Here is a 144,179-nt window from a genome sequence, read left to right on the forward strand (position 1 = left end):
AAAGTTTCTAAATCTTCTAATATGAGATCTACACATTAAATTATGATTAGTATTCCATGAAAAGAAAAGTTCTGTTTCTTTAGAGGACCTAAATGGATGTCAATTACAAATCAACAAGAACTATATTACATAATGTGTTTCCTTTTTTTGATCTAGCTGCCTGGACGCTCAGAAGTAAATAAATGTTTGACTGTAGCAACTCATTTATCCTAGCTACTTGCAATACAGATTTTTTCTCTACTCTGGCTTTGGGATTAGTGAACTTATTTATAAAATATTGGTGATATCAAGTGACATCTGTTTCTCTTTATCACCAATAAAAGCTTAACTAATCATTTCTGTGTTTAAAAGCCATCAAAGCGTTGAAATAGCCAATTTCAAAAAAATAACTGCTATGAGATAAAGAGGATCACTAGAAGTCACCTCTCTGATCCCCAACTCCCTCTTAGGGTTCTCACTGGAACTCCCTACATCCTTGTTAAGTATTGCAGAATGATACTTAACAAGGATGTAGAGAGTTCCAATGAGAAAATTAATGCAAAGTCACATTGAACATTTTAATGTGGCAAACAAATGTCAGTTATTGTTATTCTGAGAAAGATACAATGAAGAGTTCTTTGTTACCGTCTTACACCTCTCATGGGCTCCACTGAGAAGTCCCTCTTCACGATGATTCCAGAATGTGATCGCTTCCCAGCACCTCTGCCCTGGCCTGGGACAGCATCAGCTCTTAACAGCATGGCTGCCACAGCCTGCTAATGGGTCTCCTGCTTCACACTCTTTCCCCCTTCCACACAGCAGGTAGGGTGATGCTTTTAAAATACAATGCACCTTCTGAGGTAGGCAGGATATTGACCCCTCAGAAATGTCTGAGTCCTCATCCCCACCCCCTGTGAGTATGCCCCCTTTCATGGCAAAAGGGGCTTTGCAGATGTGATTAAGTTAAGGATCTTGAGGTGGGGGGTAGATTATTCTTGATTTTCCAGATACAATCACAAGCGTGCTTTTAAAGAGGGAGGCAGGAGTGTCAGAGAAGGAGAAGTGACAATGGATGGAGAGGTTGGAACTGTGCCATTGCTGGAAGGGGCAAAGAGCCAAGGAATGTGGGCGGCCTCTAGAAGGTAGAAAAGTCAAGGAACAGATTCTCCCCTGAAGTTCCCAGAAGAAAAGCAGCCCTGCCATCACTGTGACTTTAGCCCCATGTTACAGATTGAATCGGGGCTCCAAACAGAAATATGTTGGAGCCCCAACCCCTCGTACCTCAGAATGTGACTTTATTTGGAGATAGAGCCTTTACAGAGGTAATCAAGTTAGAATCAGGTCATAGGGTTCCAATATGACTGGCGTGTTTATAAAAAGGGGAAATTTGGAAACAGACATGCACACAGGGAGAACGCCCTATGAAGATGAAGGCAGACGTCAAGGGGATGCTTCTACAAACCAAAGAATGCCGAAGGTTGCTAGCAAAATGCCAGACGTTAGAGGAGAGACATGGAACAGACTCTTCTTCACAGCCCCCAGGAGTAACCAACCCTGCCCAGACCTTGATCTCGGACTTGGAGCCTCCAGAAGTGTGAGATAATACATATCTTCTGTTTCAGACACCCATTTGTGGTACTTTGTTGCAGTAGCCTTAGCAAACTAGTATACTCCAAAGACCCATTTGGAATGTCTGGCCTCCAGAGCTGTAAGATAATTAATTGTACTGCTCTAAGCCCCTAAGTTTGCAGTAATTTGTTATAGCAGCAATAGAAAACTAATCCATTCTCCAAAGCTTCCCCGTCAGAAGTCCTAAAATCTGAAGTCATCACCATAGCTTAAGCATCTTCCAACCTAACCCTCCCTTTCTGATTTAATCTCCTGCTTCTCTTCCCCTCACTCCCTCTGTCCCAGACCCACTGGCCTTCTTGCAGTTCTTTGACCACCCTTGCTCACTCACCCCAGGGCCTTTGCATCTGACTGAAACGCTCCTCCTCCCTTCATGCTCCCTTACTTCCATCAAGTCCCTGATCATATGTCACCTTATCAGGGAGGCCTTCCTTCAACATTCCATAGAAAATAGCACTCTCTATCTCCTTTCTCTGCGTTATTTTTCTTAGCATATATCACCATTTGACGTGTTACGCACTTGTTAATTTGTGACCATCATCTTCCTTCGCTTCCATTAGGACATAAGTGCCTTGAGAGCAGGGAGCTGTTGGACTCACTGCTATGTCCCCGCTGCCTAGAACAGGGCCGGGCACCTAAGAAGCATTCAATACATCGTTCTTATTTGAGTGGAATTCAAATTGCTGCTATCTTCTGTCTCTAAAGTTCTTTCCACTTAAACTGTTTTCAGTATTTTTGTCTTTGGGCATATAAACAATGAAACCACAGCTTCTAAGGTCATAAATCCAATATACTCTCTCCATGTGACCCTCACCAAAATAAATTAGAAGATGAGCTCGCGAGGGAGGCAGCAGCACAGCTTTCCTGCAGAACTTCAAAATCTTTCAAACCAGATAGTCAAGAGCACAACGGGGCAGACCCATCCTGACCAGAGAGACAGGTCAGATGTAATGACAGCTCTGGACTTAAAATTAATCTCAAAAGGCTGGCTAGGCAATTAAGCCTGGGTTTGGAACTAGACGTTAAAACATTAATGCACTAAAACATTTTTAATGCACTAATAAAAGGGGGTAGGTTTTAGTTGTTTATAAGGAATTCAAAATTAATCATAGTTTTCAAAAGCTCTCGCATTTCCAACTTTAAATTTTACCTAATAGGATGTGACTGTGGGGACAACATAGGCAGCCTCGCGTTGTGAGTTATAATGTGGGAAGACAGGCTGGGGAGTGCAGCTCAGAAGGAAATTGCTGCTCAATCCCACGCTCTTGCGATTTTTTTCCATTTAACTTAGAAGTCAGATCAGGCTCCACATCTGAATATAGGGGAAGATACAAGCACTTTTGTTTTAACCATAAAATCATTGTTCTTTGTTTATTTGTATCATCGTGCCCATAGGCTTAGGACTTGCAAAGCCAAACATAAGCAAAGGAAAGAATGGATGTGTCCATTTCTAAACAAGCTTAAAAGACATTAAAAAATGTCTTCCGTTACTTATCACTGCTGGACATACATCAATCCGATACGTAGCATAGAATAAATTCATCTCACATCTTAGAAGATCCTTCTAGACTCCTCACATCCCCAAATCCGTAATTGCCATCATAGGAAGAGGCATGCTTCTGTCCTCCCTAGATATTCTCAAGGGAAGAGGAAGAGCTAATCTGACTGGTCAGAATACAACGCATTTATTAATGTGTTTCAAATAGCTGTTTGCCCTGTGTGAGTCTTTGGCTCTTGTTCATTCTCTAGAGCAGGAATTGTCCCTGAGTCAGGGCTGCTCCTGGGTTCCCACAGACTCACTCTTTCCCATCACATGCCCACACCTGTTGGTCACTGAAGAGAGTTCCTCTCCTGGGAGGCCAAGCAGAGGTGGTAAGATTCCAAACTTCGGATGTAGGTTTGAGGGGAACTCAGAGGTCCCATTTCAGCCTCAGACTTAAGCCAAAAGCTCCCTCCATGTATGCCATTGGGGTACTGTATTGGTCTAGTCTCCCCTCTCCCCAACCGTGAAGTGACCCCTTTGTTTCCCATCTGTTATTGGTCCTTAGATCTATCTCCCTCTTGCCAAAACTGTTAGAACTCTGCCTTTTATTCCGCTCTACATACAATTTCCCCCCTACAGTGTAAAGGGAAACATATCAACTCTGACATGATCCCTTGGGTTCCTGAATAAGCATCAGAACACAGTAGCCATTGGCTAAGAACCACGCGGCCATTGGCAGGGCTTCCTCACCAGTTACTCCACTCTCCCTCATTTAAACGACAAAAATTACATTACAGCAAAACCACAGGAACCTGCAGGACTGCTTGTGAGCGGTCAAAAACGTCTACGTGAAACGCAAGAATGCTGTGTCCACTTGTTATTTTCAGTAATGTCGACCTTCTGTGGATTCTTGCAGGCAGTATTGCTTAAATGCCCAGGGTGAGGAGGTAGGCAGCCTGAGATAGAATTCTCAATCTGCCAATACAAGGTATGGGACCTTGAGGATATTCCTTAGGACTTTGTTTCCTTAACTCTAGAAAGGGAATAATAATACTTACTTGATGGGGCTTTTCTGAGGATTAAACAAAAAGCATTTTGTACAATGTTTGCCACATAGCAAGCACTCAGTAAATGTTAGGAGAGATTGCTATTGTTATCTCATTACCAAAAAAATTAGTCTCCGCAAATGCAGAAATGATGAAGACTCATTTAATAATGTTCTTTAAATTATTACCACATTTGGAAAGGCATCTAAAAATAAAGCGATCTTATAGTTTTATTAGCAGAAATAGTATGTATACTGAATAAAACAACCAATCATCACAGTGTGCTCCAAGAACCCCCATGTCATGTTTTGAAGTCTCAGAGAGAAAAAAAAAATTGACCTCAATACAAAAGAATACAAAGCCTGGCAAACCTGGGTGTTAGTTTTCTATTGCTGTACAATAAATTACCAAAATTCAGTGGTTTGAAAGAATGCAAAGTATTACATCACATGGGTTAGGTGTCCGGGTTAGCTTGGTACTCTCCCCTGGGTCTCATGTGGCTAAAATGTCAGTCATGGCCACAATCTCATGGGAGGCCCGGGTCCTCTTCCAACTTCACTGGTTGTTGGTAGAATCAGTTCCTTGTGATTATAGGACTGAATCTTCATTTTTCTCACTGACTGTTGGCTGGGAATTACTCTCAGTTACTAGATGCCACCTTCATAGGTGCCACGTGGTTCCCTCCAAGAACAGTTCACATGATTGTTTGCTTCTTCAAGGCCAGCGGGAGAGCATCTCTGCTGCTTGGAATTTCCCTGACCTATAGATCCTCACCCTTTAAAGGGCTTGCCTGATTAGATCCAGCCCACCCAGCACAATCTCCCTTTCAATTAACTCAGTCAACTGATTAGAGACCTTAATTACATCTGCAAAAATCCCTTCAGCCCAACCATGGATAACCTTGATATCCATCACTTTTGTAGTTCTTACCCACACTCAAGGGGAAGGGATTACATGGGGCATGTATACCAGGGGACAGGAATCATGGGGGCTAGTTTAGAATTATACCAACCACAATCTGAAATCAAATACTAAAACCATAAAACAGAATTCACAGATTTACTTATTCTCAGATTGAGTAAAACATTACATTATTTTTAAATAAAGATAGAAACTGAGAAATAATAGACTCTGGAATAAACATAGTGGATTGAACACATTCACTTATTAATGACAGTAAAAGAATAAAACAGTATAAAGCTTCCAGTACAAGGAGAATAAGGGAGCATGAACAAAGATGTTGACAAGCATTTGGAATGGATAGAGACATGGTAAATGGCCCTAGTAGAAGAGAAAAAGCTGAACCCAGGTGCTCACAGAGGCAGATACCAACAAACAGAACCCAAGAAAGACCCAGGGATCAGAGGGCCCATATGGCTGGGAGCAGGTTAAAGAATGAAGAAGAAGCTGCCATCTATACGAAGAAGAGTTATAACCCTACATCTCCCTACCCCCCACTCCATATAGCAAGACAACTTTTACAACGCCCACAGGAGATTCTGGATTCAAGGAAAGCAGAGAAAGTAAGTGAAATTTTATACATTGTTTTAATTAAGATGTCTCACCCCAACCACCTGCCCCAATATTTTCAAAATTCTGAGAGAAAAATATTGCATCCTAAAATTCTTTACTCAGCCAAACTATCTACCAATGATAGGGGTAGTGTATTAGTTTTCTAGGGCTTCCATTACAAAATCCCACAGATTGGGTGGCTTAAACAAGAACAATTTATTTTCTCACTGTTCTGGAGACTAGAAGTCCATGATCAAGGTGTCTCCAAGTCTGATTTCTTCCGAGGCCTCTCTCCTTGGTGTGCACTTTTCACTGTGTCCTCATATAATTTTTCCTCTTTATGTGTGTGCCTTATCTCTCCCTGTGTGTCCAAATTTGCTCTTCTTATAAGGACGCCAGTCAGATTGGATTAGGATCCATCCTACAAGCCTCATTTTAACTTCCTTACATCTTTGCAGACCCTCTCTTCAATATGGTCACATTCTGACATACTGGGGGTTGGGACTTAGATATATGAATTTTGACTAACACAATTCAGCTCCTAACAGATAAAATAAAGACATTTTTATAGCAAGCCAAGTCTTTTTTTTTTTTTTTAAGATTTTATTTATTTATTTGACAGAGAGAGACACAGAGAGAGAAGGAACACAAGCAGGGGGAGTGGGAGAGGGAGAAGCCGGCTTCCTGCAGAGCAGGGAGCCCGATATGGGGCTCAGTCCCAGGACCCTGGGACCATGACCTGAGCCGAAGGCAGACACTTAACGACTGAGCCACCCAGGCGCCCCACAGGCCAAGTCTTTAAAAGGAGTTGGTGCTCCACCAAAATGAAGCCCAGGAAACAGAAGCTCTAACATGGGAAAGAGGCAGAGGGGTTTTCCTAGAATGAAAATGAGAGAACTCCTAGGACCATGTTTGTGGAAGAGCAGCTGGACTGGATCCAGGAAGACAAGGAGGGAGCCAGCATGGGGCAAATGGATGACCAGACACGTTTGACTGTATTGAATGTACTTCTATGATTCTAACAATGATAGGTACAAAGAGATCTAAGCAAACCAAACCAGGGGCACCTGGGTGGCTCAGTTGTTAAGCGTCTGCCTTCAGCTCAGGTCATGATCCTGGGGTCCTAGGATCGAGCCCCGCATCAGGCTCCCTGCTCTGCGGGGAGCCTGCTTCTCCCTCTCCCACTCCCCCTGCTTGTGTTTCCTCTCTTGCTGTGTCTCTCTCTGTCAAATAAATAAATAAAATCTTCAAATTCAGGAAAACCAAAGTTGTTAAGGAAACAACTGTAATCACAGAGTACTGCAGGGTTCAGGAGTGAACAATATTTATATATCCTAATCAAGTAAACACAGAATATTAATTCAACCAAGAGTTGTGATGTAACCGTTTGGGGAAAATAATGGGAAGAAAAGTAGGGAAAGCGGGTGGTCTAAATTTGTTAAATCCACATGTTCCTTAATAAGTTGATAAAGAATGGCTAAAATTGGATCGTAAGGAGATTTTTAACATGTTTAAGCATGTTAATGAGAAATCTAAAGTAAATAGAAGAAAAAGAGATGAAAGTTACTACCTCTGGAAATTCAGGGGTCAACACAGGTGCAGCCAAGGGCTGACATTTTTATATCACCTTTAAGTTCTCTTTGCCTTTTTAAAACTACTTACATGCATCACTTTGTAAAAAAAAAAATATATATATATATATATAAAATTTTAAAATATCTGAGACAAAAAAAGGAAAACATTATACAAAGAAAATATGAGAACATCGCCACAGGTAAAAACATACAGAGATACCCACCTCCTATGTTGTATTATTTTGAGCATCTCAAAAACCATTATGGTGCAGAAAGTTACTTATCACTAAAGTAACGGACATGTTAGTTACTCTTTGTGTTTGCCTCCTGTGTTTCCCTGGGCACCATGGATATGAAGATGAAGGAGAAAATGGCTGTGTCCTCAAACAGCTAGAGAAATAAACATAAAGAATAGCAGTTCAATGGGATAGGCATAAAACTGTATGTGTTTTTTGAAATCCTAAGAAATTCTCCTGACTTTTTTTTTCTGCCAGAAGAAGCAGCTAAACTCTTCGCTATCTCAAACAGAGCCCTCTGACATCTAATCCCACTATCCTCTTTCGAAGCCTACTTTTGACAGGTTTGTATAGTATAGTCTACACTTCCTGTTTCCATTTTTGTTCTTATTGCATTTAGCTTTCCAATGTGATGAGGAACACAATATGGAAGGCTTAACTAAAAACTATTCGACGTATCTTCAAATCTTTGAGTGCTTCTGAGACGTCCAGTTTTTTTTTAATTGAGAGCTCTACTACCATCTCACAAAGTTGAATATTTATTTTTGAAACTTACTTTCCTTGTGGCTTCAATGACACAACTCTTTCCAAAAGTTTCCAAAGGTTTTCCTTTGAAATCTCTGGCCACTAAATCTCCCACCAGCTCATGAAATGCTGAGGTTTCCAGAAGGTTCATACCCAAACTCACCTTACATCTCTCTCAGGTGTCTTCATGGCAATCCAACCACTTCAAATAACTCCAAGGTGACTTCCAATGTTCTCTTTCCCAGTCCCTGCATTCTTGACCACATGTCCCACAAACACATCAAATACAACGTGTGTTTACTTGCGAAACCTGTCCCTCCCCCAGCATGCCATCCATCTATTCGTTCTTGCTAGAAACCCAAGAATTAGCCTCTAAAACAATTCTCATCCATGTCCCTATAGGACACTAAGTCCCATAAAGTCCACCTCCTAAATAGTTCTATACATGTCCTCCCATCTCCATTCCTACTAACATAACTCAAGTTTGGGCCCTTATCATTTCTTTAAGACTTCATTCTGAGAGGGCAGTTTTAGGTTCACAGCAAAAGTGAGAGGAAGGTACAGAGATTCCCCTTATTTCCCCTGCCCCTACAAATGCACAGCTTCCCCATGATCAACATCCCCCACCAGAGTGGTACATTTACCACAATTGATGAGCCTACACTGACACGTCATAATCACCCTAAATCCACAGATTACATCAGAGTTCACCTTTGGTGGTGTACATTCTATGGGTTTGGACCAATGTATAATGATACATATTCATCATTATGGGATCATAAAGGGTATTTTCACTGCCCTGAAAATCCTCTATGCTCTGCCTATTCATCACCCCTCCCTGCTACAAACCCTGGTGAACACTGATCTTTTTCCTGTCCAAATAATTTTGCCTCTTCCAAAATATCATATAGTTGGAATCATACAATATACAGAATTTTCAGACTGACTTCTTTCACTTAACAATATGCATTTAAGCTTTCTCTATGTCTTTTCATGGCTTGATAGTTCATTTCCTTTTAGCACTGAATAATATTCCACTGTCTGAATGTACCACAGTTATTTTTCCATTCACCTACTGAAGTACATCTTGGGCACCTCAGGTTTGGGTAACTGCGAACAAAGCTTCTATATATAAACATCCATGTGCAGGTTTTTGTATGTAAATATGTTTTTCAACTCCTTTTGGTAAATGCCAAAGAGCATGACTGCTGGATCGTATGGTGCAGTATGCTTAGTTTTGTAAGAAACTACCAAACTGTCTTCCAAAGTGGTTGTACCATGTTGTGTCCCACCAGCAATAAATGAGAGTTCCTGGTGCTCCACATCCTCACTAGCATTTGGTGTCAGTGTGCTGGATTTTGGCCATTCTAATAGATGAGAGTGGTATCTCACTATTGTTTCAATTTGCATTTCCCTAATGACATTTGATGTGGGGCATCTTCTCATATGCCTTCTATCTTTTTTGGTGAGATGCGTGTTAAGGTCTTTGGCCAACTTTTGGAATCAAGTTTTTCAATTTTTCAGAGTACCGAATTCTAAGTTGGCGTTTTTTTTTTTCTCAAAGCATAAAATATTTCACTCCACTCTCTTTTGTTGACATGTTTCTTAGCAGAAGTCAGATATAATTTTTATCTTTGTTCCTCTACAGTTAAGGTGGTTTTCTTCCCCCCTCTGGTTTTCTTCAGGATTTTTTCTTTATCCTTGATTTACTTCAGTGTGAAAATGATATACCCAAGTGTAGCTTGTTTTGTTTTTGTCTTGGCCATTTATGCTGCATGGTGTCCTCTGACCTTCCTGGAGCCATGGTTTAGTGTCTGACTTGGGGGAAATTCTCAGTCTTCATTGTTTCAAATATTTCTTCTGTTCATTTCTCGCTTTCTTTTCCAGTGGTATTCCCATTATGCATATGTTACATCATTTGTAGTTGTCCCACAGTCCTTGGATATTCTACTCTCTTCAATCTTTGTTCTTTTTGCTTTTCAGTTGTAAAGGTTTTTATTGCTATATCCTCAAGCAGAGTTTCTTCCCTCAGCTGTGTCCAATCTACTAATCAGCCCATCAAAGGCATTCTTCATTCCCTTTGTGTTTTTGATCTCTAGTATTTTTTTGCTTCTTTCTTGGGATTCCCATCTCTGCTTACATTGCCCATCTGTTCTTGCATGCTGTCTACTTTATCCATGAGAGCTCCTGGCATACTAATCATGGTTGTTTTATTTATTTATTTTTTAAAAGATTTTATTTATTTATTTGACAGAGAGAGAGAGATAGCAAGGGCAGGAACACAAGCAGGGGGAGTGGGAGAGGGAGAAGCAGGCTTCCCGCTGAGCAGGGAGCCCAATGCGGGGCTCGATCCCAGGACCCCAGGATCATGACCTGAGCCGAAGGCAGACGTTTAACGACTGAGCCACCCAGGCGCCCCAATCATGGTTGTTTTAAATTCCCTGTCAGAGAAAGACAAATACTGATTTCACTTATATGTGGAATGTAAACACCAACAAAAGCAAACAAAAAACAAATGAAAAACAAAAATAGAAACAGACTCACAAATACAGAGAACTTGTGGTTGCCAGAGGAGAGGGGGTAAGGAACGGGTGAAATAGGTGAAGGGCATTAAGAGGTACAAACTTCCTGAACTTCCTGTTATGAAATAAATAAGTCAAGGTAATGAGAAGTTTAACATAGGGGATATAGTCAATAATAATAATATAAAGTAATAATATAAAGTAATAAAATAATAATTTTATATGGTGACTATACTTACCATGGTGAGCATTGTGTAATGTATGGAATTGTTGAACCACTATGTTGTAATTAATATAATATTGTTATAACCAGAGTTCAATTAAAAAAAAAAATCCCCTGTCTGATAATTCCAACATCCTTGACATGTCTGGTTCTGATGCCTGCTTTGTTTCTTCAAATTGTGTTTTCTGCCTTTCTATATGCTTTATAATTTTTTTCTTGATAGCTGGACATGATGAACTGCAATAAACAGGCTTTTAGTAATGTGGTTTGAGATGGGGTGGGGTGGGGAGAGAAGCATTTTGCAGTCCTATGATTAGGTCTCAGTCTTTTAGTGAGCCTAGGGACTGTGCACTTCACAAGTGTTTCTCGGTTCTGCTCCCCTCAGGTGGGACAGGATGGCTGGATTGGCTGAAGTTGGGTGTGTTCCTTCTCCCACGCGGAAGGCTAGAGCCAGCTGGAATTGGGTATTTCCATTCTCCCTGGTCAGTTAGGCGCTGATAATGACCCCAGCAGGTTAGGATCTGGTTAATTAGTTTCCCCTGAAGGCAGGCCTTATTAAGAAGAACAGAGTGCTCTTGTGTATTTCAAAATGGTTCCTTTTGCCCTCATCCTGCTGGAAGCACTAGACTTTTCTCCGACATTTACTGTGAGAACCTGGCCAAACTCCTGGACGTAGGGAGCGTGGGGGCCCCCCGGTGACTGGGTCCACCTGGAATTCTTACCTCTCAGAGTTGTCTGCACCAAGCTTCCAGCAATTCGCAGTTACAGTTCGAATTTTCCTACTCCAGCACTGCCTTCCAAGATGGTTTCCACTTGTCTCTGTTCAGGTAAGCTGTGACTCCCTGCATTTGCCTGTCTCTCCAATCTTAGGGGCAACTGTTTGTCCTGTGTCCTCTTCTTACAGATCCTAGAAGAGTTAATTCTTCAGTCTGTTTAGCTCTTTACTTCAGGTTCTTGTCAATTTTCATCTGGTCTATTAAAATTGATCCTGTTTTCCTTTTCTCCCATGTTCTCTCTTTCCTATCCATCTTTCCACATCCTGCAGTTTAGCTTTCTCTTTTATTCCTCTATGCCCCTGCATATGCTATTTTCATTTTCCATTACTTCTATTATCCACCTATCAAAATCTTATTGCGTGAGTTAAGATTCCAGTGGTTACATGTGGAAGCAAAGAGAACTCAAGCGGGCATAAGTATAGGAAGGGAATTGGTTGGCTTATGGGGCTGAATTGGCAGGGTTAGCTGGCTTCAGGAATAACTGGATTGAGGGCTCAAAATTTGTCATTGGGACTCTTTTTCTCTATCACTCTGCCTATCCCTGCTTTTTGACATGTGTTGATTTAATTCTCAGTGACACTGCACTGGCAAGTGGCTGTGATAATTCCAGCCTCCTATTCTTGAGGCTTAAGTCCAGCCAGAATGAGATTTATTTTAAGATTTATTTATTTGAGGGAGAGGGAGAGAGAGCAGCGGGAAGGGGCAGAGAGGAAGGAGAGAGTCCCAGCCGATTCCGTGCTAAGCAAGGAGCTCCACATGGGGTTCCATCTCACGACCCTGAGATCATGACCTGAGCTGAAACCAAGAGTCAGTCGCTTAACTGACTGACCCAGGCGCCCCCACTATTTTATTTTCTTAGGACTCAGCTTAAGCATCCCCACTAGATTGAGGACCCTCTTTGAGGTCAGAGGTTATATCTTTTTCATCCTTGAACCTTAACGCCTTAAGCATATTAAGCAGTCAATAAGTATGTGTTAATGAAGAACACGCCTATAGGAAAACAGTAGGGGCATCAACTAACTGCCTGGGGGAGTTGAGGAAAGTTTCAAAGAGAATGTATCACTCAGACAAGTCTGGCAGAAGAGTTTGGGTGCACCGGGAGTGGGGGAAATAGCAAGAAGGACATTCAAAAAAGAGTAATAGCTTATGAAAATGCACGGACTAGCAGGGGATGTTTAAACCTAAATCATCTAGATTAGAAGAAGTGGGAGATAAAGTGGCAGGACATGGGACAGGACAGGGAGATTGGGGAAAGCTTGTAAAAGACAAGAAAACAGTAAAAACCTTAAGATTTATACTTATCTGTAAGCAATGGGAAATTACCGTGAGATTTTTAACTGGGATGAATACAATCAAATATTTTACTTCAGAAAAACAACATTGATTTCTTCTTCCGATCTATCCTCCCCACTGCTGTGAGAGTCAAAAAACCAATTAGAAGACTGTTACCAAATCAGGCCAGAGAATATGAGGGAAATCAAAAGTATTTTTAGGAGATAGAATTGATAACTGATGGTGATCACATCCATTCAGAGACGGATGCAGGAGAGAATGTAGATTATCAGATTGTCTGACCAGGTAGGTGGCAATGCTATGAACAAAGATGATAAATACAGAAAAAAGAAAGGCATTCTCAAATCTGCCTCCTCTCCCTTCTCTTTGCTTTGCTGTCCCGTGCTGTTCTGCTTTGCTTTTCGATCCAAGAAAACCTTTAACTTGTACCATGTGCATCACAGTTAGGCAAGATCTCCCCCAAGTTGATAACTATCTTGCCAAGGCTCTAAGGACAAACATGGGGTGATGTTTCTCGAAACCTGTAAAGAGGGCTTCTGGTGTAAATTCATCTGCATGGATTATAATTTTTCCCAGGAGAGAATGATGAGAAATAGAGAGTTTGAGAAATCTGACCACAGAATCAAGTCCTTGCAAAGGAGAAGGTAATGCAGGAAAGCAGGAAGGATGAGATCTAATCCTACATTTGCTGCCAGTAACCGCTTTTGCTATTGTTCGAGTGTTGTGTTTCAGGACTCTCTGACAGGTCAGTCTGGGTACTAAATTTTTTTTTTTTTAATTTTCTTTATGAGGTTTTCTCTAGCTTACTTTATTGTAAGAATACAATATATAATATAACACACAAAATACGTGTTGTTTATGTTATCGGTGAGGCTTCTGGTCAACAGCAGGCTATTAGTAGTTAAGTTTTGGGGGAGTCAAAAGCTATATGTAAATTTGTGACCATGTGGGGTCAGTGCCCTACCCCCTGTGTTGTTCAAGAGTCACCTGTATATGGATAGAGAGAATGATGAAGTAAGTATGGTCAACTATTGACACTGAGGAAATTTAAGAATTTTAAAGCACTTTTGGTAGAAAGATTAACTTCCTTTTTGGAGTCCGTGAAAACCAATTCCCTGTACATATGAGGGCATCACACTCCTGGTCAAGTACTACTAAATGTTCTCTTGACAGCAGGATCTGCCTTCTTCTTTTTTTTTTTTTTTTTTTTTTATATGACAGAGAGAGACACAGCGAGAGAGGGAACACAAACAGGGGGAGTGGAGGAGGGAGAAGCCGGCTCGATCCCAGGACCCTGGGATCATGACCTGAGCCGAAGGCAGACGCTTAACCCCTTCTTAACCAGTGTATAGCTAATAGCATCCTGTTGTTCAGGAGTTGGCCATGATGATAATACCCAGTGTTAGTAGAAGTGGGGAAATGGACACGTTCAGCCTGCTGGTTCAGGACACTATGAATTAAGAAGCCTTCCTGTGTGCATAAGCTTTTCTCCAGCAATTTCATTTTCAGGGAGTATTTAAGCACATGTGCAGAAATTTACTACACGTATGTCCAGGGTGTTCTTTAATCATAAAGATTAGAAATACCCTAAATAACAATAAGGACATTTAGGTTTTTTAAAAATAATGGACTTCACTCAGACAATGAATTTCAGTAAAGATATTAAAGTGAAAATGCAGATGTGTATGTATTGATGTGACAAATTCTTGACATTTTAGAAACTAAAACACATTACATAACGGAGGCTATAATCTAGTGCTATTTTTTGAAAGAAAAAAGTGAACCAGAATACTACTTGGAAGTATTAATTATTCTTCACCCCCACCCCTATGATTATCTCCCACTCAAACTTTGAAATGCAGGGCCCCTAATACGCTAGGAAGAATTTTAGAACTAGATTAAAGAAACCAAAAAAATATAAGAAATTCTTGTCTCCCAAGTTCAAGAGTGATAAGTTGAAGTATGAGAAAACAAAGATTTGAAAATGGATCTGAGGTGGCCAAACCAGTTTTGTCCTGTCCCTTCAAGAAAAGCCGTCAAACTGAGGGGACAGAGAGAGGATTCAAGTAAACCGGAAAAGCAGACTACACCACGCACTGTCCCTCCTCCTTGGGCTGAATCTGCAGGTGGAATCCCTCCTCCATTTGGAGATCCGACAGGAGGGTGACCTGTGCTCATCTTCCCACCAGAATTTTGGAAGTCCTCGGTGTCCAGGTTGAGATGAGTTCTGCCCCACACAGGCAAGGAGGAGGACAGTAGTAGATTAGTCCCTGGTGGGACAGCATTCCCCTCCCAAGCTTCCCTCATTACAGGAGTGTCCCGGGAGGCACCCAAGGACTGAAGTGAGAGTATCCTTGTTGGCGCCAGAGTTGAAGAAAATGTCGGTGGGGCTGCGTGTGGTCTTGCTGCCAGGAGGAAGGGTTACTAAACACAAAGGGGTGGGGCGAGGGGTCCCCACTAGGATTCAGTGAGCTCACAGCTGCAGCTACTCAGATTTCTCACGGAGGGTGGAGAAAGCAACAGACAGAAGGCGTATCTGCTTCTTATAAACCTGAAAGGTCCAAGGTGACATAGCTCACTTCTCACATCCCCACCCTACCCCCGCCCCCCTGGGCAGGAACTAATTCACAGCCACACCTACATGAAGAGAGGTTTGCAAAGGTAGCACAAAGCTGGGCAGCAGCTTCCCATGGTCCGTTGCACACTGTGGAAAGAGCACACATGTCTGGTTTCTCCTACTGCTTTAACCCTGGTACTTTTGAAAAACTTGCAGCATTTACAAAGAAAGTATAAAATGTTCGAGAAGCAAGGGATTTAGTGGGTAAAATATGAAAAGCTTGACATACACATAAAAAAGCAGTAATAGCAAATGGGTACCAGCTTTTGTGTAGGGTGGCAATATAATCTTTATTCTTTGCACTGAAGTGAAGACATACTAGAGATTGAAATATGGATTGTGAAATTGAAGATTTAGTCTTTGTGAGTTGTAGTCTCTATATACCAAATTTAGCAGCATTTGATCTACGGTTGGAATTATTGGACTGTTGTTGGTAGTATCAACTTCCAAAACTTACATAAAAATGGTTTAATAACCATTTGATCTAGTAATTTTACTTCTGAAAGTTTATTCTAACAGCAACCTCAAAACATGAACATTTTAACCATAACTAGATAGACAGATGATAGATTTTTTTAATTTGTACAAGAAATTGAAACAATATAATTAACCAAAAATAAAAGGATCAGTAAGTAAGTAATGGTACATCCATTCCATGAACTACTAAAACTAAATGAGAAATAAGTTTTAATGAGTGGAAAATGATTGCTATCTAATGGTAAGTATAGACAGTATAGTTTAAAATTATATGTACTGCTTGTTGACAATTGTATAAGAAAAATCTATGCATAGAAAATTCTGGAAAAAAATTCACGATACTGTATTTTAAGGGATCAAATTATAATTTTTTTTCTTATTGTAATTTTAAAAATTTAATGACATTACTATATTTAGAATAAAACATTTTTTTTTTTTGGACATCATAGGTAAGCTTGCCTCTAACCATTAAAAGATGCTTCTGAGGGGTGGCTGGGTGGCTCAGTTGGTTAAGTATCTGACTCTTGATCTTAGCTCAGGTCTTAATCTCAGGGTCATGAGTTTGAGCCCCATGTTGGGTTCCATGCTGGGTGTTGGAGCCTACTTAAAAAAAAAAAAAAATAAGGGATGCCTGGGTGGCTCAGTTGGTTAAGCGTTTGCCTTCGGCTTGGGTCATGATCCCAGGGTCCTGGGATTAAGTCCCACATCAGGTTCCTTCCTCAGTGAGCAGCCTGCTTCTCCCTCTGCCTGCTACTTCCCCTGCATATGCTCGCTCACCGCTGCCTCCCCTGACAACTAAATAAATAAAATCTTTAAAAAAATTTAAAAAATGAAATAAGAGATGCTTCTGAGCATTGTAATAATGAAGATGTTTTGTTATAATAGAATATTTGACTTCATAGTGTTATCAATTGAAAATGAATTTTTATGGCAACTTCTAATCAATAGTTGATAATTTCCAAATTGCATTTATATTTTTTAATGAAACAACCTAGGGCATCACCTTCTACAAAGTTTCATTTCAGTTATATGTTTTTAGCCCTGCTTATCTTACGGAATTATGGAATCTTAAATCCTTTCTTTTCTTGAAAATATTTAAAAGCCTTATAGTAAATATACATGGTTGTTTCCTTGAAGGAAAAAATTAACTTCAATAAGCAAAAACTACATAGAGATCTATAAAAATAAATCTATAAGCATTCTGGAAAAGCTTTCAATTTTCTAGATTGTGAAACATTTTACCAACATCATATAATTATCATGTTCTAAAATCTAGAAAATATTTTGACTTTTAACTATCACATATTAAATATTTTCTCATTTTTCGTTAGTGTAGAAGTCCAAGAGCTTAGTTTCACAATGGATGGCATAAACTATTTTTGATATTTATTTCTAGAAAACACTTTCTATCCCCATTAATCCTTTCAGTTCCTTCATAATTAGAAGTGTTTAGTTATTTGTACTTATATTCCCACACCTAAGACTAATACAGAAGTCACCAAAATAGAAAATGCTGACAAATTCAATTTTATAATTATTTGTCTACTGAAGGGTTCAGAAATTTTATAACCAATACTCAGTGAACATCAAATACTCATAATTCTTTTCTATCAAGACATCAAATCTACAGAGGCCAAAGTATCAAGAGAAAACCCAGAGAAAAAAATAATTTCCACCACCACCTCCTCACCACCAAAGATATGTAATAACACTTAACTAGGTCTAAAAAAATCAGTAAGTTTAATCAAAAAATAGATCCCTAGTCTTTTATCCATATTTTGACTGTTAAGGGTAGAAAGATTACAAAAAGAGCAAATCAGAGAAAGAAGATACTGGGGAGTTGTGGTGGAGGAGAGGGGGCCAGCTGGGCCAGTGGGGTGGCCTGGGGTATGTTTTGGCTAGAAAGGAAAGAACAAAATAAGAGCAAGGAAGACAAAGAGGTAGTCTCCAAAAAAGAGAGCCAAAATAACATGCCAGGCTATTTGGGCACACTATCAAAAATTCATAAACCTCTCGGGTTTTATGCTTTATTGCAAAAATAATACGCAAAAGAGATGTAACTGACTTTTACTGCATTTAGTAACCCAATCCTGACTACAGGAGACTTTTTATTAAGTTCTCTATTGTTTGGATTTTTTTTCCATTGTATGTGTTATTACCATTATAAAATAAAAATTTTTTAAATAAAAATATCTTCAAATTATAATTTTTTGAAGGCTGTTAAACTGAGTTAGCCTGTAAGGCTCTATCCCAATCCTCTTTCCCAAAACACCATCTTAAAGGAGTTTTTCAGTCTTAGATATAAAACACATTTATCACTTAGACAAATCAGGTATCTGTTAGAAATCTGAGGATTGCCCCTGCCATCCGGACTTGAGAATAAGGGGTCCTGTTCTGCTCCAGATCCAGCCCCCATTTTCTCACCCTCAGGGAAGGTCGACAGTAGCATAATCATGACTTGTAGGATCTAGAGTCCATTCTCATGATTTCCAGATTGAAAACAATGTTTCATTAAGCAATGACTTATTAGTAAAAATGTACATTAATAATAAAAGAAAAATAATTTACAAAAAAAATTCTAGGTAAAAGGAAAGGGCAGACAATATGCCTTGAAACATGGATGACAGTGAGGTAACCTCCTGGTTGTACAGCTTGCCTGGTGAGCTGGGGCATGTGGAGCAAGACTAAGGATGAAGTTCATTAACAAACAGGGAAACTGCAGAGACCGTCTGACCCATATTGATCCCCATTCACACCCTTGGAATGGTAGCTGATGATGCAGAAAAGCTAAATATAGCTTATAATAGGAACATTTTAATGTCAAAACAAACCAAAAAGGAAAGAAAAGAGCAATAAGTTTGCAAATTACTTAAAAATATTTTTAATCACTTTATTTAAACTAAAAAAAAAAAAACAGTTCACCCACTTTCTTGCCTACCTTTGGCAAACACCAAGGTGTTCTCTGTATCTTTGTGTTTGCTTTTCTTCCTTTTTAGATTCCACCTATAATAGAGATCTCACAGTATATGTCTTTGTCTGACTTATTTCACTTAGTGTAATGCCCTTGAGGTCCATCCATGATGTTGCAAATGGCAAGATTTTATTCTTTTTTTTATAGCTGAATAATTTTTCAGTGTGTGTGTATGTGTGTATCTCATGATTTCTTTATCCATTTAGCCTTCTATCCAACATAGGTTGTCTCCCTATTTTGACTATTGTAAATAATGTTGCAGTGAAATGGGGGTGCATAGATCCTTTTCTCCAGATAATTGCCCAGAAATAGAACTGATGGATCATAAGGGAGTTCTAGTTTTAATTATTTTAGAAACTTCCAAACTGTTTCCTATAGTGACTATACCAGTTTACATTGCTTTTGCTTTTGGTGTCAGATTAAAAAAAAATCACTGCCAAGACTAATGTCAAGGAGCTTACTGCCTATGCTTTCTTCCAGAAGTTTCTTTTTTTTTTAAATTTTTTTTATTATTTTATGTTAATCACCATACATTACATCATTAGTTTTTGATGTAGTGTTCCATGATTCATTGTTTGCATATAACACTCCAGCAACCCTCAGTTTGTTTCCTGAGATTAAGAATTCCTCATATCAGTGAGGTCATATGATACATGTCTTTCTCTGACTGACTTATTTCGCTTAGCATAATACCCTCTAGTTCCATCCACGTCATTGCAAATGGCAAGATTTCAGGTTTTTTTGATGGCTGCATAATATTCCATTGTGTATATATATACCACATCTTCTTTATCCATTCATCCATTGATGGACATCTTGGCTCTTTCCATAGTTTGGCTCTTGGACATTGCTGCTATAAACATTGGGGTGCACATACCCCTTCAGGTCCCTACATTTGTATCTTTGGGGTAAATACCCAGTAGTGGAATTGCTGGATCGTATGGTAGCTCTATTTTCAACTTTTTGAGGAACCTCCATGCTGTTTTCCAGAGTGGTTGCACCAGCTTGCATTCCCACCAACAGTGTAGGAGGGTTCCCCTTTCTCTGCATCTTCGCTAATATCTGTCATTTTCTGACTTGTTAATTTTAGCCATTCTGACTGGTGTGAGGTGGTATCTCATTGAGGTTTTGATTTGGATTTCCCTGATGCCGAGCGATGTTGAGCACTTTTTCATGTGTCTGTTGGCCATTTGAATGTCTTCTTTGGAAAAATGTCTGTTCATGTCTTCTGCCCATTTCTTGATTCATCTGTTCGCCTCTGGACAAAATGACAAGACGGAAAAAATCACCTCAAAAAAAAGAACAAGAGGCAGTACTGACTACCAGGGACCTAATCAATATGGACATTAGTAAGATGTCAGAACTAGAGTTCAGAATGACTATTATAAAGATACTAGCTGGGCTTGAAAAAAGCATGGAAGATACTAGAGAAACCCTTTCTGGAGAAATAAAAGAACTAAAATCTAACCAAGTTGAAATCAAAAAGGCTATTAATGAGGTGCAATCAAAACTGGAGGCTCTAACTGCTAGGATAAATGAGGCAGAAGAGAAAATTAGTGATAGAGAAGACCAAATGATGGAGAATAAAGCTGAGAAAAAGAGAGATAAATAACTAGTGGATCACGAGGACAGAATTCAAGGGATAAGTGATACCATAAGATGAAACAATATTAGAAAAATTGGGATCCCAGAAAAAGAAGAAAGAGAGCGGGAGAAGGTATTTTGGAGCAAATTATAGCAGAGAACCTCCCTAATTTGGGGAAGGAAACAGGCATCAAAATCCAGGAGGCATAGAGAACCCCCCTCAAAATCAATAAAAATAGGGCGCCTGGGTGGCTCAGTTGATTAAGCGACTGCCTTCGGCTCAGGTCATGATCCTGGAGTCCCTGGATCGAGTCCCGCATCGGGCTCCCTGCTCGGCAGGGAGTCTGCTTTGTCCTCTGACCCTATCCCCTCTCATGTGTTCTCTCTCTCTCAAATAAATAAATAAAATCTTAAAAAAAAAAAAACAATAAAAATAGGTCAACACCCCGACATCTAATAGTAAAACTTATGGGTCTCAGAGACAAAGAGAAAATCCTGAAAGCAGCTCAGGACAAGAGGTCTGTAACCTACGATGGTAGAAACATTAGATTGGCAACAGACCTATCCACAGAGACCTGGCAGGCCAGAAAGGACTGGCATGATATATTCAGAGCACTAAATGAGAAAAATATGCTGCCAAGAATATTATATCCAGCTAGGCTGTCATTGAAAATAGAAGGAGAGATAAAAAGCTTCCAGGACAAACAAAAACTAAAGAATTTGCAAACATGAAACCAGCCCTACAAGAATTATTATTTTTTTAAAAGATTTATTTGAGAGAGAGTGCGAGTGTGGGGAGAGGCAAGTGGAAGGGAGAGAATCTCAAGTAGACTCCCTGCTGAACACAGAGCCAAATGAAGGGCTTGTTCTCATGACCCTGAGATCATGACCTGAGCAAAAATCAAGAGTCAGATGCTCCATGGACTGAGCCACCCAGGCACCTCTGTTTTGTTTTTTAGATTCAAGATATAACTGAAATCATATGACATTTTTCTTTCTCTGCCCAACTGATTTCACTAATACATGTAGGTCCATCCATGTTGTCACAAATGGCAAGATTTCATACTTTTTTGTGGCCGAGTAATAGTCCATTTTATATATAATATATATGCACACACCATCTCTTCTCTCTCCATTCATCTATTGATAGATACTTAAGCAGTTACCAAATTTTGACTGTTGTAAATAATGCTGCAGTAAACAGGAGTGCATATCTTTTTGAAATAGTGTTTTAATTTTCTTCAGAAAATACCCAGAGGTGGAATTACTGGGTCCTATAGTGTTTCTGTTTTTTTATTTTTTGAGGCACCTCCATTCTGTTTTTCACAGTGGTTACACCAATTTGCTTTCCCACCAACAGCGCCTAAGGGTTCCCTTTTCTCCACATCCTTGCCAACTCTTATGTCTTGAGTTTTTTATACTAGTTATTCAGATTGGTGTAAGGTGATATCTCATTGTGATTTTGATTTTGATTTGTATTTCCCCAATGATGAGTGATGTTGAGCATCTTTCATGTGTGTGTTGGCCATCTGTATGTCGTCTTTGGAAAAATGTCTATTCAGGTCCTCTGCCCATTTTTGTTTTCAGTTGAACTATTTGGGTGTTTGGTGTTGATTTGTATGCATTCTTTATGTGTTTGGGATAGTAACACCTTTTTGAATATACTATTTGCAAATATCTTCTCTGATTCAGCAGGTTGCCTTTTCCTTTTAGGAATGGTTGCCTTCACCAAGCAAAAGCTTTTCTGTTTGATGTAGTTTGTTTATTTTGGCTTTTGTTTCCTTTGCCTGGGCAGATGTATCCATAAAAATATTGCTAGGGCTGATGTCCAAGAGATTACTGCCTCTGTTTTTGTTTAGAGGTTTTAAGGTTTCAGATGTTACATGTAGGTCCTTAATCCATCTTGAATGTGATTTTATATATGGTGTAAGAAAGCCACCCAGTTGCATCCTTTTGCATGTAGCTCTCCAGTTTAGCCATCACCATGTGTTGAAGATACTGTCTTTTCCCCATTGTGTATTCTTGCCTGCTGTGTCAGAGATTAATTGACCATATAAGCGTGGGTTTATCTGGGCTCTCTGTTCTGTTCCACTGAACTATGATCTATTTTTGTGCTAATGCCATACTGTTTTGATCACTGTAGATTTGTCGGATAGCTTGAGTTCCAGGATTGTGATTCCTCAAGCTTTGTCCTCATTTGAGAAGATGGCTTTGGCTGTTTAGAGTCTGTTTTAGCTCCATACACATTTCAGGTTTCTTTTGTCTTCTTTCTCTGAAAAATGCCATTGGAATTTGGAAAGGGATTGCATTGAATCTGGTTATTACTTTGGGTAGTATGGACTTTTTAACATTATTAATTCCTCTAATCCACGAGCATGGCATATCTTTTATTTGTGTTATCTTCAATTTCTTTCAGCAATGTCCTATTTTTCAGTGTACAAATTTTTCACTTCCTTAGTTAAATTTATCCCTAGGTATTTTATTATGTTTGGTGTAATTTTCATTGGGATTGTTGTCTTAATTTCTCTTTATGATAGTTTGTCATTAGTGTATGAATACACAACAGATTTCTGTATATTGATTTTTGTGTCCTGTGACTTCACTGGATTTATTTGTTCTAATAGGTTTTTGGTGGGGTCTTTATGATTTTCTATATGTATTATAATGTCAAGTGCAAATAAGACAGTTTTACTTCTTCCTTATCCATTTGGATGCCTTTTATTTCTTTTTGTTGTCTGATTGCTGTGGCTAGGACTTCCAGTACTATGTTGAATAAAAGCGGCAACAGTAGGCATCCCTGTCTTGTTCCTGATTTCTTTTTTTTTTAAGATTTTATTTATTTGACAGAGAGAGACACAGTGAGAGAGGGAACACAAGCGGGGAGTGGGAGAGGGAGAAGCAGGCTTCCCGCACAGCAGGGAGCCCGATGCAGGGAACCTGATGCCAGGACCCTGGGATCATGACGTGAGCCGAAGGCAGACGCTTAATGACTGAGCTACCCAGGCACCCCTCTTGTTCCTGAACTTGAAAAACTTTTAGCTTTTCACCATTGACTATGATATTTGTTGTGGGTTTGTTTATATGGCCTTTGTTATGTAGAAGTATGTTTCCTCTATACCCACTTTTCTGAGAATTTTTATCATGAATGGATATTAAATTTTGTCAAATGCTTTTTCTGTATCGAGATGATCACAATAATTTTTATCCTTCATTTTGTTAATGTGTACTACCTTGATTGATTTGTGGATAATAAAACACACTTGCATCCCTGGAATAATGATTGAGGTGAATTATTTTTTAATGTATTTTTAAATTCAGTTTGCTAATATTTTGTCAACAATTTTTGCATCTATGTCCATCTATTCATCAGGGATATTGGTCTGTAATTTTGTTTTTTACTTTCTTTTTTTGTAGTGTCTTTATCTGGTTTTAGAGTCAGACTAATGCTGACCTCGTAGAATAAATTTGAAAGTATAACTGTCTCCTCTATTTTTTTGGAATAGTTTGAGAAGGATAGATATTAACTATTCTTTAAATGTTTGGTAAAATTTATCTGTGAAGCCATTTGGTTCTAGATTTTGTTTGTTGGGAGTTTTTTGATTACTGATTCAATTTCATTACTAGTAATTGGTCAATTCAGATTTTCTCTTTCTTCTTAATTCAATCCTGGAAGATTGTCTGTATTTATTACTTTATAGAGTCTGTATTTATAGAGTTTATATCTGCAAGGTGGTTTAATTCGTTGATATATAATTTTTCAGAGTCGTCCCTTGTAGTCCTTTGTATTTCTAGAGTGTTGTAATTTCTCTTTCATTTCTGCTTTTGAGTTCTGTTTTTCTTGATGAGTCTAATGGTTTATTTTATTATTATTTGAAATTATTAATTTCAAAAAACCAGCACTTAGTTTTATTGATCTTTTTTACAGTTTGGGTTTTTTTTTGTTTTTTTTTTTGTTTCTATTTCATTTACTTCCTTTCTGATCTTTATTATCTCCTTCATTCTACTAACTTTGGCCTTTGTTTTTTACTAGTTTCTTTAAGTGTAAGGTAATATTGTTCATTTCAGATTTTTCTTGTTTCTCAAGGTAGGCCTCTATACTTCGCTCTTTGGCTTTCGTTGCATCCCAAAGATTTGGAACCATTGTGTTTCCATTTTTATTTGTTTCTGGATATTATTTATTCTCTGATTTCTCCATTGATCCATTGGTTGTTTAGTAGTATGTTGTCTAGCCTCCATATGTTTGTGATTTTTTTTCCAATTTTTTTTTTCTTGTAATTGATTTCTAAAGTCATAGCATTATGGTCAGAAAAGATGCTGGATATGATTTCAATCTTCTTAAATTTATTGAGACTTAATTTGTGGCCTAACATGTGATCTATCCTGAAAAATGTTCCATATACACTTGAAAAGAAAGTATATACTGCTCTTTTTGGATAGAATGTTCTGTATATATCTGTGAAGTCCATCTGGTCTAATGTCTTACAAAGCCACTGTCTCCTTATTAATTTTCTGTCTGCATGATCTATCCATTGATGTAAGGGGGTATTAAGTCCCTGCTAGTATTTTTATTACTGTCAATCTCTTCCTATAGGTCTGTTAATGTTTGCTTTATATATTTCAGTGCCCCAAGTGCATAGATATTTATAATTGTTATGTACCCGTTGGATTGAACCTGTTATCATTATAGAATGGCCTTCTTTGTCTCTCATTACAGTCTTTGTCTTAAGGTCTATTTTGTCTGATATAAGTTATACCCCAGCTTTTTTTTTTTTTTTTTCTGCTTCCTTTTGCAACATTTATTTTTTCCATCCCTTCACTTTTAGTGTGTATGTGTCCTTAGGTGTGAAGTGAGTCTCTTGGAGGAAGCATGTAGATGAATCTTGTTTTTCTATCCATTCAGTTACCCTATGTCTTTTGATGGGAGCATTTAGTCCATTTATGTTTGAAGTAATTATTGATAGGTATGAGCTTATTGTTGTTTTGTTGATTTCTGGCTGCTTTTATAGTTCTCTGTTCTTTTCTCCTCTTGCTTTCCTCCCTTGGGACCTGATGACTTTTTTTCAGTGTTATGCTTTGATTTATTTCTCTTAATTTTTTGTGTATCCATTACAAGTTTTTGGTTTGTGGTTATCATGAAGGGTACATGTTGGGGGAGTAGGCAGGAGCTGTGGCTGCATAGTCCATGGGAAAATCAGCTGGGTAACCAATTCCTATGGCATTTGCATAGGGAACCCCAGAAGAACCAGGGCTATAAACAGGATTCATGATGTCAAGAACAGGCCATGTTGGAGGTAGCCTGCGCCTCAGTGACCAGCATATGCCAGCCCAGAGTGGGCTCAGGAAGGGGAAAATGCCTTGGAGGCTTACTCCAATGGGCATCTGAGCTGCGAGACCCCTGTCTCTGCCACCACCTCCCCCAACTGTGCTTTCAGTCACTCCATTCTGCCCAGCACACCTCTCCTGGCCTACAACGTTCCTGCTGAAAAATCATTTGATGACCTTACAGTGTTTTCTCTTGAATGGAACAGTTTGTTTTTCTTTTGCTTGCTGCTCTTAATGATTCTCTTTACTTTTTCCCATTTTAATTATTATGAGTGTTGGTGTGGACATCCTTGGGTTCATCTTGTTTGGGGCTGCATTTCGGCAGAAATTTTAGGGTACTCTGTGTGTAGAGTGTATTATCTCCTGTGAATAGTGACAGTTTTCTTCTCCCTACTACTGTTCCTTCTTTTACTCACCTAAACGCTATGGCTAGGACTTCCGTCATTACGTTGAATAAAAGTGGCAAGAATGTGGGCATCATGGTCCTGTTCCTTCTCTTACAGGAAAAACATTCCACTTTGTACTTTTGAGTATGATGTAATCACTGGCATTGCCAGGTGTGGCCTTTATTGGAGTACATTCCCTCTCCCAATTAGTTGAGAGATTTGGCTATAACCAGATGTGGAGGTTTGCTTTCAAATGTTTTTTTCTGAATCTGTTGAGAGGAACATACGATTTTTATGCTTTGTTTTATTAATGTGGTGTGTCACATTTGCTGATTTATGGATGTTCAACCATCCCTGCATCACAGAAGAAATCCCCATGGATCATGGTGTACAACTATTGTATGTATTGTTGAATTTGCTTTGCCAATATTTTGTTGATGATTGTTACAGCTCTGTTTGCTGGGGATCTTGGCCTCTATTTTTCTCTCTAGGGGGGGCCGGTTTTGCTATCAGGGTGATGCTGGTCTTGTAAAGTAAGTTTAAAAGTGTCCTCACATCTTCTGCTTGGCGACGAGTGTGAGAAGTTGTTTTCTTCGGTAGAATTGACCAGTGAAGCTGTCTGGTCCTGGATTTTTGTTGGGGGTCTTCTGATTACTGACTCAAGCTGGTACTGATACTCTGTCTATTCTGATTTTCTATTTCTTGAGGATTTGGTCTTGGGAGGTTATAGGTTTCCAGGAACTCATCCATTTCCATGGTGTCCCCTATTTTCTGAATTATAGGAGTCTCTTGTGATCCCTTGTATTTCTGTGATATCAGTTGGAATGTCTTCCCTTTCATTTCTGATTTTGAGGCCCCTCTCTTTTTTTTTCTTGGTGGGTCTAGCTAAAGGATGTGTCAATTTTGTTTCTGTTTTCAAAGAACCAGCTTTTAGTTTTACTGATCTTTCCTATTGCCTTGTTAGACTCCATTTCATTTATTTCCATGGGGATTTTTGTTATTTCCTTCCTTTGCCTGACTTTGGGATTCACTTTTGTTCTCTTTCTGGTTCCTTGAGGTGTTGTAAACTTTGGATGTTTATTTGAGATCTTCCTGGTTTCCTGTGGTAGGCACATATTGCTATGAACTTCCCTCCTAGAACTGCCTCATCTGCACCCCATCAGTTTCAGTATGATGCCAATCCATTCTCATTTGTCTCAGGGTTTGTATTGCTTTGTTTAGTTTTTCCTCTTGATTTCTTCCTTGATCCATTGGTTACTCAGGATCATGCAGTTTAATCTCTACGTAGTTGTGAATTTCCCAGTTTCCTTCTTGCACTTCATTTTGAGTGTCCTGGGATCGTGGTTGGAGAACATGCTTGACATGATTCAGTCTTCTTAAGTGTATTGAGGATTGTGGTGTGAGCCAACATAGGGTCTATCTTGGAGGATATTCATTGTGCTTATGAGCAAAAGTGTACTCAGCTGCTTTGAGATGGGGTGGTCTACACATATCCACAGAGTCCATCTGACTTATGTGTCATTTAAGGCCGATGTGTTTCCCTATTGATTTTCTGATGGATGACCTATCCCTTGATGTAGGTGGGGTACTAGTGTCCCCTGTGGCTGTTCTATCACTCTTTCTCCCTTTGGCCCTTTTAATATTGACTTAACATATGTAGGTGCCCCTTTATTGGGTGCACAAATATTTATAACATCATCATGTCTTCTTGTGGGATTGACCCCTTTATTTTTATATAATGCGCTTTGTTCTTTCTTGTTACAGCCTTCCCTTTCAGGTCTATTTTGTCTGATAGAAGTATAGCTCCTTCAGGTTTCTTTTGGTTTCCATTTGCATGGAATATATTTCTGCATACATTCACATTCAGTCTGTGTGTGTCCTTACATCTGATGTGAGTCTCTTTTAGGCCACAGACAGATGGGTCTAATTTTGCCAATCATTCAGCCACTCTGTCTTGTCATTGGAGCATTTGGTCCATTTACATTTCAAGGAATTATCAAGAGGTATGTGCTTATTGTCATTTTGTTATTGACTATTTTCTGGCTGTTTCTGTAATGCCTCTCCGTTCCTTTCTTTCTCCCTTGCTCTGTTCCTTTGTGGTTTGATGACTTTCTTTAGTGTTGTGCTGATACAGTGGATCCTTTTTTTTTTTTAAGATTTTATTTATTCATGAGAGACAGAGAGAGAGAGAGAGAGGCAGAGGGAGAAGCAGGCTCCCAAGGAGCAGGGAGCCCGATGCGGGACTCGATCCCAGGACACTGGGATCATGACCTGAGCCGAAGGCAGACGCTTAACCATCTGAGCCACCCAGGCGCCCAATACAGTGGAAACTTAACACAAGTTTGAACTGTGTGGGTTTACTTATACTTGGATTTTTGGGTTTTTTTTGTGAATACAGTACTCTGTATTTTCTCCTCCTGATGATTTCCTTTTTTTAAATTGAAGTACAGCTAATGTGCAGTGTTATATTTGTTGCAGATGTGCAATGTGATAATCGAACAGTCCTACACATTTTACTGTGCTCCTCAAGATAAGTGTACTCTTAATCCTTCTCATCTCTTTCACCCATCCTCTCTCCCTCACCCCCACCCCCCATCCCTGCCACCTCCATCTGGCAACTATCAGTCCATTCTCTGTATTTAAGAGTCTGTGTTTTGTGTTTTGTGTGTTTGTCTCTTTTTTCTTTGTATGTTCCTCTATTTTGTCTTAAATGCCACATTTGAGTGAAATATGGTATTTGTCTTTCTCTGGCTAACTATTTCATTTAGCCTTATACCCTCTAGGTCCATCCATGTCGTTGCAAATGGCAAGATTTCATTCCTTTTTGTGGCTGCACACTATTCTATTGTCCATAGATACCACATCTTCTCTATCCATTCATCTGTGATTGGACACTTGGGTTGCTGCCATATCTGGGCTGTTGTAAATAATCCTGCAAGAAACATATGGGTGCCTGTATCTCTTGGTGTTAGTATTTTCATTTCATCTCCTTTGGGTCAATACCCAGCAGTTGAGTTACTGGAGCCTACAATAATTACATTTTTAAATTTCTGAGAAACCTCCATAGCATTTTCTGCAGTGGCTCCCCCAATTGGCATTGCCACCAACAGTGCATGAAACTTCCTTTATCTCCACATCCCAACACTTGTTATTTCCTGTGCTTTTTAAGTTTAACCATTCTGACAGGTATGAAGTTGACATGTCTTGTGGTTTTAATTGGCATTTCCCGGGCGCCTGGGTGGCTCAGTTGGTTAAGTGACTGCCTTCGGCTCAGGTCATGATCCTGGAGTCCCGGGATCGAGTCCCACATCAGGCTCCCTGCTCAGCAGGGAGTCTGCTTCTCCCTCTGACTCTCCTCCCTCTCATGCTCTCTCTCATTCTCTCTCTCGCAAATAAATAAAATCTTAAAAAAAAAAAATAAATAATTGGCATTTCCCTGATGATTAGTGATGTTGAGCATCTTTTCATGTGTCTGTTGGCCATCTGGATGTCTTCTTTGGAAAAATGCCTATTCAAGTCCCCTGCCCATTTTTGTTTTCATTTGAGCTATTCGGGTGTTTGGTGTTGAGTTGTATGCTTTCTTTATCTATTTTGAATTTTAACCTCCTTGGCCTTCAGAATCAGGTGACAAATAGCATATTCTGGTCTTAGCCATAAAAACTGATGCCCTCATCAGGTTTGTGCAAATCTCTCCCTCAGGATATACTGACTGTGTTGATAGTGGCAGAAGCAGATCATGAAGATGACACTTCCTAAGATAAAAAGATAATAAACTGGCTCTTACTAGTTCCTTTGTTCTCAGAGTATCTCAACACGTCTCTGCCCCTACCAATTATGCTTTAAGATTAGCCAATAAATCTCTTTCACATAATAATGTCTGAGGACCCTTCAAATGGCTGCTTTTTTTTTTTTTTTAAAGATTTTATTTATTAATTTGACAGAGAGAGAGATAGCAAGAGCAGGAACACAAGCAGGGGGAGTGGGAGAGGGAGAAGCAGGCTTCCCGCAGAGCAGGGAGCCCGATGTGGGACTCGATCCCAGGACCCTGGGATCATGACCCGAGCCAAAGGCAGACGCTTAACGACTGAGCCACCCAGGCACCCCAAATGGCTGCTATTGTGCTGAGCTTTGGGATGAGTAATTCATGTGTTAGCCCTTTCAAAGGCATTTCTCTGCTGTCTCCTTTGGGTCTCATCAACATACGTGCTGTTGGTTTTTAAAGCCAGATATTTTGAGGGGTCATCCTCATGTGTAGGTGATGAAAGTTTGGATGCCTGATGTAGGGTACAAATTCTTCACTCCTCAGGGAGATGTTCCTCATTTGTGCTTTTCCTCCCAGTTGTGGGATGCTGCACCAGGGTTGGGGTTATGGTGAGACAACGTCTCAGCCTCTAATACCCATCTTGATGTGGTCCCCTCTTCTTGTTTGCCAATGTGAATGAGCTGCTCAGCTAGCTTTCCGGTCTTTTTCAGAGCAAATTTTTTCATACGTAGGTGTAGATTCAATGTGTCTATGGGAGGAGGTGGGTGTAGGACCTTCCTTCATTGCCATCTTGGACCACCCTCTCTCTTTTCTAAGTAATAGCATTCATTACCTTTTCTTGCTTTGTTTCATTTTTTTTTTTTAAAAAAACCTCCAAGACAATGCTATATTATAATGTTGTTAATTTAGTACCTTGCTCTAGCTCAAATTTGTTTTAATGTTTCACCATTTAGGATACTATTTATCATTTCTGATAACTACTCCATAGCTCCATAGTTTTACTATTTTAGTTTTCTAGTATCATGATTTATGCTTATATAGTTTATTTTTTTATTTTATTTTTTTTTAATTTTTTAAAGATTTTATTTATTTATTTGAGACAGAGAGAATGAGAAAGAGAGAGCACATGAGAGGGGGGAGGGTCAGAGGCAGAAGCAGGCTCCCTGCCGAGCAGGGAGCCCGATGCGGGACTTGATCCCGGGACTCCAGGATCATGACCTGAGCCGAAGGCAGTCGCTTAACCAACTGAGCCACCCAGGCGCCCTATGCTTATATAGTTTAAATATTGAATCATCCTAGCAGTCTCAAAATTTGCTGTAAAATGTTCTCAAAGTGCATCCCTCCCACCCCCTTTGGAAAAGCTCAACTAGTTGGCAATGGGAGTAATTTAAGGAAAATCCATAAGTGAACTATATTAAGCTCCTATAGCCGTTCATTTATGAACAAATGTAATTTTCAAAATATATTTGAGTGCTAAATATGTACTATAGTCTATGGTGTGGTGGGTGTGTATGTGTGTGTGTTAACCTTCTTAACAATCTTTTGAGGCTGGTCTATATAACTCTATTTTACTGATGAAGAAACAGACCTAAGGACATTAATAATTTGGCCAAAGTCCCACAACTAAGTAGTGGTAGAATCAGATTTGAACTCAGGTTTACAGCCTGAGCTTTTAACAACTGTTATAATGTTTCTCATTAATGCATTAGAAAAGAACAAGAAATAATAGAAGCTGCAAGATGGCAGACAAATGTCATATAGTATTTAATCAGTTTCAGAATTCTACTGAAATGACAGCAAACATTTGTAAAATATAAATCCAAACAATATAGAGAGCAAAAGAGAACGTCCAAGTATTTCAGCAACTCTGGCAAATTTCTAGAAGACAGAAAGCAGGGGGCATCAGAATAAAGGAAGTCACAAACCAGACAAAACAGGAATCCTTTTAGGCCAGCCAAGCCCCAGAGAGGACTCCAAGCTGTGAGACATTAGATGGAGTGGGCCGGAAAAACTGGCAGTATTCAGTTTTACATAAAGGCCTATCTGCGAACAGTTGTTTCAGTCGGCTCTTCCCTTTACCCTCCCCTACTCAGCAATCATAGGCATTGGCACAAGGAATAGCCGTACTCTCAGTGTCAACAGGTGCTTTTTAAAGAAAGTGGACTATATTACATGTATAAAAATGGGACAGGCTCCAAACATGGGAGTTGGCCCCTAGATTATGCCCTCCTTGTCACTTGGCAGGAAGGAAAACATCCTGGAGTCCTTGACTCAACCTACAAGATAGCATCCAGCCATATAAAGGGAAGAAAAAAACCAAGATATTCCAGTCAAAGGCATATTTTAAACCTGAGCAAAGGTATGAAGGTAAGGAACAACATGGTGGCTCAGGAAAATATTTCTTGCTGGAGATAAAGGTCAGTCCTAGATGTGACAGATACTAAAGCTAGAGGGGCAGACAGTGGCCAGATCTGGAGATTGTACTTGCCCTGGAGGCAAAAGGGAACAACTGAATACCGCAAGGAAGCGAAATGGTCAAGACCATTGTTTTGGCAACTGTGTAGAAAAAGGGAGTTGGGAATGAAGGCTTTCTGGGTATCTTAATATAGTCATTCCCAAAGTGTGGCCTGGGAACTTATGAGAAATACAAATTATTGGGCCCACACCCACCTACTGGACCTGAACCTCTGGAGGCAAGGCCCAGCAATCAGTTTTAATAAGCCCTCCCGGTGACTGTGATGCATCCTCATTTGAAACCACTCTTCTAAGGAACACCTCTTGAGGTAAGAGGTAAGGAACACCTCTTGAGGTAAGAGGTGTTCCTTATTCATCTTGTCCATGAAACTTTTCCGCCCCACCCATGTAGAATGGATCATATCCTCCGTTATCATCCCCTCTGTCTCCTACACCTACTTCTGCAGTAGAATTTTATGGTGGTGCTTTAGGTCAGTTTTGTTGTGGCAACCAGCACACTTCTTTATATCAGGTACTATCTCTCGCCTGCCTTTGCAGGTCAGCAGGACCTAGCAAAGCACTTAATAAATTAGTTTGCTGAATGAATGAACAGAAAATACTTACTAGGAGGCATTTGCAGTAGTCCAATCAATAGACAAGGAGGAAATGAGGTCTTGAGTCAAAAGTAGTTGGGATGGACCGGAGAAATATTTAGGAAATAAAATGGGCAGGATGCTAATAAGAGCTAACAATTATATAGCACTTACGGTGTAGCAGGCAGTTTTAAGTGCTTTACAAGTATTTCTATTTAATCCTCACAATAATCTTATGAGCTAGCTACTATTTTTATCACCATGTTATAAATGAGGAAACTGAGGCTAAGTAATTCACCCAAGTCAAACTAATATTCAGCTGACATTCAAACCCAGGCGATGTTTGGCAGCAGAATCCTCATTCTTTGCATTATTCTGCCTCCAAACTTGTGCTGAGATTGAGTGATTAGGTTGGGTAAATGGAGTGCTTTCAGCAAAGACATAAAGACAGGAAAAACCAGGGGAAAATGCTAAGTTCAGCTTTAGATATGCTGTGTTTGAGATACCTTTACAAGGTGTCTAGCAATGGTTTGATGTAATAGTTTGAAATATAGGCGCATGGACTGGGCTAGGTATACGGATTTTTTAAGATTTTATTTATTTGAGAGCGTGAGCGAGAGAGAGAGTGCACGCGCCCGCTAGCGCGCACAGGTGAGGCGGTAGGGGCAGAGGGAGGAGGAGCAGACTCCCTGCTGAGCAGGGAGCTCAAGGGAGACTCCATCCCAAGACTCTGGGATTTCGACGTGAGCTGGAGGCAGATGCCTAACTAAATGGCAGATGCTTAACCAACCGACTGAGCCACCCAAGTGCCCCTAAGGTATGCGGATTTTAAAATCAACATGCAAACAATGAAAAATGGATGGGATGACCTAGGAGGTATTTGTTACAAGTATCCCTACTTTTCAAAAGTTCATGTTACCCCACTGCGCTTTTAGGAAAGACCTACATTAGTACCTGTTTTCACTAACCAAAAGAAACCCTAAGAGGATCTTTGCATTTGCGGAAAAGCAAAAATAGCCTCTGTGGTCGTTTGGCAGCAAGCCGTTACAGGGGCAGTGAGCACTGCCAGCGGTGAGCCGCGCTGACTCCATTCCTGCAACCACACTCAGCATCTCTGTGTCAGGCTGCCACAGCTTCGAACAGTCTGTGGGCATCTGTGCTTTCTCTCCATTTGTTTTGTGTAACTGTTAGCAAGATGTGTCCTAAGGTGTTAGAAAAGCCTAAGAGGTTATTTTTGGGTCTGGGGATGCTCACAAACGTTTCCATACAAATTCACGAGAGTTGCATCTTCATTTTACCCCGTTCTGACTTATGAAAGGTTTCATAGGAAGCTCTACTTTCAGATAGCAGGGGAAACCTGTGTATATGAGACCTGTGGGCTGAAAGCCCTGGTGAATGATATTTGAGGGAATCTACGATACAATGGCCTCACAGGTATAAGGAGATTCCAGGAGACAGTAGAGTCCCAGAAGCCAAGGTAACAGGTAGCCTCATGAAGGGAGTGATGAACAGTACTAGTATCAATTAATTCAAGTAAGAAAAAGACTGAAGGCCATTTTGGCATCTAAGACGTCACTAAAATTGGCTTGCTATGATCACCAACAGAGGGATGAAAGCCAGGTTAGAATAGGGTAAGTGAAAAGACAGCAAGAAATTGGGAAAGCAAATCTCTGTCCCTGTAGATACAGGACATCTTGTGGAAGATGCAATAAAAATAAGTTTTTTAGATGAGACCTCAGTGTACTTTTGAGTGGAGCAGATGGAACCACTGGAAGTGGTGTTGAGAATAAAGGGAAGAAATGAAGAACCAACTTAACAAACCAAAAACCTGGGAGAGGTTTGTCCTGAGCTATAGGGTGGCAACTCAATCTCTGAGATGAGGACATGAGTGAAGACAGGAATGGATGTGAGAATTTTAGGTGGAGGGACGACCTTAATTTTACTGATAAAATGAGATTAATGGCAGTCCACTGGGTATGGAAAAGAAAGCTAAGTGTAAAACTTAAAGGAAGATTTAGGGAATGGAAGAGTAAGCATCCTTAAATGCAGTAAGAGGACAAGTAATTTTATAAATAAGCCCTTTCTAAAACCAACCAGGAGGTCAATGCTAGGTGGAAAACTGAAGGCTAGGATGGACTGAGAAAATGCGGTGGGAAATACAGACTGCAGGACTCTATGAAGTCAAAGATCAGGTTAGGGCCAGTGAGCACAGAATTTGGACAGGAAGTTGTAGTTAGAGGAGGTTACCAAAGGTTAAGTTCAAGTAGCTCTGAATTGAAACAGCTAAGTTGTAGCCCTCAGAGTGGTTGGTTGAAATAAACTTGATAAAAGCAAGAATCATAGGGTTGGAATATTGAGTAAGAGTAGCTACGTACATGTTAGAAGACACCAACATAGCTGGCACTTTTAGGGTGTAGTTTTGATTGCAAAAATACACTTGAAATGGCGGAGTGGGGGTAGGGACTTGAGGTAGGTGATCTATTTCTCATTGGCCTGGGTGCCAGTGTTAAAAGTGGGTAACAAAATCTTTACTCGGGAAAGGGTGAGGGTAGTTATGGAGGATAAAGAAAAGATGAGAGCAGTCAGGCACTGGCACTGAGCAAAGGAAAAGCTTGAGAGAAACTCAGTGGCAGGGTGATTGAAAACAACTTGTAATAGAGGTAGGGACATCTAATTTTGAGTTGTTTGTGGTGGGGCATGCAAGATGACATACCTCCTCTACCTCCCTTGCCTCTTAAAAAAAAAAAAACACAGCTCAGCTGAGCTTACTATTTTCACAAATGCCTTGTGAGTGAATGTTCAGCTATTATTTATGGCCGTGACTTCTTGCCCACCAAAATATGATCCTTAGTGATGTGTCATTGTCGGGCACAGGCAAGAGGAGAGATTGATTCGTTCACTTTCCCTTTGCCACGGCAATGGACAGCATTCCAAATGGTATCTTGGTCCTGCTGGGTCCCAGTGAGATGGGAAGCCAACCCCCCATGCTACCTACAATAGACATGTTGACTAATTAACAAGTTGTCCTAAACCCATTTTGGAGAATGTTCATATTGCGGTTTTAATTGTATATACTTCCGATATCCAATCAATGGCTCTCCTGTCAATTTTATTTCAAACATCTTGACTTCCTCTCCAAACTATAGTTGTTTGGCATAACCTTCCTTCCTACCTGCATTACCCCAATAATGTCCCAATTCATCAACAAATGTCTTACCTTCCTTTTAATCCATTCTCTAAACTGTAGCTAATTTTTCAAAAATACAAATCCGATTACATGACTGCCAAGCTTTTCAATCTATGGATTTAATTTCAGGGATGATGACAAGCCGAACTATTTACAAGGCCCCATATAATCTGCTCTCCCTAGCCTCTCATTACTCTCGCGAACTACAGCCACTCAGTTCTAAATACACCATGACCTCTTGTCTGTATGCTTTCGCCAGTTCTGTTCCCACTGGAGTACACAGCTTTCTTGGCTTAGGCTTGTTCTGAACCCCAGACGAAGAACCTCTCTGGTGCAAATCATACAGAACCCTGTATTTCCCCTATTACAACATTATTTCATAGTACTTATGCAGTGTGTCTTCCCCAGTATCAATCACATAGTACTGAAGAGTAGGAGGTACCAAGGGAAGGAGGAAAAAAAGGTAATTAGCTTTGCCTTGGATCCATTTACAGAAATGGAAGCATGGTAATAGATAAATCTTGCCTGCAGAACATGTGAGCAGGGGCTACAGATCAGCAGCGGGGCCTCTTATCTGGGCAGTGGCACATGCCCATCTGGTTAAAGCCTGACTGTACTTTAGAGGGCAATCGATGCTGAAACAAATTTCTAAATATTTTAAATGTAAATTTTAAGGACTGAATGATTTTCAAGGTTATTTTGGACTTAAACTCTGAGCCAACCGACCTCATTAGTATTTCAATAATCATGTAAAAAGAAAAGTTTTTTTTTTATGTCTCAGTTCTCCCAAGTGGTACTGAGATGGTCAAGAAGCTTGACAGACTAGTCGCTCAATGGTCTGCTTTTAGTTTTGTGGTAGTTTTTCTGTCACATGCCTACCATCATCAGTCTTTAAAATCCCATGTGTGGGTATCAAGATTCATACAGAAGCATTTTATTGTCTCCATACACCAACTAATCCTAGCAAAAATCTGCTATAGTCAGCTTAAGTTTAATAATGGCTTTCAAAGTTCAAATATATAGTTTTGGAATTATACAAAATAGCACTATTTGGCAGGACTTCACATATTATAGCTAAACAGGAAATTACCTGTACTGGGAAACAAGTCAATTGACTACTCTCTTGCAGAGAATATGAGCAATTTTGAAAACCTACATTTTAAGAATTCAAGAAAAATGTACTAGTTGCGCATGGCTACTGTGCTTACATTTTTTATACAGTGCATCGATCCCAAAGCACTCCAACTGCTTCATACTCCCCTACACAGTAGCAGCCCCTTTATACTATTTCTGCCAAGTGTGCAGAAAACATTTTATAACCAGAGAAAAACAGTACGTTAAGGGATTTAAGACCATCCATTCCCATCAGAGGAGGTTATACAGTAGAAACCTATTTCCACTAAATCATGAGTTGTACTTAATGATTAGGTTCATTAGAAGTAGTACTTAAGATAAATGGACACAAGAATGTCTGAAGTTTTGTCTGTTGGTTATAGCTGCTAGAAAGAAATCTCTGAAAGAGTGGTTCTTAATTGGGGGCAATTTTGCATTAACCCACCACCGACCTCCACTGGGGACATCTGGCAATATCTGAAGACAATTTTGGTTGTTAAAACTGGGGTTGGTGATGGTACTACGGGTAGTATCTAAGTGGAGAGAGGTGAGGGAATATCTTAAACATGCACAGGGCAGCCCTCATGACACAGAATTATCTAGTCCAAAATATCAACTGTGCCAAGGGTAAGAAATCCTGATCTAAAGATGTATTTTTCCACTGAAGTCTAAATTCTGGAGGAAAGCATGGATTTTTATATCTAGAATAAGGAGCCAGTTTTTTCCAACCCTTTTAGGAAAGCCTTAGTTCATAGACGATAACGATTCCAAACAAAATACACATTTGCATGTCTTCTAAAAATAAACTAGGATTATAGTAAGCTACTACCATCATAGTAAGGTAGCTACCCTTACCTAAGGAAGTTCCTAAGTTGGATTTATACTAAACGTGAAATGTCTGTGGAACAAGTAAAATACCTCTTCAGAGTAACAGGGTTAGTACAGGCTATTATAAACATGAGGTTATTATGGTACCATACATTACCCAGTTCTGGAGTATAATTCTTTAGATTTATGTGGGGGGGGGGAGAGAGAGAGCATTCTAGAAAAAAATCACTCAATGTGCATCAACCATTAGTTACTGATAATGGCTAAATACACACAAATTCCAATATTTCCTAATCTGGAAAATTTTCAGTTCACAGAACGTAAGCTTTTTCTCCAAGACCTAAGTAAAACAATTTGCCAAAATCATCACTGATAATCATTTAAGATCAGAATTAAAAGGTATGAAGAGGTCAGGATATTAAGATTCCCTCTACTAAAAATTTTATTCTGAAACCTGACACGCATTGACCTCACAGGGTCTAACGAAGTAAAATTACTTGCAATATTCCCTCCAGTAGTTTTAATTCCCTCCAGTTGGTTTTTATGATATCCAAAGAAAAACAGATCACAATTTGAATTTAGAACTAACTTTCTAAGAGCACAAACACGTTGCTCATAAATCTTGCCCTAACTTGCAGTAGAGGTGTTCACAAAAATGGTATTTTTCTAGTAATAGGAAAAGCAGTAATTTCACTGTTTATCTCTTAAGAAAATGGCCTTATGCCACCAAATACTTCTGTGTTCCATTTTTACAACCAAAGGTATCAAAGGAGTTTTATATTTAATTAACTGGAAAAGTCAGTGAAAACCAGAATATCCTTTTTCCAAACAGTAATATGAAGTGTTACTATATTGTCCATTTTCCACTCTACAAAGGATTAAATAAGATTTTAAAAAGATATGAATCTGGGGTGGCAGTGATTTGAAAAATAAGATTCAAGATACAGCTAGAATCCAAAATTTGCTAAAAATTTAAAGCTCCTTAACATCAAAACATTTACTAACCATAATATATGTAGAGAATGGCAGTTAATTTTAACAATTTAAATTTTTGGTAAAATTTAATGTGGGCAAAATGTTACTTCAACTTTTTAATTGTGAAGTATTGCCATATACTTTGTCATGTGGCTAAATAAAGCTTACATGGCTTATTAACTGTTTCAATGACCAGGGATTTTGAACATTATTAATGAACTGTATTATTTGTGGTTCAAGAGTGAGCTATAAAGTATCAAAACATCCCTTAGAACTGGTTAAATTAGATATGCCCCTATTATTTACCATTTGGTTAATTATGGTTACATAAATTTTTTGGTAAATATTCAAACATTTGATGAAGTCATCATACTCCTACCTTTTAAGCATTTTAATTCCCAATGGTTAGGAAGCTTCAGACCTCACTAACGTGAAGACCTGACCACATTTTTAAGAATTATCATTCAGTGCTACTGATTTTATATGTAAATTTTTACATTAGGCCTTGCCATACCAAATTTCCTTTCCGCTTTAGTTCCATAAAATAACCTCAAAATGCAACTCCCCATATTGAACTTTAGAACTACCTGGCTTTTTTTTTTTTTTTCTTAATAGTTGATGTGTCCTCAAGAAAATCAGCAAACAGTTTTTCTATGAACTTGTAGCTCTCCTGAGAAACCTACATATGGAGAACTGCTAAGCAGAACTTCCTAATAATATGTAAGACTGATAAGAGTAGTGTGAGTGGCAGACTATGACTGGACTCCACATCTTGCAACCTCCATTCTAGTATTGACCTGACCACTACAAGTACACAGTTAATCAGTAGGACTCAGCGTTTAAAATTTGCGTTTTCTTCTCCGTTATCTAATTTTGTCATGTACATAAATATATATATATGTAAATATATATATATTTTAAAAAGCACTAAAATCATATCTACTACTAGAAAAAAGTGTGATCTATTTTTGTATTAAAAGATAGACTTTCAGTATGTTAGAAAAATTAGCCATCTTCCAAGACTTAAAAAACCATGCCCTCTTGGAAGTTTAAAAAAAAAAAAATCCAATACATGAAAAGTATTTGGATTTAACTTTAGACAATTAACTAAGACATTCACACAACATATGCATGTCAGTCTCCTATATGGTCCTAGAGCCTGCAGTATTTTAATTTATTGTGAAACCATGTAACCAAATACTTAAATATATCCACAACATCTATACCACGGTAATGCATAGTACATAATATACTGACATCTCAAAATAAATTTCTATTACAGTTTTATGCAAATTATGGTATAAGATTATCACCTGCCACATTTTTGAAATGGCACCAACTTCATGTAACGTTCTATATTAATGTACTAAAATCCTTACTGGTAATGATGTCTTATGCATTATCATCTGAACATTTGAAATCAAGCTGTTAATCTAATAACCACAGTATGTTATCAATTAAAATCACTGCATATTCAGATGTTAAAGCAGGAAGTTATACAGCAGGAAAAGTATTTCTAATTCACAGTTTCAAAAATAAAGGGTGCAGTTTTCAAATATGATTGCTTAAATTGGTCAATTTAACAACTGCCTCCTTCAATACATGTAAACTATGTTTGCACAGCATTAGGAGATGTCTTTTATTTCAGAAATTAGTTCTTACTGTTACAGGAGCACCACAAATTTGAAGGAAGAGGCTACAGTGTGAAATGAGCTCACTGAAGGGTATGGTAAATAAAATTTTAACTACAATATAAGGTACTGCAAAGCTTTGTTTCCCCCCAGCACAGACCCCTTAATGAGGAAAAGTAGCCAACACTTACCAAATACAATATGTAAATTAGCTCTACAAGAAGGGAGGGGGAAATCTAACCCAACCAAAAGAAAATACTATATTAGCTAACAAACCTGTGATAGTCAGCTTCAGAATTTTCCTAAAAATAAAATTCAAAAGCATACACAGTATTTGTATCCTTCGATAAGGATTGCAGGGATCCAAAGGGAATGAAAGAAACATCTGGTTTTAAAAATTTCTAAGTGGAAACACACACACACAAATGGGTAACTGAGAAAAACTGAGTACTTAAATATTCAAATTTTAAATGTGTAAGAAAATTTATAATAGAAAAAGTGGCAAATTGTTATTGTGACTTGATTTGCTGAAAACATCTGCAAATTCACACTGGCATTAAGAAAACCAAAGTTTCAAAAATTTACTCCTCTCTCTCTCTCTCTCCAGATATGTTTTCTGTGCAAAAATAAATATCTGAAAATTGCACTAATACAATAATACTTATTTTAACTTTTGTTATTATGAATAATCTGCACATGCTGCTTTACAGACAATACATATTTGTAAACTTGCTCATGCAAAATTAGTGTGCGCAACAGGGATATCATTAATCCCCATACTTAAAAAATGATACCTTATCTTTTTAAACTGCCAAACCCTTTGAAATGTAACAAATCTTACACAGATGTTGTCTGCCAGCTAAAAATCAATTTATGTTGCTGAAACAAAAAGTTATACAAGAAAAACATGGTTTTCATCTTGCAGAATTTTTGATTTTTAAAAGAAAATTTATAAAAGAAAAGAAATTCATGGTCACAAAATTTTAACATTTTAATCCTAAACATTACAGGGCAAATAGATACTGGACCCTATCTCCATAAATCCTAACTTTTAGTTTCCATTTTTTAAATGTTGCCCTAACCACTAAGACATTAGTGGTTTTACAACCTCTGGAGATTGTGGAAATACATGTTTCTGAAAGAAATGCTACAAAAACAACAATGGAAGAAAGCCAAACTGTCTCCGTGAAGGAAAAAAAAAATATGGAACATTTTGAAGCCTTAAATACTTCTTTCCATGTTTTCTGATTAACCTGTCAATTCAGTGCATCATATGGTCAATATAATGGTCCCCATGTTGAACAAACATCTAACTAGTGTCCATTGATTCCAAGTTAGTAGATGATGAATCTTTTTGGATACTTTCAAAGATGGCCGCCAGCTCAGGGTTAGAACTGATCTGTGACTGGAATTCACTCATCAGTGGACTCTTCTCTGCTTCTGGAATGGTTAGCAGTGCTGCTACTGCTCTCATGGCAGATCGCTTTAGTTCATCTTGCTTTTCAAACTCCTGCTTTACTGAGTTTGCCTTCACCTGTAACATTGAGTAAATTTATACTGTGTGTTACAAAGACAACTCTTGAACAAAATTTAAGCATGTAGAAATTTCTGGTAAATAAAGCAAAGCTATTGTTTTATACGTCCAAAAGGTACATTCTACTCTAAACAGTTATTTTTAAACATTTTAGCAGTAACTGTTCTTCCTTTGAGGAAACATTTTATACCAACCCCCATATTAAAACAGAAAATCCAGAGCCATCATGGTTGAAACAAAAAATGGGACCCAGAGCCTTATCTTACCTGGTCATCAAGTCCTACTCCAGCCCCCAAGAACTACTCCTCTAGCTACCCTGTTTAGTCCTTATTCTTTAAGAACATCATGTACTGACCTCTCTGCCTTAATATGTATAATCATTTTTACATGAAAAGTCCTGTTTCACCTTCTGAATCTAAAAATAATTCGGACTTTCATTTTCAAGGTCCATTTTAAAAGTCATCATGCTCACAGAAAGCTTTCTCTGACTCCCTCCCCTACCCACCTCCACCAGAATTCATCATTTCCTCTTTTGTGTTCCTATCACACTTTATCCTGTATCAGCACTTCATCATATGTATCATATTATTGTAACATTATTAAATAAAAGCTTTTAGGAATAGCATTTAACAGTGCTAGTTAAGTGTTTTTGTTTTTTTGCTAGTAAGTTTTCTAACAGGTTAACTTTTAAAACCAACTGCTACATAGGGTACTAGCATGGTTAAATTTGGAAAACTAGAGTACAGAATCAACTAGGAATCTTGAATAGACCAAGTCTGGCCTCAGGTGATGTCAATCAATGATTACCTTAGTTGTACATGTGGCACGTAACGGCTCAACAAGTCGGTCCAACCTCTGTAGTACTGCACTTGGACAAAGGGTGGAGAGTCTCACCAACATTAAAAATGTTAGCATCTATTAGAAATTAAAACAAAAAATTTAGACTTTGCATGATTTTCTAAAGACAGTATTCCAAATTCTGACAAAGTTCTTAAGAGGAATGACTAGTTTCAAACCTTAGCTGAGGAATATCAGTTGCAAGCATTAGACAGACCTAACCTATAACGTGGTCCTAGAGTAGAGAACAGTGGTTCTCAATCTTGGCTGCACATTAGCACTGCAGAGCTTTAGAAATATGCCCAATTCCTCAGCCCCTTTCCCAGAGATTTTTACCTAACCTGTCAGGATAGGGCCATAGATACAGTAAAAAGCTCGTGTGCACCAGAATGGAACATCACTGAACAAGAAAATAACTGAACTAGGAGAAAATCTTCAAAATAAGTTTCTACTGTCTTAGCAGGTATCAAAAAAACTGGTTATTCAGATTAATCCAGTACTCATAGTCTTTTTTTTCTCTTTAGACTATAAACTGTAGAATGAAACAGGAGGATTCTATTATTTCTTTTGGGGATTTGTTCATTGAATTCTGAGAGGATCAGGTTACTACCACATATGGAAACAGAAGTTGGGATTCTGATAGTATGCTCAATTACTGTTCAGCTGCCACTTTTGCCCTGCTTGACTAAAGGAAGGCCCTGAAGAGCAGAATAGAGACAATGCACTTTTTTTTTTTAAATCACCCTTTTATATAGTTCATATTTAAAACAGACGTGAGCAAATAAAACAAAGAGCAATTATGAGTAAAGTTCCTGCTCTAAACCTAAAAAGCAGTGTGATTTCTCTCTAGTTGCTTCTACAGATTGCTTTCTATAGAAAACAGTCCTTTTGTGTAAAGGATTATCCTTTAACAAAACTCTTGACATTAAGCCCATAATATCATATTGGAAAGTAAAAATCCCTCATTCCAATAAATAAAATGGTTATCATGTAGAACAGCTCTAAAGACAGTCCAAAGAATTAGCTAAGACAATGATGGAAGACTACTATCCAATATTAAGACAGGACAAAAATATACTCTAAACAGCAAAATTTGTCTGGACTCTTAAGGGAAAGCTGTAGAAACTATGCACTAAAGCAAGCTGGCACAGGGAATTTCTTAGAATTTTCCATCCATAACGTAGACTTGACTTCCTCCTCCAATGAGGTTTCTGGATTTTTCCTGTATGTCAACTGATGTTACATTGCATCACTATTACTTTTGCATATTATAGTTTATAACACACTTACTAAAATCATGACAAGCAAACCAGTTTTTCTTAATAAGCAAGAGTAAATTACAAGGGTGAAAGTGACTATAGGAAAGTCTTCTTCTAAAACAATCTATAAATAGGCACAAACATCAAACATCTTACCTTAATATCGTAATGGTCCTTCAAACCATCTTCAACATGATTCAGAAATTCAAAGATATCTAGTCTATCAAGACAACTGTCTAAAAGTGTGTACATACACTCAAAAGCTGCCTTTCTAATATCCAGTCCATCATCAACTGTATGCTTAAATGGACCCATTTCTACCTGTTGAAACAAAACAGAATGTGTGGATATACTTAAAAATAAAAGACAAGCTTAGATAAACAGTAATGTAACTAACTTACCTCTCTTATAAGCTCCTTTCTAACTTTTGTTTCATTATAAAGATGTGGCAGAACAGTATCTAGAAGATCCCTTATTAACGATGGTTTATTATGTGCTGCTGAATTGAATGTGACCAAGGCTACTCTTCTTACATTCAAATCTGGGTCTTCCAATGTTTTTAGGAAATCACCTGAAAATTTTAAGAGAAGCAACATACAGTCATGGTAGGCTTAAAATAAAATACATATGTTTTTCCTATATGGGTAAGTTTATTGTTGATATTATTATTTCTTCAATGCAGGTCACGGAAGAATATGATGATATAATAAGTGAATCTTAGAGCTGCTTTTAGCAACAGGTAAACTACTGATTAAACATAATTACATTCAGACATGATAACCGACTCTTATAAGCATTCTGTAACGCAGAGGGCATGGAATGAGAGAGCCCAAAAAGTTCCCTAATTACTTCTACTGATATATTTTAAAAAGGTAGGTTGCACAGAGAAGTGATGGAGCCAGCAGCTACAAAAATAACATAAATGATTCTACTCAGAGTTCAAAATTAGTATTTTCACAAAAAGCAACAAAAACAGAATTAAAAACATTGAGTTCAAAATAAGATAAATAGGATGAGGACTAGATCCATTACTTGATAAACTGATTACTAACAAGTATACAATTTATCAGATGATAAAAGAGAAATAAAACATTTCTATCTTTAATAAGAATATACAAATTGGTAAGAGGGTTAAAAATACAAAAGGAGGTAACTGAAACCTAATATAGGACAAAAAGCAGAAATAAGTCTGGTCTTGCCAATGTGGGGAAGAAATTATAGTGCAAAGATGTTTGGAGTCACACAGATGGTGATCCAAATCACTTCATTTGCCGATTGTATGACTTTTGGCAAGTTACTTTAGGCAAGAGCCTCAGTTTCTCAGTTTACAAAATGAGAACTATAAACCTTTAGGCTACATGAGTAGAATAAATTGCATGTATACTGCTGAATAGTGTCTGGGACATTGCTGTTATTCACATGGAGTTATTGTTCATCATTATGTAATCACAACCTTACAGTCAGCAATGTTTTGGAATACATAAGGGAAAAAAAGAGGTGCTAAGACTTGAATGTATCACAACAGCAATTTGAAAAAACGGGAAGGAAGTGATACTAGTATTTTAGACACCATATACTGGTAAATTCAAGTCTGACCACCCAGGAAATTTCGGATTACAAAAAGCGTTCAGGAGGTACCTTGGAATCAAAAAGAATTTAAATATACCAGACTAAACCTTCTTACCCCTCTGTTTGCTTACAATTACTAACACAGTAAATTAGAATAAAGTATTTGCTTTCAGAAAAGCACCTAAAATACTGCTATTACTATGGACAAATGGTGACATGCACTAGGATTACCTATCCCCAACTCTTTGGTTTAATTATTACAATTTTTAAAAGGCTTCCTAGGTGGTTCTGATGTTCATATAGTCACCAATAATACTAAACTAGATCATAATTCAATGAGAATGACCATCATCTGCTCAAATAACTATACCAATGATACACAATGGTTGACTTGTCAACCTGGAAATATGTCTCTAGAGATGTGGCACAGGACTCTTCTCCTTTGTCCTATCTTGTACGACACAAAAAATGTCAAATATATCAAAGCGGGGTGCCTGGGTGTCACAGTCAGTTGGGCAGCCGACTCTTTAGTTTCGGCTTGGGTTGTGATCTCAGGGTTGTGGGGTTGAGCCCTATGTCGGGCTATGTGCTCAGGGCAGAGTCTGCTTGGGATTCCCTCTCCTTCTGCCCCTCCCGCTCATGCTGGCTTGCTCTCTAAATAAATAAGTCAAACCAAAAACAGATGAAGAGAACAAAAGGCAAGAATCCTCCAATTCAGACCTTATGTCTAGGTCCCAACAATAGCATCCATTTATCCCTATGTCTCTCTTATTCTGAACTGATAATCCATTTTTGTAATTCTTTTAAATTGTTTTTTTTCCTTTCTGGCCTACTGCAGAATGACACAAAACTACAAAGCTTCTTTGCCATATCCTTCTATCCTCTCTGCAGCTCTGTCTTCAAGAAAACACCAAACTAAGCTCTGAAGGTCTTTAGTATTACCAACTCTAGGAAAACTGATGATGAAAACAACATAGGGAAGTTGTAAAATCAATAAAATAATCCTAAAAGCTAAATCTTGTCCTTGTCGATGTAGAGACAGCCCTAGTCTCCCCTGGCTATCTCTTAGTTCTACTTTTTTTTTATTCTTACATTGTCTCCACAGATCTCCTTGGGAGCTGGAGGGCTTACAAGAACAGAAAATTGGGGCAATAACAGATCAAGCAAGATTAATTTATATCTGGTCAGATAGACCAAATATGTAGACAACTCTGAAGCCATCCCAGTGTATTTATTTGCAAAATTATCTGATAACTTCAAACTAAAGGATGATTAAGTATGTAAGGTCACACACTGTCAATTATCTTTTCAATGAAACAATTACCAGACCCTTACAAGCATTTTATTTTAGTTCCTTAGTAATATTTTTAGTTACTGAAATTATTAATCAGTATGTTTATCTGTTTCCGCTTACCTATGCAGTTCTTTAACAGGGGATCAATAGGCTGTGGATGATCAGAAATAGTAAACTTCACAGCTGTAACCACTGAGCTTCGGGCATATGATGAGCCTAATTAAAAAGAAATTTTAAGTCTATTGGTATGTAAATACACTAAAATCCATGGATATCTTTAACATTTTCAAACCACTTCAACTGACACCAGTGTCCTCAACTCCCTAAAATTCTCTTTGGTCAGGAGTACCACTCATTGCTCTCAGGGCAGGCAAAGTTTACTCATAAAACATAATCCCACTAGATTTCAAAAGAAATAGTATCTTCTGGGAAGGAGAAGACCTGGGAGAGCAACAGTGGAGAATCTAGCCCTCACAAAAGGGAAGTGTTTAAACCCATAAATAGTTTACAAGACCTTCAAGTGTTTTCTTAAAAAAGCAGTTTCTAAAGAAAGCAATGGCTATTATTACCCACTACTTGGTCTAAAGGAGTTGACACTGGTAAATGTGAAAACAAAAGTCTTCTAGGATCCTTCATTTGAACTAAGTTCACTAATATTAGTACTGTAATTAGTACTACCAAGTTCCTTAGTATGTATTAATTCAAGAGACATTTGTCTTTTCCACATTTTAAGATAAAAGAGTTAACATTAAAATATAATGAACAATAGGAACTACAAGAGATTTAACCATGATCTTATTACTCTATCCTTTTTAAACAACAAAATGTCCTTTGAATATAGCTCCGTATTGCAACACAAGGCAACAGGTTCTACATGTAACACAATACAAAAAGGCTTTAACTTCTGCATTAGGCATCTTTCAAGGTTACCAACTGCTAATAATTTTTTTTTTTTTTTTTTTTAAGTAAGAAAATCTAGGTACCCACCTGATATCAAATACCCCTTAAGTCGTGGAAGGAGAGTTTCTGGATCAATTAGAGTGAGTTTTCCTAGACATTCAGCAACAACATTTCTGGTTCCTTCTTCCGCACACTCACAGTGCTTTAGCAGTAAGGCCCAGATGTTTTCAACATATGGTTTAAGGCCCACTACTGATGCAGAGCTAATAATTTCCTTCAAGGAATGAAGCAGAAGATACTGCCTTTTGGGTTGACTGGTTATTTCTTGTAAGACAAATGGTAGATACTCAGGAAGGTTGCCCACACTAATGCTGCCTAAAGCATAGGAGGCGGCTGATTTAACTTCTTCACTAGGAGATGAGAAGGCTTCTAATATTACAGATTTTAGTTCCAGCTGCCCACTTAAGTCAATATGATGCCCAACTTCTCCAAGAGAAAGCAGAGCTAAGAGACGAATGGAATCTGTAGACCTTGAGTTCTTGACATCTTGAATAAACTGACCTACTACAGCTGGTCCTTCTTTAGGGCATGCTCGAGTAAGGGCAGCTACACATTTGGCAATAGAATAGTAAGACTGCTTGTGAGTAAGAGCGGTGCTCTGAGAATAAACTGGACCAGTCAGCATGCGCAACAAATCCATGTACCCTAGATTATTTGTTCCAGTGACAACCAGAGCTTGGAAAAAGTCTAGCATGGCGCTAAGAGCTCCCCCCTGTAATAAAGGTGATCTCACAAGTCCAATAAGTTCATTGAGAATGGATCCACTTATCTTTGAAAGGGAGGAGGGATACACTTTTGCCAGTGTGGTAAGGAAACTGATAGCCATCTGTGAAACATGCATATCACTTTCACTGATAAGAGGTGGGAGTTCATCTAGAACTGCATCAATCATGGCAGCTGTCAAGCTGTCACTATAGTTTTTAATTAGAATATCTAGGGCAGAAAGGGTACCCAGTTTCAAAGCTCTCTGGTTTTTCCTGAGAAATGAAGCAAGGATAGGAACCCCTTCTCCCAGGACAGGCCTCAAATCTATCTTCAAAGGCGACCCAGCAATCAGTGTCAACGCCTTCACTGTAGTTAAGCGGGTAATTTCATTCTTTAGTCTCTCCAAGAAAATCTGAAGTGTATTAGGCAAATCAGAACCCAAATTGTCTCCAAGGTTGCAAATAATTTGTCCCATACAAGAAATAGCCCTTTCCTTGACCTCCTGATCAATGTCAGCTGCTTTCAACCTCTTAATGGTACAGGTAAATAGATCTTTGATATAAGGAGTTGCATCAAACGAGGAAGGCTGATCTAAAGGACGAATTACTTTGACAAGCTGCTGGGTAACAAGAAGTGCTTCAGATGTAATCTTGTAAAATGGGTCTCCAACACAAGCCACCACCGGAGGGACCAAAGCCTGAACGTGAGGATGGAAGACTTGAGGAGAGTGGTTACAGAGGATTACATATAGACACGACAAAGCATCAATCTTCAAATTTGATGAGCTTGATTTATCATTCAGTGAGAAAATGATTCCTAAAAAGCCAACAAAAAAAGTCCAATAATTTTTATGTATTTCTAAGAAAGAAAAAATTAAAAACTAATCCCTAAAATTTTATTAAACTTTCTACTTAATCATACTATATCTCTAAAGTAGTAGAAATTCCACAATCTATGATAAATATTAGAGTCAAAAATTTTAAGCTAAGATTTTAACCTTTTTACTTGAAAATTTCTAACTTTAGGTGTTCAAGATGGTTCTATGTGCAAATTAAGTTGTCACAAATGACCTTTTTGAAGGAAACAACTGTTTAAGCTTATCGAAGACTTAATAAAGTCTATAGTAAGTCCCCAAAGTAATTTACTATTTCTTTCATACCTGGCACAAGTACAGGAATGTGTTGCGTTAGGGCCCCAGGTAGTACATTTACCAGTTCAGTTAACATGTTAAAACAACACTGTCGGGTCTTCACACTTTTTTCTTTCATCTGTTTGTGCAGAGCTTTAACAATGTTGGGAACCTGTAATTATCACACACACATTAGTTGGTTCAGCTAGTGGTATTTCCTCAGTACACTTAACACAAATTATCAGGGATGGGAAGAGAGGGAAGAATTTAACAAGATTGTTAGACACAAATTTTGTCGCACCTATTAGATAAGGTCTCTTGGAACTCTATTTGCTTTATACTGATAAGACTATACTTTCAGGGATCATTTCTACAGTTTGTATCATTAGCTTTCTACAGAGCAAGAAAGTCTTCCTTGACTAATTTTAATTATGAAATGCACAAGACTAAATAGAAATCAAACCAAATTTTCAAACAAAATTTTAGGAACATAATTTATAAATGGCTTTTTGAACAAAAATAGCACAGATCTGCATTAAAAGAAAAGGGACAAATTACGGAGAAGAAACCATTAAATGGGTCTTCGACTTTGCTCTCACAATGAAATAGACCTCACTTAAAAATGTAGCTACAAGCAGCAAGGTTATGATTCAAAGACATCTGCTTCTAAACTTTCTAACGTTTTGTTAGTTGGTAAAACCTAAACAAAGTATTTACTAATCTTACAGATATGAAGATACATACAGACACATGCCATATCGAACAGTGATCTGAAAGCTAGAGACAAAAGAAAATCACCTAGTTCATTACATCATCAGAATGTCCCATGTTTTTATCTGACTTCTATACGCTTCTTCTCATTTCCTTCTACAATTAATCTTCAGTGTTCACCTTTAAGTTCACCATGATTTTTTTGTTAATTTGTACTACTTGAAAGCAAGACAGATATGTACATCCCCCCTGGGTTATGTGTTCAGTACCTCTCAACATCTGTTTTTGTAATTTATAAAAATGAACAAATATGTATGCCATTGGGCTGCTGTAGGGATTATATATAAGACAGAAAAATGCCTAGCATGCATTAAATATTCAGTAAGTAGGAGCTATATAGTTCTAATCTTTAGAATCTTAGAAAAGATGTCCTGCAGTGAAAAATATCTATGCCAGCTGTTATTAGTAAAATAATATGGACTAGGCACCAGACTGTTTACATAAATCACCTCATTTCTCACTACCGTAGGTAGACCATTCTAAGTAAATAAACTGTTCTTACAAATGAGAAAAGTGAGGTTTAATAAAATGACTAACTTGTCCAGGATCACACAGCTAAATGAGGACTGAAACGAGGTATGAACACAAGTAGTGTGACTCCATAGCTCTAAGATTTCTCTGTTAATATCAAAGATAATTTTACTGAACCTTAAAATTATTTTAATATTATTTAGTAAAATCAAGAATACCTCAAATCAGAATAATCTATTTACAAGTAACATAATATGAATATACATAAACTACTACATAAACATATCCCAGAAGTATGCTTTTCTGAAGATGTTCTGGGACTCAGATTTCCATATAAAAAAAGCAATTTTAAAATTTCATATTTAGAAGCATGACTTTCAACCATACTTTTAAACTGACCTGACTCTGAAGCATTGTTAAAGGTGTTTCTCCCTGCTCCATTGCATCAGGGTCACATAGCCAACTTTGGACAGGACGAGTTTGCTTCAAAAGAGAAAGGTATGCATGAAAAACATCTGCCTTTACATTCTCTTCACGCTCTTTAAATCTGGATATCAGTGCAGGAGAGACAGTCTTGTAGAATTCTGGAAGCATTTCATGCCTTGTGCTAACTACAGCATCCAAACACTTAGCAGCTGCACGTCTCACTTTCCAACTCATGTCATCGTCGTCACTGTATTCATCATCGCTCCCTAAAGAGAAGTTTTAATGTGAACAGGCTATTAATCGTAAGAAAAGTTTATCATTTAATACAGAAAGTGAACTGATACTCAAACCCAGTTTTATAACTTTTCACTAACACAGAGCAATAGAGAAGTTTTATTTTTTCTTTTTTTTAATAGAGAAGCTTTAAAAGATTTACTTAGAAAGACTCTATAAATTTACACATAAATTAACCTTTAAAGAAAATAATCATAACTGTTTTTAACTTGTTAATCATCTTCTCACTGTGGGTAAATGAACAGCTTATCAATCTTTATAATGATTAACACGTGAAACTTCTTTGCAACATAAATATTTGTAAAATCAGCCTTTTAAAACAGTATGAATAGAAGTTCAAAGGACTCATTTGACACTATAGGAAAATCAAACAATCAATCAAGGAGTTAATAAGATAAACCAGGAAATAAGATTGATGACTACAGATGAGGTGTTAAAAAAAAGCATGGTTACCAATCCCAGGACATGGGGAGAAACAAGAATCCTGACATCAGCTTTCTTTGTGGCTGTAAGGCTTTTTACTAAATTTGTTGATGGGCTATTAGGAAATAATATGTATATTTTCAACCTTTCAACATATTCTCTTAAGGTAGTTTAAAGAAACCATACTTCCTCAATTACAAGAAAATTCTGGTAACAACAAAGCACCATGTAAAAACAGAACACCATCTTCTCCAAATTCCTGTTACACCTTAAAACAATAGTCCAATGCTATTAACTCCATTTCACTCACGTATACTTCATTGGCTTTCATGTGTGTGAAATCTCTGAAAATTATTTCCTTCTAATACTATAAGGCTGAATCAGTTGGGTAACAAAGTCAGGAGGATGGCACAAATACTAGCAGTTCTCAGGACAGTCTAAAATTATCTAACAATAATTTGTTATTCTTAGATAAGATTATAGCCCTGAAATACTGATTCCTCACTGGGGGAAAAAGATGTCTCTTCATTGGCTTCTATTCCAATTAGCTTAGTGACAGCTAAATGTAGCTAGCTATGCCTTAGAAAATCCTAGGATTATATAATAAAATCTTCCAATCTCCAGAAGGTTTAATTTCATCATAGCACATTATAGGAAAACCCAACAAAATACTACTACACCCAAGGCATTTGACTTATTCAGCAATACATATGTGAATAAAAATTACAAGGTACTGTATCAAAATGGACTATTTAAAAGCAAATAAATAAATGAAGTTTTTCCCACAGCAACCCAACTATGGGAATTATTTTGCAGAAATACACTTTGTTGAAAAAAGGGTTATTAAAACATTACATACCCTAATCACTGAAATTATGTTGCTTTTATGTTAAATAACACTATGGTTACTAAGGTAGTACCTTAGTACTACTAAGGTAGTTATTAGGTATGATCCATGCAAACAGATAACTGAAGGACTTGGTTAGTTATTCAACATAAGTACTTAGCACACTAAAAACCAACAATCAAAAACAGGAACATATACTGCTACTGCTTTTTTCAAAGGATACTCTCCTGTTACAATCCCTTCAATACAGCACATTTACTGAGTGTCTTCTGTGTATCAAGCACTATCCTAGGCACTAGAATAAAGCAGTCAATAAAGAGGATGAAAAATCTCTGTCTTCATGAAACTTACATCCTAGTGGGTGGAAATTATTACAATATGTCAAAAGGGATTAGTTATAATAAAGAAAATAAAAACGTTGAGAAGGAAGACTATAAGTAAGGGGAAAGCCCTGAGATGTGAGACTGAATGAAGAGGGTGTGTGAGAGGAAGTAATTAAGTATAACCCCAAAGTTTTTGGCCTGAGAAACTAAGACGAAGGTACCATTCTGAGATAGAAAAGGCTAAATAAACAGGTTAGGCAGGAGATGGGGGAAAGGGAGGGGTAGGGGAGAAGATACTTTAGACACCTAAGCAGTAAATCAATTAAGCAGATGAATATAGAAACTTGAAATTCACAGGAAAAATGTGGAATGCAGGAAAAAATTTGAGTTTTCAGCATATTGTGATATTAAACTCAGGAGACTAGATGAGATTAACAAGAATTAAAGAGTATCACAGAGAAGTCCAAGGCCTAGAATACTCCAAAGTTTAGTGTTCAGGATTATGAAGAGCAACCAGCATAGAGACTGAGAGGGAGTAATCACAAAAATAGGACTAATATCAGTAGAGTGTGGTATCCTGGAAATTAAATAAAGAAATGCTGCGGATTTGAGTAACAGACAAACATCTGAGGTCACTGGTGATCCTGTCCTGAAAGACTGGATTCATGAGAGATGGAGAAAAAGGAACTGGAGAGCGTTCTTTTTGAGTTCTGTTGTAAGAGAAACTGGCAATAGCTGCCAGAGTGTAATATCAGGTTAAGAGGGATTTTTTTGTAATTGTTTCTGTTTTCTTTTTAAAAGATAAATGAAATTATAGACTTTGGAGGAATGTAAATTCATTCAAAGAATCAAATTTAAAAGTATGAAAAATATCAGGAAATCCACCAACCCACATACCTTGTAACTTACCCATTTAATTATCTCCATTATGATCTTTTTTTTTTAAGATTTTATTTGACAGAGAGAGACACAGCGAGAGAGGGAACACAAGCAGGGTGAGTGGGAGAGGGAGAAGCAGGCCTCCCGCCGGGCAGGGAGCCCGATGTGGGGCTCGATCCAGAACCCTGGGATCATGACCCGAGCCGAAGACAGACGCTCAATGACTGAGCCACCCAGGCACCCCTCCACTATGTTTCTTTTAATACTAGCAGAAACAACTAAACATGAGCAACCTCTATGTCCTTGAAAGTGCTATTCCTTTCCAAAGTAAATACTACAAATCATAGCACGATCAATCTTAGGAGCCTCAGAAATGTTTAGATGAAGCAAAAATGAACTTTTGGAACTTCATCAAGATAAAAAGCTTCTGCACAGCAAAGGAAACAGTCAACAAAACAGAGGCAACCCACAGAATGGGAGAAGATATTGGCAAATGACACTACAGATAAAGGGCTGGTATCCAAGAGCTATAAAGAACTTCTCAAACTCAACACCCAAAAAACAAATAATCAAGTCAAAAACTGGGCAGAAGACATGAACAGACACTTCTCCAAAGAAGACATACAAATGGCTAATAGACACATGAAAAAATGTTCATCATCATTAGCCATCAGGGAAATTCAAATCAAAACCACACTGAGATACGACCTTACACCAGTGAGAATGGCAAAAACTGACAAGGCAAGAAACAACAAATGTTGGAGAGGTTGTGGAGAAAGGGGAACCCTCTTACACCGTTGGTGGGAATACAAGTTGGTACAGCCACTTTGGAAAACAGTGTGGAGGTGCCTCAAAAAAATTAAAAATAGAGCAACCCAATGACCCAGCAATTGCACTACTGGGTATTTACCCCAAAGACACAGATGCAGTGAAAAGAAGGGCCATATTCACCCCAATGTTCATAGCAGCAATGTTCGCAATAGCCAAACTGTGCAAAGAGCTGAGATGCCCTTCAACAGATGAATGGATAAAGAAGATGTGGTCCACACAGACAATGGAATATTACTCAGCCATCAGGAAAGGATGAACACCCAACTTTTACATCAACATGGATGGGACTGGAGGAGATTATGCTAAGTGAAAAAAGTCAAGCAGAGAAAGTCAATTATCATATGGTTTCACTTATTTGTGGAACATAAGGAATAGCAAGGAGGATATTAGGACAAGGAAGGGAAAAATGAAGGGGGGGAATCGGAGGGAGAGATGAATCATGAGAGACTATGGACTCTGAGAAACAAACTGAGGGTGGAGGGGAGGGGGGTGGGCGGATGGGTTAGCCTGGTGATGGGTATTGAGGAGGGCACGTACCCATGGAGTATACCCATGGAGTACTGGGTGTTATACAAAAACAATGAAGTGTGGATCACTACATCAAAAACTAATGATGCATTGTACGGTGACTAACATAATAAAATAAAATAAAATGTTTAGATGATTCATGAAAGTTAAATGGAGCCTCAAACAATATCTAGGATTTTTCATGAAAGTACGTATAAAACCAACCATACTGCTGAATATGTATATCTACCATACAGTTTTAAAATAACATTCATTTCCCTCCTTACAAAAACCTTTTGCAGAAAATCTGAATAAAGAACAAAATTCTCTTGGCTAGCAATTATAAATGTACTAGTAACATTTTTTTTTCTGTGTATTAAAAACAATAGAACTGGGACATAATTTTTGTTACCCAATTTTTCACTCAACTTATTAATAACTGCTTTAATATTTTTCTAGATTCTGAAAGTGTTGCATAGCAGTTCAACACATGAATGCCCCATAATTTATTTAATCAATTTTCTATTGTTGAATATTGAGGTCATTTCCCCTTTCACTAGGTAAGGATCATCTCCATCTATAACACTGGGCCTTTCATGAAAATTTAACAAACTCCTTCTGTTTAATTTGAAATACCTTGGTCATCATCGTCACCACCATCTGCATCCATGGCATTTTCATCTTCATCTTCATCATCATAATTATAATTTGGATCATAGGTAAGATATTTAAGACAAATATTTATAATGGTGGAAACATGAGGATATACTTCCTTAGGACATCTGAAGAAAAAAATCTGGTAATAAAATGTGTCAGATAGTGAATCAAGAAAAGTACAGTTATTCAAGGCAGCTTTTATTTTTTTCTTCCCTTTAACACAGCATAGGAAAACTGATCCCCAGCCTTTCAATACCAATGACTCTGCATATTTTAAAATATTTACTTTTCAAATTACACTTAATTTTAAGATGAACTTTTCCCATTTTAACCCCTCTGAAGTCAGGATGATTCTTACAATAACTGATTTATCATGGTTAATGTGGGATAGTATAGAGAGAAATCTGTATATGCTCTAACTTCTCAACATAAGATTAGAAGACCAAGCCCAAGTGAATGTGCTCTTCAGCAACTAGGACTGTCTGTGAAAATGCCAATGCACATACTTCTACGCTAGGTCTTCTAGCTATATGCTGAGAGAGAGAACATAGAAATCCCCCACAAGAAAGGAATAATTTATATTTCTCAATTAAAAGAATAGAAACGAATCGCACAACTTCTGATTTTAAGAATTTGGTATGACCATAAAGCTACTTCTTAAAACCATGAGTGGGGCAAGGGATTACTACAGATAACAACTAGTCAAGTCTCAAGACACTATGCTATACCAAACTGGCAATTTTAGCCAAAGGCAAAAAAATCTGCTCCTCAGCCAGTTATGGCCTTCTAGTACATAAATGAAGATTTTATTATTAGAACCAAGGATTCCAAATTGAGACTCACTGCCCTAGCAAAATGGATGTGACAAACTTCAAAAAATGTTAAAAAGATATAAAATTCACTATATAGTTTTGGCCAGGTAATTAATTTACCCTGATGCTCTTTAAGACAGTAACTACATTATTAAATTAAACCAAAAGACAACCATAAATACCTTTACAAATTCTTTCAAGTCCTAGCAATGAAAAGGAAACATTTCAAAATAAATCTAAGGACCGTATTTTGAAATATAAGATCACATCCACTTCAAATACTGCACTGATTTATCAGTTACTGTTTAATGAGAATTTAATCAAACACATCCGAAACCAAAATTCATCCTGGCTGTCAGTAAAATAACCCATTTCTCCTCACCCACCTACTCTAGATCTTAATTATTACTCTATTCTTAAGGGAAACTTTTATTTGAATATAGAGATCCTGAAAACTTACCTTCTCACAAATGACTCAAACGCTTGAATGCAGTACTCTCTTAATTCATCGTCATCTACATTACAAAATTTTACCACCAAAGGAATTATCTTCTCAAGGTATTCACCTAAGAAAAGCATATTGGTTCTTAAAAACATTCATTTTTTTTTTTAATTAAAGAAAATTTTAAAGTATTTAAACATTTCTTACCTATTCTATGACCAGCTTGCCTACTAATTGCAGCAATACACTGTATGTAGGTTCTTGTTGTTGACATGGAATCATTTTTGGATAATTCTGACAACAGATGTTCAATAAGATCTACAAAAACTATATTTCCACAGCTCATAACCAGATGGCCAAGAGCAATAATGGTTCTTTTCCTCACTGCAAGTCTAGGGCTGGTCAACTGGGGGAGCAGACAGGTCAGAATTGAAGGATGGAAATTAACAAGAAGTCCTCCTTGCCTTAAAATAAGAAAGAAAACCATAAATAAATTCAAGATTTCTGAGCACTGAAATCTCTGGCCTCTGACCTCAATGTATTCAAACAGTAAAAATTTAGATGACATTAATCCAAATTCAGAATTAAAGTAAAACTAAATTCTTACTTTCTCTAGCAACCCAATTGAAAAATTAAGTAAATGCAGTTTTGAAATCTGTATCCCAAAATTCACTTCTAGAATCTAGAACCATATCTCCATCTATAAGATATCCAACCAAGCTTGAGAATACATCAAAAAAACAATGGTCTTGTCACTTTTCCCTTCCAGATCTCTAACGTGTTTTCCCTATTAATAGCTTTTTCTCTATGATAGCTTTCTGGGAGTTCTTAACACTCAAAATCTCAGAACCTCTTGACTATCCCCTCTCCCTATGGTCTTTCCTCAACATACCTATGTACTAAGTTGCATTGACCCTGTTGGTCCAATCCTCTCTTCCAAATCATTTCACATGTGCAGTTCAGGGAGTCAATAGCAGTTAAACATCTATGTGCCAGGACCCTGCAACTGATCCAGTAACACAGGACAAAAAGTCTAACTGAGTATTTACTACCTACGAAATTAAGTATAAATTCCTCACCCTCTTCAACAGGACCACAACCTATGAAAATGATTTCCTACCACTTTTCTATTCATTCCATATATTCTGGAAAACGAGAATACAATGTTTCCCAACTCTAAGACTACTTATGCTGATATATTCTAAGCCTGGGCACAGGCACCTATGCCCTACCCATTCTTCAAAACTAAATTCAAATGCCATTCTTTCCATAACAAACTTTCTTGGAATCCTCCATTTTAAACCCCCAAACACACCAACAGTCTCAGTATTTAGTTCCATATTTGTTCTTATCTCCTACAGTAACATATAAGTTCTTGTGTGTGCCAGAATGACAGCTCTTACCTTTTACTATAACTATGTACCGTATGAAGGCACTTGACTATTTTCGAGCTGCAATGAATCAGGCACAAGTAATACACAAACAATGAAGACATACAATGATTTTGAGAATTAGGGATAAACTGAAACTGACAGGTCTTCTAAGGTATTTTCCCCCTTGGAGTTAATTAGATCTTCCTATCTTCCCAAGTTTGACTTCCAGAGGAAAGCAAACAAGGAACAAATGTATAAAGCCAAGCTCCCTCCTCCCCAAACATGCAGTATAATCATGGTTGCTGAAATTTACGCCATTATTTTAACTGGAAAATTTGCTACTCCTACCAGTGTATCTCTTTTAATAGAGAAATCACTGTAATCAAAATATATGAGTAAAACAAAACATAAAAACTGTGCTGAAATATTCAAATCACAAATTTTATTACTTTTCAAAACTACAAAAAATACCTGCTATGCAATATTATGTGATAAATATTATTAGCTTACTTCTCCCCTTACCCCTACCCACATATTTATAAAACAGCCACAATTTAAACATGGACAATTTTAGACCAAATTATATTTATCAAAAGGTGTTTTTAATAAACGCACATAGTTTTTGTATTACAAATAATACAAATGATAGGCATGTTTACCTGCTCAACATATCAGCCATAATATCCAAGGCTTCTAGCTGAACAGAGACATCTTCCTGCTTCGCTATTGCACTGGTAAGACGTCCAGTAATCTTTTTACATACATTAGCAGCTAATGCAGAGCCTACATGAATAATAATCCAAGAATAATTTTAAGGCAATTATACTGACTCTACCTTATATTCATGGTGGTTACCAGATATTCAACAGCTCTAAACTTGATTATAATTGAGACTGACTTAAGAGATCCATGTCAGAAAAATATTTCAAAACAGGCTGCTTTCCAATAAAATAATTTATTAGATATAAACAAGAATAAGAGTAATAACTGTAGAAGGAGTGTATGACCCAGGCAAAACAATAATGATTCATCAGTCTGTTGAATGAACTATTTCTACATACTGACGTGACGGCCGACTACGGAGCCAGCGGCAGCTACAGTGTCTGCGCCTCTAGACTGGTAAACAGAAATGAATTTTCTTCTACTTGAATACTCTTTACTAGCAACCTAGACTTTTTAAAATTTCAGTGAATTAAAAACCAAATATATTCTGAGCTCTAACAACATGATCTCTTAAAAGAGAGAGCTGTAAACCTGTAAGAGCCTTCCTATTCCAATCCAAAGATTCCAAAACTTCATTATGATGAACTAGAAATGCTGTTCCAGAGAACTCATAAATCAAGGTTACTACTATTTTGAAGTAGATCTGTCTTATTACTGACAAGTGGGGAAAAAAAAAGGACCATGAAACTAATCTAAATGGTTAATAAAATTCTTGTTTGAACCAGAAATCAGCTAAAAACAAACGTGTTTCAGTGAAAAGAAATGAGGAAAATATCAATATAATACAATTATAAGAAATATTTTATTGAAATAATTAGTAAGACCAAAGTAACATTGGTAAGAAACAGGTGAAAAAGCATCAGCTTTGGATTAAAAAATAATGGAGGACTTGAATCTTCACACAAATAGGTAATCACAATTTTGGGTGCATCAACCTAATCTCTCTGCATTTCAATTCCCTCATCAATAAACTATGAATATTAAGACCTCCCATATGGCTGACGTTTAGACTAACTGAAATAATACACACAGATCATCTAGCATGATAGCTAGCATAGCAAAAGATTAATATATCTTTATTAAGTAAATGAGTAAAAACTACATACTTAGACTACACTATTACAAGTCTACACCTTTCCATGAAATAGATAATAATTTCACTCTATCTGGAGATAAGACCATCAATAACTTTAGCCTGCTGATTTTAGCAGACAGCTTAGTAGTTAAGATCAATTCTAAAACTTGCATTACCTAAATCCCTGTGTCAGAGACCAAAATCTAATTGACAAATTCACTGTCGTTTTAAATTGTTTAAATTACCAAAGTAGCTATAGAGTCAGCCTTAATAAAGATACTAGTAAACTGAACTATTTCACAACTGTTTTAAAACAGTATTAAGTTTCATACATCATAAATTCTGATGCAAAGCAAAACTAATACTGAAAATAGAGAGCTAATCAGAAATAACTCAAAATGTTGGTTATCTTTTCCCTTAGTGCACAGGTTGGCATTAACTCTATTCTGTAGTCATGGTACATACAACAATAAAAAATCTTGCTATTCCTACGAGATACTTAAATCCAATCAATATAATATTCTTTAAAACTGGAAAGTGAATTTATTTTTAAGCAAAAATAAGACTCTGGACTTTTTTCCCCTTATTTGTTCTAAGAGATGCTTACAAAGATCCTTTGATAGACACTGCTCTCCCTCCCTGGCCAGGAGGAAAAACAAATGGAGGAAAAATAGCTCCATGTAAAAAGGAACTAGGAAGAAAAAAGTGCTCTTGCTTACCACTGGAAGCTGGAGGAAGTTCTCCAATTACTGTTTTAAGGCCAATACTTGAAATATCTCGAAGTTGTTCCTTATCAGAAAGCATGTTAGTGCAGAGGGTATCTACAATTGTCTCTACTTGGTATTCTTTCACTTTACTCACTAAGGGGCCAAGACTGTAATATAAAATAGAAAAAAAAAATTTTAATTTACATTAAATACGAAAACAGAAAAACAGACAAAAGCATTATTTTTTTCTGCCTAGCAACTGTCAACACAAAATAAATACACTATGCCTGTTTCATAGATAGTATATGAATATGGGTTTAAAACAAATTTGGATAAGCTCCTTGCAGTTGGTTTCCAGTGTTTTTCCACTGATTTCCACCATGGTATCATGAAACTTAAGATGCTCCCAATCCTTCATATATACAAAACATTTTTTAGTACTAAAAAGGCTAATTAGGGGTCTGCTCCTAACAAGGATCCTATGGTTTACCTGAAATAGCAATTCTACCCAATATATCACTTTGCCAACTCTGACCCTGCCTTCCTTCTATCATCTGTCACCAACACCACCTTGTGAACCGAAAGAACAGGACAGAAGACTGCACTAAGGGACAGATTTTTAGGTACTGGGCTTATGGGATATTGTTAGAAAAGAAGAGCATTTCAAATGGAAAGATCAGAGACCAGAATGAGTGGAATGTGTATTTTAAAAAATGAGGAATGGGAAACAAAAGCAAAAATGAACTATTGGGACTTCATCAAGATAAAAAGCTTTTGCACAACAAAGGAAACAGTCAACAAAACCAAAAGACAACCTATGGAATGGGAGAAGATATCTGCAAATGACTTATCAGATAAAGGGCTAGTAGCCAAGATCTATAAAGAACTTATCATACTCAACACCCAAACAACCCAAATAATCCACTCAAGAAATGGGCAGAAGACATGAACAGACATTTCTCCAAAGAAGACATACAAATGGCCAACAGACACATGAAAAAGTGCTCAACATCACTCGGCATCAGGGAAATACAAATCAAAACCACAATGAGATACCACCTCACACCAGTCAGCATGGCTAAAATTAACAAGTCAGGAAATGACAGATGTTGGCGAGGATGCAGAGAAAGGGGAACAGTCCTACACGGTTGGTGGGAATGCAAGCTGGTGCAGCCACTCTGGAAAACAGTATGGAGGTTCTTCAAGAAGTTAAAAATAGAGCTACACTATGATCCAGCAATTGCACTCCTAGGTATTTACCCAAAGGATATAAACATTGTGATCCGAAGGGGCTTCTGCACCCCAATGTTTATAGCAACAATGTCCACAACAGCCAAACTATGGAAAGAGCCCAGATGTCCATCAACAGATGAACGGATAAAGAATATTCCACACACAATGGAATATTACTCAGCCATGAAAAAGGATGAAATCTTACCATTAACATCGACGTGGATGGAACTGGAGGGTATTATGCTGAGTGAAATAAGTCAATCAGAGAAAGACAATTATCATATGGGTTTTACACATATGTGGAATTTAGGAAACAAAAGAGAGGATCATAGGGGAAGGGAGGGAAAAATAAGACAAAATCAGAGAGGGAGACAAACCATAAGATTCTTAACTATAAGACACAAACAGGGTTGCTGGAGGGAAGCAGGTGGAGGGATGGGGTAACTGGGTGATGGGCATTAAGGAGGATCTGAGATATAATGAGCACTGGGTGTTATATACAAATGATGAATTACTGAACTCTACATCTGAAACTAATGATACACTATATGTTAAGTAATTTAATTTAAATAAAATAAGATTTAAAAAAAAAAGAGGAATGAAAAGAACTGTTTGATACAAAAGGCACATAAAAGACAATAGGAAAGGTAGGCCCCTGGGACATTATGGAGAACCTTTAAAGTTAGGCCGGCAAATTGAAATGTGATGTGGTAAAACTGGGAGCCAATGCATTTTGTCAAGCATAAGTGACATGAGAGAAATAGTTTAATTTGATAAATGTCATATCAGCATTTATCAAATACAGATGTTCAATAAATTGCTAACTGCTTGATTGGAGAAGCCACAGGCAGTGCAATTTGGGGAATTAAGAGAAGGAAAAAAAATAAACGGAAAGGTTGGAGAAATCCAAGAACAATCTAATCCAAAATGATGGCAGTGACAAAGAGACATGGCATATGTGTAAAGACCTGACATGAAACAATGAAAAAATGTGGAGTGAAAATAAAAGGGATTCCAAAAATGAATTTAAAGCGTTCTCGCTTCTGGTAATGGCAAAATAGCTTTGTTGGACCAAAAGACTGTAAATCTCTAAATCTGTATTTTAGAAAAACAACAATCTGAATGCCAGATAATGATGTAACTAAAACAGAAAGGTCTACCTAGAATTCCAAATCCACTGAAAATGAAAATAAAGACAATTTATGATAAAAACTAAAACTATATCACTACCAAACCTATACTGCAAGAATTGCCAAAGAAAGTTCTTTAGGCTAAAGAAAAATTAAACCAGATGGTTACTTGGATTTACAAAGATCACCAGAAATGTAAATGTGTGTATACATAAAAGGCTATATTTATCTTAAATACTACATTGGAGTATCTTAATTACTACACTGGGGTACCAGGCTGAATCAACGGTAGAGCATGCAACTCTTGATCTCAGGGTTGTTGAATTGATGACCCATGTTGGGTTTAGAAATTACTAATAAATAAGTAAATAAGTAAACTAAAAAAAAAATAAAAGACTATATAGTTTTTCTTCAAACTATAAATAATACTGTATTATGGATACACATACATGCAAATATATAAAAAAACAGTAGCATAAAGACAGGAAGAAAGTAAACAGAAAAATGTTATAAGATTTATATACCTTGTATCAAGTGGTACAATATTAACTTTTAATAGATTACCATAAATTTAAAATGCAATTTATAATCCCTAGCCTAGACTGACAATTCAGAAAACACTAAGAGACATATCTAAAAAGTCAACAGAGTAAATCAAAATTAAATATAAAACAGATTCCCAACCTTTTGGTTTCAGGAACCCTTTTAATGCTTTAAAAATCAATGAAGACCCCAAAAACTTGTCTTTATGTAGGTTGTGTCTGTCAATACTTACATATTAAAAATTAAAAGTAACAAAAATAAACCTATCACATGTTAACATAAACATTTTTAAAAAATTAACTATATTCTCAAAAAAGTGAGAGAAAAATAGCACTGATTTATATGTTTGCACTTAAAAAAAACTGTATTCTCATATCTGATTTTGCATTCGGTCTGTTGTGATGATCACATTATGTGGCCTCTGGAAAATTACATTGTGCACTTACAAGAAAACTAGAGTCAAAGGGAAAATAATTATTCACATGATAAATTCTGACACTTTTAGAGGGTCACAGGATGTTCCAGGGTCCCCCCGAATCAAACTTTGAGAACTGTTGCTATAAAAGATTTGCTTAACCCAAAAGAAGGCAGGTGGGGGAAAAAAAAACCCAGACCAACAACAACAAAAGCAAAAAGAAAATAAGAAGAATGACACACCTAAATCCAACCATATCAAATATTTATAATAAACAGCAAGGGACTATATAAGCACTCCTATTTAAGGGCAAAAATTATGAAACTGAATCAAAGCAAGAATTAACTATTTGCTGCCTAGAAGCCATCATTTAAAAAGATTAAACTGAAAAATAAAAAAAGGTACACTATGCAAACACTAATCTTAGAAAAGTTGGGGTGACTTTTCCATAGTAACATAATAGAAAATATATTTGAAGATAAAGTATATTTAAAAAGAACATTTCATACTCATAAAAAGATCAAACATCAGGAAGACATATAAATGTGTATGCATTTAGTCATTAGGTTTTAAAATACATGGAACAAAAACTGACATTTATCAAAGAGAAAAACAGATAATTTGACAATCATAGTTGAAAATTTTAAACACTTGTCTCTTTGGGGTATTTAATACCAAAAACAAAAACAAAAAAATCACAAAGAATATAAAATCTAAACTTGATATATCAACTACCTTGACCTGACATTTCTACAACATTATGCCCATCTACCACAGAATATGCTTTCTTCCAAGTATACATTGGACATTCATTCACCAAGATGCACCATATGCTGAACTATAAAACAAATCCAAGTAGACAAAACAAACATCCTGAAATTTTAAATATGGCTCTCTGACCAAAATGGAATTAAATTAGCAATAAAAATAAACATCTAGGTAACCTCCAAATATTTGAAAATTGCTTCTAAATAACCCATGGATCAAAGGAAAATCACAATAGAATTAAAAATATTTCAAACTAGGGGCACCTGGCAGGCTCGCTCAGTCGGTGGAGCATGCAACTCCTGATCTTCGGGTTGTGAGTTTGAGCCCCACGTTGGGTGTAGAGATTACCTAAAAATAAAATCTTTAAAGAAGTATTTCAAACTGAATGATACTACCAGAATTTGTAGAATGTAGCTCAAGAAGTAATTAGAGAAAAATACATACCTTTAATTGTTTAAGAATTTGAAAGGAAGAAAGTGAGCATTATAATAAAAGAAGAAATCAATGAAATAAGGCAACAAACAATAGAGAAAATTAACAAACCTAAGTCAGTTCTTTGATAAGTTGGTAAATCCCTAATTAGATGAATTGAGGGAAAAAAGAGAAAAAACACAAATTACCAAAATCAGGACTGAAAGAGGGAGCTATTCACTGATGACCCCTATTTAGGCAGAAAATCCCAAGGAATCAACAAAAACTACTGTGACTAGTAAGTAAGTATGAGATACTATGGTTCACTGTTAAAAAACAGTATTGTTAAGATGTTGATTCTCTTCAAAAATCTCTATAGCTTCAACACAATCCCAATCAAAATTTGAGCAAGCTTATTTTTTTTAAATTGAAATTGACAAACTGATTCTAAAATTAAAAAGGGAAAAAAAAAAAAAAAAAAAAAAAACCTAAAAAATCAAAATCCTCTTGGAAAAGGAAGAATGAAGCTAAGAACTTAAGCTACCCTACATCAGACTTCCATAGATCTTCTATACCTTTGTTTTCAACAAAGGGCAATTTTTACCCTCCAATAGATAGCTGGCAATGTCTGGAGACATTTTTGGTTGTCACTCCTGGGAAAAGAAGGAATGCTACTAGCAAATAGTAGCTAAAGGCCAAAATGCTGCTAAACATCCTACATACACAGAATACACAGGATAGCTCCTCACAACAAAGACCTGCCCAAAAAGTCAATAGTGGCAAGGTTGTCTAATATACTACATTACACTAATACAACAGTTTTGTACTGGCATAAAAATACACAAAAACACCAATGGAACACAAGAGAGTCGAGAAATAAACCCACACTTTCAGTCAACTGATCTTTGATATGAATACAATTCAATAGGGAAAAGATGTTTTCAATAAATGGTCCTTCAACAACTAGATGTTCACATGAAAAAACTGAACTCAATTCCTAATTCAGAAAAATTAATTCAAGACAGATCACAGGACTAAAAGTAAAAGCTGAAACTATAAGGCTTTTAGGAAAAAAACAGGAGAAAATTGTTGCAACATAAGGTAAACAAAGGTTTCTTAGGACATGGAAAGCAATTACCATAAAAGAAAAGTTGAAATTAACTTAAATGAAACTAAATTTAAAAAAAAACTAAAGTTAAAAACTTAAGCTCATCAACTTGGGAGAAAATATTTATAAAATATATGTATCAAAGGGCCTATCTAGAATATATGAAGAACTCATACGATTTGATAATAAAAAAAACCACCTCAATTTCAAAAATTGGGAAAAGTCCAGGAAAAAAAAAAAGTCCAACAAACACACAAAACAGCACTGGACTATATTAGTCATCAGGGACATGTAAATTAAAACTACACCTATACACTTCCTGGAATGGCTAAAATTAAAGGGTGACAAAACCAAGTGTTGGTGAGAATGTGGAGACAACTGGTACTTTCATGTAAAATGATACAAATACTTTGGGAAACAATTTGGCAGTTTTTTTTTTTTTTTAAGATTTTATTTATTTGACAGAGAGAGACACAGTGAGAGAGGGAACACAAGCAGGGGAGTGGGAGAGGGAGAAGCAGGCTTCCTGCCGAGCAGGCAGCCCGATGCAGGGCTCGATCCCAGGATCCCGAGATCATGACCTGAGCTGAAAGCAGACATTTAACGACTGAGCCACCCAGGCGCCCCAATTTGGCAGTTTCTTAAAAATCTAACTGGAGAACAACAATTCCATTCTTAGGTATTTACCCATAAAAAAGACCCATATCCTAAAAAGAACTCATACAAGAATGTTCATTGTATCTCTATTCACAATAGCCAAACTCTACAAAGAAACCAAATGTATAAACAGACTGGTATTTATTACTGGCTACTAATCAGTAATAAAAAGTCAAGAAATACTAATACACCCAACATGGATGAATCTCACAGATATGAGTACGACAGCTAGACACAAAAGAGCACCTACTGTATTAACTCTATTTATATGAAGCTCTGAAACAGGCAAAACTAATTTAAAGTGAAAACAACCGTGACCTTCAGTAGGGATGTTGTATGTGAGGTAAGGATACAATTTTATCTTCCACCAAAATATACTTTAAAGTCAACTTGTCTAGCTTGTGAAATAATTTTTACAATTAAGTTAGCACTAAATTAGCTTGAAGAAAACCAACAACTTTGTTGAGTTATCCTATCCAAGGACATGGAATGTCTTTCCATTTGTTCCAAGTACATTTTTGTTAGGGGTCAAGAATATTTTAAAGTTTTCCTTAAGTTTTGAAAAAGATAAAACTGTAACCATACAATACCCTCACTCAAGGTGTTGTTACATTTCTTGTTACATTTAATTCTTAGGCATTTTGTCTTTCTGTTGCTGTAATAAATGGACATTTGATTCCATGAGATCTTCCAATTGGTTGTTTATATGAAAACTACAGATTTTTGTTCATTACTTTCACATCCTGTTACTTCACTGAATTCTTACTGTCCACATTAAATTTTTTTCTTGATTGACTTGGATTATTCTCATGTACCTTTTCCAATGCTCATGCATATAATTTTATTCTTCCTTGTCCTACAGTGGCTAATACCTTCAAAAAGAATGTAGTGGAGACAGAAACCCATCTTTTCCTTGTTATCGACATTAGTGTAAAGGTATCTGGTAATTTACTGGCTTTTGGGGAGAGGTATGTGTATGTGTGTGTATTTCTAACGTTAAAAAAGGTCTTATCTTGGGGCGCCTGGGTGGCTCAGTCGTTAAGCGTCTGCCTTCAGCTCAGGTCATGATCCCAGAGTCCTGGGATCGAGCCCTGCGTCAGGCTCCCTGCTCAGCGGGAAGCCTGCTTCTCCCTCTCCCACTCCCCCTTGCTTGTGTTCCCTCTCTCACTGTGTCTCTGTCAAATAAGTAAATAAAACCTTAAAAAAAAAAATAAAAATAAAAATAAAATGATCTCTCCCTCATTTAATAAAATGTTTCCCTTGAAACAGTTAGTGAATTCTCCCTAGTGAGATAAAGCATCCCTGACCTGTTCTTCACTCCAGGGACGTATTAAGTACGATGATGGTCTCTGGAAGGTGTTTCACTCCTCTAATTAAACTAAGTAGCCTAAATAAGTGTTGTGCTTTGGCGTTTTGTTTTTTAATCAAGCACCAGGGCGCCTGGGTGGCTCAGTTGGTTGAGCGACTGCCTTCTGCTCAGGTCATGATCCCAAAGTTCTGGGATCAAGTCCCACCATCAGGCTCTCACCTCAGCGGGGAGCCTGCTTCCTTCTCATTCTCTCTCTCAATTAAAAAAAAAAAAAAAATCTTTTTTAAATCAAGCATCAATGTTGAATCTTATCAGTGCCTAGACAACTGTTTTTTTCCCTCTTATCTACTAACATAATGAAATATGTTAACAAAGCACATAATATTGAACCGCCCTCATGTTCTTGGGATCAATCTCACTTGGTCAAGGTATGTTACACTTACTGTATTGTTGGATTATATTTTGAACATTTAAAAGGTCTGTAGTTTTCTTTTTCAGTGTTATCTTCAATCACAATGTATTATCAGTAATTGGTTTAAATAAAAGACTGGGAAGTTTTCATACTTTATGTTCTGGAATAGTACTAGAACTCTCCGTACTGGAGTTACCTGTTCTTTGAGGTTTCAAAGACGTGTGTGAAAGATTTCTGAGCCTGAGTTTCTTTTGGGTGATGAGTTCTTTGACAATTTTCCCTATTTCCTGATAAGGCTAGTTAGTAATTTATCTATTGTGATTTTCCCTCCTCCAAGAATCAGTTCTTGGGTTTTATCTCCTACTGTATTACTTTTGTTTATATCTTAATTCCTTTATTTTTTTCTTGAGTATATGCCATTTCTGCCCCCAACCTGTTAAGTTTTAAGAATAAAAGGTCTTCAAAAGACCAAGCTCAGGTCCCTAATGAGTAAAGATTCCTATGCAAGTGAGTAAGACCTATGTTCCTCTCAACTCTCAATTTCGGACAAAGACTACTTTTTATTACCACTTTTAAAAGCTGGTAAATGTTCATCATATATTTTGAACAATGTTTAATTTTATTAAGCACAGGCCAAAAAAAATAAATAAAAGGTGAAAAATAAAGTAAATTATACTCATTGCATTATTCTGCAACTTATCTTTTTAAGGCCCATTTTATTTTAAACTTGCAAATGTCCCAAGTTAAGGAAATTGTACTGCATTGTCTAAAAACTCTATGCTGACCAATGATTTCTCACATTTTTGCCTGTTTTTACAGCAGGTACGTAAAAGCTAAGCCTAAAACGCAATATTGGGCGCCAGGGTGGCTCAGTCGGTTAAGCATCTGCCTTTGGTTCAGGTCATGATCAGCGTGGAGTCTGCTTCTCCTTCTCCCTCTGCCCTTCTCCCCCACCCCCCCTTGTGCGCTCTCGCTCTCTCTTAAATAAATAAAATCTTTAAAAAAAATTTTTTTAATGCAATAAAGGAATCATAATGAGACAACGCTTTTTTAAATTGATGCCTAATTATTACAGGACATACAAAATGGCATAAAATTCCATAGCTTCTTACATGAAACTAAAGGTTACACTAACTATGTAAATTGTTAAGTTTTCTAGTATTTGATACATATAAATGAAACAATTTGTGAATAGAATTTACTGAGAACTCAAATTCTGTACCCTATTACTAAAAATAGTTAAACTGTCAATAACATGTCTAATAAGATGCTCCTACTACACTGTACACAAAGACAATTGGAATTCCCAAAATTTTTAGGAAAAATTCTTCGTAGCTGCTGTATCCATCAGTCTTAATTTGTGTTAACTATGGTTTTAAATGCTGCTGTTCTTTATAAAATCTTATTATTTTTTACTTCCCTTGATCATTGGTTCTTAGATTTTCATACAGAGATGAATAGAGGCAAGTAGGCCTTTTAACCTGGCTAAATAAATCAGGTCAAACAAGTGAGAGAATCACTCTTTCTGGAGTTTCCATTACGTATTTCATACAAATCAAAATACCATAAAAGGCTTTAAAAGAAGTATATGGAGCGCCTGGATGGCTCATATGGTTAAGCATCTGCCTTTAGCTCAGGTCATGATCCCAGGGTCCTGGGACTGAGCACCGCATTGGGCCCCCTGCTTGGCAGGGAGCCTGCTTCTCTCTCTCGCTCTACTGTTCCCCCTCCTTGTGTTCTCTCGCTCTGTCAAATAAATAAATAAAATCTTTAAAAGAAAAAAAAGAAGAAAAAGAAACTTTAAGAAGTGTATCATATGTACCACATACAAACATTAAACATTCACCACTCACCTGCAAATTCTAAAGAAAATTCCAGAAAGACATAGTACAAGACTAAGATAATTTACCAACTATTACACTGAGTCTTTTAATGGGGCTGATAGGGGTGGGAAGCAAGTAAAAAACACTTACCATTTGACAGCTAAATTCTGTACCTCTCCATTTTTATCTTCCAGTAACTTCAAAATCATTTTCACTACTTTCCTTTCACTGTCATCATCCAACTTGATGGAATCTTTCTGCAGTTCTGTCATCAAATCATTTGTAGCCATAAACCTATCAAAAAATTAAATTTGTTGATTATTTCAATTTTTAAGCACAAAGATGTCTTTCAAATACAATGCTATCATCCTTATCTAACTAAGTCCTAACAAACTCTCTTAAATAAGGAACCCATCACTTTAAATTATCTTCCCCAGGTCAGTCCTGTTTTAAGTTACAGATAGGATCTACTGTGAGTGTTCTTTCATTCTAATTAACTGTATCATTGCTTTTAGGAGGAGAAAAGCTCCTCTTCACTTTTTCTTTGCATGTGATTTGAATTTTATCTAGGAAGCCTTTAACGACGAACATCAAGAATACCTTCCTATATAATATTCTGTGTTGGGATCAAGGGGCAAGGGTCACATATTAAAAAATTACTGGGAAATTTCCGGGCGCCTGGGTGGCTCAGTTGGTTAAGCGACTGCCTTCGGCTCAGGTCATGATCCTGGAGTCGCAGGATCGAGTCCCACATCAGGCTCCCTGCTCAGCAGGGAGTCTGCTTCTCCCTCTGACCCTCCTCCCTCTCATGCTCTCTGTCTCTCATTCTCTCTCTCGCAAATAAATAAGAAATTTAAAAAAAAAATTAAAAAAAAAAAATTACTGGGAAATTTCCAAAATACAAATTCTCAGCTCTACCCCAACTCCCATCACAAGGTTATCAGATGTATTTTCAAAATGGTGAAGAGGCTATTCTAGAACGTATTTTCATCTGACATCCAGCCTCCTCCCCTTAAGAACTACTGCCAAAGACAAGTTTAATACTTAATAGTCTTAACAAAAAACCCAGAGTGATCGTCTAATCTCAGCTTTACATGAAAGGGTTGAATAGGAGACAAAAATGAGGTAAACAGACTCTCAGATTTTTTTCTCATATACCTCACCAGACGATTCATTGTTTTAAAAGTATTTTCTCAAGAGTAACAGATAATCACACTATGAAATAAAGCCCCCTGTTTGGAGGCCAAATGAATTCTTCCCCTAATTCTGGCTCTTCTCTACCTACTGAAAAAACCTAACTGCAGTAACAACTACTTAAATGCCTTCTTCTTGTATCTGAACCAGATCAAGTTTGAGTAAAAGTGTACTATTTATATTACATACAGAAATATCAAAATCTGTGTTTAAATCAATTAAAAACCACTAACTATTGGAGCTGAAATGATAAATAGCTATGCAGACAGTCTGGCAATACAGGCGATGAACTATGTGGTAAGGATTGGCAAAACAACTTACCGATTTACGAATTCATTATTTGTTATCTAAGGAGTTGATATGTTCATTTAATGCTAATTTGGCAAAGTTTTAAACTACAATGCAAGCACAATTCTTACCAAGTTTTGTGAAACTGCTTATAAAGTTGGTATTCAAATTGGGATTATACAAGGTAAAGCATGTACTTTTTTTAAATGAACATACTTGTAATTGATAGCCCCTCCCCATTTTATATGACAAATGAAATTAAAACCACACAATATTCTAGAAAATAAAAAACTGAGTAATAGCGCACTAATGCAGGAATTCTACACACAAAACATTAAAATATCTTAACCATTTTACTTCCATAAAATCATGAAATAAAACCACAGTAGTTAGGACTTCTAAAGACCCCTGAAATGCTCATCACCTGGTTGAAGAGAACATGGCCATTAATTTAGGTAAAAAAGCAAATAATCCCAATGCAAAAAGTTGTTTTAGGGTTGTGAAGGGAGTCTACTGGTACACAGATTCTTTCCTTTATTTACCACTTATTTATTCATTGCCTATTATGCTACAAAGGCTGGACTATGAGCAAAGGATAGATAAAAAGTAAATAAACGTTGGCTCCTGACCTCAGAGAAGTCTACTAATTTTCAAAAATCTATGATCAATGCAAAACCACAAGATATTACCTCACACCAGTCAGATAGGCTAGTATCAAAAATACAAGAAATAACAAGCATTTGCAAGGATGTGGAAAAAAGGGAACCTTCGTTCCCTGTTGGTAGGATGCAAAATGGTGCAGCCACTATGGAAAATGGTATGGACGTTCCTCAAAAAATTAAAAATAGAAATACCACATGATCAGTAATTCCACAACTGGGTATCTGCCAAAAACAAAAACAAAACACTAATTAAAAAAGATACATGCACCCCTATGTTCACTGCACCATTATTTACAATAGCCAAGATATGGAAGCAACCTAAGTGTCCTCTGACAAATAAATGGATTAAAGAACAATGGGATATTTTATGGAATAGCCACAAAAAAAGAATGAAATCTTGCCATTCTCAACAACATGCATGGACCTGGAGGGTATTAAAGGGGATTAAGAGGCACAAACTTCCAGTAATAAAATAAATGGCAGGGATTTTGTATGGTGACTATATTTAGCATGGTGAGCACTGTGTAATGTACAGAATTAGAATTGTCAAATCACTTTGTTGTACACTTGAAACTAATGTAACATTGTATGTCAACTATACTTCAATAGAAGTTTTTAATTTTAAAAAATCTATGACCAATGGTTAAACATTTTTTAAAGCTGAAATGAGCCCCAGTAAAATTAGCAATAGGTTACTTTTAAAAATGAGAAAAAATGGATTGAGACAGTATTAAGTTATACTGAGTTACTTTTTAATGGTGACCCCCAAACAGAAAGTTCTAAGAATTTCTTCTGTTAATTTGATACAAAAATTTGCACTATAAAATCATCCTGTAAGAAAAGTTGTTTAACCAGCTAAAAAGCTGTCCATGGCAGATTCAAAAGCCAATTTGTAAAATGTCTCTTAAGCATGTAATGTTCTATGCATGGTGCTAAGACATAAGCTGATAAAACAGACTCAGTCCCTTCCTCCTAACCTTTTCATCTAATATGGCAGACAGACAGGTAAATGGACAAATCTCAATCTTACAGATTTTTAAAAATACTCAAGGACATTTGACACTGATCACACCAAGAACCGACAGTTTGAATCTCAAAGGATTAACAGCGGTGTGCATGGGGAAAGCTGGTTTGGAATTTTAAATTTTTATTTTTGTCTATGTCGGGGTGGGGGCGGTGGCGGCTGCAGCAACAATGCTGAGGGACATAACCCTTTTGAGTGAAGGGCTAAGAAGCAGTTAAGTGTGGCTGGGACATAGGTAGGTAGAAAGAAGCCTAACAGGAAGAAGATGGAAATGTAGGCTGACGTCAAGATAAGAAAGATCTGACTCTGTAGTGAGAACCTAGTATGTATGTATCAGGTACTGTGCTCAACTCTATACAAACAAGAGATGGCAAAAGCAAACAGTTCCTGCTGTCTTGGAGCTTACAATACAATCAAAGAGAGACATATTAGTTTTAAAAACTACATATATGGGTTAATTGTATATGTAATTATGAACAGAGATAAATGCTAGGAAGGGAAGGAAAGGGATAGGGCACAAAGAAAACTCAATGGTGTAATAAAGTAACCTGATGCAGATTGCACTGGGATTTGAGCATCAGGAAAGACTGAACTCTGAAGCATGGGCAGGAATTTTTTTTGGGGGGGGGGGGAGAGCAAGTAAGCAAGGGCCAAGAGATTGAAGAGATTTGGGGGTCTTATTGGGATTTTAGTCTTTTTTCTAAGAGCAATGGGAAGTTACTGAAAGGCATCTGGGTCAGAGATGGGCAGTACACCAAAATGATCAAATGTGCATTTCAGAAACGTTACTCCAGCCTACACTATGGTCAGAGCGTAGAAAGAACCAATCTTCATTTAGCCAAAATGAATGGAGAAAGTTAGGAGGGTTACTGTTGCAGTCTAAGTGCGAAATGATGGTAGCTACAATTAGGGTTATGACCATCTATGGCGGAAGAAAAATGGACACAGAAGCAATTCTCATTATTATCAAAGTTAATGCCTTCTTGTTTCAACTCACATACTGTAAAAAGTATCCTCTTCTCTATCTAGTGCCACATCATTTGCATGTTTGTGTTTTTTGTTGGTAATGTTGCTGTTAAAATGACCCCCAAGCATAGTGTAGTGCTTCTAGTATTCCTACGTACAAGAAAGCTGTGTCTTCCAGAAAAAAATACATATATTAGATAAGCTTTTCTCAGGCATGAAGTGATAGTGCTGTTGGCCATGAGCACAGTGTGAACGAATCAACAACATATATTAAATAAGGCTGTCTTTAAACAGAAATAAAAACAAGGTTATGAACCGATCAAATATGAAAATGCTATGACTAGAGGCTCACAGGAACCTACCACCGTATTTCCCCTATTAGTAACGGCTCAGTATTCAATGTTCATGGTAACTTGATAGTACTACCTACTGAGAATAATAAGAACCAACTATTTGAGATTTAAAAGGTTAAAATAAGTCTTTGAAATGGATTAGATATGGGGATGGTAAGGGATGAGTTAGCAAACGGACAAAGCAGTAGGAGGAAAACCACAGGACTTGGGTGTTACAGTCAGGTATGTACCCCTTCCCGAGTCTTACTGTTATTTAGCAGCCACTGTCGTATCAGATGGTTCAAACACTCACCTTACAACTGGAGAAAGGATTAATAAACCTGGCTCAACCACAGACTACACAGAATGGCCATTCCTTCTGATCCTAATCAACAAAATCTCAGCAATAGTCAAGATGTTAACATCATAAATCAATGATGCCCTGCAGCCCAATTTCATCTGCCCTTGGTCAAAAGGGAGGACTAAGAAAGAGAAAAAACAAAAACACAAAATAACAGTAGCCCTGCAGTCCAGGAACTGATCTAAGGCTCATAGCTATATCTGAATGTTACTCCAAACTGATCTGATGCTTACAATGAAAGCGTATTGTTTTCCTAGAACATAAACAACCTCATGGAACATCAATTTCAGACAAGTTCACTTAACACAAAATACCAAACACACCTTCCACTCTAACTCATTGACTGCTACTTCTTCACCAATTACAGCTTTTCCTCTGCTTTAGTTTTCCCCTCCTCGTATTAAGATGTCAAACAATGGAACTGCCCCACTTTCCAACAATCCAGTGTGAAACTCCACTTCCTTAGACCCTTCCCAAAACTACCCAAATGAATAGGTCCTACCACTCTTTAACTGAGACCTCCCATAGTGTGTCTTCTCTCTCCCTCACCATAATGGTAATAAATCCAACTTGTGTCAAGGATGCCTATGTAAGAGAATTTCAAGAAGGAAAAAGTAATAAACAGTGCTTGCATATCAAATAGATAAGCAAACAAAATATCCACTGAATTAGTTACATAGAGCTTGTCAGAAACTTGGGGAAGAGTAATTTCAGTGATCTTACGTGGGCAACAGCTAAGTTTAGAGTTCATCTTGTAGTCAATGGGAATTAGTGGGGAAGGCAATGATCAGCTGTGATATTTAGAAAGAAAATTCTAATGGAAGAGTTACCAAAGACTGGATTAAAAAGAGGACAGAGACAGGAAGGCTAAACTTTAAGAAATACCCATCAGGGAATTCAATGAGAAAAAGGTAGAAGGGTGACATCAAGGTTTTCCAACTGGGACATTTGGTACATGGTAATGCAATGGGACAAAATAAAAAAGGCTTAAGGTGGGAGAGAGAAAAGTTAAAATGTTAACTTTCAAATTTCTACGGCAGTCCCAGGTGGATATAACCTACTGGCAGTGCCATCTCATGTATTCAATAAATATTTTGGGAGTACCATCATTAGGAAGTGTGCCAGGCTCTGCAAACACAGTTATGAACAAGACAGTCATACGACAGAACTTACACACCTGGCTTATTCTACTGGACTGAAAGTTCCTTGAGGGGAGAACTTATTCATCATAAATCCAATTTAGAGATGTGCAGAAACAGTGGTAGAAATAGATACCTTGTATTGCACAATGAGCAGTCTCACAACCCTTCCTCTCATACACAAGCACAATTTTACCCTTGTTACTAACAGACATCTAAGTGATACGGGCCAACTGTACCATCTAATGAGCTAATTATCTTTCAAAAAACTCATACACACACCACCACCATCTCATTTTTTCTCATTTATTCCCTTGGAGTATGAATTTAGGATGGTCTCAATATTGTTCATGTAAGTAAAACTAATTTTTAGCCCTCTTTCTTCTTCCCAGTTTCCTCAATGAGGTCTTTCTTCAGTGGTGAGCCTTAATCATTGCTGATAATCAGTGTTAGCAGTACACCTTTATCACGTAAGTGAAATCCAGTAACTTACGGCCATCAACCTGCAAAGTACTTAAAAGGTGCCCAGAAATCACCTTCCTAAGCTCTACAAATCTATCTCCTCTGATTAAACTTACTTTTCTTCAAGCACAAGTAGTACAGAGAACTTCACTAGTATTTATTGTTACATTATTATAAATGCCCATAGGGTACTTTCAGGTATGTTACAGGCTCTCTAAGGTCCCTTCCAGCTCTGAAAGTGCAGAACTCCGATTTTTAGTAGCATTTTAAAGTTTCCAAGAAAAAAGTAACTGCTAATATCCAAAACACATACATACATACATAAATTTGGTAACATAAACTGTTATCAAGCTAGGAAATTCTGCAATGCAGTAAATTATTTTAAGATTGTATCAAATGGTATTTAAAAAAAATAGACTGGTAGGTTTTTACAATGGTTTCTGGAAGAAATGTCCCAAAATCCTTACACGCTTTTCTAACTCTGTAATTAAAATCCAACTAAAACTAGCAGCACCTGGGAACCCACAAAGCCAAAACAGTGGAAGATTCAGTTCAGTAAAACAAGGTCCCTACCCTCAAGCAGTTCCCTAAACAATACCCCCAGCTCCAGTCAAGATTATCTACTTGTATAGTGAGCTTTCCCGCTTGCACTAGTTTTCTCTACCTACAAGTTCAAGACCTAGCTCAGGTGACTCCACAAATATGAATCTCCGTGCTTCCATCTTCTCTGCCATTTAAGGCTAACAACTACATATTGCTCTGGGTTCTTCATCTTTTTATAAAAGTGTCTTCACTATTCAACAAGCATGTAAATACTACTGAGGGCAAGCACTAGATCGTGACCATTCTGTAGTCCCTTCTCAGGGAATTATTACAAGTGTCTTCTAGCACAAAATATTCCATAAGCCTAAGAGGGAACTGAAATTTAAGTTCTTAGTCTTAATGTCCCCTAGTCAAAACCCTGGAGAAGTAACATAACATGGTAGTTAAGAGTTCATGTTCTGCGGTTGGGGTTTGGGGTGGTCTGGAAATCCCAGATCTAATGTCTAACTCACCTTGGGTAAGTACTTAATTACCACCACCACACCTCAGTTTCCTGGACTGGAATACAGATTGTTAGTATCCACTTTATACTAGACTTATGAGGATAAACAGGATCAAGTATATAAAGTTGACAGTAAGCATTAATGTTAACTACCATGTAGATAAAGATAGAACAGTGGTAAATTTTCTTCAGCTCTTTATTCCTTGGAAGACTAAAGTATTCAGTTGGTGGTGAAGCATATGAAAATAAAAGGAAAACTTCAGTTACCTCAACCCACTCAATTTTCAATGTTAATATTCATAAATAGAGCATTCACCTGGTTCATGCACATTAAAGTTTTCATTCTGCTATCTACAGAATGACCTATGTACTAGTAGTAAACCTTAAAATACCACCTTCAAAGAGTACAGAATACTATAACATGAAAGAAAAAGGACGTTAGATGTCCCCCCACCAATAAATTGAACCCATGATTTAAATCCTACAAAATGATTCTTTAAAAATGCTGACATCTGAAAAATTTGAAGCCTATACCCATTTCTTTACTTTACTTTATATGAATGGACTATGTAGTTATCCAGAGACCTAAAATTTCAGCCTATAACGGACCTTTTGTAATCACCCATGTACAAGTCTCTCAAAGTAAAAATTTAATCCCAAATTAAGTAGCCTGTCCAAGATCTCACAAACAGTTCACAAGAAAGAATCCTACTAGACTAGAACACATGACTAGAGCCCATATTTTGTGACCAGTAAGTAGGTCATATTCTCTTTGGATTCTACCATGAGAGGAATACTTTTTTTTCCTTTTAAATATATTATTGTTTTCATCTCCCCTTAGCACAAGTACAGTGGTTTGCACTATTCTATAATATTAACTCTGTCCTCAAGATCTTTGTTAGCAGGTATTTGAAAACAGGTAGCAACAAACTGTGATATTTACACCAAAATAAACAAATTTCAAATGAGAAAGTAGAAGGCATAATTTTAAAATAGAACACATATATTCAAATAAATGCCTACACTGAAATTATACAGAAAAATGTTCAAAATACTTGACTTCAAATACTATTTTAATCTCTTAAATATCTGTAATTTAATATACACAGTACTTTAGTTCCAAAGACTTGTCTGTTAACTGGATGGCTTCAGCATACTACAAGTCTTTAAAACACAGTTAATAAAAATATCTTAACAATGCCAGATAACTGAAAGTCACTGTTTCTACAGTTATCTTCTTCATCAACTATTAGAAATATATCAATATTACACTTTTGGAAGAACAATCCTCCAAGCAATGTTTTGATTTACTCTAGCTGAAACTGGTAGATAATTCTTACCAAGTTCAACACTGACTACAGCTTAACATCAAAGTATTATATCTTTCATATAGTTTATTTAAAAAAGAAAACACAACATCATGTATATATTATCTTTACAAAAAATTTAAATAGCTTGAGCCAAAAATCACATATGCAGTACTAACACGACTTGATTTGTTTATTCTAAGCGTATTACCCATACACAAGTCTACCTAGTTGAACAAAATCATGCTATTATAGTATTATAGCAAAGTGCTATCTTTAGTATGAAATTGTTAGTTAGTACTTTTACAGAATGAACCAAATTGACAGAAATGGGAAGGGGGGGCAATCACACCACACACTCTACATAGCTGGAAGGTTACATATATAACCTTTATATATATGTATATATCCCACTCAAATGTGTATTTAAATTTCAGTGTCTTGCATTGAGAGCAAGCAAAATTCCCAAAGGGAAGTAAACAGCATTCTAATCCTTAAAAAACACGCACACACAAAAACAAAAGCAAAACTTTTATTTCCTCCAATAAATCTTGATTTTGATCTACACAAATCTAAAATACCAAAATAACCAAAACAAACATGTCTCTTCCAAAAAGTCACAACACTAAAATCTTTGGTATTAGCAAACTGGATTTTTAAAAGTTTCAAATGCAATACCCAACAACTCCCTAGGTAGCAAAACTTTGTAAAACTCATTTCTGGCTTTGAAGTCACAGAACCAAAATTGTATTTCACTGACCATTTTAATACACCAGCACATCAATTTTAATGAGGAACACAATCCTTACATTTTTCATGCTTCTCTTTTCACAAACAGGAAAATCTCTTCCTAGTAGACGAGGTCTGAACATGTTTTCAGGTGTTAAAGGGTACTGCTCATACATACATAAATAAAACAAAACAAAATAAAATAGACTTCAGCCTCAATTTTAATTGAAGGTATCTGTTCTTTCATTTAAAATGCTCACAAAATACAACCACCAAGCCTTAGAGAACAAAAGAAGTATCAAAGAATAAAAAAGCATTTTTTTAGATTGGGAGCTTATTTATTTGTGATGGGATAGGAGGTGGGAAGGAAGGAATGTAGCCACCACTGTAGTACAAAAAAAAGGGGGGTGGGGGACCCAGATAATCCGTGAAAATATAACAATTCTTCAAAATGCATGTTACCAAGGTTTGGAACGGACAGTACAAGTCTCCTGGAACAGAACTGCTATAATAAAGCCTCATATTCACCACCCTCATTTTTGAAAACTTCCATCAATAAGATCCATTTGCTTCCTTTACTTTTTAGTTTAAGGTTCAGGAATTCACCTTTCTGGCAGTAATTTTGAATATAAGGAAATGAGAATGAAACCCTGAATCTCTGCTTAGTTTTCACCTGACAAGGAAAAATGACAGAGATGCTGGCGGGAAAACCCTGCGAGTCAAGTTTCCTCATCCTGGCTCCCTCCCCACCCCACCCCCTTCTTCCCACCTTCACGAAAGGAATTGTCCAAAGAAAAAGTTTATAACCCAATCCGTGGAAAGCTCAAATAAAGCAAATCATTCAAGCTGAATGCACCTAGGCCCACTCCCATCTGCGGGAAAAAAGGCGGCAGCTGGGGCCCGGAGTGGGCAGCGGCAGCAGCCTCAGCCCTAGCAAGCAGGGCGGCCTAGCGCTTAAGGCGGGCTGGCCGGTAGGCCCGGGCCTCCTGGTCTCCAAGCCTAGAGCAACCCCCTTCCCCACAATGGTGGGTGATTTTGCCCCTTCACACTACCTGGGACACGAAAATCACGTCTCGGGATTGGGGGTGGGGAACAAGGAATGCAGTGGAGGCGTCTGGGGACGCAGAAGGGGCCTCGGACCCGCGGCGGGCAACGGCCTAGAGGAAAGAATGGGGGGAGGGGGTTGGAAGGTGGGAGAAAAAGGATCCTGCGGGATCAGGGAACGGAGTGGTGGGCCGGAGAGCTCGGGAAAGCACACAACCGGCTAAGGCCAAAGGGGTGGGGCAAGGCCTGTGTGAGGGCCAGGGCCGCGGATGGGGGACCCCAAGGTGGGTTTACGGTCGGATTTCGGCCTCACCTGAAGTCCTTGTCGCTGGATGTCATTTTTTCCAGCAAATTGGAAATGTGGTACGAGGCGCTCGCCATGTTGACGGCCTCGATCCCGCCCGCTGGCGTTGCTGGTGCTGCTGCCCGCTGCCGCCGCCGCTGTTGCTGGGGCTCCTCCTCTCGCTCGCGGCGGCTCCCGCTTCCAGGGTCGCAGCGCGACGCCGACGCTGACTAGGGAGGTGCCTCGACGGGCTGCCCCCTCCTCGGAAAGGCGTGGGCCTGACCTGGAGGAAGCAGAGACTGCGGGGTCGGCCTAACGACGGCGCTGCTCGCTGGAAAAGGAGCTCATGGGCAGCGAGGAGTACAGCAGGGCCTCTCCGGGGAGCCAGACACCTCCACTCGGGTCGGTCTCGCTCCCACTCTCTCCGCACTCGCTCCCTAGGGCAAGAGGCCAAAACCCGCCTCCTTCACTCGGGGGGCGGGGGCGGCAAACGCGGGACGCCACGGAAAGCCGAGGTCAGGGTTCACGGAGGTCTCCCCACGCACGCGATAGAGACGCTAGGTAAAAGGCAATCGTGTTGGCTGAGGCCTCCGTCAGTCTTCGCGTGAACCGCCTTTCAGGAGGCATGACAACGACCGAAAGGCGCTGTTCTCGCGAGACTTGAAAGCGACGGTTAAAGGACGGGGGGGTGAGGGGGACAAGCGTGCTGTAATCTGAGAATAACTTGCTTTTTTTCCGTATGACAATAAAGGAAAGGTTTACGATTTTTAAGGAGTAGAAGGCCAGGGAGTAATGCTAGCTAAGGGGTAGCGTGGGGACCAACATAAGAATTATTAGAAGGAGCTTTCATTCGAATAGGACGCGTGGCCTACTTTGCCTTCACCGTGAAATAATGTTGCCACGTGAAAACCACAAATCCCAGAATTCAGTCGGGGTGTTTCACTGGGTCAGGATGTGATTGGCTGAAGGAACTTGTAGCGTCTTCTTTGGCTCCCGTGAGAGGAGTGAATGCTGGGATTTGTAGTCTAGAGAGTCAGTTGTGGCGGATAAAACCTTTAGGTCCCCGCGTATTTGGTTTATGCCGCGTATTCGGATTTCCTCTTTCAGCCGGTTTTGCTGTTGTGGGATGTCTGCAGAGCTAGGCTGCTGCGGTTTGGGCAGGCGCAATGCGGATCAGTTAGTGTTTTTGGCAGAGGATGTAGTAGAGACTTATAGCGCTAATCCTGGAGAGTGATGGTAGCCTCATCCTCAAGGCAGCTGAGTCTCTGCTGGGCACAGTCCCTCCGTGCATTAAAGAGCTCCCTAAAGCAAGGACGGCCACGACTAATGATTGTATTCGGACCTTCTCGTTTTATTCAGAGTAGCTAAAGGACTACCCACTGCAGTTAGCGCTTGTGGATCTGTTAATCCTGCAGCTGTATTTGATTGTTCCCGGAGACATACACACACAGCAGTGGGAAATCAGATACCAAATCATTTGTTTTAGTGCCCACTTTTTTATCTGTTTGATTGGAATTGGAGCTAGCTAATAGGCCTTCCTAAAAGAAGAAAGAGAAAGCCCAGTCAAGAGAGAAGGAAAATTCTGTCCCAATCTGTTACTGCTCCTGTTAAACAAACAAACAGAACACTTAGAGAGCTCCTTTCTTCCAAATACTAAATCTGGCGTTTCTCTACTGTTCGTTTCTATAGTTCCCAAATGTTACTGAGTGTCTTCTAAAAGCCAGGCACTGTTATAATTAATAACAGTTAAAACAGATGAAATGTGATCCGGCCTCATGATTCATACCTAAATTTCCCCTCATTACCCTTGTTTGCCCCCATGTATCCTTTTACTTTAATACTGTTTCTCCCCAGTAATACCATACCTCTTCACTCATTTTACCCAAGTCAGCCATCGTTAGGTTCCCAGAGAGCTTCATCCATAATTAACTCCCTTCTGCTCTGAACAACCTTTCCACAATATTTAATATAAACTATGCACATGCATGTCACACACAAACAAGCTGGTCACTTATCTTGTGTGGACCCCAAGGCTTAAAGTCTTAGTCATCTGGTGATAACCCCTTTTTTTTAAGCCTGAATCCAGTCAGACGCCAAGTCATGTTTTTTTGTTTTTTGGTTTTTTTCCATTTGTGTTAAATGCTTTCATTTATCAGTTTTCAACTAAACTATAATATCTGTAGTCAGGCAGCTTGAATATAAATCCTGTTTACTGGCACTTATTAGCTGTCTTAGGCAATTCACTTCAACGTCTCTGAGCCTTGGTTTCTTTATGGATAACACTATGATCATCAGAGTACAGTATTACCCCATCTGGCTGTTTTAAGAGTCAAATGAGCTATTGTCTGAGTCTGCTAGTGTTGCTATAACTAAATTCCCTTGACTGGGTGGCTCAAACAACAAGAATTTGATTTCTCATAATCCTGGAGGCTGGAAATCCAAGATCAATATAGCAGCAAGGTGGCCTTTTCATTGTGTCTTCATGTAGTCTTTCCTGTGTGCACCCACACTCCTAGTATCTCTTTTTCTTCTAAGGATACCAGTCCTATTAGATTAGGGTGCCATCCTTTTAACCTCATTCAACCTTAATTGTGTCCTCATTTCACCTTGCATATCTCTTTAGATGCCCTATCTTCAAATATTGTCATATTGGAGGTTAGGGCTTCAACATGTGACTTTTGGGGGAGACACAGTTCAGTCTATAACAATACCCCATATAAAGTGTTCAGCATATTACCTGAAATGTAATAATCTTTATAAATAATATTTCTGGCAGTTACAAAGGTCATGGAAAGCATCGAACAAAAGTCAGCTATTAGTAATAGTATATTCTCTCAATCTTTCATTTGTCCCTATCCCAAACCACTCTGCATAGCCAGTTTAGAGTTTTTTAAAACATTGTTTTTATAGTGCTACTCAGCAATTTAAAAAGTTCAGTGGCTCTCTACCACTGAATGAAGTCCAAATGTTTTGGCAATCAATGGCCCCCTTCATCTGTCCCTAGCCCTTTTTTTCTGACCTTTCTCCCACTATTCTAATATAGGAATTGCTCCGTCTGTACTGCCATTTCTCTCCAGTTCTTTTCTCTCCTCAAAAGGGCATAAATCAGTAGATGGCCAACCCAGGGATGAAAAATCTGAAGTTTTGGGGGTACCAATGTGAAATTTTTTTCTATTGTTTTGTTTTTTCATCACCGCTTTCAAACACAGTCTATCAGATATTTTCCTTCACCCTTAATAACATCTTGGGCAGACCTCAACTCTCTCCAGAACTTTCCCTTCCTGCAGGGATTCCCATTTTTTTCTGTGTGGTGGGGATTTTTTTATTTGTGTGTCGGTTTTTGTTTGTTGGGATGGGAAGGGGAGGAAAGACCCAGCACCCAGCATTTTCTGCCAACTGATAATTCCCACATTTCTCTTAGAATTCTCTCTTCCCATGGCAGTCATCTTATATAGGCCTGGAGGGTGATGACAGGATGATGGTAACGAAATCACCTCTAAAAGGGGTGACTGGCCCCCCCCTTAGTGGGTTTCTTTAAAAATAGGACATTTTAGGGGCGCCTGGGTGTCTCAGTTGGCTAGCCGTCTGCCTTGGGCTCAGGTCATGATCCCAGGGTCCTGGGATCGAGCCCCGCATCGGGCTCCCTGCTCGGCAGGGGAATCTGCTTCTCCCTCTCCCACTCCCCCTGCTTGCATTCCCTCTCTCTCTGTCTCAAATAAATAAAATCTTTTTAAAAATAAACATAGGATATTTTATGCCTAATGTTTTCAACTTGGGAGCTTCTAAGACAATAGAAATGTCTCATTTAATATGTATGTGGAGGGAATGTGTGGAAAGCGACTTCTAAGAATGTGGAAGGGCAACAAAGACAAGTTTAAAATGACAATGACTCTTGTACAGGAAAGTGAAAGGTCTGGAGTGACAAAGAATGAAGTTTTCTTTGTTTTATAGCTATTGAAGCCTACATAAGTAACATACAATTTCCCAGTGATTTGAGAGGAATGCTATTCGGTTCAAGTTATTTTTCCAAAAGATGCTTGAGGGCCTGATCTCAATTTCCATCCTCCTCTCCATTATTACAAGGGGGCTATACCATAACATTTCCCAAACTGTGTACTGGTCCCAAACACTAACAAACACTTTCCATAAGATGTCAATGGAAGCAGATACTATAGGGGTGTGTGTGATGGAGGATAGAGTTTTAGTTTAAAAAACGTTTAGAAACAGTTTTTCTTAACTCCAGAAAATCTCAGGGCTTTTCTTATGCTAATATGCTGTGAATACCCAAGAAGAATATATAGAATCCCTATGGACTGACCAATGTGTTTCATTCCCTCTTTCCCTTACAAGGATAACAGATTCGTATGTTGAAGAGCCAACTTCCAATGGTATGGTATTTGGAGATAGGGCCTTTGGGAAGGATTTTGGTTTTGACAAGGTCACAAGGATGGGGCCCTCATGATGGAATTAGTGCCCTTATAAAAAGAAACCCCAGTGAGTTCTTTCAAATCTCTGGGCCATGTGTTTACACAGAAAGAAGGCAGCCATCTGCAAGCCAGGAAGAGAGCTCTCACCAGCACCCAATCATGGTGGCACCCTAATCTGGGACCTCCTGCCTTCACCATTGGGAAAATAAGTTTCTGTTTTTTTTTTTTTTTTAAAGATTTTATTTATTTATTTGAGACAGAGAGAATGAGATACAGAGAGCATGAGAGGGAGGAGGGTCAGAGGGAGAAGCAGACTCCCTGCCGAGCAGGGAGCGCGATGCAGGACTCGATCCCGGGACTCCAGGATCATGACCTGAGCCGAAGGCAGTCACTTAACCAACTGAGCCACTCAGGCACCCATAAGTTTCTGTTTTTTTAAGCCACCCCAGTCTATGGCATTTTCTTATGGCAGCCCGAGCTAACTTATAAAAGGATGCAGGTACTTGACATATTTGAGTGTAGAGTTTTTTAAAGTCCTACCTATTACCATCTCAAGGAATGAGAGTACCATGAGACACTGGAAATCATTGTTCCATGGGTGATTTTTTTTTTTTCCTGAATTGAATGCTGAATGGGTGATGGGGAGGAAGAGAGTCTTGGCAGAAAGTAAGTTCATTTGACATTCATTTTAAAACAGCTTTCTGCCAAGTAAATATGGATTGTGCTTAATTCATAGATTTTGCTATAAACTGAGTTAAAGGAAATAAAGAAAATAGAGCTATATTTATTCAACCAGTTACTAATTTCTGAAATATAATTCTTTGTCGAATGTCAAAGCTGCTATGTTAATAGTGGAGGAAAAGGGCAGCTGTGATTTGTGTTTCAGCATAGACAGCTTTGCACACAAATAAACACAAAATGCGCCTCTTACAGATCATTTGTTAATAATGAATTCATCTTAGATGCAAAAGGAAGTAAATGCTGTATAAGATTGATCTTAAGAAGATTTATTTCCAATTGTTTGGAAACAATCCAACAGCTAGAGTTTTTCCTATGATCTACTCTCTTCTAAACAACTGCGAGAAGCTCTTGGTTAATTTTTAGTGGCACTCTAAATCAAACTTAATTGTTATTCCATGAAGGAATTATTCTTTTAGAGTTAGAAATACATTTGCAGCATATTAGAGAAAATTACAAAGATTATTTATATCACGAAGGTGCTTCCTTTGGAACAACTACCATTTCATTCTTTCTTTTGACTTTTATAATAATATTAACCATCCTGTGGCATTTTAATATAACATCTTCTGATATACATTTTTAGGAGGACTGTCTAGGATTTTCAGACAACTAAAAATATAACTTTATAACTATAAAGCTGGTTATCAGTTTTTACAGAAGAATGCAGAAGAAAATGCTAGAATTAAGCAAATGCTGCCTTTTGCTTTAAATAGAGATGCCGTGCCGATGGGGTCTTATCCTATTGCTTAAAAAGGGTATTCTGCTCACTACCAGGTGCAAGTTTTGACTTTTGAGAAATGGTGTGAAAGAGTAATTAAAGGGAAATCATGAGCCCACAGGTTCAGAGATTGAAAAAGAAAGTACAGTAAAATGAAGCTGGAAAATAATAATTTTAATGAAAATAAATTGAATGAAAGAGTCCTGGGATTCTTTCTGCAATGGATATTTATACAGTGAAATTAGTCCATCATTATTATTTATATTAATAGGTAAAGTGGTAGAAATATCACATTCTAGAAAAAACAACTGCTGATTTTATAAAATACCTGTTTTTTATTTTTTTATATCATTTTAGAAAATACAAACTTTTCTGTATGATCCAAGTAAAAAAATTCAAACTCTCTTTACATTTCATGGAAAATGCCGTAAAAAATTTGAATCATTTCCTAACAAGTGTGAGAGTTTTGTTATAATGGATGTAGTTGTTAACACTTAAGATGTGTCACAATCTAGAATTGGTTTAAAGGAAAATGTTTATTGATTGGGGCAAACTTTCTGCTCTTAATAGTGCAACAAAGGCTTAAAACAGGAGAAAATACTTGCAGAAGATATATTTGACAAAAGACTTGTATTCAGAACTCATACAACTCAATAAGAAGACAGAAATTCCTATTTAAAAATGGACAAAGATTTGACCAGACTCTTCACAAAAGAAGCTACAGGATGACAAACACATGACTATGTGCTCAATATCATTAACATCAAAGAAGGACAAATTAAAGCTACAAAGAGACACTGCTACATAGTTTTTAGAATATTAAAATCAAAGAGGTTGATCATACTCAGTATTGGTAAGGGTATGACATGCTCATATACTGCTGTTGGAAATCAATTTGGCAGTTTCTCAAAAAGCTAAACATACATCCTCCATACATCCCAGCCACTCCATTCCTAGATATCTACGCAAAAGAGAAAGAACATAAATGTTCATATTAGAGCGATTCGTGGTAGTGCCACACTGGAAGCAACCCAAATGTCTGCCAACAGGTCAACAGATAAACAATTTGTAATATGTGTATACAATGAAATACTTCTTAGCAATAAAGTGGAATGAACTATTAATAAACACACCAGCATGGATGAATCTCAAAAGCATCATTGTGAGTGAAAGAAGTCAGAGAAAAAAAGAGTACAGAATCTGAGTCTATTTATATATAATTTTAGAAATTGCAAACTAATCTATAAAGACACAAAGCAGATCAGGGATGAGGGTGGAGGACAGATTAAGGCTCCAGGACAGTTTTGGAATTGATGGAAATGTTTGTTATTTTCCTTGTGATAACGACTTCACAAGTGTATACTATGTCAAAATTCATTAACCTGTACATTTTAAATGTGTGCTGTTTATTGGGTATCAATTATACCTCAATAAAGATGCCAAAATAATGATAAAAATAGAAGCAAAGTTACCTAAAAATAGACCACTTTCAAAAAATACAAGAGTCAGGAAAACTTTAGTTTCTTTCATGGATTTTCCCCCAAAGAGAGCATTTGATCTAAGACATAAGAAATATCAGGACGCCTGGGTGGCTCAGTTGGTTAAGCGTCTGCCTTCAGCTCAGGTCATGATCTCAGGATCTTGGGATCATTCCACATCGGGCTCCTTGCTCAGCGGGGAGCCTGCTTTTCCCTCCACCTGCCACTCCCCCTGCTTGTGCACGCATGCTCTCTCTGACAAATAAATAAATAAAACCTTTAAAAAAAAAAAAAAAGAAGGGCGCCTGGGTGGCTCAGTTGGTTAAATGACTGCCTTCGGCTCGGGTCATGATCCCGGAGTCCTGGGATCGAGTCCCGCATCGGGCTCCCTGCTCAGCAGGGAGTCTGCTTCTCCCTCTGGCCCTCCCCCTTCTCATGCTCTCTCTATTTCATTCTCTCTCTCAAATAAACAAATAAAAAAAATCAAAATAAATAAATAAATAAAATAAAATAAAAAAGAAGAAGAAGAACTCAGTATTGTCACCACTGGAGAGCAAGAGATATTTACTACAAAGGATTTGTATTAAAAAAGAGTATATATTGACCATATACATATTTACAGCCTTGATAGGAATTTTTAGAAAGTAGTGATACTATATTTATGACACTTAAAAAGGTTGACGTGCTAATGCTTCATTTGAACTAACTTAGCATATGTATTTATAAACTATTAACTACTTAAACAGAAATCCAATCATTTTGCCTGTGCTCTAGGCCCGTATGTCCAACTGTTCTGGTCCATTTCTGCTCAGATACTGCACAGCCACCTTAAACCCAATTTGCCATATCATATAGCTGGGTGATTCAGAGTGCAGCCTCTAACCCAGAGACCTGGTTCAAACCCTGGCTATAACCACTTATTCTGGGATCTTGGGCAACTTCTCTAAAATGAGAATACTACTAATAGTACCCAGGGTTGTATGAGACTTAAATTAGATGAATAGAAAATGCCTGATACAGGTACTTTATAAATATTACCTGTTATTATTTAAAAACAAAATTTGTTTTCTCCAAAAATTTAACCCTCTTCCCTATCACCATATTTCTTTTTTTTTAATTATTTATTTGAGAGAGAGAGAGAGAGCATGAGTGGGAGGGACAGAGTGAGGGAGAAAGAATCTCAAGAAGACTCTGCACCAAGCTCAGAGCCCGACATGGGGCTCAATCCCACGACCCTGAGATCGGGACCTGAACTGAAACCAAGAGTCGGATGCTTAACCAACTGCACCACCCAGGCGCCCCACCATATTTCTTTTCATAGCTCCCGCAAATGTTCCATTCTTTTAGACTGAAAATCTTGGGAAAATATTTGAATTTTACATTTCCTTCATTATCTATATTCACTTTAACACCAATTCTTCAAGAAAATATCACTTAGATCTTTCCCTTCTAATAAGCTCCCAGTACAAATGGTCTCTCCAGGCCTTCTTCAGTTCATCACTGTCTTGTCATTCAGTAAACCCTAGCCACACTAGATATTAGCTGGGTGATTTAGGCAAGTTACTTGGCCTCAGTAAGCTTTGGTGTTCTCCACTACACACTGGGGGTGGCAATATCGACCTCATAGAGTTAATGTAAGGATTAAACTATATAATGCACTAAAAATCCTTTTTACTGTGCCTGATACAAGAGTAAATGCCTGTCAAAGGGGGTTACTTTTACCACTTTCTAAATCTTTGTTCAAATTTACAACTTAAAATCATTTTAGCTTTTTCAACTGCCATATCTCACTGTTGCTTCACCGATCTTGCAGTCCACAAAGCCTCCAAACACTTCCGTACCTGCACTGGGCTCTGGTTATTCCACACACCAGCCTCCTCTACTTGCATAGTATCCCTATTCTCAGCTGGCTCCACTTAATAACTTATTTTTTTTTAAAGATTTTATTTATTTATTCATGAGAGACAGAGAGAGAGAGAGAGAGGCAGAGGGAGAAGCAGGCTCCCAAGGAGCAGGGAGCCCGATGCGGGACTCTATCCCAGGACCCTGAGATCATGACCTGTGCCGAAGGCAGGCGCTTAACCTAATCTGAGCCACCCAGGCGCCCTCAGCTGGCTCCACTTAGAATCAACTGGAATGCCTCTAAAAAAATACTGATGCTCAGGCCACTCTCAGACCCATTAAATCAAATTCTCCCCAGGTAATTCAAACATGCCACTGGCATTGAGAAGCACAACTTTGTTTTCCTGGTTAAGGTTTGGTTTTGTTGTTCACGTTTTGCTTTGTTTTGTTTGGGATCTGACTGTAGAATTTTGCTTCTGTTTCTGAAGATATTTTTGGGTCTTGATTTTACCATAAGACATGCTAACTACCTCTTGCTGCTTCTGAGTTTCTGCAAATTTAGGCATCGTGTCAGCCAGATCCTTAACCAAATCATTTGTAAAGATTAGAGAATAAGACAGTGGGCGCCTGGGTGGCTCAGTTGGTTAAGCGACTGCCTTCGGCTCAGGTCATGATCCTGGAGTCCCGGGATCGAGTCCCGCATCGGGCTCCCTGCTCGGCGGGGAGCCTGCTTCTCCCTCTGACCCTCCCCCCTCTCATGTGCTCTCTCTCTCTCATTCTCTCTCTCAAATAAATAAATAAAATCTTAGAGAATAAGACAGTAACATTCTCCTGGAGAATTTGCCATACCTTGGCATCAATTCATTAAGCAGCACTCTGGGGAATATCATTAATCAAGTACTCCAATTATGAACCTGCATAACTGTGCTGATAATACTTCTTGATCTGCAGACATCATTCCTTCTAAATCTTTTACTTCTAAGGATATTATAAGAGAGCCTGTCAAAGGACTCTCTAAAATCAAGATACATATTATGATCCTATCTAAAAATGGTATGAGGTTTATCTAGCCTGATTTTTCTAGTAAACCTGTTCTCTCCCTGATCACAAATTTCCTTTCTCGGTTCTTAATGACTCAAAAATTCATCCTAGGGTCTCACTGGAAGTCATAGCAAGCTCTCAATCTGACAGCTTGCAGCATCTTCTATTTTCTTTTTAATTTGAGGCTTTATTTTTCTAACTCTATATTTTAAGCACCTTTTGGTTCTCTCCAAATTCCTGAAGATTATCAAGAGCCACTTAGTAATCATCTACAGCTTTTTGATAGATTGAGATGATAGTATCTTTTTAGTATCATGAGATATTGTTCACCGAGGCGTGGAGATGAACTAGACCTGATGGGTATTTCTTTGCTATTTTACTCTCTTGATCTCCCTTTCTTCTTACTACTATTTATTTTGTTCTTTCCAAGTGATGATAAATCTTCATAGGAAAAAAAAAAACAATAGAAACATACTTAAGGAGTTAGTGAAGACAGTTAAATAACTCAATTTAATTTTTTCTATTCAATAGCATTGTGCCATTCACCCCAAGTGGTGGCCTTGGGAACATTCTTGTTTCCCTGACAACATCTTTTTTTTTTTTTTTTTTTGCTATTACTAATTTTCACAAGCCTCAGCATCTTGTGAACTTTTAGCCTCACTGACATCATTCCCATATATTCCCTACTACTTCTCCAAATTATTTCTCCTTCTTCCCCCCTCCTCCCTCTACCTCCACCTCTTCTTCCTTCTCCTCCTTCTCTCATTTTTATTGTTGTTGTTGCTGTTCTTCTTCTTCCTGCCTTTCCATCATATTTCTTTTTCATTTTTTTCAAGAATCCTTTAAATATGAACTTGCTGGAGATTGCTCCATGCATTCATATCCATCACTTTACATTTCTCCCTTTTCCCCCCCCCATCAATGTAGATCAGAGGCAGAAAACTTTTTCTATAAAGAAGCGCAGAGTAAATATTTGAGGCTTTGTTTGCCTGCAATCTGTATTGTAGCTGCTCAACTCTGACGTGGAAACACAGTAACGAGTGTGACAGGGATAAAACTCTGTCTATGGACATCTATGTACCTGTGGGTTCTACATATATTTCACATGTTATAAAATATTCTTCTTCTTTTGATTTATTTAAAACCACTTAAAAATGTAAAATCTATTTTTTAGCTGCTAAGCCTTAAAACAGGTAGTTGTGTAGAATTCACATGTAGGCTGGAGTTTGTCAGCTCCCGCCAGAGAGGGGTCAAAACATACGATATACACTACAACCAACAGGGAAAAGATGATAATAAAAGTAATCACATAAATAAACCCAGCTAGCTCTTAAGCCCACATTCCCGTTGGGAACTGCTGTGGGTTGAGTTGTGTCCCCTCAGAAGATTCATTCAAGTACTCATCTCTGGTACTTATGAAATATGACGACTAGACTGGGCGGACAGGGTATTGTAGCATGCACTATGGCACCTTATACAAAATGGGGAATCACAAACATTTGGTAATTTGAATCAATAAATGCAAAACAGCTACTTTGAATATATGCATCCAAAACATATATATTCATGGGGTACCTGGGTGGCTCAGTCAGTTGAGCCTCCGGCTCTTGATCTCAGCTCAGGTCTCCATCCCAGGGTCGTGGGTTTGCGCCCTGCATTGGACTCTGTGCTGGGCATGGAGCCTGCTTTAAGAAAATTATACATACTCATACAATTTAATAAGTCCTTTCATTGGCACTTAAAGTTCATATTGTTCTTTAATATATTTGTGTAATCTTTTGAAGGAAAAGAATATGGAAAGAAATATAGGAAGAATATCAATGGACTACAATAATGTACTGTTCTAAAGAAAAATACTAGAAAACAAGAGAATACAATTTAAGTGGGAAAATACTTGAAAGAAAATAAATTCATTGCTTGAGGGGCACCTGGGCAGCTCAGTCAGTTAAGCTTCGGACTCTTAGTTTTGGCTCAGGTCATGATCTCATGGCTTGTGAGATGGAGCCCTGAATCAGGCGCCAGCCTCCACATTCCGTGGGGAGTCGGCTTGAGATTCTCTCCCTCTGCCCCTCCCCTCATTTAGATAAATAAATCTTAAAAAAAAAAAAGAAAAGAAATTCATGGCTTGAGAAAATGGGCTCGTTCTGTGATGTACGTTGAAAACTTTTGTTCTTCTTTGACTTTTCCTAATTCACAGTAGACAGTTAATGATGCACATGAAAAATACAGAAGAGTCCTACAGAGGAAATTCACTGCCACATAGTAGTATTTCCATTCCCTTCTCAAGAAAGACCAAGGATTACTGGCAGCACTAGAAGCTAAGAGAATGGCATAGAACAGATCCTTCCCCAGAGCCTCAGAGAGAACATGGTACAACTGACAGCTTGATTTTGAACTTCTAGCCAGAACTATGGGAGAATAAATTATTGTTGTTTTGAGCCACCCAGTTAGTTTTACTTTGTTACAGCAGCCCTAGAAAACTAAAACAGAGGCAGATAAAAATTCATGTTGCAAATGATGGTCTCTCAGCCTCAAGGTTTATAAAGGTCTCTTCTGGATATCTGTTTATCTCCTGAGGGATTCTCTCTCTTCTATCCTCTCCTGCTTCCCAAGATGGCAATGGGGAATTGCCATACTGGCCATACAAGAAACATTTATATGTCATGGCTGCATTGGGGAATGAGGGGCTGGTCTTCTGTGACCTGTGGTTGATGTCAATTGAGATTTCTCAACCCAACTAAGGTTTCTTAAGGGTCTCGGGATCTTGGTGTCCCAATATCACTGCATTCAGTATGGTGCAGCTTGGTCTTCTCGTTTCTGGGTGTCTTTTCTCGCATTGACTGAGGTATAGTTGGTCCTACCTGGTGTTTTGGAGCATATACCTGCACCGATTGTTGATGAACATGACCTTTCCCCTAACTCTTATTCCCAAGTGCCTATTCCCTATGGCCTGCCCCCCACTGAGGCCTGTTTTGTTATCATGGTCTCTTCTCTATTTACACTATCCCCTTGTAGGCTCAGGACCTCTCAGTTACTTTCTCTGTACTAAGCTGGACTGTGCTAGCCCCTGGGAGGGTGCTTTCAGGCCCACCGAGCTAGGCCCCTCCCTCAGCCTTCTACTTGACCTCTAGCCTGATGTGTGTGTTGCTATATTAACCATGGTTTTCCCTTGGAGGCATTAGAAGTGTTTTCAGCCTGCACCTGAGGAAGTCAGTTACAGACTTCAGACCTGGAATTTTCCTAAACATATCTGGGTGTTTCTATAGATGTCTTTTCCTCTGAAATTCACCTCTAGGCTGGGGATGGAGAAAGCCACCCCTCTCCTGGCTCCACCCCTCAGCAGAAGGCAGACCATTTCCTTCACAGGGTGGCAGGAACTTTTCCGCATTACATTCTCATTGTTTCTTCTGTATATTCAAGTTTCGGTCAGTCCTTTAAGCTTTGGTTCTGGAATAAAATCTAAGCTTTGACGATGGTGAGAAAATCCTTTTTACTCTCTCGAAAGTCATATTTCAAGACCATTGTCTCCCTATAAATATTTTAAAAGTCAGATTTGGAACTCATGGCTGATCAGTGACTTTTTCTTTTAAAACTCAACTTGTCTCCTTTTCCCAGAGACAGTGTGCCCATGGGCAGGCCAACTCTACCTGGCAGAAGGACTATGGAAGGTAAAGATAAATTGTTGAAAAAGGAAAATATCCCAGGTGATATTTCAAAACAGTTCTACATCAGAGTCATTTATGACTTTTTTGTCAGAACTGCATTTTTTTGAGAGCTTCCCTAACCTGTTGAGCTTTGTGTCTTTTAAAGCTAAAGAATTGTTTTGTTTTGTTTTTGCTTCTCTTAGACAACCTTGAATTGACTTTACCTGATGAATACAGCTATTTGGGGCTCTGATGATTTAGCTTTACTCTTTCAGCTTTAGAAGTTTCTCTATAAGACTTTTAGAACAAGTTCTCAAGAGCTACCCTGGGGGCATTCAGAAACCCTTCAGAGGCATTCTCAAAAAAGCCCTTTTCTATCCAAGCTGAAATCCCAAGGCCAGACTCATCTTCCGTGACATACTTTCTCCTATCTCTGAAGGGAATTTCTGTCTTCCTGGGCATCTGCTCGCATCCTGCAATCCCCTCCACCGGCATTCCCAAAGGTTGCAACAAAGGAATCTTCATTGTTTCTCCTGGGAAACTTCAGTCAAAGAGGATTTCGGATGGCTTATTCTGACACCCCAGAATTCTTGAGACGGGTATGCAAACACTACTGTGTGGTGGTGAATTTCCCTGTAGAATTCTTCCATATTTTCATGTGCATATTAACCATCTACTGTGAATTGGGAAAAGTCAAAGAAGAACAAATTTTTTAAAAAAGATTTTATTTATTTATTTGACAGAGAGGGAGACAGAGAGAGCACAAGCAGGGGGAGCTACAGGCAGAGGGAGAAGCAGACTCCCCGCTGAGCAGGGAGCCTGACGCGGGTCTTGATCCCAGGACCCCCTGATCATGACCCGAGTCGAAGGCAGACACTTAACCAACTGAGCCACCCAGGCGCCCCAGAAGAACAAAAATTTTTGATGTACATCACAAAATGAGCCCATTCGTTCAAGCAATGAATTTCTTTTCAGTATTTTCCCCCTTAAATTGTAATCTCTTGTTTTCTAGTATTTTTCTTTAGAACTGGACATTATGGTAGTCCACTGATTTTCTTCCCATATTCCTTTCCATATTCTTTTCCTTCAGAAGATAACAAAAATATGCTTAAAGAACAATATGAATTTTAAGTGCCAATGAAAGGACTTATTAAATTATATGTATATGATTTGAATGCATATATTCAGGGTAGCTGTTTTGCATTCATTGATTCAAATTACCAAACATTCGTGATTCCCCATTTTGTATAAGGTTCTGTGTTACATGCTGCAGGACCATACCAGCCCTTTGAGAATCCCAGTCTGGTTATTATAATTCATAAGATATGGTATGGCAGAGGGGCATGGATTTGGAAGTCAGATAGACTTGAGCTCCTCTTAGAACTGCCATTTATTTACAAACTGATCTTGGGCAAAATAGCTGTTATTATTATTCAGGCTGCTGATGAAAAGTACCATAATGTTTAATGTGTGAACTGAAGGGAAGTGACTAGTTCTGAGTATAGTAAGGATGGATTTCAAAATACTTGATAAAGAAATGGAATTAGAGGAGAACTTTGAAACATGGGTAGGATTGCAGAGGGTACAACGGGGGCAGGGCCAGAAGAAAAAGAATATTCCTTGGTTTATAAATAAAACACCCCAAGTTTAAAAATAGTTATGTCTTATTATTTGACCCAAACATTAAATTAATATAAATGTTGTTTTATGACTATATGTAAATGTGCCATTTTATTGTTTGTATTTTATGAGATATCCAAGTGAATATGCTGTGAAAATGCTACGATCTGATAAAACCCAAAGTACGTACATTTTTTTGACTATTATATATAATTAGTCAAAAGTGATTTTTAAAGTAAATAATTAAGGAATTCTATACATTAATCCTACTTTTATCCAGTAGGTTCTTTCTACTAACCTTGTATTAAAATCCAGGAACACCTGGGTGGCTCAGTCGGTTAAGCCTCTGCCTTCAGCTTAGGTCATGATCCCAGGGTCCTGGGCTGGAGCCCCGTATGATCGGGCTCCTGGCTCAGTGGGGAGCCTGCTTCTCCCTCTCTCCCTCTGCCCCTCCCCGATGCTCGTGTCCTCTCTCTCTCAAATAAGTAAATAAAATATTTTAAATAAATAAATAAATAAATAATCTTGTACCACTCCAAATCTATTTTCCTGGCTTCTCTCAAACTGGGCTTAACTCTATTTTAAGAAGACTGCTTCACAATATGACAAATAGCTGAGATACTAGGGAAATTCCTTTTCACTGTTGCACACAATCTCTCTAGAAATGTTGTTCCTAATTAAGTGTGGTCTTTTTTTTTTTCAAATGTTCCTTAATCTTGTTCCTAAAAATTAAATACATTAAGATAATTGCTAATCAGGGGACTTGTAGATTCAAAAGGAATGATAGGCCAGACTGTACTTGTCTAGTCCAGACCAGCCGTGTGCTAAGTGGGAGGAGGAGGGAGGGCATGTACACTCCAGGGATTGCTCAAAACCACCCACTGAGCTACAGCTGGAAAATATGAGAACTTGTGTTTACATACATATTTTAAAAATTCTACTTGTATAAGTTTTATCATGTGCATACTCTGTTAACATAAGGATATATATGTATACAATTTGTAAATAAAAACATTTACCTATGTTGGGGGGATGTGCTCCGTTATTTTTAAGTATTAGGGATATGCAAGGGAAAAACTGAAGCACTGCACAAGAATTAGTGCCCTTTGAATCTTGTGCTCTGGGGACTACACCAGGGTTCGTCACACAGCAGAAATAACCCAAGCCTACAGTGTCATTTAGCGTATCTTCTGTTAGAGACTAGATGAGCTAGATGTGGACTTTCATACTTGTTTCACCGTTGTTAGTGGGGTTTTTCCTTAAGCAACAACAACAAAAAAAGCAAAAGTGCTCCATATCCCTTGGCCCTAGTTTTAGTAAATATCATTGTACTGTTTTGATTGATCAGCTTGAGATTGGCAATAGCAAATAATTAATAGTAACTCCATAATTACTGCAGCCCTATCATTTATTGAATAATTTTAGACGTCACAGAAAACATAATGGATAATGGTGACTGGCTTCTTTTACCTGTTTTGGCTCCAGAAGAGGAGGACTTTAATCTCAAACACAGAAATTATTTGTTAACTTTTCTTATGGGAAGCCCCCCCCCCCCCCCCCTTACTTCCCTACCAAAAAAAAAAAAAAAAAAGGCTGTCAATGAGAGATACTCTCAGTTAGGGGAATGAAGGATGCTCTAATCAATCTTTTGTTCCCTGAATAAATTTTTGATTAATATAAAAAGTGATTTTTAACCAACACTCATATTAAAAATGACTTCAGAATGTTATAGTATACTTCATTACAGCAAAACTGACTAAATCTGTCTTTTTTTTCTGATAAAGCATTTTGTAAGGACCAAGGATTGCCATTCCTTATACCAACTTTCAACCTCTAGAGTTATAGCATTAGGATAATAAATGTGTATATGGATGTCAAAAACCATTAGACATTTAGGGACTGTTTTCCCAAAATACTTATGTTGACATCCTGTTCTTACCATCTACCCTTTTCTCTGAAAATGTCACTGTCAGACTATTTTTTGGTTAAATTGAGGACTCGGGTCCATTGCGGGGTGGGGCGGGGCGGGGGTGGGGAGGTGGCAGAGAGGGGCGGTCCTATGAAGTCTAGTCTTACTTTGCGTAATCCTTTGAGTGACCAGTGCTTTAAAAAATAAATCTCAAGAGAATCAATCATTTAGCTGAACGAAACATTTGACACTCTTTTTGATTCTGTTTTCTTTTTTTTTTTTTTAAGATTTTATTTTTAAGTAATTTCTACACCCAATGTGGGGCTCAAACTCACAACCCCTAGATCAAGACTCACAGTCTCCACGAACTGAGTCAGCCAGGTGCCCCTATGGTCCTGTGTTCTGACTTTTTCTGTGAAAATTTAGCACTGAGGACTTTGAGACTATTTTACATATTCTTTTCACCAGAAAGGGTAGGAATTCTCTGGGATAAAAAAAATAGAGAAAGTTCTTATAACCACAAACATTTGGAAATCCTAGGTATAGAGGAAGCTAATTTTCTCCTTGGTTTTCATTTTCCACCAACACACGCTATCAAGTTTGTTTTACATAATGCGCCCCACTGCCTAAGTACACATAATCTGAGATGAGAGGGTTTATCATCCACTCTATAAGAGAGAAGACACACCGTATTTATTTATGTTGGGCCCTCAGTAGTGGTGAGCCGTGACACGTGCTTCCATCTTTTCAGAAAGAGGCATTTGTGCCTTAAAAGGTGAACTCAAAGAATGTAATTTCCATCCTGGTTATGGTATTGTTTGAGGTTGTCTAACACTAGTCTCTCCTAAAATCATTTCTGGAAGAGTAAGCCAAACTTCAGCATAAAAAACATCACCTAATAGTACTTTTTTTCCAAGGGTGGGCACTAGTACCACAGATTGTTAGAATACAAGGTGCTTAATAAAATTTTTGAGTGATAATATAAAATATTGCACTTATTCGTTCCAGTTTATAAATAATAGCTATTGTGTACAAGTGGCCTTTGAACAACTACATAATTATATATGAGCATTGTATGGTTTTTTAGCTATAAATATCATCTTACCTTTAAGTTACTTGAAGTTCCTCAATATGTATTTATTTAGTCATTTCCTTACTTATTTACTTATTTTGTAGCAAGAACATCTGAAGGCATAGAAGAAAAATGCTGTCAAATTGTAGCTGATGGCAGTGGTAAGGCTCTGGAGCTGGACAGAAATTCATGAGTTAGAAAACAGAATCTGGAGCTTAATCAGCCTTATTTTATTTATTTATTTATTTATTTATTTATTTATTTATTTATTTATTTAAAGATTTTATTTATTTGACAGAGAGAGACACACAGTGAGAGAGGGAACACAAGCAGGGGGAGTGGGAGAGGGAGAAGCAGGCTTCCTGCCGAGCAGGAAGCCCGATGCGGGGCTTGATCCCAGGACCCTGGGATCATGACCTGAGCCGAAGGCAGACACTTAATGACTGAGCCACCCAGGCGCCCCAAACAGCCTTATTTTATATGAGAATAACAAGCTCTAGTCCAGGGTGTGTTGTGAAGACCAAATGGAAACATGCAGGTTTAAGGCTTCACCCAGTTTCTGGCACATCACATGGGCAAGTCCTCTCCTATTAATAGGGCTATTAATTGTGATGCTGTGCTAATTTGTAGGAGGTCTTAAAACAACTGTACATTCCTCCCAGAGAGTGCGAGAAAGATTGTGAGAAATTAGCAATAGTGTTTGTGTCTTGGAACACGGCAGTTCATCTCCCTTCAAATGTTTACTGTCTTCATCAGCAGTATCCAGCCTATCATTCAGAAATGGAGCAAACTATTCTCAGAAGTTAAAACACTTTATTAATGTCATTCCCATAGAAACTTCTGCAGGAAAGAAGTCATGCTGATCAAGGGTAATTGATTATGTTAGAATCAGATACAAAATTCAGCTCTCACTGCTTTTTAATCTATGCCTGCCCCTTTACACCCATTTGGGATTCAGCCAGGCCATTACTTGACCTGGCAGGACTAAAGAAATTAGGAAGATACCTAGCCTATTATGTTCACAAACAGAAAATCTTTATTCCTCTTTATCTCTACCAAATCATTTCACAAATCTTCTTCATAACACGCACACATGCTTTCGCACTTGTAAAAATTTGGGCCAGTAGACAAGCAGTTCTTACCACAAATGTAATAGTGAGTACAGTTTTGTCTTTATTTTCAGCAATCACAATAAAAGAAAATTGAAATGTATCAAATGGATAGCTTAGGGAGTGGTTATTTATATCAGAATTTCTTTATCATTAGCTCCTTGAAGAAAACAAAAGGCTGGTAGAGAAGCATGAAGCAAAAATGTTAGGGGCTCTTGAGCAATGAAGCAATGAAAAAATAATCAATTTACCAAACTTTTATTTATATATAGACTGCTAGGGAAGATTTACCTCTGGATACTCTTGGCTCTATTTGTTTATTTGTTTTAATAATATTAGCTTTTAAAATATACCCCAAATAATTCAATATATAAATAAGATCATTACACCAAAAAGAGAAATACAATTCTGAGTTGAGATACCTTTATAATCTCTTTCATGTATGAAAAGAAACTAATCCCTATCCTATTAGGGACGAAGATAAGCATAAATCACTAAAATAAATAGAGTTGTTGTTAATAAGGAAAATTATTTAAAAGACATGATGAGGTTTCTGCTTCTTCAATAGGCTTTTCAATAGACATCTGTAACTGAAGGTCAGTAAGCTAAGTGGTTCTAGAGTCTGGTGGTAATTAGGACGGGTTAGAGGATTAGTCTTCAGTGTGCCTTGGCCCAGATCTTGTACTCAGCTGTGTTTTCCTTTGTTGCCTTTGGACAAAATTATAATAATAGTGCAGAATAGTTGTTCCTTTCTTGAGCTTAATGACATCACAGAATTTTCTAGCTCATGCTGGTCAGCTAGCTTTCCATTTGCTCGTGGGCCGCTATCAAGTTCCTGATTCAGATGAATTAGGTACTGTGATCTGTGCTATGACACACCATTGACCCCAATAGTTCTTTTTTTTTTTTATCTGAATTATCACAAAAGTGAACACATAACTGTAGGCCTTTAACATAAATCTTAGAGAGTATAGAAGAAAAATATCATCTAAAGAAGGGGTTTTCAGACATAGTTTTACCATGACACTCATTAAGAAAAACATTTTATTTTATTTATTTTTAAAGTTTTATTTATTTATTGGGAGAGAGATAGCAAGAGAGAGCCTGAATGGGGTGGGGGGGGGGCAGGCAGAGAGAGGGAGAAGCGGGCTCCCTGCTGAGCAGGAAGCAGGACACCGAGCTCCATTCCAGGACCCTGAGATTATGACGTGAGCCAAAGACAGAGGCTTAACCAACTGAGCCACCCAGGCACCCCATATCACAACTCAATACATGCAAATACATATATATACACACACATGCATATGTGATATTTTGATCTATAATAAATATATATATGATCTTCATCCCTTTCTGGCACAGAGCTCCTTGAACTCTTAGAATTTCCTAAGTGATGAGAGTGATAAAGGTATCTTTTGTTATTTTGATGAGGTGACTTTTGGAGCACTCCTAAGGATAGGGGCTGGTTGCCAGTGGAACCAACCAAGTGATTAGACGGTTGGAACTTTCAGTCCCACTACCCCACCCCCCACACCCTCGCCCCCACAGCTCAACCTCTAGGAAGAGGAGAGGGACTAGAGGTTGAATCAATACCAGTAGCCAATGAGTTAATCATTCATGCCCGTATAATAAAACCTCCATAAAAACCCAAAAGAAGTTCTGGTCCAAGATGACAATGTAGGAAGACCTTGAATTCACCCCTTCCACAAAGCATACCAAATTACACCTGAAGAAGAATTGAGAACAACTGAACAGTTTCTGCAACATAAAAGACAGAGAGAATGGCCAAAGAGAATAGTGAGAGAGCCCAAAACATGGTAACAAAGGGAATGCCCACCCCCTCATTCCCCCGAACGCCCCTCCCCCCCCCCCCCCCCCCCCCCCCCCTCCCCCCCCCCCCCCCCCCGCACACTCTGCTGCAAACTGCTGTGGGAAGGGATAGTGCTGAGGGACCAGGAACAGATGCCTTGATCTTTGGGCACAGAAAACAAAGCCACAGTTAAAAATGCAACTAGCATAGAAAAGAGACAGCACCAGAACTTCGCCAAATGGCAGCAGAGGTGCTACAAGAATGCTCTCTGTGTCAGAGGGACTGGAGAAGGATATGGTTTACATTCCCACTTCACCTTAGAAGCCTACACTGGTGGAGCAGGGTCAGGACCCCATCATTTGGTGGATCTGGTCTACACAGGGAGCCAGGTGCCTCAGCAAGCGCCAGGTCCACAAGCTCACACCAGCCCTGGTTGCCCTGGGGCACAGAATTTAAACCATGAACATTTTATTTCGTTTTGTTTGTTAATTCCTTTTCTTCTATTTTCTTTATTTGCTTTGTTTATTCTCTTTTTTTTTTCTTTAAAAAGCCACAGTTTGAAAGAGCAACTAGCATATAAAAGAGCCAGCCCTAAAACTCTGCCAAGAGGGGTGTGAGGGGGGGCGGGGGGGGGCGGGGGGGTGTTACTGGAATGATCCCTGGGTGGGAGGGGCTGACAGACAGAATATGTGAAACTCTCCACCTTGAAAGCACAGACCAGTGTACCGTCTGGGTGCTATAACTGGCCTGCTGCTCAGTGAACCCTGGGCTCCTAGCCCACACTAGCCCAAGCTTACCAAGGTGGCCCTAGGGCAGCACACACCAGGACTCCCCTGGTTAGGCCTCACTACAGCCCCAGGCTTTGTGTCAAGGTGACACAGGCACAAAACACCCCAGAACACTCCAGGCTTGGCTTCAGATGGCTTGTGAAAAGCACCCCTGGTGCAGAGCATTCTGGAATCTCTCAGCTGACATCTGCTTCAGATCCTGCCATGCTGCCAGGGTACCCCCTGTATGGAGAGCCCTGGAACACTCCCACCCAGGATGGTCTGGGCTCCAGACACCTGGCCAGGGCACCCCCTGTGCTGCACACCTTGTGGCACCTTGGCTTACACCCAATTCAGTTTCAGCTACCTTGCCAGATTATCCTCAGTTTGGAGAGCCCCAGGATGACCCAGCTTACAACCCCTTCAACTTTGGCTGTTCAGGGCGCATTTGGCAGGGAGAGCCCAAGGACCACACCAGTCTATGTCCATTTTAGCTTTAGCTGTCCTTCCAGGATGCTCCCTGCACAGAGTGCCCCAGGACCTCCCAACCTGTTCTCTGCCTTGGCTCCAGCCTCCCCTTCATGTTACTATCTGTGCAGAGTCCTGGAACACCCAGGTTTACATACACTTCAACTTCAGCTCTGTGTGTAGAGCTCTGGGTCCCCCTGGTTTGCACCTACTTTAGTTTCAGCTATCCTGCCAGGGCACCCTCTGAATAGAGAACTCAGGGACCTCCTGGTCCACCCACCACCTCAGCTCTAGGTCCCCCACCAAGACACCCTGCACAGAGCATTCCAGGACACCCATTTCAGCTGCAGCTGTCCAGCTAGGGTGCCCTCAACATATAGAACCTCAGGACACTTGGCCTGCATTCCCTTCAGCTTTAGCTGACCTGACAGGGTGCTTACTATGTGAAAAACCCCAAGACTCCCAGCCCAAGTCAGCCACAGCTTTAGTCAGTCAGTGAAAGTCACCAAGCACACACAGTATACATAGGAGATGACCACATACAAGACTATTCCTTCAGGTTTAGGAGAAGTAGCTGTTCAACCTACTCCATAGAAACAAAGAGAAGGTCAAACAAAATGGTGGTGGTGGGGAGTGGGGGAGAACAAAGGAATATGCTCCAAAAAAGAATAAGAAAAAAAACTCAGAAAAAGAACTAAATGAAAAAGAGATAAGTAATATACCTGATAAAGACATTAAAGTAATGATCGTGAAGATATTCACCAGGCTGGAGAGAAGAGTGGAAGAACTCAGTAAGAACTGCAATAAAGAGGTAGAAAATGTTAAAAAGAACCAATCAGAGTTGAAGAATACAATAACTGAAAAAAAAACACTGAGGGAATCAACAGTTGATTAAAGGATGCAGGACATATCAGTGATCTGGAAGATGGGTTAATGGAAAACACATAAGCCAAACAGCAAAAAAGAGAAAAGAATTTTTAAAAATGAGAATAGTTTGAGGGATCTCTTGGACAACATCAAATGAACAAACATTCACATTATAGGGGTTCCAGAAGAAGAGAGAGAGAAAAGGGCAGAACATTTGTTTGGTGAAATAATAGCTGAAAACTTCCCTAACCTGGGGAAGGAACTAGACATCCAGGTCCAAGTACAGGGTTCCAAACAAAATGAACCTAAGGAGGTCCACATCATGATACCTACTAAAAATAATGTCAAAGTTTAAAGATAAAGAGAGAAATTTAAAAGCAGCAAGAGAGAAGCAAAAAGTTACCTACAAGGTAAAATCTATATACTTACCAGCTGATTTTTCAGCAGAAATTTTGCAGGCCAGATAGAAGTGGCATGATATATTCAAAGTACTGAAAAAAACAACCAAAAAACAAGTAACAAAATGACAATAAGCACATACTTATCAGTAATTACTTTAAGTGGTTTAATCAAAAGACATAGGGTGGCAGAATGGATCAAAAAAAAATCAAGACCCATCTATATGTTCCCTACAAGAGACTCACCTCAGATCTAAGGATACATAGCAACTGAAAGTGAAGACATGGAAAAACATTTACCATGCAAATGGAAGTGAAAAAAAAAGTTGGGTTAGTAATACTTATATCAGAAAAAATAGCCTTTAAAGACTGTAACAAGACACAAAGGGGAGCATTACATAATGATAAAGGGATCAATCCAACAAGAGAATATAGCCATTGTAAATATCTCTGCACCCTTAGCTGGACTAAGCAAGAACAAAAGAGAAGAAACCCAAATAAATAAAATCAGAAACAAAAGAGAAGTAACAACTGACATCACAAAAATATGAAGGATTATAAGAGAATATTTAAAAAATTATATGCCCACAAATTGGACAAGTTAGAAGAAATGCATAAATTCCTAGAAATATGCAATCTTCCAAAACTGAATAAGGAAGAAATAGAATATCTGAACAGACTGATCACAAGTAATGAAATTGAATTGGTAATCAAAAAAGTACTAAGAAATAGAAGTCCAGGACCAGACTGAATCACAGGTGAATTCTACCAAACATTTAAAGAAGAGTTAATACCTATACTCCAGAAACTATTCAAAAAAATAGAAGAAGGAAAGCTTCCAAATACATTCTATGAGGCCAGCATTACCCTGATACCAAAACCAAAGACACCACAAAAAAAGAAAACTACAGGCCAATATCCTTGATAAAAATAGATGCAAAAATCCTCAATAAAATATTAACAAACCACACACAGCAATACATTAAAAAGATCATTCACCACAATCAAGTGGAATTATTCTGGGGACACAAGGATGGTTCAGTATTTGCATATCAATCAATGTGATACACCATATCAACAAAACAAAGAACAAAAGCCATATGACCATCTCAATAGAAGCAGAAAAGGCATTTGACAAAATTTAACATCCATTCATGATAAAACTCAACAAAGTGAGTTTAAAGGAAATTTACCTCAACATAGTAAGGGCAATATATGAAAAACCCACAGCTAACATCATACTCAATGGTGAAAACCTTAGAGCTTTTCCTTTAAGATCAGGAACAAGACAAGGATATCCAGTCTCACCACTTTTATTCAACATAGTACCAGAAGTCCTAGCCATAGCAATCAGACAAGAAAAAGAGATTAGAGGCATCCATATTGGGAAAGAAGAAATTAAAAAGTCACTATTCGCAGATGACATGATACTATACATAGTAAATCCTAAAGACTCCACCAAAAAACTACTAGAAGTAATAAATGAATTTAGTAAAGTTGCAGGATACAAAATTAATACCCAGAAATTGGTTGCATTCCTATACACTAATAATGAAGCCCGATGTGGGACTCGATCCCAGGACTCCAGGATCATGACCTGAGCCGAAGGCAGTCGCTTAACCAACTGAGCCACCCAGGTGCCCAAAATTGGACCACTTTTTAACACCATGCACAAATGTAAACTCAAAATGGATTAAAGACCCAAATGTGAGACTTGAACCCCTAAAACTCCTAGAAAAAAAAAACACAAGCAGTAATTTCTCTGACATAAACCATAACAACATTCTTCCAGGTGTGTCTCCTAAGGCAAGGGAAACAAAAGCAAAAATAAACTATTGGGACTGCATCAAGATAAAAAGCTTTTGCACAGTGAAGGAAACCGTGAACAAAACAAAAAGGCAATGTATTGAATGGTTGAATGGGAGAAGATATTTGCAAATGTTATATCTGATAAAGGGTTAATATCCAAAATATATAGAGAATGCATACAAATCAACACCAAAAAGACAAACAATCCAATTAAAAAATGGGCAGAGAAACTAAATAGACATTTTTCCAAAGAAGACATACAAATAGCCATCAGACAATGAAAAGATGCTCAATATCACTAATCATTGGGGAAATGCAAATCAAAACCACAATGAGATATCATCTTACACCTGTCAGAATGGCTAAAATCAAATAGACAAGAAATAATAAGTGCTGGTGAGGATGTGGAAAGAAAGGAACTCTCGTATGCTATTGATGGGAATGTAAATTGGTATAGCCACTATGAAAAACAGTATGGAGTAATCTCAAAAAATTAAAAATATAAATGCCATTTAATACCATACCAATAATTCCACTATTGGGTATTTACATCCCCACCCAAAAAATCCCCACTAATTTGAAAAGATATATGCTTATTGCAACATTATTTAAAATAGTCAAGATATGAAAACAACCTAAGCATTCACTGATAGATGAATGGATAAGGAAATGTGGTATGGTATATCTCTCTCTCTCTCTCTCTCTCTCACACACACACACACACACACACACACAGAGAGGAATATTACACAGCCATAAAAAAGGGTGAGATGGTGCCATTTGAGACAACATGGATGGACCTAGAGGGTATTATGGTAAGTGAAATAAGTCGGATTGAGAAAGACAAATACCATATGATTTCACTCATATGTGGAATCAAAAAAAAAAGAACAACAACCCAACAACAATGAATAAAAGACAAAAAGCAGAATCAGACCTAAAAATACAGAGAACAAACTGATGGTTGCCAGAGAGAAGATGGGTGGGGGTTGGGCAAAATGGGTGAAGAGAAGTGGAAGATACAGCTTCCAGTTATGGAACGAATAGATCATGGGAATAAAAGGCACAGCATAGGGAATATAGTCAATAACATTAAATGGCAATTTATGGGGACAGATGGTAGTTACACTTCTGATGAACATAGCATAATGTATAAACTTATCAAATCACTATGTTGTACACTTGAATTTTTTTTTTTTTGAGAGAGAGACAGTGCACATGCAAGCAGGAGGGAGGAGCAGAAGGAGAGAAAGATCTTAAGCAGTCTCCATGTCTAGTGCAGAACCTGATGTGAGGCTCAATCTTACAACCCTGAGATCACGACCTGAGCTGAAATCAAGAGTTGGCTGCTTAACCAACTGAACCATGCAGGCACACCTGTTGTACACCTGAAATTAATGTATAATAGTGTGTCAACTATACTCAAATAAAATAACACAAAATAAAACCCAAGAGGACACAGTTCAGAGAGCTTCTGAGTTGGTGAACATGTGGACATTCAGAGAGAGTGGTGCCCTCGAGAAGGCATGGAAACTTCTTGCCCTTTCCCCATACCTTACCCTATGCATCTGTTCCATCTGGCTGCTCCTGAGTTATATCTTTTTATAATAAACCAATTATCTAGTCATTAAAATGTGTCTTTGAGTTCTATGAACTACTCTAGCAAATTAATTGTACCCAAGGAGGGGTTCTTGGGAACCTCTGATCTATAGCCAGTTGGTCAGAGAAGTGCAGGTAACAACCTGGATTTGTGATTGACATCCTGAGTTGGAGGAGGTTGTTGGAATCTCCAAACTATAGCTAGTTTGTTGGAAGCACAGGTGATAACCTGGGCTTATAACTGGCATCTGAAGGAGTTGGAGGGGCAGTCTTATAGGACTGACCACTTACCTATGGGGTCTGATGCTATCTCAGGGTAGATAGTATCAAAATCAAGTTAAGCTTTGGATGCCCAGGTGGTGTTCAGAGAATTGCTTGGTGGTGTGTGAGGAAATCTATTCCCTCCTTCTAGGAACTGGGTCTAAGAACTCAAAAAGAGCATGGATACACACACACACACACACACACACACACACACACACAAACACACATAATGAGAAACTAAAGTTTCATGGAACAGTACTTACTCTTACCATAGGCAACACACTTTAAAATTTTCTATTTTATTTTTTCTAAATGGTTGGGATCCACTGATAGATTATGACTTGAAGTTTGAAAAACCCCCTTCTCAGAAGAGTCCCTAGAACTTGCTGCTTCTGCTGAGAATCTGCTGAGTTTGTCACTGTTAGAGCACAAGGTAAAAACCTTCCCTTCTGCTAGGCATTTATATAATTTCTGTATGTCAGAAATCAGTAGGAAACAGATTTTTATCTCCACAATGGTAAATAAGTCCAGAGATGTAGGCCTATAGTCCGTTTAACTATAATCAAATAATCTTTACACCAAAACTTCTTGACTACATTCTGATGAACTTGTTAAACATACTGTGAGCTACAGGGGTAAAAAAGGAAAAATACAAAGTACTTTAAAATAAAAATTTAACATTACCTCTGCTGTTTGCAGAATGACATCTGCAAATATTTGGCTTAGGGCAAAAGGAAGGGATGCTGGCTCCTTGTCTGATGTCAATTTAACACAGCAGTAGAAGGTATACATTCCCATTTTGTCCTACCATGGGCAAGATCTGTAGTCAAGGCTTTCCCCACCCCCACCCCCAGTTATCTTTCTGCATCTCTCTAAATACCATTAATCTTGCAATCTATTGTAGTCCATGGTTCGAAATAGGTTTTTCACATAGCTGTGTGTGCAGCTGGTGACCAGAATCAGGGAGAGCTTCTGTCTGCTACAGCAGAAGTGAGAAGAGGCAGATGTGGCAGGTGGATGGAGCTTGGATTCAGAAAACTGGGGTTTGCAGGTTCCACTCCTTGGTGAATTACACTGCCTTAGAATAAAAGCATTAACCTTCTCTGAGCCCCAGGATCATAAACATGTAGGGTGCTTATCATGTGCCAGGTTTGGTGCTTGATTTTGACAAAGATGACTAAACTATAGTGCATATCCGTAAAACAGAGGTGACAAGACTGTAATACTATTCTCATAGTTATTATCAGAATTAGAAGAGAGAACAAACAGGAAATACCCAGCACAGTGTTTTACCCATCTTAGGATTATTTGTTCATTTCTTTTTGAATTGGAAGCATCTTATTATGAAATATAACCCACATTTAGAAAAGTGCAAAAACATATATGTTCAGCTCACTGAATTATTAAAAAGCAAACATTCTTGTACATGTCACCCAGATATAGAAAGAGAATACTGCTATTACTCCAGAAATCTCTACTTGTTCCACCCAATCACAACCCCTCACTCCTGCTGAAAGTAGCCATTTGCTTGACTTTTACAGTTATCACTATCTTGCTTTTCTTTATATACACATACTTTTTTAAAAACCACATAAGTATGCATTCTAAACATTAGTTTGATTTAGCCCGATTTTGAACTTTATATGCAATGTGGTCTAGCTGGCTTTTTTAGTTATCACATTATTTTAACATTCACCCACACTATAAATATGAGTTGTAGTTAATTCACTTATACTGCTGTATAACATTCAATTCAATAAATATGCCACATTTTCCTTTCTAATCCACTTTATCATTAATAGATGTTTCATCACAAAATTTGTGATGAAATTTCTTGTACATATCTTTTGGCACATCTAAGTTTGCATTTCTGTAGAGTATATACTGAGGAGAAGAATTGCTGGGTCATAGGACATATGTGTCTTCATTCCTGCTAGATAACATGCACTGTTTTCAAAAGTGCACCAATTTACAATCTAATCAGCAGTGGGTGAGAGTTGCTTTTGTACCACTCTCTCACCAACTCTTAGTACTAGCAGATTTTTAATTGTAGCTAGGGTATGTAGATTTCATTTTAGTTTAAATCTCACATTCCTGATTGCTAATAAATGAGACAACTTTATCAGCCTTTGGATTTCCTTTTACGTAAACTGCCTGTTTAAGATTTTGGCCCATTTTTTTAAAAGTGAGTTGTCTGTTTCATAATGCTCTGGGTATGATCTCTTGGTTATATATGTAATATAAATGCTATGCAAATGAATTTTCCCACTTTGTAACTTGTCTTTTCATCTCTTACTGATGTCTTTTGATGAACAAAGGCTCATAATTTTAGTTAGTCTCCTGTATCAATCTTTTTTTTTAAATGCTCTTTTTTTGTCCTAACAATGTTTTTTTTGAAAAGATCTTTTCCCTCCCTGTACTCTAGTGCTACTTCTGTGATAAATCAAGTGTCCATAAACATGTAGGTCTGTTTGTGGGTTCTCTTTATTGTCCCATTGATCTATGTATCTATATTGCAACAATCCCACAGATATATATCTTTACTAATTTTTATCTAACTATTTAATCGGTTACTGAAAAATTATGTTACAATTTTTCAGTATGATTGTAGATTTGTCCATTTCACCTTTGGACCTTGTATCAATTTTTGTTTTCTATATTTGGAGGCTAAGTTATTAGATGCATACATTTTTAAATTTGTTATAAATTTCTTGTGAATTAAATGTCTTACCATAATGAAGTATCCTTTATTTCTAGTAATTGAAATAAAAATTTTTGTTTTCATATCTTTTACATCTTTATTTCTTACATATGTTTCTTATAAATAGCACCCAGTTGTAATTGTCTGAAAATCTATCTCTTGATTAGATCATTTTGTTTACTTACATTTCATGCAATTATGGATTCATTAGTTTATATCATTATCACTCTATTGCCTCTTTGGTCCAAATCCACCCTTCTTTGCCATGCTTGTGATATTGAAACATTTCTCTCTTGACAGCTGGTATGCTATTAAGCTTCATCAGCTGAAGCCACTGGAGACAGAATGAAGAATACAGAAGTCAAAACATGTAGCATCCTCCCATAGACAGCTTCCTCTGGCACTTAGAAGGAAACTTCCCAGAGAGTTCTATCACTGGGACACCTTACTGGACTCTTTCATATTTTAACCACTTCCTTTTCCATGCTGTTTCTAATGTTGACCTTTTCACATTGCTTTATAACTTATCTGGGTGTCAGACTGCTTCCACTACTAGTATATAACTTCTTTAAGAATAGGGTCTATGTACTTATTATCTCTACTCTGCAGTGCTTAAGCCTTGTTCTAGGCAACAACAATAATAGCTAATTTATTATATTCTAGACATTGTCTCATGTGTTTGAATATAGTAGATGGTTTGGTCAATGTTTGTGGATGAAATAGCAAATTATTATTCCCATTTTTCAGAAGAAGTAGCTGAGGATCACAAAAGGAAAATAACTTGCTGAAGGTAACATAACTGGTAAGTCGCATGGTCAAAATTTAAACATAGAATATGTTTCTTTCCTCTATTCTGTGCTTTTAAAATACAAGGATGCTTCATGCCTAGAGGGGCTTTTGTTATTTTATTACTTAGAGTAGAATCCTCTGTTGAATTTGAACTCAATAGTAGACAATAAGGAAGAGTCTTACATAGCACTATGTGCCAAGCACCTTGCATACATTCACTGATAAGATAGGTATTATTATCATCATGCTACAGGGAAAGTCAGGGAAGCCCCGAGAGGTTAAGTGCAACTTCTCAGGTCGCACAGCTTCTAAATGGCAAAGACATAATCCAAACCCAGTTGGTTAGGCTCTTGGAACTATCCTCCTGATCATTATTTTTATTTTTTAAAAAAGATTTTATTTATTTATTTGACACAGAGAGAGCACAGCAGGAGAAGCAGCAGGCAGAGGGAGAAGCAGGCTCCCCGCCAAGCAGCGAACAGAGAGCGCGACATGGGGCTCAACGCGGGGCTCAATCCCAAGACCCCCTGTTGGATCATGACTTGAGCCGAAGGCAGATGCTTAAGGGCTGAGCCACCCAGGCGCCCCTATCCTCCTGATCATTAATAAATATACTGACTATTCAGGTACCTAAAAAGGGTAAGAAAACCAAAGTAACAAATACTTGTGTATGTATTTTTCAACATAGGAAAACATTACCCCATGTACTGATCACATTCTCCTGTATTTGGTGGATTTCATTTGTTTGCATATCTTTAGGTTTATATATTGTGTCTGTGTATATACATATATGTGAAAATACTGTATAATATATAATACTAGTTTCCATGTAGGTATACTTATATAAATGACATTTCTCAGCAAATATTTAAGCATCCACTCTGTGCCGATCACTCTTTTAAGTACAGAGAATATAGTAGTGACAGAACAAAATCCCTGCTCTCATGAGATTTAATTTTGGAGTCAGAAGACAGACAATAAAGCATAAACAAAGCAATATATATCTGTTAGTAATCAGTAATCAGTAAAACAAAATAATGCATAGTAAGGGATAAAGAATGATGAGACTGTGGAACAAGATAAAGTCCTCTTTTATCAAGAAATATTTGAGCAGATATCTGAAAGAAACAAGAGAGTGAGGTCTTACATTAAAAAAAAAAATTCTTGCCACTATGGAGAATAGATGACAGTGAGCCAAGAATGGAAACAGGGAGATCTGTTACAAAAAGTTCAAGTGAGAGATAATGATGGCTTTGATGATTGAGGAGGTTGTAAATGGTCAGATTTTGCTTATATTTTGAAGGTAGCATTTATAAAAGAAATGCTCTGTAATTTTTAAAATTTATCATTATGTGGGGTTTTTTTATATTTTATTTATTTATTTGACAGAGAGAGAGACAGGAGGAGAGGGAACACAAGCAGAGGGAGTGAGAGAGGGAGAAGCAGACTCCCCGCCTAGCAGGGAGCCCGATGAGGGGCTCGATCCCAGGACTCTGGGATCATGACCTGAGCCGAAGGCAGATGCTTAACAACTGAGCCACCCAGGCACCCCTATCATTATGTTTTTAAAATCAGGATTATATATCAGAAAATGATCTGGGCAGCTTTTGTTCCATCTTCAGGGAAATTTGTATCAAATGGGAACTAACTTTTCCATGAAGTATTGGTAGAACTCACTGTAAACCCATTCAGCTTGGGATAATTTGGAGGTGGAATGGGGTGGGGTGGAGGTCTTTAACTACAATTTCAATTTCTTTAATTCTTAATATTTTCTTCAAATTCTTACATTTAATTTTAGCATCTTCTTTTTCTTTGAATTTTTCCATTTCATCTAAGTTTCCAAATTTGTTAGCACACCCTTGTTTGTATTATTGCATTTGCATTTTTATCCCTTTCCTCATTTAGTGTGTTCTTTTTGTTTCTCTCTTTTCTATTAGTTTTACCATGACTCTTTGTTGTTGTTTTTTAAAGACAGAGTTCTTCCATTCCCTCTGCCCCTCCCCATGGCTTTCAGGCTTTCTCTCAAAAAAGAAAAGATAAGAAAAATAGAGAGAGAGGGAGAAAGATCAGAGGGAGAGGGAGAGAGAATCTTTTTTTTTTTTTTTTGGCTCCACGCCCAGTGCTGAGCTCAAAGTGGGGCTCAATCTCACAACCCTGAGATCATGACCTGAGCCAAAGTCAAGAGTCTGATGCTTAACCAACTGAGCCACCCAGGCACCCCAGTCTTGCATGGTTCTTTTTTTTTTTTTTTTAAGATTTTATTTATTTATTTGAGAGAGAGAGAATGAGAGAGAGCACATGAGAGGGGGGAGGGTCAGAGGGAGAAGCAGACTCCCTGCCGAGCAGGGAGCCCGACGTGGGACTCGATCCAGGGACTCCAGGATCATGACCTGAGCCGAAGGCAGTCGCTTAACCAACTGAGCCACCCAGGCGCCCTTGCATGGTTCTTATTAAACTTTTTTTTTTTTTAAGATTTTATTCCTTTATGAGAGAGAGCACACGCAGGGGGAAGATCAGAGCGAGAGGGACAAGCAGACTCCATCCTGAGCATGGAGTCCAATGTGGGGCTCAATCTCAGGACCCTGAGATCATGACCTGAGCTGACACCAAGAGTTAAGATGCTTAATCAACTGAGCTACCTAGGTGCCTCTCTTATTAAACTTTTTGAAGAGCAAGGTCTGCAGTTTTCAAAAATCTTCACTGATTTTTATTATCACTGTCATTTTTGTCTATTTCAGAGTTTTATGCCTATGAGAAGATAAGTAGTATTTCCTTTTTGTTTTTCTAGGTGTTCTCTAATGCTTCCCCTGACTTCACACCCCACCCCTGCCTTATATTGAATGCTTAGCTAACATATTCTCATGGTTCAAAGGCCCAAAAGTACAAAACATTTTACAGTGGAAACCCGACCTTCCATACTTGTGCCCATATGCTCAATAATTATCATGGTACCCATAGGTAAGTACCGTTCTTAGTTTCATATGTGTCATTCCAGAGTTTATGCACATATCAGTAGATATAAATATAGAGTCTCATTTTCCCACTTTTAAATTAAAGGTTGCATATTATAAAGTCTCATCTGCACCTTTCTTTTCACCTAATATTATATTTTATAGATTTTCCGTAACAGTACATAAAATATTTTCTAATTATTTTTTTAGAGCTGCATAATATTATTCGTATTTCATTCAATCATTCTCCTACTGATATACTTTTGGGTTGTTTCTCATCGTTTTTGTTATAAATTATATTTGTAACAGACATTGCTTGTATCTTTTCAGACTCACCAGGGTTTTTCACTATTTTGTTTCCCCTATTTACTCCCGTGATGACCCATCTAACATGAGCCATGGCTCACTCCGACCAGACACTGTCTTGTTCCCTGACCAAGATGTGTCTTTCACCTCCTGTTCCAGGGAGCCCAGTTACTACTGAGGCATGAGATGCACTAGGACAGACTCAGCTCTCATGCATTTAAAGCAGAACTGCAGGAAAATAAATCTTAAAGAAAACTGCAGAGTGAATCTTAGAAGAAAGGGAGATGGGGACCAGCAGAAAAGTGATCCACCCTTTCTCCCTCCCAAGGATTGCCCTGAAACACAGTAGATCATAGGTTCTGAGGATCCTGCAAGATCAAGCAATGAGTTTGCCTTGAAAACAGGTGGATAGCCTGCTCAGTAATAGACCTGGTGCCGGTTCTCTCTGCTTCTTTGCCTCTTTCATCTTTTCTTTCACTCTTGAGCTTGCATTCTCCAGTAAAGTAGCATTCGCGAGGGTTTGCCTCAGGCTCTGCACTTGGGAACTAAGACCTCTAAAAACCAGGGATAACCCTTGAAAGCAGCCCTCTCAGGAGAGGATTTTGGACCCGTGTTTCTCTCCAGTTTGATGCCAATAGGGACCTATTGCTGGTGGTAAGTGGAGGTGGCAATGACTCCTGTTTGCAATAGTGCCACAATCACTAAGGCTTTCATCCAGGGTTAATGGCGATGAGGTACGAGGGAAACTGAGGTTCTGGCATATGCTGTGGCTATAGCACATCTCACGTCTCAGAGGATATGGCAACAATTACAGACATAAGGATTATGGAGGAGATTGGATCCTGTTCATGGCATTAGGCACCTCAAGTAAGGTCACACTGAGCCAATTACCACTGTGAGAATCTGAAGGGCACCTTGCTGGTTATTAAGCTATTGTTTCTCAGCTCCAACCCCACTTGTCTATACTTTGCTTTGTTTATTTTTTATTTTTTTTAATTTAAATTCAATTAGCCAAGGTATAGTACATAATTAGTTGTTCGGTTGTTTTTTTGTTTTTTGTTTTTTAAGATTCTATTTATTTGTTTGGGAGAGAAAGAGAACACAAGCAGGAGGAGGAGCAGAGGGAGAAGCAGGCTCCCCACTGAGCAGGGAGCCCAATGCAGGGCTCGATCCCAGGACCTTGAGATCATGACCCGAGCCAAAGGCAAACGCTCAATTGACTGAGCCACTGGGGAGCCCCCATCATTAGTTTTTGATATAATGTTCAATACGCTTTGCTTTGTGACGCATTCTGCTTTCTGGTTTAGCAGTGGGCTCCCTGTTAGGTTTTTTCCAAAAGGGAACGCTAGAGGGAGACTGAAAACCTGGAGGAGAAGAAACAACCAGCTCCTTCCCGTTTTGTGTTCTGTGCCTGTCAACATCATCTCCTCAGATATACCAGCTTCCAGACCCCTCCTCAGAGGCTGAGTTCCTGCTATAGGGAGGTTCTCCAAGCTTCTGGGTTTGAATAAATCCAACCTCTGTCCTTCGATCCCCAACCCTTAGAATGGTAGCTTCCTTCTATGCTATTGCTTCTGTGTTATCCCAATATTTTCCTTTTGCCTTTTCAGTCTTTTCAGTTATCTATTTAACCAGTTCCTTATGATACACTGCCTCTGTTATATAACTGGATTGAGTCAAATAAATTGAAAGGAGTACCCTTTTCAGACATTATGGATGTAATGTGCTATCTTGCACATCTGGAAGTGATTCTAATAGTTTACTTGGTTGGTTGACAGAACTTGGGTTCGGTGATGATCTGCATTCATTGAGATGAAGATGCAGAACTTTCCCCCGTATAAGGCAGAGGTACGAATGTAAAGGCTTAGAGGATAGGGACATTGGAATGGGTTTATCATAAGTGATCTGTACACTAACTTGATCTACCCTCATTACATCATCTTAGGTGCCTTAGAGGACACTTCCTTCACTGGGGTTTTAAGCAATATGTCAGTGAGGGAAGCACCAGTACCCTAGAAAAGCTCTGTGGTCTTTGTCATCTCTAGGCCAGTCAGGATGTTGAGAGATGCTGTCATTGCAATGGGTCCCTGATTTCAATGAGAATGCTGGAATCCCAGCGTAGTAGAGCCAAATGGCAGCACTTACCTACTAGAGATAGTGAGGACACAATTCCAGTGATGAGCATCCCAGATGAAGGGATAATCAAACTGTTTGGCCACCCACCACAGAAATGAAATAGATAGACATACTACTAAAATGTTACTTGATCTGCATAACAGGAAAAAAAATAATCCAGGTCTCATGACCAGAAAGCTGACTTGAGTCAAAGCCTCTCATCTTGTAGACCCAAGCGAGTTCACAAACTTTGACTGAAAAGAAGGGTAAGTCTGGGACACCTCAGTGTCAAAGGCAGACACCCAACCAACTGAGTCACCCAGGTGCCCCTTGACAGATTTCTTATGTGAAAGACAGGACCTTGATGGAAAAAGAATAGGGTCCTGAGATTTGGAATTAGGGCATTTAGGTAGGTGAGCCTGAAAGTACTGTAATGCCTAAATATTTCTAAACCTTCTAGACTGACAAAAGCAGACCCTTCCACTTACTAGGGAGAGAGGCCTTCTTCTACCTAGAGACCATGCAATGAATTCAGCTAGTATCACATAAGATGGTGCCAATTATTAGCAACATACCCCACCTCATTACTCCAGGCTGTAAACTAGGGTCAGACTTTAGAACAAGTTGAATGTGGAGGTAGTCTGCTCCAGGAAGAAACAGCTTACATATCAAGGAAGAAACAGCTTACATATCAAGGGAATTGAATAATGTGAATCATATATAGAAGCATAAACCAGGGGAACATGTGAGAGATCAGATCTTTAGAGCATTGGACTGGGTAGGAATGTGACATACAAGGCTGGATAGGGGATATTTACTGACATGGGGACACTCATCCATCACTTGGGATTCAATGTTTTGGCAAAGGCATCTGGATCCAGTTCTCCCAATCTGCTGGGATGGTTCTCTGAAGTTTGGATACAGCAATAGCCTACATAAATGAAGTGGAGATGCCAGAATGTCCTTGCATGAGATTGGGAAAGGGTTCAGGGGCTCAAAGATACAGGAATGTTAGAATGGATTTACTATGTAATACCCGAGAACCCACCACCTAACAGTTCATGAGAGGTCCTGAAGGATGGCCCCTTTTTAAAGGCAACAAAATGTACTTGTGAAATCATCACCAATATCCTTGAAAAGTGTAACAGTTGTTGTCTTGTATAGGCTGGAATTGATGATGTGAGGTGGTGTCCTGAAGTTGTGATTCTTGGAATTCCGGTGAATGAAGGGATTAAGAAATGGCAGAAGCCAGGTGGCAGCACTGAATCATCAGAGGCAAAATGGATTTAATTACCATGATGAGTAAGGTCAACATATTTCACAGTTTGCTTAGGGTAGTTTTTGCCAGTTGTCTCAGTATAATTATTAATAGTGTCAGCTCTCACTCTCAAAAGTGCCCTGGTTTTTTGTTTTTTGTTTTTTAAGATTTTATTTATTTATTTGAGAGAGAGAATGAGATAGAGAGAGAGCATGAGAGGGGGGAGGGTCAGAAGGAGAAGCAGACTCCCTGCCGAGCAGGGAGCCCGATGCGGGACTCAATCCCGGGACTCCAGGATCATGACCTGAGCCAAAGGCAGTCGCTTAACCGACTGAGACACCCAGGCGCCCAAAGTGCCCTGGTTTTGACAATAAATCTTTGGCTACCCTAGCAATGGACAGAAAGAGTGGAACGACATCAGGATGTCTTGATCCATAGGGATCTAGGGTGATGTCTATTAGGTCATGTTTTTAGTGTCAAAAGAGAAGGACAATGGACCACAGTGTTACCTGATTTGTAGAACAACAGAAACGATTGTTAAAAATGAGAGCTGGTGAGTAGTAGGCTGATGTCAGTTATAGGAAATCGCAATTTCTCACTTCCCAGAGCTGAGCCAGTTCACAGACCCAGCGCCAATTGATTGAAGCAGAGAATGTGTACCCTTGAGGAAGTACCCTGCAATGTCATCACAAAGATATATTTTCCAATCCTTTCCCAAAGAGACTTGTGATTTTTTTTTCCAGGATAACTGTCCACTGAAGAAAGGAGAATATTCAGACTTTTTGAGGGCCAGGGATAAAGAAAAATTTATGCAGTCTGGTTGATAAATGGAGTCCTGGCCCAAGTCCACCATACTGTTGATCCTGTGAGCCCATAGATTCCTCCTGTGGTCATTTTCCTGGTCCTGAATATGTAATTGGAATAAATATTCTTGGCACAAACAGAACTTTTACATTTGACTATAGATTTGTGAAATAAGGACCGCAGTGCTATTAAGAACCAAGTGAAAGTCCCTGAAACTGCCACCAACCCTAGGCAAAGAGAGTAAATCAGAAGCAATACCATCCAAGAGAACCGTGTGATTTAGTGGCACTATAAAGACTGAAAGGATTCAGGGATAGTGTTCCCCATAATCTCAAGGCTTGATTCTTGCTCCTGTAAAAAAACATGAGTAATGGGGGGATATTATTGGAATACCATAAACATAGACAACTGGTAGCCCCAGTTGCAGCTGCCATGCCAAATATGGTAGTTTTAATGAAGCAGTTCAACATAGCACTGGCATTCAGTGTCTGACTATTGATTTGGTAAATAAATGTTTTTTGCTTCATCTCAATTAGTAGAAAGGATCAAAATCATAGCAAGGACATATAGCAAGGACAAACTTATTGTCTTGACCCACACCTATGTTAACTTTCTTGCTGTCATAATATGTCTATATGCTATTAGTCATTTTGATATCTCATGGAATATCACTGGTCCACTATAGAAAAGCAGCACTGTGTTTAGTGGACTTCTGGATTTTGGAGTAAGTTGGCACTGTAATACAGAATACTGCATTGACCCATTTGTTGGATGACTCAGAAGGTTTCCATTTTCTAAGAGACCCAGAGCAAGAGAAAGCTTTGCAATAGGTCCAGGATAAAACTACAACCTTCTTTGCCACTCAGGTCACATAAACCAGCCATTAAGTTTTCAGTATACAAGTTTTTCACATCTTCTTACAGATTTATCCCTACATATTTCATATTTTTGATGTTATTTGAAACTGTGTTTTTCAGTTTTGGGTTGTACACTCCTGGTATATAGAAATACAATTTATTTTCAGATATTACTTTATACTCAGTAACCTTGCTAAACTTACTCATTAGTTGACGGGATGCCATATATTAAAATGTTACCTTGTTATGTGCATATTTTTGTATTCCTAAAATATTTTTGAGATTTGTTCTGGGAACTAATGAATTTAGATACAAAAATACAAACAATCTGGTCTTTTCATGATTTGGTTCACAGGTTCACGGTAGTGCTCAATGGAATTATTCTCACCTATTGAGGCAACTTCCTGAGATTAGTCATTGCCCTGTGAATTATGGTTTTGTCCAGTCTGACTTGTGGGAACAGGCACTATTACCAGCCCTTTGTGGTGCCAAGAACTATTCTCTAATGCTTTTCTTTGGGTTTTATCCTAACATTAGATGATTTCTTCACATTGATGAACTGAAGAGTACTCTGCTGATTACTTGAGGGGGATTCTGCCGATGTCAGAATTCTCTCTCTGTGAAACTCTCTCTCATCTCTAGGACTCTGGTCTGCAAACTGGCTACCTTGATCTACTCAGACTCTCAACTTTATCTCCTCAACCCAGAGTGTCCACTAGGATTTGTCTGGGTTCCCCTCCTGGTGCTATGGCGTGGAAGCTCAGAGTGATAAATTGGGGAAAACATTGGGTTCACCTCATTTTTATTTTCTCAGGATTGCTGTTTTTCATTGCTTAATATCCTTGAAAACCATTGGTTCATTTATTTTGTTTTTTGGGGGAGGGGTGTTTTGGTTGGGAGGGCAAATCTAAATTCTATCACTCTATCTTGGATGGAAATGTAAGCCTCAGAAATGAATTTTAAGAATACATTTATTACATTTTATCTGAGATTTATAAGTGTTTTATAGCTTAAGGATTTTCATATTCTTTAAAGCAGTGGCATCTGCTAGTTGCCTTCCTCAAATCCAAAATCCCTTTCCTTTTCAGTAATAAAACACAGATTAAAGACACCCCTAGCTAAAAGACACAGTTCTCATTCTTCCTTGTATCTGGGTGTGAATATTTGACTAAGAGCTACTCATAAAGTTGTTAACAGTAGTATTTTGAACTTCTGGGATTCTCCTTAATTTGTTTCTTTCCCCCATCCTGCTGATCAGAATGCAAGAGAATGACTGGAGCTGTGATAGCCATCTTGGTCCATAAAAAAAACTGGCTCATCAACCTGCCTCCATCTTGAACTCAGAACCAGAGAGTAATATATTTGAGATAGATTCCATTACTTATCTTCCCTGAAACAGTACTACACAATTTTGACATATATCATGGTCATGGTTTCTCTCTCTCTCTCTCTAGTCTGCTCTGGGAAGCTCCCATGTTACAGTGAATAGACTCAGTTGACCAGACATCCAAGCCCAGTTAAACCATTTACATGTAACCAATAATAGCAGGTAGAGAAACAAGTGTTATACAGTATATCTCCCATTTACAAACCCTTTATTTATTCAACTTCTCAATGTCACCTCTACATTTTCATTTTGAATGTGGTTCTCTAAGCTTCCGAGGGGGAAAAAAAAAGATCTGTTAGGTGAGAATGTTATTTATATCAATTTTCTTCTTCTCTGCTATTTGTAGCTCTAGAAGCAATTGTTTACTATATGCTAGAAGAAAGTTCGGGGATAAGATAATCCCTTCCCATCCTGTGGGATCCATATAAGACTATAATTTTGTGGCATTGGCCAAGACTCCCTGAGAATTTCTTAGCCCTGGGGATATGTGTAATTCTTGGACCTAGTAAACAAACTCATTCATAACTTATATGTATACAATTTAATAGGACTGCCAAGGCGTGTTTGCTTGGTTATGAATTTATGTGTACAAATGACAAATACATAACACAATTTCTTTTAAAAATGTAAAATACACTTTGAATCTTATATTCTCACTTGCTTGGTAAGTGGAGAAAAGTATTTGAAAGAGAAATATTTTAAAAACTGTAATGTTGATTGCAAAATGAATTGTCATTAAAATATTGTTAATCAACATATACTATTAATTCACTCATCTATAAAACATACATTCATCAAGAGCATTGTCTTTCTTTCTCCAAACTCTTTGTATGGCTTTTTATGGCATTCTTATCCTTCAGTTGTCAGCTTGAAGCCCACCTACTTAGAAAGAACTTTCCTTGCCAGCCTATCTAACGTAGCCTCCCCTGGTTACTCTTTATCCCTTTCCCTGTTTTATTTCCATTATAAGATTCATCACAGTCAATAATGATCTTCCCAACAACAATTGAGCTTTATGAGGTCAGGGATTTCTTTCTCTTTTTTTTTTCATCTTGTTCATTTCTGTGATCTAGAGTCTAGCACAGAGTCCAGTACCTAGGATAGTATCAGTAAAATGTAGTTGGGTAAGTCATATGAGTGAAATAGTGAGCTCTTACTATGTGCTAGGTATCACTTATCTAAGTATCCTCAATTTACTCAAAGTCTTACAGGTGAGACATGTTTTTAAATAGTAAATATTAACATTATAATAAGTTTTACAGGGGTATGTGAAGGTGCTTTGCAAGCACATAGACAGATCTTCCAACTCAGAGTTTCTCAACCTCTGCCCCAGTGATATTTGGAGCCAGATAATTCTTTGTTATGGACAGTAAGAGGTTGGGGGTGGGGATTAGGAGGAGGGCTATCCTATGCATTACAGGATATTTAGCAGCATCCATGGCTTCTACATACCAGTTGCCTGTAGAACCCTTCCTCTGAGTTGTGACAGCTAGAAATGTCTCCAGTCATTGCCAAATGCCCCTTGAGAGCAATATTGCCCTAGGTTTATAACCACTGATCTAACTCAATCTATATAGTAAGGGTTTGAAGTTTAAATTTGTTTTCCTATTCATCTGCCCATTATAATAGAAAATTTGAAAGGTACAGAAGCAAAGAAAAAAATCCAAAATCCTACCTAATTATGTCCTGGGATAACCATTATTTTAACATATTGACATACTTCTTTTTTTTTTTATCTTTTTTTTTTTCTTTAAGTAGGCTCCACTCCCAACATGGGGCTTGAACTCACCCCTAAGATCAAGAGTTTCATGCTCCACCGACTGAGCAAGCCAGGTACCCATTGACATATTTCTTTCAACTAACTTAACTCTATATTTTTCCTTCTTTCTTTAAAATTTTTTTATTTTTAATTTTTTCTTAAAGATTTTATTTATTTATTTATTTGACACAGAGAGAGCACAAGCAGGGGGAGCAGCAGAAGGAGAGGGAGAAGCGGGCTCCCTGCTCAGCAGGGAGCCCGATGTGCGACTCAATCCCAGAGCCCTGGGATCGTGACCTGAGCCAAAGGCAGACACTTAACTGACTGAGCCACCTAGGTGTCCCTCTTTTTTTTTTAGAGATTTATTTATTTGAGAGAGAGAGGGAGAGAGAGCATGTGCATGTGGCCTTGAGTGGGGAGAGGGGCAGAGGGAGAGAATCTTCAAGCAGACTCCCTGCTGAGCAGGGATCCTGACATGGGGCTCCATCCCATGATCCATGAGATCATGATCTGAGCCAAAAACCAAGAATCGGATGCTTAGCTGACTAAGCCAACAAGGTGTCCCAGTGTTTTTCCCTCTTCATAGATGAGATAACATATATTAATATTATATAACTTTGACATAATATTCTTTTGCAATTAAAAAATCTTCATGTAAATTATTTCAATAATTACAACTAGATAGTATAATTTTATATACAAATATAATATATATTTAATAATATATAACATACACCTATATAGTATTCTGTAGTGTGATTATATTATAATTGATGAAACTATTCCCTTAATATTAGGTGTTTTTAATTCTTTCAAAGTTTATACCAACTTACTCTACTACCTGTGGTATATAAAATTGCAGATTTTACTGTAACTTTACAATATTATAATCTTTAAAATGTTTGCTAATTTGATGGACAAAAAGTTACTCACTTTTGCTTGCATTTGCATTTTTGTGAATTCATTTGCTTTACATGTTAATATCCTTTGTCTGTTTATTCTTGTGTTTTCCTTAGCTATTTTGAGTACTTTATGTCTTAAATTCTTTATATGTCATTTGTTAAGTTTTTGGTCATATACTGCAGGTTTTAAAAAATATGGTATTTAACATTTAATTTGGTTTATTGTATTCTTGAAAAAACAATGGTCAATTTAAGATACGTTTAAGTTTGGTCCTTTTGTTTATGATTTTTTCCATTGACTTCAAGTGTGAAAGTCCTCTGCATCTAGAGGATCAGATAAATATTTATCTATACTTTCTACTGCTTTAAAAATTATGTTATGTATATATTTCACTCTGCTACTCCTGGAATTTATTTTGGTATGTGGAATGAGATCAGGCTAAACTTGATATTCTCCCAAATAGCTAGCCAATTGTTCGTGACATTTTTATTGAATCATCTTTTCCTCCCCCAATTTGTGTTGACTCTCTTATAACAGTAAAAGTTTGTACACATACTTTTAAGTGCTCTTACAAACTAGGAACAATATCTCATACAAGAATGGAACTTTATAGTACATGTTTTATTTTTTAAATTAAGGTTATTGTGGTATAATTTACATACAACAAAATGCAACCATATTAAAATGTACAGATTAGGGTGCCTGGGTGGCTCAGTTAAGGTTAAGGTTAAGCATCTGCCTTCAACTCAGGTAATGATCCAGGGGTCCTGGGATCGAGTCCCTGCTTCTCTCTCTCCCTCTTCCCAATCAATCCCCAGCCTGCACTCCTGGTCCTAGGCAATTCCTGACATGCAGGACCTGTAGATTAGATTTACCTTTTCTAGAATTTCATATATGTGGAACAATATGTTATGTATATTTTTCTACTTAACTTCATTTAAGAGATTCTTCCATGTTACTGAGAATGTCAGTAATTAATTCCTTTTAATTGTTGAAAAGTACTAAATTGTATGAATACACAATCTTTTTTAGCCATTCACCAGTTAATAACTTTTCTACTGTTTTTAATTTGGGACTACTATGAATAGTTGCTCTGAACACTCATGAACACATTTTTTTGTGTGTGTGAACATACGTATTTATTTATTTTGGGGGGAAAATATAAGAGCGGAATTGCTGTGTCATATGGTAAGTGTATGTTTAATTTTACAAGAAACTGCGAAGTGTTTTTCCAAATGGTTGTACTATTTTCCATTCCCACCATGAATATATGAGAGTTCTAATTGTTTCACATCATTGCCAACACTTAATATGACTAGTATTTTAAATTATACTCATCAAATTGTCATTTTAATTTGCAGTTCTTTGATGGCTAATGATGTTGAACATCTTTTCCTCTGTTTAATAGCCATTTGTATATCTTCTTTGGTGAAGTGTTCAAAATTTTTTACCAACTTCCACTAAGTTTTTTGTCTTCTTATTATTGTGTTCTAAGAGTTCTTTATATGTTCCAAAGCAGACACATTTATAGTAAATATTTTCTCCCAGTTTATAGCTTACCTTTTCCTTAATAGTCTTTTTTGTTGTTGTTGTTTATTTATTTGACAGAGACATAGCGAGAGAGGGAACACAAGCAGGGGGAGTGGGAGAGGGAGAAGCAGGCTTCCTGCTGAGCAGGGAGCCCGATGTGGGGCTCGATCCCAGGACCCCGAGATCATGACCTGAGCCGAAGGCAGACACTTAACGACTGAGCCACCCAGGCGCCCCTTTCCTTAATAGTCTTAAACATCAAAGTTTTAAATTTTTATAAACCAACTTATGAGTTTTTATTTTTATTTTATTTTTATTTTTTAAAGAGAGCATGTGTAAGCAGTGGGGGTGGGCAGAGGAAAAGGGAGAAAGAGAATCTTAAGCAGGCTCCAGGCCCAGCCTGGAGCCCAACCCCAGGCTCAATCTCATGACTTTGAGATCATGACTTGAGCCAAAATCAAGAGTCATGACACTTAACTTACTGAGCCACCCATGTGCCCCCAATTTATGAATTTTTAAGTAGTTTATCACTTATAAGAAATCTTTTTTCTCCCCTAATATCACAAAAGTTTTCCCCTGTGATTCATTTTGAGTTAATTTTTTAGCATGATTTGATGAAGAATCAGAGCTTATTTTTCCATATGGATATCTAATTCTTTTAACACCATTATGTGGGGGGAAAAAAAACCCCTGCCCTTTCCCTTAATGAATTACCTTAACATATTAGTTGAAAATCAGTTAATTATATATGTGAGCCTATTTCTGTATTCTTAATTCTTTTCTATAAATCTATCTAAGGATATGTCTATCTTTATGTTCTTACTACACTGTCTTGATTAGTATTGCTTTACAATAAGTCTTGAAATTATGTAATGTAAGCCCTTTTTTTCTTTCTTTTTCAAAATTGTTCTGGCTCTTCCATGTTCTTTGCATTTTTATATAAATTTTAACACTAGCTTGTCAACTTCTATGTAAAAGCTTGCTTGGATTTTGATTGAGATTGCTCTGATCAGTTAGGGAGGAGAGGACTTCTTAACAATATTGAATTTTCTGTTCCAAATATATAGTATTTCCATCTGTTTTATTCTAGTTAATTTTTCCTTGTAATGTTTCGTAGTTTTGAGTATATAAAGTTTTCACTTATATTGTTAAATTTATTGCCAACTATTTCACATTTTTGAAGATATGACTATTTTCTAATTTTAATTTTTGTAGCTAGTGTAAAATTACAATTGATTTTTAAATATTGACCTTGTCTCTGGGATTATGCTATACACACTTATTACCTCTAATAACTTTTCTGTCAATTCCATAGATTTTCAACCTTCACTACTATTCCATCTGTGAATAAAGATAATTATACATCTTCCTTTCTAATCTGAATTACTTTTTTTCCTTTCTCTTGCTTTATGGCACTGGCTAAGATCTCAAGTACAATGTTAAATAGAAATGGTGAAAATGGATGACTTGTCTTGCCCCAAGGACACTACTGTAGCACTGGCTCATAATAATAAAAAGAAGAACAACAATTATATTTCCAAAATTTTATTGAGTCTTTGCAATATGCTCAGCAGACAATCTTCTATGCACTTTTGTATGCATCAGCTCATTGGTCCTCACAACTCTTTATGTGAAGAAATCAGGCTGCAGAGAGGTGAACTAATTTGCTCAAACATGCACATCTATGATTTCCAAGGAAGAGGGCAGAGGAGGTGGACCCTAGGCTCACGTCTTCCCACAGATACAACTAGAGAACACTCACAGGGGTGTAAATAACTTAGAAAATGACCCAAAGACTGGCAGAATAAACTCCACAACTAAACGTAGAGAAGAAGACACATTGCAAAGGGTAGGAAGGGCAGAGACACGGTGGGGAGTTAAATGGACTCTCAGGACTGTCTCTGGGGGGAGAGGGATGCTGCCATGGAAAGGGGAGAGAAACAGACCCCCCCCCATGCCAAGGTGCCCACAAGGGGAAGATAAATCCCCATGACATTTGGCTTTGAAAACCAGAGGGGCTGAATTCTGTGAGCCCTTACAACCAGTTCTTAAAACCTGGAATTAAAAAAAAAAAAAACCAGCAGACTTGGCTCTAGGAGAGCCAGGAGGAAAACCAAGGAAACTGAGTCCCAGACCTTAAAGAGACAACACAACAACAGCCCATGGAAATATAACATATAAGCAGCAGTTTGAAAGTTGCCTGGGGCATATGGGAAGGCGAGTTGTTTACTTATCTCAGAGCCTGTCCTGAGCTAGTGAAATCACTATGGAACTTCTCCAGGAACAAAGGAAGTAGCAGATGCCATTTCACTCCTCTGCCCTCCAGCATAAACACATGGGCAACTGAGGGACAGGCTACCTAACTTGCTAGCACTGCCATCCAGCTCCCACATACTGAGCTTCTGCCAGTCCACCCCTCTGGATGGCCTGCTTCAGTCCAGAGTGGCAAGGCTGCTCCCTCAAAAGAGGTACTGCACACAAAGTTTAAGGCACCAACACCATGCCACCCCCATCCTCCATCCCCTGCTCTGTGCTTCCATGGATCCTGATGGCCACTTCAGTCCTGGTGCTGCAGGGTCCCTCTGGCAGAGGACAGGAGGCATGCAAAGCTTACTAGCACCACAGCCCTGCTGCACCACCCTGTGCACTGTGCCTGCAGGGCCCAGTGGCCATTTCAGTCCCAGTGCTGCAGGGCCCCTTCCTTGGTGCACAAAGTTTGCTAGCACCATTACACTGCCCCATGGCCCCCTGCACTATGCTTCAGGAGATCCACCTTCTCCAGTGTGCTCTTGGCCAGAGCCCATAGAGGTCGGTGCCACAGGCCTGGCGGTGTGCAAGCAGCCCCTGCAGGGCCAGTACCACTCCAAAGTGATTCCTGCCCCAGAGAGAGGGAACGATAACCCCACACACCAGTCAGATGGAGACTGCAGCAGTGGGCTGGAGGCAGACAATTGGTCTGACTACCAGTCCCACCCACCAACAAAAGCTCAGCAGACAACACAGGGAAAGATCTCTGTAGTTTGGTGCCACTGCATCTCTGGCAAAAGCCTGGTCTGACTCAATTCAAGGCCAAGGTGCCCCCAGACTGACCCACTAACACCAGAGGGTCCAAACATTGCCTGCAACAGGCAGAGAGAGCCACAGCAGACAACTGGACTGAAGGAAAAAGCAGCCAAGACACAACAGCAGGGTACATATAGTACACACAGGAGACATCTCTGAAGTTCTGGGTTCTGGTGATAGGGAACACTGCACTGCAAGGCACAACTGAACCTCTTCTCCATAAGGCCATTACCTTCAAGAGTAGGAGACATAGCTGACCTTCCTAACACAGAGAAACAGAGTTAGACAAAATGAGGAGAAAGAGGAACATGTCCCAAATGAAAGAACAGAACAAAACCACAGCAAGAGACCTAAGTGAAACAGATATATGTAATATGCCTGCTAGAGAATTTAAAGTAACAATCATAAAGATACTTATAGGACTTGAGAAAAGAGTGGAGGATGTTAGTAAGACCTTTAACAAGGAGATGGAAAACATATAAAAAGGACTAGGGATGAAGAACACAATAAATGAATTTAAAAATACACTTGATGGAATAAACAGAAAGGTAGAGAAAGCAGAAGAATGAATCAATGTCCAGGAAGACAGAGTAATGAAAATTAATCAAGCTGAGCAAATGAGAGAAAAAAAGAATTATGCAAAACGAGAAGAGACTTAGTGAACTCAGTGACTCCATCAAGCGAATAACATTCACATTATAGGAGTCCCAGAAGAAGAGAGAGGAAAGGTAGCAGAAAATTTATGTGAATAAATAATAGCTGAAAACTTCCCTAATCTGGGGATGGAAACAGATATCTAGATCCAGGAGGCACAGAGATTCCCCCCCCACCCCAAGAAAAACCAACCTAAGGAGGTCCACACCAAGCCACATACATAGTAATTAAAATGGCAAAAAGTAGTGGATAAAGAAAAAAAAAATTTTAAGCAGCAAGAGAAAAGAAGACAATTACATACAAAGGAAACCCCATAAGGCCATCAGCTGATTTTTCAGCAGAAATTTTGCAGGACAGAAGAGAGTGGCATGATATATTCAAAGAGCTAAAAGGAAAAAATCTGCAGCCAAGAATATTCTATCCACCAAGGCTATCATTCAGAATAGAAGGAGATATAAAGTTTCTCAGAAAAACAAAAACTAAAGAAGTTCATGACCACAAAACTAACAAGAAATATTAAAGGGGACTCTCTGAGTGGAAAGGAAAAACTATAAAAGATAGTGTGAAAAATAACTATATCTGTAAAAATCCGTCAAGAAATTCACAAAATAAAAGGATGTAAAATATGACACCATATACCTAAAAAGTGGGGAGGAGTAAAGAATGGGTTCAAACTTAAGTAACCATCCACTTAATACAGACTGCTATATGCAGAAGATGTTATTTACAAACCTAATGGTAACCACAAATCAAAAACCAGTAATAGATATCCAAAGACTAAAGAGAAAGGAATCTAAGTATATCACTAAAGAAAACCAGCAAACCATGAAAGAGAGCAAAAGAAGAAAGAATCAGAGAAAAGCTATAGAAACAACCACAAAACAAGTAACAAAATGGCAATAAATACATATCTAATAATTACTTTGGATGTAAATGGACTAAGCACTCCAATCAAAAGATCTAGGAAGACAGGGGTGCCTGTGTGGCTCAGTCAGTTAAACGTCTGCCTTTGGCTCAGGTCACGATCCCAGGGTCCTGGGATCAAGCCCTGCGTCGGGCTCCCTGCTCAGCAAGGAGTCTGCTTTGTCCTCTACCTCTGCCCCTACCCCCCCACTCATGTTCTCTCTCTTGCTCTCTGTCTCAAGTAAATAAATAAAATCTTTTTTTAAAAAAAAGATATAGGATGACAGAGGGGATAAAAAAAAAGACCCAACTATATGCAGCCTCTAAGAGACTCATTTCAGAATTTCAGACCTAAAGATACCTGCAGATTAAAATTGAGAGAATGTGGAAACATTTATCATGCAAATGAATGTCAAAAGACAGCCAGGATAACAATACTTATATCAGACAAAATAGACTTTGAAACAAAAACTGGAAAAAGAGACAAAGAAGGACACTATATAATAGTAAAGGGAACAATCCAACAAGAAATTGTAACAATTGTAAATGTTTATGCACCAAACATAGGAGCACCCAAATATATAAAACAATTAATAACAAACATAAAGGAATTAATCAATAGTAATACAATAATAGTAGGGGAATTAACATCCCATTCACATCAATGGACAGACCATCCAAACAGAATATCAATAAGGAAACAGTGGCTTTATTTTATTTTATTTTATTTTTTATTTTATTATGTTATGTTAGTCACCATACAATACATCATTGGTTTTTGATGTGGTGATCCACGGTCCATTGTTTTCATATAACACCCAGTGCTCCATGCAGTACATGCCCTCCTTAATACCCATCACCGGGCTAACCAATCCCCCCTCCCCACTCCCCTCTAAAACCCTGTTTGTTTCTCAGATTCCATAGTCTCTCATGGTTCATCTCTCCCTCCAATTCCCCCCCCAATTTTTCCCTTCCTTCTCCTAATGTCCTTATGTTCCACAAATAAGTGAAACCATATGATAATTGACTTTCTCTGCTTGACTTATTTCACTTAGCATAATCTCCTCCAGTCCCATCCATGTTGATGTAAAAGTTGGGTATTCATCCTTTCTGATGGCTGAGTAATATTCCATTGTATATGTGGACCACATCTTCTTTATCCATTCATCTGTTGAAGGGCATCTCGGCTCTTTCCACAGTTTGGCTATTGCGGACACTGCTGCTATGAACATTGGGGTGCATACGGCCCTTCTTTTCACTACATCTGTGTCTTTGGGGTAAATACCCAGTAGTGCAATTGCTGGGTCATAGGGTAGCTCTATTTTTAAATTTTTGAGGAATCTCCACACTATTTTCAAAGTGGCTGTACCAACTTGCATTCCCACCAACAGTGTAAGAGGGTTCCCCTTTCTCCACAACCTCTCCAACATTTGTTGTTTCTTTCCCTGTCCATTTTTGCCATTCTAACTGGTGTAAGGTGGTATCTCAATGTGGTTTTGATTTGGATTTCCCTGATGGCTAATGATGACAAACATTTTTTCATGTGTCTGTTAGCCATTTGTATGTCTTCTTCAGAGAAGTGTCTTTTCATATCTCCTGCCCAGTTTTTGACTTGATTATTTGTTTTTTGGGTGTTGAGTTTGAGAAGTTCTTTATAGATCTTGGATACCAGCCCTTTATCTGTGGTGTCATTTGCAAATATCTTCTCCCATTCTGTGGGTTGCCTCTTTGTTTTGTTGACTGAGGAAAGAGTGGCTTTAAATGACACACTGGACCAGATGGATTTAACAGATATATTGAGAACATTCCATTCTAAAATAGCAGAACACACATTCTTGTCCAGTGCATGAAAGATTCTCTAGAATAATTCACATATTAAGCCACAAACAAGTCTAAACAAATTCAAAAAGACTGAAGTCATACCATGCATCTTTTCTGACCATAATGCTATGAAACTAGAAATCAACCACAAGAAGAAATCTGGATAGCACACAAATATATGGACATTAAATAACATGCTACTAAACAATGAATGGATCAACCAAGAAATCAAAGAAGGAATAAAAAATTACATGGAAACAAATGAAAATGAAAACACAATGATCCAAAATCTTTGGGATGCAGTAAAAGCAGTTCTAAGAAGGAAGTTTATAGAAATACAGGCCTACTTCAAGAAGCAAGAAAAAACTCAAATAAGCAACCTAACCTTACATCTAAATGAGCTAGAAAAGTAAGAACAAACAAAATCTAAAACCAGCAGAAGGAAGAAAATAATAAAGATTAAAGCAGAAATAAATGATATAGAAACTAAAAAAATAATAGAACAGATCAATGAAATCCAGAGCTGGTTCTTCAAAAAAATTAACAAAATTGATAAACCTCTAGCCAGACTCATTGAGAGAGAGCGAGAGAGAGAGGGAAAGGACTCAGACAAAATCACAAATGAGAGAGGAGAAATAACAACCAACACCACAGAAATACAATCGTGAGAGAATATTATGAAAAATTACATGTCAACAAATTGGACAACTTAGAAAAAATGGATAAATCCTAGAAACACAGAACCAACCAAAACTGAATCAGGAAGAAATAGAAATGGAAATTTAAACAGACCAATCACAGCAAGGAAATTGAATCAGTAATCAAAAAACTCCCAATAAACAAAAGTCCAGGACCAGACAGCGTCACAGGTGAATTCTACTAAACATTTAAAGAAGAATTATTCTTCTCAAACTATTCTAAAAAATAGAAGAGGAAAGAAAACTTCCAAACTCTTTCAATGAGGCCAGCAATACCCAGATAGCAAAACCAGAGAAAGACACAACAAATAAAGAGAACTACAGGCCAATATCTCTGATGAATATAGATGTAAAAATTCTCAACAAAAAACTGGCAAACTGAATCCAACAATACATCAAAAAAATCATTCACCATGATCAAATGGGATTTATTCCTGGGATGGAAGGATGCTTCAATATTCACAAATCAATCAATGTGATGCATCACATCAATAGGAGAAAGGATAAAAAACATATGATCATTTCAATAGTTGCAGAAAAAACATTTGACAAAGTACAACATCTACTCAACCCTCAAAAAACTTCAAAAACCCTCAACAAAGTAGGTTTAGAGGGCACATACTTCAATGTAATAAAGGCCTTCTATGAAAAACCCATAGCAAATATCATACTCAGTGGGGGAAATCTGAGAGTTTTTCCCCTAACAACAGGAACATGAAAAGGATGTCTGCTCTCACCACTTTTATTCAACATAGTACTGTAATCAGCTACAGCAATCAGACAAGAAAAAGAAATAAAAGGCATCTGAATTAGAAGGAAGAAGTAAAAAGTAAGTGTCTCTTTTAGCAGATGACATGATACTGTATGTAGAAAACCCTAAAGATTCCACCAAAAAACTACTAGACTGATAAATTAATTCAGTAAAGTCGCCGAATACAAAATCAATGTACAGAAATCTGTTGCATTTCTAAATACAAATAATCAAGTAACAGAAAGAGAAATTAAGAAAATGATTCCATTTACGATTGCACCAAAAATAATAAAGCACCTAGGAATAAACTTAATCAAAGAGGGGAAAGACCTGTACTCTGAAAACTGTGAAACACTGATGAAAAATATTGGGTCATCTCAATGCTTGACAATAATAGTTTTAGTAATATCAGGTATAGTGAATGGAAGAGAGGCCAAATAGTTAAAATGGTGGGATCTGAAAGCAGAATGCCTGTGTTCAAGTGCTTCCCTAGCCCCACTTGTTAGCTATGGAACTTTGGACAAGCTGTTCGGTCTCTCTATATTTTGGTTTCCTCATTGCTGGGAACATTACTAACTCTTAACCCTTTTCATTTTTATGAGAATTAATTGTGGTTTATAATAAGTTCTCAATAAGAGCTTTTGCAACTCTTTAAAATTCACTTAAAATTTTTTAAGTTTATGTTCATCTTTTAAGAGTTGTCTTGTTACTTAACAGCATCACAATATTTCTAACTACACAAATAATATTTATTCCTGTTACTAATAGAGTATTCTCTGTTTTCAAGCATGCCTCTGTTTTGCTTGAGTCAATTCCTTAATTTTGTCCAGGATTTTATAACATTCAGGTTGTAAAGCATCCAGGATATTTGTTTGTGTATTCAAAGCAAAAGTGGGACGCCTGAGTGGCTCAGTCGTTAGGCATCTGCCTTCGGCTCAGGTCATGATCCTACGGTCCTGGGATCCAGCCCTGCATTGGGCTCCCTGCTCGGTGGGGAGCCTGTTTCTTACTGTGCCTGCTGCTCATGCTCTCTCTCTCTCTGTCAAATAAATAAATAAATAAATAAATAAATAAATAAATAAATAAATAAATAAAACCTTTAAAAAAAAAGTAAAAGTAACACAAGGCTTGATATTGTCTATAAGCCTGTGCACTGTAAAATAAGGTGATGATATTGGGTTGCCTAAAGATTTAGGTCAACAATGGAAAGAGAATACATGTTGATTTCATAAAGTTGCAAATCAAGGAATTTTTGTTAGCTTTTCATTCTTTAAAACAAGTTGACTGACCGGTGAACTGATTAACACAGTACACACCCTACATTCCTCTTTCCTAGGCCAAAAGGTGTTACTATAATCTTAACCTTCCTTTAAAGAAATTCTTTTCTTCCTTCAATTCCCCAGTTCTCTCTTTGCATTTCTCTGTAAATCCTAAACATTTGTTGATCCAGGTACCATTTAATTTTTTATCAGTGATTCGGCTACAACACTTTAGGACAAAGATATAGACATCTTTCAGTACTCTGATAGCATATCAAGTTATTTTTAGAAAACAGATTGAAAATTGGTAGACGAAATATTTCCAAGGCTCAACAACTTCAGGTTGCAGGAATGTAGAAAGCTGATTTGACTGTATTAGCGTCCACCTGGAGGCTCTTGATAAATAATTTACAACTAATTTGCTCGTTTGAAAGATTAAAAAATGGGTTTAAAGGGTCATTTTCATTCAATCTGTCTGGTGTTGATCTAAGCAGTAAAGACAATACTAAAAAATCTCTCAAGAGATTACACTCCAAAGGAAGAATTTTGGGAGCTGGTATGAGGATAGTTTTTGTCCAGAACTGTGAAAGGGTTTCCAAAACTAAGCAATAAAGTGTTGCAAGTGTTCCCAGTTTCCCTCTTGAGGTGTTTGGTGTAAAATTGCTCTCTGTATTTTCGACCAAAAGATGTGTGTATATGCCTCTCAAAGATTAAACTGTGTCTGTTGACAAGGAATAGGCACTGGGGAAGCATATTTGTTGTTAAAAGGCATGTTTTCTTTACATGAGGTGTTAAGGGAATGACAATAAATTAGTATTCTTCTTTGTGTTAAGCTATAGAGTAAATTTTTGCTGTACAACACTAATCTCAGGAGATAGGATGCCTTAATTAACAGAGAAGGGCATAAGATCAGGAGAAAACCACTCTCCTGGCCCAGTTACCAACCTAGAACCATAATAGTCATAAAAGAATATTTGATCCAAAACTATGTACTGTCTCCAAACAATCACTAACCTCTTACTATAGATGTTTCTCAAGGGATATCTCATTCTTTCCTTTCCATTCCCAACTAAGATTCCTATGTAATCTCATAGAAGACAACACAAAAATTAATTAACAAGACACTTCAATCAATAATTCCTTTTACATCAGGTGTGTGTGCTTTTAAAATTATTCAAATGACAAACAGTTTAATTTGTTTTGCCTTTTTGTTTTCTTCTTTTTCTAATTACAGTTGACCTTTGAATAACATGGGTTGGAACTGTATGGGTCCATTTACCCATGCAGATTTTTTTTGGATAAATACAGTAAAGTACTGTACTTATGATTTTCTTAATAACATTTTCTTTTCTCAAGCTTACTTTATTGTAAGAATACAGTATATAATACATATTACATACAGAATACATGTTCATCTACTGTTTATGTTATTAGTAGGCTTCTGGTCAACAGTAGGCTATTAGTAAGTGAATTTTTGGGGAGTCAAAAGTTGTGTAGAGATTTTCAACTACAAGGAAGGTCAGTGCCTCTAACCTCTGTGCTGTTCAAAGGTCAATTGTATATATCACGTTGATTTTTTTTTCTATATTCTAATTATAAGGGGAAAGATAAATACTGGGAGAACTATCTTAAGTGTTTAATTCACAAATTTAAACATAAGAATTGAGAAATAATTCATTAATTACATATAAGCATACATACATATTACATTTATTAAATAAAATGTAATGTTTCAATAAAATTGCCATAAAAGGTGACTCTAATATCCTCCTGTTGAAAAAAAAGGAATAAAGGGCAAGAGATGTCTACATATAAAAATAGAGTTACTTTTGGACAAATGTACTGAAATACTATCTAAATACTTATATTTCAGAATTATGCAGCCAAATTTATTTACAATATACATAACTCAATAGGTTAATAGAGAATCAAGAATGCAAACTCTAAGTGAATATGATCAAAATTTCAAATGTGAAGGGTTTCTCAGGTAGCATCTTTTCTCTTTAATTTTACTAAGAAGTATAGACATCATGTTAAGAAATGAGTTATAGATTTTAACTATCATCATTAAAAACTATTACTGTGTTATTCTTTTTTTAATTTAAAATCAATTAACATACAGTGTATTATTAGTTTCAGAGGTAGAGTTTAGTGATTCATCAGTTGCATATAATACCCAGTGCTCAAAAATTGAATACTGAAGATCTAACAAATTAAATAACATAATGAAGTTTTGAGATCACAAGATGGACAGCTAGGAGAATACACTCCGGGACATAATTTTGTTTGTGGGGGAGGGGGTTGTTCCTTTTATTAGTATTAAGTTTCTTTCTTTGGCCCTTTTAATGTTGTTTCACCAAGCTATTTTATGTTTATAATTTGAATGTTGCTATACCAGTTTCTTTATGTTGATGTTTATTAAAATATTTGTCCATTTTATCTATTTTTGGGTAATACTGGGAACAGCAGATAGATGGATTTATTTTTGCTAACTCTGAGAGTCTCTTTCAGAAGATAAGTTTGATATGTAAAATACTTTATGATTACTGATACACTTGTTCTTATATCTGCCATATTATATTATCTATCATACTTTATTTTTTCTTATTCTCTTTTCCTATCTTTTCTCCAACTGATCAAGATTTTGTTTTCCCTTTCCCCTCTAGTCATTTGGAAACGGTGTATTCTATTTCTTCCTTTCTTCCTTTTTTAGGTTGACCCTTAAAAATTCATGCATACATTCATATTTTCTAATAAAGTCCAAAGTTAATTAGTATCTCACTCCTCCTTCTGAAGAAGTCTATCTTAGCCCACTCTACTTTTCTTCAAACTGTTCCCCAACTCCCATAAATTTTTTGCCTAAAATTTTAGATATACCTTGTTACTAAACATAAAACATATTTTTTTGTTTTTGTTTATAAACAGCATTCATTTGCATTTCCATTATAGTTTCTTGATTCTTTGCTCACTTTTGATTCTTGTATAGCACTACTCCTTCTAATTCTATTAATTTATTTAGCTGAAAAATAGACTTTCAAAGTTCTTCTAATGATGGTTTTTATTTTAGAGGTGTATGTATGCTTTAGATATCTTTATAAATTATATTTTGGCTGTAGAATTACAGCTCTATTTTTCCCTCAGAAACCTTGTAGATACCAATCTGTTTCCATAGGTATCTATTTTTACTGAGAAAACTCTACAGCTCATTCGATTTTTATTTTTGTTTTATAGGATTTTCACTTTATCTTACTATTCTGCAATTTTACTATGATGTGTCTAGATGTGAATTTTTTAAAGTATATTTACCCCCATTTGACATGTGGTGGAATATATCAGTCAGAGCACTCTTGTCTTTGTTTGGTTCTGAGAAATTCTAGGCACTTATAGTATTGCTTTGTACCCATTTTCTCTCTTCCTCCTTTTGGGGTTCTGGTTAGATTATGCCAGGCCCATGGCTTCAGCTGCTTGCAGGTATAGGTTTCTGTTTGATTTTGTTTGTTTCTATCATTTTTATGGTAATATCTTGGTTTCTGCAACCATATGTTCCCCTTTGTGTTTTTGAGTGTGGCCATGTGCTTTTCAATTCATAAAATATCTTTTACCTATAATTTATGTGTGTATTTGAGCTGAAGATGGGAATTTTAGCATTGCTTCCATTCACCATCCTGACTTGGAAGTTACCAGAACCTATTGAAAAGAGAAAATAAAAAGAAACAGTATACAATGGATACATGAAAATATACTATCCTAAACTTATGTAACCACTAACTTAACCCCAATCAATATTTCTCCCTCTGCCATAAAATAAGATTAAATTTTAAATAAGTCACTCTAACAGTTACTATCGAGTTACAGGGGGTAATTCCATAGGCCTCCATTATTTACTCCTAATTGAAGAAAAAGAGAACTTCTTCCTTCTAATTCTTCCCAAGGAAAATATTTTCATCACTCAAATCCTATTTCCCCTGCAGTTCATATCCTTTCTAGATCTGGCAAGGAAAAAAAAGAGGATTATCTGAGGCCAATGGCCAATGGAACCATGTTGCTCTGCAGAAGTGAAACAAAGAGGAAGAAATGTCCTTTGATGCAGCAGAAAGTGAGAAATGAGAAAGGTACATAGACCAGAGGAGGAAAATACTTGCCACATCATAAGTCATAACCAGGAAAAAAAGGCTTTTGAATTACTGCCTTACATTTGTATCATTCCAGGTAGGCTGGTAATAGCAGTAGCTGTTGCCATGACAACCTACAGATGATGTTAGAGTTCTCCAAATCATGAGGCACTTATATTGTAAATAACAAAGCCTAAAAGAAGTAACTTTTAGTTTTTTTACTTACTTCTAAAATTTTAACATTCTACTGACATCATCCCATGGGGCATTGTGCTCCCAAATGGCTTTTATTTGTATCTGCCACAGTAACTTGAGGCAAGCTTAAATAACTGAATAACTCTCAGACAGAAATAAAGATATTCAGATACAAAGCAGTGAGATGACTGGCCTGAATCCCAGAGAGAAGCCAGTGACATACCTCAGAATGAGGCTCATAGCACTTAAATGTTCCTCATCCCCCAATCCTGAGATAGCAGTTCTATACACAACATTAATCGTTATACCTAAATACATTTTTTTTAAATGACCCCTGAAGTCAACAAAGCCAAACTCCTAAAATAGTATCTTTCTTGGCAGAAGAAAAATATATAATTTGTTATCTGGTCTTTTCTTCAGATTATTTTCCAAGTGATAATCAAATTTAATTAATGTCTCAGGCTGCATTGAATGAGGTACACATATAAAATCCTAGTAACATTCCAGGAAAATAATTCTTGTTAGGATGGGGGAACTCTGGAAAGAAATATAAAACCCAAAATCTTATTCTCGTCTAATGTTTATATAGAATAGAAATTAAATATCAGAGAGTTTAAATGATTTATCTAAGGCCACACAATTTGTGGACAGAGCCAAGATCAGAAAACCTGTTCTCACTTCCAGAGCGGTGCTCCTTCTATTGTATTACACTGAATATGATGGTTGCCTCCCTTAACACGAGTGACAGAGTCTGATGGATTATTAGGTAGGTAGGAGTGAGTACTTTGCTGTGATAGTCATCCTCTTCCTGTTATTGTCACATGTGGAACAGAAAGCCTAATTTTTGTTACGCTAAAAGTAGCATAATAGAAATTAACTTTCAGTTAATATTCCACATGTGCCTGGTTCCTTTGTGGCAAGTAATTTTTCTATCTTAAAACTCAGACTGTTAGGGAAATAGGGAATCAAATACTGGAGTGAATTTGAATACTGTTTCTGATAAGGCAAAGAGAAAATCCACGATTACAGCCAAAATTAGCACCTCTAAATGACCTTCAGTAGTAACAGAGTAATCAACACCATTTGCGAAATGCTTATTTGGCACAGATGCCCAGGCTTGCAGTAGTTCAAATCTTTGGTCTGACTCAACTCTTGGTGATGTTGCCCCACAGTTATTACTTTGTTTCCTGAAGGCTATCAACAGGTAAAAGATACACAGCCCGTCAAAACCGTTCATCATCTTAGCTGCTATTGTTTTTTTCCACTGCTCACTTTCAGTAAACATTTTAAAGAAACAGATTTGGCTTTTGGCTTCCACTGTGATCACCTGATGAGTCATGGCACATTGAGAAGGGAAGATGTCAAGAATGTTTAATCAGCAGTGATTTAAACAAGGGACATATTTGAGAGAATTAACAAAATCAGCATGCTCATTGCTCCAGGGTGATTTTTCTTGCTGGTAAGACTAAATGAAAATCAAAACCCAAAGCAGTAGAAGCCTTGAAAGGTCCAATTCATGCTGCCAAAGTTAAGAGACTGCCAGGATGGAAGGCTGAATCATTCTCTATGCCAGTTACAGCTGTGTTTTTCATATTTATAATGAAATCTTGATTCCAGTGTTTAAAAAAATTCACTCATCTTCCCAAGTTTTATTCTTATCTCTTATCCTCCATCAATTCCCTTTCCCCCATCACCACTCCAATGCTAGGAATTGATTGCAAAGCTGTTAAAGGCATTTAGTATAACATCAGTTCAGAATGTCCTAATTTAGCCTGATGTAAACGTCCTGAGGTAAAATATTCTGAAGGAAGCCTGAATCAATGAGTGGTGATTCTCTTCCTAGTGAAGTCATCAAAGACAAGTGGGCCAGAAAAAATGCTTAAAACTAATAAGATAAAATGTATTTGGGGAAAAAACTATAAAGTTAAAGTGCGGGTTTAAAAATTAATGGTGAAAGTATAGAATGTGGGAGAACTGATCTAACAACAATTAATGGAAGGCTGTGGGTTTTGTTGACTGTAGGTCAGACTTCTGCTGCATTATGAGAAGCCTGGTGTCCAAGCATAGTATGGACAAGAGTTAATTCCACCTTGCAATAATCATACAATATCTGGATCATTGTATATGGTCCTGGTAGCCAGGTTTCATGCAACTGATGTTTCTGGCTGGTGTTCTTGGTCACTTCTATGTCACATTTAATTTTCATAAGGTGTCCCTGTGTCCACTGTCTACCAAGAACTAGTAGTACCAAATACTCATGGAAAAAAATGTCAAATAATATATGAAGAAGAATCTAGCCACAGAAAGGGGGCCTATAAAAACCCATTGTCTCACAATGAAATGTCTTCTTCAAGTAATATTAAGTAAGTTTCTGATTGAAAGGAAGTTAATCTTTAGTGTCCTGCTTGGGCCTTCAGATAGGACTTCAGATCACATGGATGCAAAATAAACAATATTATGTTTATTATGCTTATTATGATAGAAACCAAATGGGATTATCAAAATGATATATTACAGATGCAGAGCATATTGACTAGAAAGCTGATGTCTTTCAGTATGTATGGGGAATTCTATGGCTGCATTGTGTTAAATAATTTGTTATGTCCAAATGTTTGTCAAAACCATCATACTTGTTCTATTAAAAGATGGTAAGTTTGATTACTTGTTTCTAGATTTGAACGTTTTAGCTTGGGAGAGAAGATAAGATATCCTGTAGCAGCAATTGAGAGTTATTTGCTTCTTGTGTGCCTATTGCTTACTTTGTATGATGCAGGTCCTCCAGGAAGAAAACGGAGGACAAATTAAGGTGACTCAGCAGCATCAGGAAAGTAATTCAGGGTTATACCATCACCTTTTGAGCAGATTTAAAACAAGCAGGCTTAGTCACTCCCAGTGACTACAAAGAAAATTCCCACAGACTATAGCAAACAAAGGAGCAGTTGTTAATGGGTGCAGGATCACTAGCCAAGGTTGTCCTCCCAGGGTTCAGCAAAGAGGGAGCAGAGAAAATCACTCATCCTCTAGTCTTTCCTGAAAGGGGTCCATCTACATACTTTGAAAGCTGCTGCCTGAGGGTCAGGCCTCTAATTAGAACACATCTAGGGGTTACCTGTGATACTCCCTGGACACTGGGGAAACATGGGTGAATCTAGAGGGTACTATGCTAAGCAAAATAAGCCAGATGGAGCAAGACAAATTCTGCATGATACTATTTCTATATGGAATCTTAAAAAAAAAAAAAAAGCCAAATTCATAGAAACAGTGTAGAAAAGTGGTTGCCAGAGGCTGGGGCAGAGAGGGGGAGTTGGTAAAAGGTAAAAACTTAATTATAAGTCAAATAGGGTCAGAATCTAATGTATAACATGGTGATTATAGTTGGCAAGACTATCATTGTACAGCTTAAATTTGCTAAGGGAGTAGAATTTAAATGTTCTCACTGAAACAAAAAGGGTAAATATGTGAGATGGTAGATGTGTTAATTAACCCAACACAGGCAATCCTTTTCCAATGTTTACGTATATCAAATCACCACATCATCTCAATACAGCTGAAAAACTAGTAATAAATAAGTGCTATTTGTATACAGAA

The 144,179-nt window shown here is 37.8% G+C and overlaps 1 protein-coding gene and 1 pseudogene across 2 annotated transcripts; one reads left to right on the forward strand and one right to left on the reverse strand.

Annotated features, from left to right (window-relative positions):
- Positions 1–40,220: 40,220 nt before the first annotated feature.
- CAND1 (cullin associated and neddylation dissociated 1) lies at positions 40,221–82,618 on the reverse strand. 2 transcript variants are annotated; one of them, XM_021678679.1, is made up of 15 exons: positions 82,223–82,618; positions 71,507–71,650; positions 61,560–61,714; positions 59,702–59,825; positions 57,877–58,133; positions 57,688–57,793; positions 56,395–56,540; positions 51,628–51,920; positions 50,017–50,158; positions 48,180–49,673; positions 47,313–47,408; positions 44,731–44,900; positions 44,486–44,650; positions 43,041–43,148; positions 40,221–42,233 (listed from the first exon to the last, which is right to left on the reverse strand). In XM_021678679.1, the coding sequence occupies exons 1-15, from the start codon at positions 82,288–82,290 to the stop codon at positions 42,009–42,011; spliced, it is 3,693 nt and encodes a 1,230-aa protein (XP_021534354.1). In that variant the 5' UTR covers positions 82,291–82,618; the 3' UTR covers positions 40,221–42,008. The 2 variants fall into 2 exon arrangements, with proteins under 2 accessions (XP_021534354.1, XP_021534355.1); XM_021678680.1 differs by lacking the exon at positions 82,223–82,618 and adding an exon at positions 80,946–81,007.
- On the forward strand, positions 50,332–50,444 carry LOC123325075 (annotated as a pseudogene).
- Positions 82,619–144,179: the final 61,561 nt, after the last annotated feature.

This window comes from Neomonachus schauinslandi, chromosome 5 (assembly GCF_002201575.2).
Source record: "Neomonachus schauinslandi chromosome 5, ASM220157v2, whole genome shotgun sequence".
NCBI lineage: Eukaryota > Metazoa > Chordata > Mammalia > Carnivora > Phocidae > Neomonachus > Neomonachus schauinslandi.

Coding starts and splice junctions, on each gene's coding strand:
- CAND1 (XM_021678679.1), bottom strand. CDS start 82,290: ATGGCGAGCGCCTCGTACCACATTTCCAATTTGCTGGAAAAAATGACA. Junction 56,541..57,687: donor TTTGAGTCATTTGTGAGAAG/GTAAGTTTTCAG, acceptor TTTTTTCTTCAG/ATGTCCTAAGGAAGTATATC. Junction 49,674..50,016: donor CATTCCTGTACTTGTGCCAG/GTATGAAAGAAA, acceptor TTGGCTTTTTAG/GAATCATTTTCTCACTGAAT.